At 39.8% G+C, this 144,179-nt stretch overlaps 1 protein-coding gene across 10 annotated transcripts; it reads left to right on the forward strand.

Moving 5' to 3' along the window:
• The first annotated feature begins 1,118 nt into the window (after positions 1-1,118).
• Positions 1,119-114,847, forward strand: adgrl2a (adhesion G protein-coupled receptor L2a). Of its 10 annotated transcripts, XM_041791188.1 has the most exons (24): positions 1,120-1,737; positions 22,668-22,853; positions 51,197-51,410; positions 67,946-68,055; positions 74,292-75,092; positions 86,617-86,913; positions 87,628-87,731; positions 89,742-89,927; positions 90,485-90,523; positions 92,405-92,588; positions 93,296-93,418; positions 93,812-94,017; positions 94,673-94,846; positions 98,692-98,901; positions 99,644-99,864; positions 100,447-100,513; positions 104,329-104,420; positions 107,315-107,483; positions 107,681-107,809; positions 108,441-108,537; positions 110,208-110,336; positions 110,951-110,968; positions 112,140-112,178; positions 112,794-112,910. In XM_041791188.1, exons 2-23 carry the CDS (start codon positions 22,778-22,780, stop codon positions 112,175-112,177), a joined length of 3,684 nt encoding a protein of 1,227 aa, XP_041647122.1. In that variant the 5' UTR covers positions 1,120-1,737; positions 22,668-22,777; the 3' UTR covers position 112,178; positions 112,794-112,910. The 10 variants fall into 10 exon arrangements, with proteins under 10 accessions (XP_041647116.1, XP_041647117.1, XP_041647122.1 ...); XM_041791182.1 differs by lacking the exon at positions 112,140-112,178 and having other exon boundaries at positions 1,119-1,737; positions 112,794-114,847; XM_041791189.1 differs by lacking the exon at positions 110,951-110,968 and having other exon boundaries at positions 112,140-112,192; positions 112,794-112,913.
• The last annotated feature ends 29,332 nt before the right edge of the window (positions 114,848-144,179 follow it).

Below are 144,179 nucleotides of genomic sequence, written 5' to 3' on the forward strand. Positions count from 1 at the left end.
TCACATTTCCCCTCGGTGGGTGAAAGACAGTTTTTATTGAAGCCAGGTGTGTACCCACGTCCTGCCTGATAATGTTTCTGGACCCAATTCCTTGACCGGATCATAACATGCTCCGAGTCTTCACCGATGGCAGGAATAAACATGAAACAGTTGAGACCGGCATGTTTTATCTATCATCAGATATTCTGATTTAAAGATAGAGGAAGTGATGAAGATATGAAAAACAGCAGCTGCACTGAAAATTAGATTTTCAACGCTGTTTAAAAAAAAAAAGAAAAAAACTTGTGCGGGGGTCTCTATAATAACAGCTGAAATGATGCCTTAGAATTCAGCTATCTTTAAAAGGCAAATCCCTTGGAAATCTTTCCCTGAATTTACAGTAACCACCTGCATTATACAGTGAATACAAAAAGGATCACCAACATAGCATGCAGCTCACATTAGAAGGGCAGAGGTCAAAGCCATGGTTGCCTGAAAAAATTTCCGTTGTCTGCCGAATGATGCCATGAAACATGTAAAAGGAAAATGTGAGAGGGAAAAAAAGGAAGGAAAAAACTTAGGAGAATTTCTTTTTTTTTTTTTTAGCTCCACACATAGCCTACTCTTTTGGCTCAGCTGCAGCAGCTTGACCACTCCTGCCCGTGCCATTGTGTTATCCTGTGAAGCCAGCTGGACTAAAAGGAGCAGAAGAAGAAGAGCCTGTGCTTCCATGTTCACTTTGATGTTTGCTAGTATTACAGTAAAATAAGTCCTCTTTCATTGGTTGAATAGACTGGACTGCCTACTGTGACAGAGCATGGGCCTCTCATGCCCAAATGGAAGGCACTGTGAGCTAAAAATGAAAGTAGAAGGGGAAACAAAAACGAGGGAGGATAAATGATAATCTCCTTTCTGTCTGCGTGATGTAGTTTTTTTTACCTCATACGTAACAGTGCGAGCAGCCACTTCCGGGAATGTTATAAAGTTTGATTAGTGTAAAGACTCCGAGTCAGAGCGGATCCGGAATCCATACCGGGTTTTATCGGAGCCCACCCCTCTCACTGCTCAGACAGCTCGTGCAGACGGCAGCCTGCTCTCCTTTCCTCTGCACTGGCGCTGTTTGCTGGAAGCCCCGCTCGCGCCGCTTCCTCCAACTGTCTCAACAACACTGTGAGCGGGATCTTCTCCACGCGCGAGCCGCTGAAACTTAGCCCCCCCCCCTCCACACTAAAGTCTTCACTGTCTCATTCACGAGGAGCCAGGAGAGAAGCCGTCAACGAAGAGAGCTCTGAATTCTCCCACACTTTTTAGCAGACACTGAAAGCCCCCTACTCTTGTGTTTCAGTCTGTCCCTCTGTGACTGTGTCACTCAGCGGTTTCTGGGTCCCCGAGCTCCGCTTCTCTCCTCTTCGCGTTTGTAGTTGCCGCCGCCGCCGCCGCTCCTTTCTTCGTCTCCTGCTGCTGCTCCAGGAGTGAAAGAACACATGAGTGAGGACTGAGCAGAGCAACATATTGCCGGCCATGGAAGTGTGCAGTGTCCGGGGCAGGAGCGGGATGTACGGGCTGAGAGGGGGACCTGCCGCCTGGTAGCCAGCATCAGCGTGTCTGTCCCAGAGAAGGGGAGCATGTCTCAGACCTGCAGGCTCTTCGCTGCAGAGGACTGTCTTTCCAAAATCTGACATTTTTTATTTCCTTTTTTCCCAATTCACATCCCTGTAGACTTCACTTGAGCCTGTTTGGCTTCACTGCTTAAGAAAGGTAAGATTTATTGTTTTTATTTACACTGTTTTTGCACTTAATAAATCAGACGCTAACTAGTATTTGACAAGTTGGCGTCGAGGGGAGAAACTTTGTCTTTGCTAGCTGACTTGGAATCATTTTAGCAGCGAGGCTCATTTAAGTAGCACAAGGGAATTACTCGACTTACTTTGTACATTAGCTACTTTAAGAGAAAAAAAAGTCACAATTGAGTTGAATAAACAGCTATAACTCGTTTTAAAAGGTAACACCAGACTTTTGTTGAAGCAAAATTGTCCGAGTGTTGCTAATTGAGAAATGGTCAATCAAAACATAACCAGATGTGATTGATTTGTTCAGGCTGCAGAGTTTGCCTGAATGGAAACTATTAAAAAGTGGAGGGGGAGGCAGCGTTTTTACGTGAACCAGAACATGTAAAGCACCATTTAATAGGAATGTGTGTCCTTTGGTGTTGCAATTTAGTTGGTAGTGCTGGTCACCAGTTTTTTTTTTTTCTTTAAATCCACTGACGGTCTTGTTGAATAGGGATTTATGCTTGGAGCTGTGACCTAAGAAGCGATGTCGGTGTGATTCTTGAGAGCATTCACACGCTAATCCATTATAATTGGGTGGCTAGGCTGTTTGTAAAGAGAAAGAAAAGAAAGAGGCTAGTCTCGCCTACCCATGCAATTACTTTGGGCCAAAGAGAGAGTTTATGGTGATGCAATGAGCTACAAACGCAGGAAAGTCATGGAAATCAATCAAAGCGAGGGGGATAAATATGAAAACACGTATAAAAGAGGACGGATTTGGCTGCTTAGTATTAACTCAGAGCCAGTCGGCGCAGAGTGGCAGTAAAATTAGATCCTCTTACTGCACATTTATTATTTAGGCCTACCGATTCAAAAAGCGTCTTGTCAACCATGTGTTAAAGTAGGCAGCAGAGGCGCACACGCGGTGCGGTGTGTGCTTATCTCCCGACCGGAGAAACACACACAGCGGCCAGCCAGCCGGTGATGCACGGCAGCCTGGAGCACAGCAGTTATCTCCAGTGATCGATCAGTGGATTGGGATAAATTTAGCTTCAGCCTCCACATGCCCTCAGCTTTTTTTGTGTGTGTTTTTTAGCCCATGCGTCTGATTTTTTTTTTTTTTTTTGAAAGAGGCATCCACAAATTCCTGCCTGGATTAGAGTCCATGAATGTGTCTCATTTCTGTGTTTGGTCCTGAACGCATTCATCATTCCTTTCAGAGTAATGTACACTTCCAGTGTCACACGTGTTGAGATTTTAGAAATCCAACATGTTTCCAAATAATATAATTCAACAACCCTGATGGAAAAGGCACCATCTTCTTCCTCCAAGGACATATATTTGTGAGATAACACAAAACAAAAGAATAAGCCAAGTGTTTGCAGGATGAAGTGGATTTATCTTCCTCGCCTACTATAAGAAAGTGACATTCAGCTAAATACAAAGGCGGTCTATTTGTGAACAAGTTTTTAGGAATGTGTAAGAAATAAGCTGGCTGTGTGCTTTATCTTCCTCCAGAAGCTACACGTCTCAATCCAGCCCCTCTCTATTGGAGGACTCCATCTTTTTTCACGTGTTTGTGCAAAAAAAAAAAATGTTTGAATTAATGCAAGTGCAAATTCCAGCTGTTTGGGAGGAACATATTTGCATATCAAAGTGTCCAGAGCCCTTCCACAATGGAAGGAGTCGTATTTTCTGCCACTGGCTTTGACTGAGCCTTTAAGGCTGAAGAGTGAGTGTGTGAGCTGCTAAAACTGAAAGGCTGGAGTATCTCTTCTCTTCTTGTAAGTAGGTCCGTGTGACATCTTGTGTATAGCATAATCTCACTTGTATTTGTTTGTACGCTTGGGCATGAGATTATGTCAAAGCTTTCATACAATAAAGCTTTTAAAGTAGTATAATGGTAAGAAATTGCAGATTTTAGCTGCAAACTATCATAACATTGAAAACTCTTGGATGTGCATTGCACATCGCTACTTTTAAAAATTTTATACTAATGTAGTGCAAATTTCCAAAAGTATTTACTAGTGTAGCGACACCTGGTGTGTTAATTATCATTAGGAATCGTAAAAGGTACTTATGAATACAGATTTAAAAAAAAAAAACAATGCTTGATAGCTCTAAAACATGCATTTAAGAGCATTTTACTGCAAAACTCCGCTTGGTTGAGTAGTTTTTCAAGTCTCCATTCTTGTTTCAGTGGAAGTGCGTCCCGTCTCAAAGAACTGCAGCTGCTCTTGATCTACCAGAGCATTAGATTGCCCCTCTTTGCTCGTGTGCTCAGATCGATACAGCCCAGCACACTTCTGAATGTGTTTTGGGGCGGACAGTATGCTACATATCACTCTATTGTCAACTCTTTTATATCGCACTCTCGAAGCACACAGCACTCTCACGTCTCATTGAGTGTGATCAGTGTGAGTGGGTGTGAACGTTTCAAAATTTGTAACATTACGGACTGTTGGATCATTTTCTGCTGCTGTGTGCCCCCCCCCCCTCCTCTAGAAACAGCAGCTGAGGTTTTGTCTGTCTGGTGCATTAAACAGATCATAATGCAGCTTTCATGGCCTCTTCTGATTTTTAAATTCTCAGAACAAACCAGGAACTTCCACTCCGGCTTTATCAAGGTAATTTGTTATTGATTTAATTCAATGCAAGCGCTTGCACACTGACCAGTGGGAACATTTCCTCACTTTGTCTCTGTGTCGCACTCCTTCTCTCTTAAGCAGCGAGATCAGCCTGTTGTCTTTGTCCAAGCAGCGATTGGCGCGTCCATATGATTGATTTAAAAGTTGCATTGTGGCTGAATGGATAGTGTGTGTGCAAATGTTACAGTATAGGATGGACTTCTTTTTTATTCTTGGTGAACATTCAAGCTCATCCTTTTTTTCTCTCTCCAGAGCATCACAGTCTTTGTTAGCAAACAGTGTGCGATGAACAACCACCAATTTCAAGTAGTATTTCTTTGAAAAAAGATGTGCTAGCTGTTCCACGGGAAAATGGAGCAAATGATGGAGGTTGTGATTGCGTCAGAAGAGAGTTGAAGCGTTTAGATTTACATGTCCGTAGTTATTTGGCGTGTAAATTGTGGGTTTGTGTTTGCAGATGCAATCTTTTCTGTTGCTAAACCACCTACATGGAGCCATACTGTGCGGATAACTGCCGCCCATTAAAGGGAAGAAAAAAGGCTGTAAAAGAAAGCTAGGGCAAATTTGATGTAATGTACGGGCCTTTAGAGGGCCAAAAAACTCCCTTTCATGACTGATTTTATTTTACGATTGGCAATCAGTAAAATGCTGTGCGCCAGCGTGCTCCCCTCCCTGCCATTTTGTGAAACATTTGTTTCCACTTGCCAAAGGCCTCTGGTGCAGCAGGGGATTCAGTGCCCCTGAAATGGCAGGTGAAACTTTCTGCTTGCCTAAATAATTTCCTAGCAGAGCATTACCCAGCAAGGACATAGGCTGTGGGAAGTGAGGGTCAATTCAGACTTTGGTGACGAGCAACAACACGGATATTAGCCGTTGGCTCTTCCACAGCTCTTTGGTTTAAATGGCAGCCTCCCTGAGCTTATCTGGCATGTCTTTGTCGTTTTGTGCTTCTCTGAAAGGTGTTTTGAAGAAAAAGGAAGTGCAAAGTGCAAAAGTGGGTCATAAAAACAGTCTTCTGGCCATAAAACGATGGTTGTAGCATTTTGGCCTGGTTTCTGATCGTAGCTTCTACATGATGTTGCAAACACTGGGTGTGTTTCAGATAAGATGTGCAGTGTGCTATTATCGGTGTGTGTTTAAGGCACTCCCAAAGCAAATACAAGAGACATGAAAATAAAGCAGCGTGTAAAAATATTCTTTTAACAAACGTAATGTTGTTTGATAGTTAAAACTGGAGCCATCATATTGCTTATACAGTAATTACTTTTTAAAACTTTGATCATCATCAAGAAAAATATGAAATTACAAACAGATTGGTAATGATTAAATTATTGTTGTAGTTATTTTCACAAGGGAAAACTATTCATAAATGTTACTTGCCTTTTTGTTCATTTTAGATTTTTTTTTGTAATTAAAGGATTGAAAATATAGACACACACTCTCTCTCTCGCTCTCAGTCTCTCTCTCTCACACACACACATCACACACATCACACACATTGACCCTGTCCTGTTCTTTGTGCTCTGTGAACAGAACCTCGTCCTTATCTGTGCACAGCTGCAACACTATTTGGGAAAATATTCAATTTGTGTGACAGAGGAGAACCTGGGAGGCGAGGCTCTGAGCAAACAGCAGTTATTGCGGCTCTGCCATAGCAGCCGAGAGCAGGGCCTGGCTGGGAGAGAGGGGGGATCTGCGGACGTCTGCCAGGGGAAGGAGTAATGTCTCGGCTGGATTATAGGAGAGCGGAGCACATCCATGCTTAAAAGCCCCTTTTCCAACGAGACAGGGCTGTTATTTAGGAATGGTGAGGGTAAACACACCAGAGCAATATATTCTCTCCATATAGGCTGCTGCTGTCCTTGACTGTTCTGACTCACAGCAAGTTTAACCCCATATGAATATACTTAGTACTTTTCTGAAAGTATACCTTTATGTTTGGCTGTGATTCCTCTAGTTATTTAGACTAAATTTATTCTAGAAAAGTGTGATTCTGATGAGGAGTGTTGAATGTTATTTTACTTTTGAGGATATTGAGTGTTTTTTTCATTTATATTTATTTTTGTTGCTGGTTCCGATTATCCAATGATTGCTGTATATATTGTGTTAGGTTGCATACTATATAGTTTACAGTGTAATAGCCTTCCATGCTGCTGAATGCAAAATTCCAAAAAGGAGGAGATTGCATCAGAAGGACACTGCAAAATCATATTAAAGCTATGAAAAGCCATCAGTATGCCTTTAAATGGGAAGGAATGGGACTAAGAGTTTTTTTAATAATTCACCAAAGTGTCTTTAAGTATTTTTTTCTTTTATCTTTATGCACATGAAACTGTGAGTGCTTTAATTTTGAAAACTGAGTTGGCTACTCACCTGGATTGATGTCTGCTTGTTTGGATGCGGTTTTCAAAGAAACACTGATTTTTGCATGATCAAATATGCCAAAAACTCTCACGTCAGACTGTGAAAAAAATACAAGCCACACAAGTAAATGCACTACAAAACACTGGGTGCTGACTAATTTGCAGCTGAAACCCTGCCAGCTCCATATTCCATCTCATGTTTCTGTTCTTTTTTTAGTGTATGCATCGCCTACATTTCCCTCCATATCGGGTTGGTTTGGAGTGGCTGAGCCTCTGATAAAAGACATTTTATTTTACAGTATTTAGTTGGGAAGTGTGGAGGCTTTGTTCTTGTAATTTAGTTGCCAAGTCAGATGGAGTTGAGCGTCTGGTCTGGGAGTTTCAGAGGAATATCACAGGCATGGGAAGTTGCTAAAAACTAAGCTAATCAACAAAATAATTGTCTGCTCAATTGCTACCATGCCAGAGACATCAAACACAGGCGGAGTTGAAAAAACAATCAAATTATCTCTTAATGATTGCTCACGCTGACAGATGAGCGCCTGTGACTTGCTTTTGTTTGGAGGAGACGTAGGTGCGGGGAAGAATGGAGTTTGGGGTGGCTCGCTCACAAATTTTGTACATTTTCATAATCTGCACAGATATCCATCATCACCTGTAATGAAAACAATTTTATCTTATTGTGTGTTTTTTGGCTTGGAAACAGAGAGGAGCGTATTAGTCTATTAATTTCCTGCAGTGAATCATGAATCCTGCTGCTTTTATCCTCGCACCACCCTCCATGTGTGGTCCAACAAAAAAAAAAAAATGTTTGTTTCCTCTTCAGACTAAAAGTTTGGCCCCTATGTCTGCTCTCATCCCTCCCTCTCCCCACCTCTCTGTCTTTCTCTCTCTACGTAGATAATGTCTCTGCAAATGATTTAACCGCCCTCGTTGAGGCTCCTTCCAGTAATTGAACAAGCAGAGACTGGGTGCTTTACAGGAAAACAATAGTCATATTATCTCAGATCTCTACTACTCTGAGGTTCAACAAAACACTACCTTGGACTTTGCCGACTACTTCGAGGCTCTGAATTGAAGAAAAAAATAAGGTTTGCTGTCTTCTAAAAAACAATAGAAAAAGAAAAAAAAGTTGCTGCAAGATGGATGCCATTAATTTAATGTAGGCGCAGTCTGTTGAGAGTTTTGCATGATTGTAATGCATTTCTTGCCAGATGCACCTAGGGTTGAAGTGCAGCCTTGGGCACTTCATGAGAAGCATGCGCATGACAGAGGCTGGGTAATGATTATCAGAAAAGTGTTTTGACAAACAGTGGTAGTGTTTGGAGTAAGGACAGTATGCTTTTACATTAAGATGTTTTAAATATCTACAATCATGCATTATTTACACATTTGATTTTTTTTTTTTTTTACCTTTTTGCCTTCAGACAGACAAACCACTTGACATGAAAATATGGCTCAAACTACTACATTTCAGTGTGATTGCTGCAGGTTGGAATGTGTTTTGTTTTTTGGCAGTGCACGGGGAGCTTTGATTGTGTTGCTGTGGAGCAGAGTTGACCTTGTGTGTCAGAACGAGGTTTTTTCTCTGCCTTGTTTCATACAGAGCACTCTTAGACTGAAATGGCCTTAGGAGGAGTTGTTCTTGACAGAGATGCATTGTTTCAGGCAGCCAATAAACCAGCGCACTGAGTGGCTACATCTGTGAACCTCATCTCGGCTACAGTGCGAGGCTAGCAACAACACGGCAACTGTCACAGCTGCACCTGCTGCTGTCTCAGTACAGAGCCTCCCTCTCTGTTGCCCACAGAACCGCATCACTCTTCTCTCCATGACAAGCCAGAGGCGACGGGCTCTGCCTGGGTCAACCGGAGAGAAGCTTCTCGGGAAAACATTTGAAAACAGAGGACAAAATGTCAGTCCCGAAAAGAGATGTTAAAATAAAAATTCTGCCCTCAGGGCCGGGATTTGTTTGCTTAGGAGCTTGGGTATAAAACTCTTGCCTGTAAATTGTGGGGTTTTAGTAAAACCTGAGCAGAGTGCATTTGTACGGCCACAGTAACAGTAGGGGCTTGCTATGACAGCATGTAGTCTCTCCCTAATACTGTACATGGAGATGAATGGAGCTGACTCTTGTGTACACACACGGCCCTGCTTGTGTATTGAGGCCATTTAGAAGATGATCTGATCAGCTAAGAAGAGATTCAGTAGCATTAAAGGCTTTTAAATCTCATATGTACTCATATCTGCTACGCTGCTGCTAAAAGTCACACAGCTTGGATTAGGCATTTAATACTGGCCTCTGCTTTTGCACACATCTTATTTGGTTAAGTGAGCACCTGAAAGAGAAGACAAAAGCAAGAAATGTCTTGCAGGAAACGACTTGGATTGGATCATCATACTGTCTCAGAGAAAAAGATTATTCGAGGAGGGAACAATGCCGAGAGGATTTTTCAGCCAGGAGAAGTGATGCAACATGTCCACTTTCCTGCCAAATTGAACTTAGGAGTGTGAAAGCAATCGACGGACATGAGGAGCAGGGCTGACGTGAATGCAGATAGTGTGGGATTAACACAGGGGAAGATTGAGCGACAGAGGCCGGTGACGTCTCTTTACAGCTTTGCTTGTACAGCTGTGCCAGGCCTGGCATCCTCCGCTGCCTGCTCCATCCAACTGCACCTCCTCCACTGCCGGGGGGTTAGGTAATGAGCATCTTAAATACTGCTCATAACTTCAGCTCCTCCATGTGTGTATGTGTGGATGGAAATGTGAAATTATTAATGTATTTATAATGAAAGCTGGAATGCTTGGTATTGACATCTCTGATGTGATCTTTTTGGCATTAGCGCTGGAAAAACACATATACAGGCCGCCCTTATAATTAATCATGCGGCTTTTAAATGAGGTGTGAGGCGGCTCTGCTGGTGTGAATCCTGCTATAAATCACACATACCCTGACTGCTTTATCCATTAGACCGCCCTGTTTGTCGAATTCAGCTTTCCAGGCCCCTTGTGAACTGACTTTAGTAATTAAGAGGAGTGTGAAACCTGCACCTTCTACTTCACACCTGGAATGTTATCGATGGAGGTGAGATGCATAGATATGACGATGGAGATGACATTAGTAGAGATGTATTCAAATCAGGAGCGCTCACATGAGGACAAAAATGCAGCAGGCAAGACTTGCATAGTCAATACTCCTCTTTCTCCCTCTCTAGTTGAATTATTCGATAGGTGAGATAACAATAACCTCAAAGATAGCCTTATTTTGTACATACTCTATGCCAGTGGTTTCCATAGTGGGGGTCGGGATCCCCTGGGGTGGCTTCCATAAAACAAATGGTATATTTTAGCCATGTCTCTAGAAATTACGCATTAAATTGATTCAATAAAAACTGTCATTTGGTGATATTTATGCGAAAATCAAAGTTGTGTTGAAAAAAGCCTTAAATTGCAAGTCAGCACATGTCTATTCTTGAATTTGCATGGCTGTGTTGCCACAACTTTGCTTAGGGACAGTTTGGGTCCTAGGTCTTTGTTGCTGTTATTTGGGGGGGTTGCGTCCTGAAAAGTCTGCGAACCTCTGCCGTATGTGACAGTTCACGTCTTAAAAAAAGATCAGATGTGTTCGATGCATAACAGCCTTATTTTTCACTTTCAGTGCTAAATTCTCTTGCTTAATCGCTCAGTTTCAAGGAGAATGTATGCTTATTTTTTTAAGTAGTTAAAAATTAATTTTAAAAATATATCTATTCTTTTTACATCAAACATCTGACTTTTTATCTTCTCCATGGGTTTAAAATTATTTCTGTCATTGGGTGAATAACTGCACCCTCCACTGTTAACCATATAGCGCGCGGTCAACAGGGTTTTCATACTGACTGTGAAAGTGCTGCAAGAAGAAAAGGCAGGTTTGCAGTTTTACACACTGTTTTACACAGTTGGCTGCAACTATATAAAACCAGTCTATAAAACTTGACTTTACCTTTTGAATCACTGCTGTAGTTTGACTAATTAAATGCAAGCAGAAAGCCCAAATCTGCAAGCAAACTCTAGAAAATCCTACCCGGCACTCGACCTTTGATCGTGCTTAAATTATATCATATCTGTGCATTGATCCAAACTTACGTTTGTTCTTACTAATCATCTTATGATAAAATCCAAGCAAGATGACAAATCAAAAGGCTCTGAGCTGCACAAATTCTCAAGTACAGCATCTGTACCCAGCAACACATTTCATTTTAGGCTTCAGCATCTACAGCTGAACCAAAGTGATGAGTGCCATTCTTTAGTAGTTGATGAAAAAGGGGGAAAAGGAAGTATAGAGAGGACAGTGAAGCAGGGGAGCAGAAACGGGTGCATTTTTGTCATTGCAATGGAGCCAGTGGCACTTCCGTCATTCATCAGCCCGAGCTGATTACTAGTGACTGTGGAGTGAGCTGACAGGATGTGGCTCCTGGAGCCATTACCATCAGAAATAGGTCCAGCAGGCCTGTGGGTAGGCGAGGAGCCGGAGTCAAAGAGGCCGAGACCTGCCTAAAGGATGCAGAAGTTTGTCATGTTTTGCACAGGAACATGCATGCAGCACAGAGGTGAGGTAGTTTACTATACTGATGATGAACCCCGAGAGCACTTGCTTCATAAACACGGGTGCTGAAATGAAGAAACCATAGCCAAGAGAGAGGGTGAATGTTGCAGACACCGAAACGCCTACTCACTTTACTGCAAGAGCCAAAAAAGGGATCTTTTATTCTCTCACCTGAAAAGGCTCATGAGCTCGGATGCATAATGAAAGCAGTGTAGCATAGGAAGGGCTGTGGAGATATTACCAGGAGACGGTGCAAAAATATTCCAGATCTACTGCCACACAACTCTCTCAGCTAGTATTTAAACTTTAACAGAAGTTAACAATTTGCACCAAGGCAGAAAAAGTGTGATGAAGCTTTGCTAACAGGATTCATACAACTGGAACATGCAGTGATCGCCCCTAAACTAAAGAGCTAATTGACGGCGGTGATATTTTGTGTGTTAAACATAGAAAGATGACAGAGATGAAAATATTCATGGGACAGGGCTGCATTTTTACAGAGTTTATAACAGAGTTTCTCCTTTGAAGTCACAGTGTTGCTGTTATAGACTTGTGGTTTATATGCAGGCACTTTCTTTTACACTAAGTCACTTTTTATCATCCTGGTGGAGTGCAATTAAGTCTTCACTCCTTTTTTATCGTCCTGAATAAAGTTAGCAGACATTTATCAAGTTACTTAGAGGTAGAGTCATGTTGATCAGCTTTTTAAGAGGCATTAGGTCACACGTGCTCTGGTTGAAAAAAGTCTGAAAACGTATTTGTATTTTAACACATTTCCAGTCTGATCCCTCTTAATGGTAGCTTTTTTCTGTTTGCATGAATTGATTTTCATAAATGCTAATACAGCAACAGTGGGTGGCCGTAACAGAAAGTTACATTCCAACTGTACTTCTTTATTCAAGAACTTTATAAAGTATCTTTTACCTTAGGCAGCAGATTCCTCTGCAGTAAAACAATGCTACTTTAATATTAAAAAACTGAAATAATAGTGAATTGAGTGCTAATTTTTCTCTAACATTGTTTCATACTGATCCAATCCCCCCAGTGTAAACACAAACCCAGCAATTCCAATTCATGCTAAACAAAAGCAGGATTAAACAGACAGAATTTACTACAAGTTTTAATCCACCAGCTATTTTAGACAGGTAACACAATTATGTGTATTATGTAAACGCTGCCCTCTTTTAGGAAACCTCCTCACAGAGACGCTTGGTGTTCTTCGTAGGACAGTTTTCTTCCCCAGCACGAGCCCTCGTCCAAGTCTAACCTCCCATTCTGACATGGAACTCAGTTATCACACTCACTTCATATTCATAGTGAGTTTTACACTCCTGTCATTATTTTGTATAACTTAGAGCAGAAGCAATTACACTTCAGTGGATTACCTATGCAGAGATACAGAGATTAAGATCTCCTCTTCATACTACCTCCTGCGCTGTGGTTCAAAGGTGCAACCTGCGCTGCAATCCACTATCATTTGGTGGAGCACGAAAATTGGTCAACCTTTTCTGAGTTTGTTTGGGAATTTGAATCCCTTTGGTATTCAAAACAGGAGGGCCTTATGACGGAGATAATTTCCCGGTGAATGTTTTATCGCAGTATGTTTGACAGTCTCCTCTCTCTCTCTCTCTCTCTCCTTGTGTCTTCAGATTCCCTGACAAAAAAAGAAGAAGAAACCCTGTTTGTTTCCTCCCTCCTTTTTTGTTATCACAAAAGAGCAAACACATATTAAACATACACAAGGTGCAGAAGCAGTGATTGCTGTATCTGCTGTCCTGCTGTGGGTGGCAGGGGATGATAACATAAGCCACAGGCCCATTTACATAATTTTTAAAAAATAATTTCAAGGCTGAATCATGGTCAGTTGGAAGCAGGCATTTGTCCTGAAAAAGGGATTTTTTTCACCATAAAAACATAATATTTCCTATTACTTGTCTCCTGTGTTGTGCCACATGTTTAGATTTGGATTTACTTGAAGTCATCTCCCATCTAAATTATCGCTGAAACTTCTCTCCTGTTGAGAAATCTGCTCTCTTTTTACACCCAAAGAATCTGATCCATTGTTCAATGAACAGGCAGGAGTATGATCCTGTAGCACCTTACTTATTTAAAGAGGGGGTTTGAAATGAGCCAATCTGAGCTTGTTTGCATCACAATCCCCCACACAGTGCTGATGTTATGCTAATGAAGGCTTGGCCCCAAAACTGTCCTTTCTCTTACAGCGCTGAAAGTGGGCAGAGGGCAGGGAGGAGTGACACTGAAACTGCACGAGGGAAATCTAATGATGCAGCCTGAAAAAATTCAAAGCAACTTCAATTACTCCAGCTTGTCATGTTGCCGTGTATAAAGGCGGTGTTAGATGCTCGCCTTTTTATTTATTTTTCGGGCAATTTTTTGTTTGTGCAGCAGAGCATGTAAAAGAATCCTTTCTGAGCAGCAGCTTAACACCTTTTAGACATTTTCAGTGTCTTTGCATGAAAAAAAAGAACTCAAATATACCTTCATCAGGTTTAACAAGCACTATTACCTGTCAGGGCAGTACTGAGTGAAGATTTAGGGCTGACAAGTGATTGCTTTCAGGAAAGACTACATCCACCCACATCTTTTGTCTGAGGTTCCTGACGAGACGCAGAGCTATACCTTGTTTAAGGTTGACACACGCTGTTTCCTCTGTCTGACAAAGGCATTCATGCCCTCTTAGAGATTGAAAGCAGAAATGGCAGCACAGGGATAGAAGTATATGTAAGGTTAAAGCAGGCTACAGCAGACAGTCTTCACAGCTGAAGTCATTTGTTTAGTATTTCTCCTTCTGTAAGGGCAACGTCTTTGTGCTGTTTACTATTTTAGCACTGTCTGAGCTCTTTCCGAGTCCCGCATTTTGGCGTGTTTGTCCTTCCTCTGAGCCACAGAAAGGTTAAAAGCTTCAATTAGACAATGAGCTGTGGCTAGCCATGTAATGCACAATACCTCTAATCTGGGAGAATTAGCACCCTTCAAAAATCAAAATATCCACCTCTGTCTCAAAACACAATCACAGCCTTCCAGGCTTGAGCATTTTAAGGATTGTGTGTAATTTTAGAATAACTCCGGCATCTTTCTTTATGCTTTCTTGACAAATGTGTACCAAGGGAAAACTAGAATAATGGGGTTGAAGCCAGGTAAAAGCTTTCTATAAGCCATTGTTAAATATATCGGTCACCAAAGAGAAGATGCAGCTCCCAAAAGCAAACAAAGAAGAAAAGGATTCAACAGCTTTTAGGCAATCAAGATGTGGATTGAGCAAAGCTGGCTATGAAGCAATATTAGGACTGTGCATTCAGTGTAATTTACTTAATGTCACATTCAAGGTGGTAAGAAACCTGTTTTAGTCCAAAAGTTAATTTACTACTTGCTCTTATATTTTCATTTCTGAAATGACAGCATAAATAGATGACTTATCATTTAACGTTTAAACCTGCATCTGACAAGTCATCTTCTCCATTACCTTCTCAATGTTTTGCGTTGCTGCCCATAGCCTAAAAAATTAATCACCCTGTTTAATAACGCCTCACAATCACAGTGCATTATTGATGGCGAGGTCCTTAATAGAGGGATGAAGCTGGGTTTTTAACCATTCGACAGCTCATTTTGAAAGGGGGGAAGGGAGAAGGGTCACCAAAGCTGCTTACTGGTGCATATCTGAGTAAATACAGCACGTTATTATCATAGACTATAAACCAGACCCATCCAAAAATGCTCTGGTCCTTTTTTCTGTAAACAAACATGTTGTGTTGGATGAACAGCAACATGGAAAATAAATAAGTTACACAAGCTGCTGAACTCAATAACTATTCTTCAGTGAATGTGACCCTGATGAGCAAATCTCTGACCTCCACTCTTTGTTTGTTCAACATAATTCAGCTTCCAGCATGCGATCAGAATGAATGACTTGGGCACAGTAGTTGTATTTAGGAGTTGCTGCATGTTGCTTGACCTTGTTTGGCCACATCGCACTGTTTTATTTTGCATGGAAATTGAGAAGATGAGTTTGAGAGATTTTCCTGGCCAACTGCTGAGCTCCATTTCTATAATCCCTTATTTGTTATGACTAATTTATCCATGACAAACTGCATCATACAACAAATGTTTCTTTTACGGTGTCCTAATGGGCTCTTCAAGCACCAACCCTGCACAGTATTTATGTGCACACACTAATTGGATTGCATTTCTTGACAGGAGGATATATATAAACACTACATACTGCATTTGCTCTGTGTATCCCAAGGTGAATCACACCGTGTCAAGGACTTATTGGACTTGATTGGCAGGTACTATCACCATGATATGCCTATGTAATGGCAGGTCTCCCATTCCTGACCTTCTTATTTATCTTGCTGTATTAATGTCAGCCTATTAATTCCTAAGCGGAGGAACATTTGGCAAAGACACCGTTTAACAGCCCAGGCTGAATCATTCTTATCTCGACGGACCTGAAAGGAATAGTTTTGTGCTATCAGCAAGTGGAAATGACATTTTGAAATTTCATTTGAGATAATCCACTTCACTTCCCAGTTAAACATCAAAATTACAACTCCAAATGTATGGAACCTGTATTAAAACTTTGTTACTGTAGCAAATCATCTGGCTATAATCCGTGTGGACAGACAGGTGTAGGCATCTTTTAGCGCTAATAGGATTTTGGTTGCATTGCTAAAGTGATTATGAGGCTATGGATTTCTTATATATTCAGGCAGAGGGCAAAGCAGCTCTCAGCACCAGGAGAAACAGGTGAAAAAACACTCATATATATGTACTTGTTACATATTGATAATTAAATAAGTGTATTTACACTGATAAAGATTGTTTTTTTCTCACATCTTAAACCCCCACTGAGATACATTTTTCCCATGTTTTGACAGTGCTTACATTCTTGCCTCCATGAATGTATTTATGAGGCAGAGTGTGCCTGGGTTTGGCTCATGATTGCTTTATTTAGTAGCCATATGTCCTGACCAGTGGGGAGTACTCTAATCGATTAATTGAGTGGCTCATAAAAATGATCAATGGTGCAAACACTAAGAGCAATGAGCATGTCAAGCACTACACTCCTGTCACACGCTTGGGCTCGCTCTCTTGCATGCTACTGTATTTTTATTCTGGAACTGTGGCTCACACAAGAGCCGGGTTATGATTTGTTTAATCCAAACGTTTTGATCCACAGATTCAAAAACAATTTGTTTATGTACTCTCAGATGATGAAATGGGTTGGATAATACCAGGAAATGATAAGTGACTGTGCAATACAGTATAGGGATGTGAAAATGTATGTCAGAGTCAGACTCTTCTGGCAAAAATAGGCTGGAACTATTAGAGATTTTATATTTTGCTGACAATCTTCTGATAATGTTATATAACAGCTTATACAGAGGACTCTCTCAGCCAGAAAAACCCTCATGCTTTGCTTTGTTTCCCTCTTCTCCCCCTTTTTTCTCCCACATCCCTCCCCTCCCTCCATTTCTTTCTAAAGTAACTGAGCCGTCCTGTTCCAGCATGAATGTTTGACCCGGTATTTCCCTGGCTGAGCTCCTGTCATGGTCAGGGTTTGGGTTTGGGCCGAGAGCAGTCACACAGTGTTTGGTTGGTTGTCATTCAGCCCCTCTGGTCTGTGTGCTGCTCTCAATCATTCTCGCGGCAGCAGCCAGGTCGTCCTCTGATTCCTCCCTGCCCCATATCCAACTCAGTGGGGGCTCCAGACTCATCCGATCGCCAGCCCAATCCCCTCCCACCCCTCCGGAGTGCAAAATTTTCTGATTCATGCTTGCAAATTGTACATCTTCAGCAGTGTCAGAGCAGGAACACAATCTCTTTGGGGAATAGATTTCCTCCACAGCTGATGCTGAGTGTTCTGTGACTGAGCCATGTGTCCCCAGGTATTTCACTTTTTCCCTCAAAGTAGAGGAGAGACACAGAGATAAGAGGAGTCTTATAGTATGTATGAATTCATGTATGAGGATGCTGTTGGGAAAACCCGATAGAAACCAAATGTGTTCCTCCACCATTCAACATGTGGTGGTCTTTTGGCTCTGATTTCCATTTCAGTGGATCTCTGGCCCCATATTTCCCTTCCTTTGCATCCCTGTGATGTTCCATGACAATTAACATCCCCACTCTTTCTTGGGGTTTGTTGAAAGCAAAGGGTCTAATTCAAGGGTCAAGCAAGACTTGCAAGCTGTCAATCTTTTATTGTAACTCGAGCCCCCCTCCCCCACCACTCCCTTTATTCTTACCCCCCTCCCTCTATTTTCCCAGAATGCCCCAACTCTTCTTCTATTCTCCTGTGGCCTTCTAACTGGCAGAGAGGGACAACCAGGAGCTTTGTCTTTTTCTTTCACATCTGCCTCTTGTTTTCAGACCCCCGCTGCATTCAAATTTCAAACTGTCCTTTTCAATCATCCTTTCCCCCCTCCTTTTTAATAACCCCCTTCCTCCAAGTTACTAAGCCCTTTATTTTTCTCCCTTAAGGACAACTGAGCTCCTGCAATTCACAATTTTGTCACCCAGTTGTCGATTATAAAGCGTGTTGTATTGCGGATAAATCAAGCACACATATGTTTAAAGCCTCTGGGCCCACGCCCCTGTGGCTTCTCCATTTCTCAGAGTACTTAAACATCTGTCTGCAGTGACTTCATATTTAGCCAAAACAGTGTGACGCCTGTTGATATGTTGGCAATCTGTGCTTAACAATCACAGAAAATTGCCTCAATCGTGTGTCTGGTGCATTTAGAGGCAGCCATGTTGATCATGAAACTCTTCATCATCTGTCAGTCTCACATATAAACTCCAAACACCGGCACAACAAAGCATTGTTGCAAGAGGCTAACACCCACTCTGTGATCACACCCAAGTTGAGGGCTATTAAAGAAAAAGTCAAGGTATGATCACCGAGGGTTTGAAGGCGGGAGAGAAAAGAAACCCCCAGCTGAGAGGGGAGACCTCAGCACGTTTAATGAGGAGAGCATCAGTCCTCCTCCAATCTGCACCTTTGGTGCCTCAGCATATTAAACACTCACAGCATGATACAAAATGTATTAAAGTATATCACTGTTATCATCGATTTACACAACACCCATCCCTGTGTACCAGGGGTCTACGTCGTTTTTTGTTTTCTATTTCATAGTAGGGGGTCTCAGCTGCCTCGAAGGCAGAAGTGTTTAAAGGCATTTTGTCTTTGTCTCCACATTCTGACTCAGGAGGTCTGCCGAGCATGGAGCCTCTTTTTTACACTAAGCAATGATGACAGGAGAAAGAATAATCATATTGATTCAACAGTGTTATCTTAGGCTCAGACTCATAATAGTGTGTTTAGTGTACATATGTAAACATAAACATTCACAGCTGCCTCAGAGACACATTATACTGAAACGCACAGTTTAACCTGCTCCAGAGGACATTAATGTTGCACGGGTTTATTTAGTATGTGTATAAAAGTCTTTGTTGAGTTCATGTTTTGAGGAAAAGTAGGCAGTTTAACATGACAAAAGACTAGTCTGTGTTTTAAAGATAGATTTAAACAGTGCTGCACTTTATCCACTGCATTATGCTCAGCTCTGATAAGAAAATCTGTGTTAACATGCGCTCTACTAATACGATTACAGCCAAAGTAAGGCAATACACCGATTATTGAAGCTATCTTGTAAAGACCTTAACCAGGTTATCTTTCTTGTGTCAAGGTCGTAAGCCCAGCTGACATAGCATCAGTCTTTGAAATTGCACTTGGTATGTTTGCCTCCCCACAGTGTCTTGGTGTTTTCTGTGCACGGCCCATAGAAGTCACAGAGAGAGCCAGATGCAAAGCGGGACTGTATTTGATAAAAGAGTGACAAAGGTGGGAATGGTGGGGAAATAACACCCATTTTATTGAATGACAGTGAAATGAATTTAACACTACAGCACACACCTGGAGCAGAGGAGCCTGTTTGAACCTGTAGAATCTGATGCTCAAACTATTATTCAAGATCTCGCTCTAGTTTCAGATTATATTACAATTTCCTTTGGTGTTGCTGTTGACCTGTAGATTCATTTACTGCCAAACTCTGTATTAATACCTCTTAATTGTGAACCATGTTTGCATCTCTAAAATGAGGTTTTCTTAGTACATTTTTTGCAAGACAATGAAATGATTGAAAGGGATTTCCATCATTCACTTGTAGATGTGTGTTTGATCCAAATATTGTCCCTCTCACTAAGTGGACAAAACAGAGCTAAGTCTTTGGGCGCACAGATGAAGATCCTTAAGCCTATATGCTGACTATAAAGCTTTGTTGTGGAGACAATCTTCTTAAGGCTTCTTTATTCTGTGTAGACCTGTAGTGTAGGCTGATTATTTGTGGCCACTTGCCTGATAAATTTAATTGGTGCCACATGCACTGATCTGCTAAAATACAAGGGGTTAAGGTTTTGTTGGAATCCAATTTGTTTGGTCTCAGTGATCAACTTTCATTTGTCGAGTCTCATGACTGCATATTATTCCATTGAAACTAAATACACTGTGGCTGCGCGCACTCTGCTCCTGTTAACCTCTTTTAAATGGCTCTGAAATTAGAGGTCTCAGGTGAGGCGTAATGTCATCGTAGATGAGCTGATTATGGCAGGCTTAATTATAACTTTGTTGGCTAATGTGTGCGCTCTGCATGTTTTCTTGCCGATGAATTATTACACTGTCTGAGGACTCAGACAAAATAGATCAAAGACTTCTCAGGCCACAGATATTCTCTAGTGTGGGGGAGCCAGTGGAGCACTGACAGTACATGACAAACAGAATATCTCACTGTCATTTCAGTTGAGTTGGTTTAATAGCAGCAAGCATGTTTAATGACATTCAGTACCTTCAGTTTCCACGAACAGTTACAGTTTGCAGTCAGGAATAACTGGAATGTTGTTTTTGAATGTGCTAAAAAGAAAAAAAAAAACAGTTTCTAATGGGGTCCTATGTGCCTTGTTGCCAGAGTGATGCCATGTCCCATGGTGAATGTGCTAATGGTTCATGGGAGCGAGAGGACTGAGCTTACCCCAGCAGTGTAAACACACAGACAAAAGGGAGCCGTTAGAAGTGTGAAACGCATGCCTGGGCGCGCAGGTATAGAGGCTTTAGGTTTCACCCTACACAGCTCCAGCACTGTATCCATGATGGGGAGGAGGCCATTTTCTTTTGTAGCGAAAGAGAGCATAAACAAACATTCAAGCAGCCTTGTACTAGAAGGACAGGTATGGATGAGGTGGAGAGAGAGGAATCTGGATTGGAGAGGGAGGGGTTGGAGAGAGAGATAAGATGGTTTGTGGTCAGTCACAACAGAGAGAAGTGACCATTTGCTCAGTGGTACTTCTTTATTTGTTTGTTTGGTCAGGGCGTGGGGGTGGGAAGAGATACCAAATATCTTTCAACAGTAGACTTGTTGCTTTTAAACCTCTGCTTAGAAGTGGAAGTGAGAATGCAGTGGCAAATAACAGGTCTGAAAACAATTTGATGCAGAATTTAAAGATTCATTGGATTAAAATTTGACAGACCTACATTTACAGACACAACCATTTTCAATATTTGCATGATGACTCATTCTTTGTATCTGATTGGTGGGGATGTAATGATACACTCAACTCAGGATAGAAAATGTGTCATGATTTGGTTTAGTCAGTTTCTTGTATTTACAAAGAAACCAGACTGATGACTTCTGAAGAATACACATGATTTTATGGCATTGTTAAATCCCTAATTAACCATGATTCTTTTCCATAATACAGCTGATTTTAATATCAGTTCATTAGCCCTCTCAGCTTCCTTGAGCAAAAATTGTATGTACAAATCATTTATTCAGACAAAGTATGTCAAAATGTTGACAAATTTCCAATATTTTTTTTGACACCAGGTGTTTTTAAATGATACAGTCTCTGTTATATGATCTATTGATTGTATTGAAAGCTATAGAAACCTTAAAAACAACTTTGTTCCCATTGCAAAGAAGTGATATAAATCAAAAACTGCAAGACAAGTCTTGTGCTAGATTGCACAGCAATGGCAACTAGGGATGCATTATAATATTGGTATTAGCAGCTTTAAAATATCTGCAGAAATTTACAACCAATGTTGGACTATAAAATCTGCCTGTCAGCTGTAAGTATTGACAGTACAAACACACAAGAAAGAGGAGTTTCACAGATCTAGGTCAGCTGAAGTATTTGTCTTCATTCATCATCACTCCTTACACTTAAAAGTGTGTTTTAATGATTGAATTTGTTAGTTTGTTCATCCTTCAAACTTCAAATTGTGGTTTTTAAGGACAGAAAACTACTTTTAAATATTGGTTTCAGTAAAATTAATCTGCAAATATCTAATATTGGCAATAGTCCAATATCCTGCATCCCTAATGGCAACATTCAAGTACCTTAAACCCAACATTGCAACAGTTTTTCTGCCATTTCTGATAATCAAACATAAGAAATTACCCAAAAGTAGGTACTAGGGACCTGTATTTGTTCTTGCACAGGTATTGATTTAGTTTGATTTTTTTACTAGTATCATACTGAATTTCAAATTCTGGTATTATGATGACCCTATTGTATACTGTCATTAAAAGAATAATTCCAATAGATAATGTAAACACCCATAAAGTCAATTACAATCAATACACAGCTGTAGCAGTATAACAAGTGTTTGAATACAGTTCATCAAGATGGACATTTTACCAAATAATCTTACTTTGGATTTGAACTTTGAAGTCAAGCCCGTTTCAAGACTAATGCTTCCTGATGCAACTCTTTTCTAAAGAAATTAGGATGTTAACAATAAAAATGTATTTAAAGTCACTACTGATGAGTCAGTTGTGTTAGGAGAGAAAAACTGTTACAGAATTTATTTTCAAAAGCTCTTAAAGGTATTATGTAAGTGTTTTCCTTGTATAGGTAGAGAAAATCAAATTTGTCCCAGCCACAATCAGGTTAGCATCACTTGCTATATAGGTCACGAGGAGATGGACAGGGTGGGCCTTATCAGCTAGATGACAGTGCTGATCCCACCCCACTACCCCCTCTCTGCCAGTTAGCATTTCAGCTACCATTAAGGGATTTTCTTCCTCAGGATTGTTGACCTTCTAGGCTCATTTCAGTGGCTTGCTTGGGTTTTTAGCATTTCTCTGCTTAGGTTTGTCACATTTCTGCAGGGGAATGTAAATGCTGCATCAAGTGGTGTGTGATAAGAGCATGACAGGCTAAATCACACATTCAGGGTCAGCGCTGACACATGGAATCACTTTCATCCCTGAGCCTGAACATCTCTCGCTCTGCTCCACAGGTGAGAGGATCAACGATGAGCATCTCTGAGAGCAGCTGGCTTGGACTTTCTTAACAAGAAACTTTAAGTCACCGCACAAACCTGCCACAAAAGCATTAACACCAGGCGCCATGGCATGCTCCCTGTGGAAACTACAAACCCTCTGCTGGTTTCTCATCACGCTAGCCCAAGTGCACTCCACAGAGGGTAAGTACTTATAACCCCGTTGTCTTTGTTTCTCTCAAAACCTACAGATTTGTTCTCATGCCAGCAATTTTTATGGCATATTTTGAATGAGTATTGTTTCAGGCTCAATGACGAGCAGTGCCAGACAATATTTTTCTTGCTATTGTCTTATTTAGGAACATAGCTTGAGCAGTGAAATTGTGACTAAATCCAAATCTGCTCCCCTGGGTGCAGGCAGTGCTTGTGTAAGTAGTGCTCGTGCAGCTCTGAGGACAGTGGGCACAGGCGGATAGGGGATAATCTTGAGTGGTTTCATTAGTTGGTAAATTGTGATTTGTCTGAGATTTTCTGCTTGAAAGCGCCTGTTGTTCCCAGTGGCATCAGAGCTGGATCCATTTGTAAATTCCTTGCTAAAATGTTCTGTCTCATGGCAGACACACACGGATTTCACACCTCAGAAAAATATAAAGACTGAATGTGTTTTAATCATAGTGCATTTAGCTTTGATTGAATCACTCGCTGCTGTGTCGTAATAACAAGATTTAAGCATTAAAGAACCATATCTCATAAACTGTGTCCTTATCTACGTGTCTGTGTTTAATCACAAGGATAGAGGCGCATTACTTTGGATATTTGATGATTAGTTCTATCACAAGCTGAAGTTGTCATCTTTTCATGCAATATATCAGAAAAAACATTAAAAAAAACTGCTTTTGCCAAAAGTTGAATCTCTTGCCAACTGTTTTACCTGATTTTTAAAAATATATAATGTAGAAATATCGAGTCCACTTTGGAAGGCAGTGATTTCTAAAGATGCTTAATTTACACTATTGAAAGCCACACTGGCATGATATATAACTTACCATATGCGTCTCCCATGATTCATCTGGCTTGGATTTGATCTTTCATTTAAGTGTGAAATCTGAGTAGTGTGCGGTCTCTGTAGGTTTCAAAGGAATAGGGAAACACAGCGAATCACAGAAATCACATAAAGGTAGCTCTACTTTATCAAATATATTCCTTATATGCTGGCTCTCTGACATGGGAGAAACCTCACACAAAGATAAGAGTTGGTAATTTCAAGGCCAAGATATGTGAAAGTAAACCTATTTAGTGGGCTGGAAAGATAGTCAACATCCTATAGAGTTTCTGTCCCTGGTTGTTTGTCCCTGGTTTTGCAGGAGATCCCAAGATCACAATTAAGTGCTTCAGGGTGGGAAGCCAGTTTGGGATCTAGATGATACTCTGCCAACACCTAATAGTATGTCAGGGTCCATATGCCACAGGGAATTCAGCAGGCTGAATCAAAGCATGTAGAGTTAGCGAGAAGCAAATTTGCCAATTTTGCTTTGATACTTTTTCAATATCACATGCTTCAATTGATATAATAACATTATAGTATAATATTTTTATGTTTAATAGTTTTGAAAAGTTATATTTTAGACCAAAAGTGTCACTAGCAGAGAGAGAGTCAGCATTCAGTGGTTAGTGATCAGTACAACCTCAACATTTTTTTCGCAACGGGGATGTAAACATCTCTTCTCAAGTGGACGCTAAAAAATTGCAATCTGATTCTGATGTGCATGCTCATGCATCATGCATTTAATCTGAATAAAACTGCTCTGATATGCATCATCTGAACATTGATCAGCATAAATCAGCCCTCTCGATCGGAATGAAATTCTATCCAGTTTATATGAAGCATTTTTATTCAGATCAGGCATTAATTCCAATTACAAGTTGCCCATGTAAACATAGCTATTGAGATCAAGTCCACCGAGGGAGCTGCACTAGAGACAAAGAAAAAAGATTTAGCTTAATTGCTAATTTCTGCCCTTTGTATGTCTCTCTGTTCCACAGTCCACAGAAACAACACCACTTAATATCTTATTCACTAGCTGGCATGTACATTTTAAGTCCCTTTATGGGACTTTTCCATTACATGGCACGGCTCGGCTTGACTCAGCACGGCAGCCCAGCGCAGCAGGGGGTTTGCTTTTCCACCACCGCCGAGCTACCTGTTTGAGGGCGCGTCTAGAGCTGACGACACATCTCTCTCCACTGTCTAATCTGAATGCCTTTACATCGTTTTAAAGCAAAAATCAAACTGTAGACCGACAGTGCTGCACGTTGTTCACAAACAGTACACAGACAATAATTCACGCTTACCATCAAAAGGAGAGGGTTTTCATGCATATAAGTTGAAGAAGAGTGTCGTTATTATCGATTTGTGGGTCTCTAAAAAGCGGAAAATGATCACATATCATGTATTTGGATTTGGCAGTGAGAACTGCATGATTTACTTGCGCCAGTTAATAAATTAAAGACAGACTCCATCATGGGCTAAATGTTTCGAACATCTCCACAATTTTATTTTTTAAAAGACTACAATTCATCTGTCTATAAGAAGGGGAAAGGGTCAAACTTTTGTTATTAGTAGGTGCAGAAAAATGTGTAATCCTAGATCTGCGCCTGGTCCTCCCTGATTTCACTCGTCAGGGTGAGAAGTTGTGCGCAACTATCGGAGCGTAGTATGCACAAACATCTCAAGTTTTGTTCTTGTGTCATAAATATTTATTTCATACAGTGAATGCTGACACCACTGTAACAGAGTTATGGACAGCTGGAGCAGAGGCAGGGATAAAACGTATCTCCTCGTCTCCCCGTGGGGTGAAAATTGATCAAGGTGGGGTTATCAGTAGCAGAGGGGGTAAATCCCCCCCTAGCAAATCGGACCCAGCGAAGCCCTTTTACGTCAGCACGGCGCGCTTGAAGGTGGGGCTGGCTTGCTAGGGCCATTTGAGCACGGCGCAGCGCAGCCACAATGGCGATGGAAATGCAAATCAGCACAGCTTGGTTTGCCCCATTAGTGTCTCATAAAGATGCACATGTTAACTTTACTGTCCGTTGTCGACAGAGAGAAAAGGCACGGGCATTAGTGCCCCTCGGTCCCTAAAAAATTTCTTTACATCCCCACCTGCAGACTTTAGCTAGTTTCACATCCCTGCACAAGCACTGATGTCCTTTAAGTGTGCTAAATAAGAAAAATAAGAAATTAGAGAGAAAGAGAAGAATCACTACATATTTGTCTTCTGGATTAATAATACATTAGAGGATATATTTTATTTTTGGTCAACACTATTTTTAGTAAAATGTGTTTTTCACTACAATTAACCACATGCTTAATGCTCAAAACATTACGTATGGATAGAGAGTGCAAGACTATAGAGTTTGTCAGTGACCCTTTAAAATGTGTAGTTTGGAAATCAAAAATAACTAAATCAAACACTTTTGGGTATCCAGGAGGTTATTTTTTGTTGCAGTAGTATTGTAATAGGTATTGACATTGTTTAATTTTCACCAATATTGTATCAAAATTTTGAATTCTGCTATTGTGACAACTCTAGTGAGAAGAATTACATTGTAAAGGAAGTAAGCATCGACTGGTCATAAAGCATTGCTCCTGCAGAGATCAGCAAACAGGGAATAGTGGCATCAAAAGGGAAAACTCTGTAGTGATGACATTTGTCAAGCACCTATTCCTCTAGCTGGCTTTGCTCCACCCTCAACTCCTCCACATTTCCCATCTCAGCTGCAGAGATCAGCCCAGAAACAGTCCATTACAAACAATATCCCCAAGTAAACATGCTTCATTAAACTGCGTCTACCCCTAATATCTTTTTAATGCATTTTTATAATTGAATTAAATGGGTTAGTAAAATGCTGTAAATAGTTTAAAGTGTGTCCTCTCTCTCCCTCTTTGTTTTATGTGTTGTGACTGAGACTATATCTGTGAAGTGCTGTTCGTGTCTGACCTCCCTCTATGGCTTTCTCATCCTCCACATTTGACTCCTTCGGTCAGACTCATGTCCTCATATCTGTGATCTGTGTGTGCTCAGCTGACTCACTGACATCAAAGCCTTTCATCTCCTGTTTTCTTTATTTATTTTCTTACATCTTTTTCCATCAAAATGCTTGCACACATACACAACCCCACCAGACAGTTCAGCAGCATCAGTTTCTAAAACTGATTTAGATTGTTACTTTAATTATGCTATATATACTGTACATATATGGCACAGTGTAATGCACATCAAAGGAACCACTGGGCCTAGAGCTTTTGAACCTAATGATATGGATATAGAATTAACTGTGTTTTACTCTCTTGTGTTTTATTACAGCCAATACAAGAATATCACTTTAGGTCCCTTTGGTGAATGCTTTTAGTGCAGTATTATTTACAGTCATGCTACATCTATACTACAACTATTCTGTTGGTTATAAAACGGTTCTTTCATACACTTTACGAATAATACTGGAGAAAAATGTGAGCAGTTTCCTTGCAGTGCTGCTGTAAGCAGTATTATGTCAGTTTTCCAGTATATAAAGCTACGAAAACCCTGGAGGGCCATGTGGTGAGGCTGATACTTTAATCAATATGTGGACCCGGTGACAGGAGACAGATATCATTTCCGATATTGGTCAAAACAAGCAGGGCCGCCCATAAGGAGGGGGGGTTAGGGTAAAGGGGACAGTTTTCTGGGGCCCAGCCAAATGGGGGGCCCACGGAGGTCAGCAAAATCATGGTCCATTTTTCTTTGATAATGTTAACATTGTGGATAGATACCAAGTGTGTACCAAGTATTTAAAAAGTGGCAAAAATGTAGGCTAATAACAATGGCAAATGGGCTAAGAAAGGCAATAAGAAGCAAACATGGTCAGGAAAAAATGATGAAAAGTTATTTAAAAGTGCCATAAATGGTTCACAAATGGCAACAATGGGTTACAATGGCAAAAATGTGCAAAAGGCTGCAAAATGGGTTGAAAGTGTAAAAAAATAATAAAACCTAATGAAAAAATAGTGAGGAAAAGGGCTCTAAAAGTGGCATGAGTTCAAAAGTTGAATATCAGAATCCAATAATAGCTTGACACACTTTCTGCTCCATAATGAAGTAAATGTTAGCCAGGACGCTAGCACCAATGCTACAGATCCAACACACATGCATTGATATCATAAATCACAACTCAGGGGCCCAGCTAACTGTGACGGTAGGTCTGATAAAAAGTCATTGAAACATTTCCATGTTCTTAAATTTGGTTTCAGTTATAGAAGCACACATTTTACAAACGAACGTCAGTGAAATCATGACATAGTGGACTACTCGTTATACAACAGTAAATGTATTGAGTGAGTTCCTGGAAGCCTGACACTATAAATTCTTATGATAAAGTCTCAGATTTGGTTTCAGAAGTTTCCACTTCTTGGGACTTCTTCTGGTCTTTCTTTCATTTTCTTTTTTAGAGTGTAGATAGTGAGAAGTACTTTAACCTGGGGGCATGAAGTTGTAAAGACAGGGGTATTTACCAGGCAGCTGGAGCTCCAACAAACATGTTATTAAGAGGCAATAGTGAAGGGGCAGGAAGTGAATAGCAAATTGAAGTGAAGTGAATGACATTACTGCAGGTGTGTCCCTGTAAGTATAACTTTTGACCTAACCTACAGTTTTAAATGAAGTGTTAAATACCTAAGCAATGTATTTTTGATAATCAATTCATTGTGAACGGTTTATTTTATGTAGAAGAAGTGTACTTATTTACTGTGAGGCAGGTGATAAGCACCATAAATCTGTGTCTATCACTTTAATCAGCAGGCTTTACTCTGACCTGCTTTGATATTGTTTTGCATCAATACAAGTTTGCCCTCTGGCATTCACAGTGATCTTCTCTGAAGCAGCAGCTTTATTTCCTTTTGTCCTACTGGTGTCCTCTGTGGATGTCACCATAGCAACCCACCAGCGCTGAGGCAAAGGTGTAATTCATAAGTAATAATGTATTAAAAAATGGAATGTTCTTGAAACTTGTGGTTAAATTGGCTCACATGACTTCCAAAATAATGTAATCAAATCTGTTGGGGTGAAAAAACTTGAATAATAGTTCACATGTAACTCAGCTTGATATTAGACTGAGACCACATGGGTGCCAGGGCAAGGATTCTGTGATAAAAGGAAGGAAGGGCAACACGCCTCACCAAGTGAACATCAGGATAAAAAGCACATGTTAAATTTGAATAGTGATATGGTGTTACACAGGTATATTCTGGAATCCTAAAGAAATTGTGTTTATTTCTCACCTAATGGATTGGACATGTTATATATGATAGACAATCCTAGATAATAGAGCAATAAGAGCAAATTAATGTTAAGTAGGCCAAGGGTATTTTATGTAAGAATGATTCAACAGCATTTGTTCCCCTTGCTTCTGTGTTGTGATTCCATTACTAGAGGGCATGTGCTGGTTGTGTCTGTGAGGTTAAGGGTACACAGAGCGCCTGTCATGATATAAAAGCAGCTTTTCAGTAGCAAGAACTTGTATGAACAAGTCTGACACTGGCAATTTCTGTTCCCTGCATGCCTACACCCTGAAAACACACTATTGTTTCTGCTCAAATCTTGAAATGTTTGAAGTACTTGAGATTTCTCAAGGGCAGCGGCAAAGGGCACCTTTAAAAGTCCTCTTTTTGTACCTTGTGAAAGGAAAAAAAGAAGAGCCTCAGAGCCTTCATCTCAAAGTGAATAGAGTGAAATAGACAATCAAAGTGTTCTGAAATGTAATTACTGGAAGTAAAAGCCCAGGGCTTAATGTGAACCTGCAAGAACAGGGTCCAGCACCTCTCAGCACTGTGCCGCCACCTTTTTGCACTGGTTAGCCTTTTACTGTAACCATAAAAATAAAGTTACAGTACCTTATTTTATGAGGAAGACCAATTCTTTTTACCAGCACTGACCATATTCTACACTATTAGGTGTTCAAGAAAAGGAATAAAAACCTAACAGGTAAATCTCATAAAGCAAAGTGTACATTTAGATATTCTACACAGGCTAAGATGCTGTCTGTGCTTCTTGATAATCATCTTTCCACCTTGCCCACTAGAGGCTTCTCTTTTAGCTGCCTTGCTTGTGTATTTTAACTTAAAGGGAAAATAAAAATACTGGCTGTCATGTAAGCATTTGGTGAACTACAGGCATAAGGCCAATTCTTTTTAAAGTACTAATTTGTGCTAGAGTTGTGTCCGTGGAAATGAAAAGTACCCCACTGTGTCACCACACTCAACACGCTGCTCCCTGACCACTTAATTTGTTGTTTAAGGTACTTTGAAAGCCTGGCCCATGGCTAATTTGTTAATAGAAACAAATAATTTCTTGGTAATTATTTTAGTAAACCCTATTAAAGTCATTACAGCTTCCAATTTATTTATTGGAAGCGGTACCAAAACATTTAAGGCCAAAGGGGTGACTTTTTCCTTTGTCTTCTGAGTCTTTAGTAAACAACTTCTGTTGGTTTTTGTCTTTCCACCTCCCGCTTGATGTCATCCTGGTTGTTTGCAGCAGACTGTGGAATCTGGCTTCCCATGGAGCCAGGCAGGCGTGGGGCCTGTGCACGAAGGCCCACCATGCTGTCATGTCTCTTTCATCACCAGCCAGGCTTGGCCAATAAGGCGATAAGGAGACAATGACTGGGAGAGCAAGCAGTGGCAAGGTGTAACCACAGCCCCTGGGTCTCCTCCCTGCCGAGCTCTTCAAATCCTCATTAGGATTTTCAGCAAAGGAAGGGGGGATTTTGTGGATTAGGGCTTTGTCACTGCCGGCTCCAGGTTGCTGTTTATCATGCAAGAGCATGGTGGAGCTCTTGACATCTTGTCACCCTCCTCCCTGATACCCAAACACAGACCCTCTGTCCACCTGGATACTGTCGTAAACTTAAAATTAAGAAACTTATAATTATCTCTATCTGGGGATACGCTGGTAAAATGTTTTCATCAGATACTTATTCTTAGAACTAGACCTGAGCATTGACAGAATCTGAGTACCACTGAAATACCAGGATAATTAAAAGTAATATACGTATTTTATTGTTGGAGGAAGGCTGATTGTTGGTAGTTAGAATTTTAGTTTTGACTGGTATACTCCCTGATACCTAAAAGTGAACCTTTGATTTTTCTTGCAAGTCACAAAGTTGAGCGCAAATAATTGAGATCAACTGATCTCTCGCAAGCCCTCATCAGCTGATGGCCAGCTGATTTGCTCTGAGCACAGTATTTGCGAATTGCATTCTTGCTACCATATTTAAACTGCTGGCTATGCTTTGCTGCTCCCTCTGCAAGCTGCTTTTTGTAACCCTCCTCTACTCCAGCTCCTCTTTTATGCTATATCTGACTTAATCAATGTCATTCTGTTGCTGCTTCTCTCGCTACCTCATGCTTTCCTTGTAGTGTTTTTAGAAAAAGGAGCTTATATCTGGGGAATATGTTACTGGGGATCACTGAAGCACAGCATAACTTGTGCCTCACTTCACAACCACTCACCCCGCCCCCTCCTAAATAGTACAAATTGTGCCAGAGCAGCTGCACGAAACACTGGCAAACATCACGTAGCTCAACACTGGGCAGTACCGTGCGACATAATGTTGCACCCTCAAGAAAACTCATCCGTGCTACAAGTTATTTTAACTCACCACACCAGAGTCACGGAGAGAGAGGTGTGTCTGTGCATGAGGCACACAGCTGAAGTCACAACTTGAAGACCTGCTCACCTCTCAAAGACTTCAAACTTGAGTCGGATGGACTCTTGATTTTATGAAGTCCCGTTGTCAATGACGTTACATTCGAGTATCAATTAGCTTAATAATTCCTCCTGTAGATTCTGCAGTCCCTTTGATTGCTTAATGAGACAACACCTGTCTGCATTAACGTAGCGGTCTGATAAGAGGCAGATGAACAGACAGCGAGGATGGAGGTAGATGAGTAGAGAACTGTTACAGTCAGGAGTAAAAACACAATGCAGCATCAAACTGCGTAGACTGTTACAGACTGAGAGTAAAAAAAATAGGTAACAGGTTTACTTTTAACCATTTAACTTTAGTATTACTTTCTCATCAAGTTACTATCACTCTGTGTTTGAGAGAACAGAAGGAATTCTTCATTTGCATTATAAACATCAGTTAGGACCCAGTGCGATTACATAAGTGGATGTGTCTTAAAATGTTGAAAACATCTGACTGTTAAACTGGTTATAATTCATTTATGTCAGGGTTATCCAAACAACAGCTCCTGGGCCAACTGTGGCCCTTCTCAATAAATTTAAGGTTATTTATATTTGATTATTGAATATTTTATTCATTTGCATAAACAGGACACTTTTTTATGGTAAAATTAGTGGAAAGGTTAAAAAACGGAATTCCAAAAAATTAAACAGGAAAAACGGAATTTGGAAAAAACTACAATGGATTTCATACAGCCCTACATTAACAGATGCTGTTCCTTCCTGATGCTTTCCACATAAGCTCATGGAAGCATCAAGGAGGATCCCAGAACAGCCATTTGACATGGTCAAATATAATTAACTGCAATAAGAGCAAATCAATAACTGCTATAAAGAAAAAAAAAAATAAAACCGCTAATAATGTTTGTTTTTTGACAAACTAGTCCTGACTGAACTGCATTTTAGGCACTATTGTAGCACAGTACTGAATCTGCTCTCAGTATCAGAACAACTCTGAATAATTGCCCTCAGACTTTTGCCAGGGGGTTTTAATGCCACTCTGGTGGTGTTGGGTGCCTGTGAGTTTGCATTGCTGCCTCAGCATTCTTCTTAATGGATATTTATGCACAGATAACCTTGGGAAGCCTCATTAGTTTGTTGTTAGCTGTCGCTGTCCATAACTCACGCTGAGATCTCGGTCATGACACCAAAACGGCAGTTCAGGCAGGAGACATGATGCCTTGTTTCAACTCCAATTACTCTCCTCTGTGTGTTTTCTTTCGGAGGGGGCACTGCGAATGTACTTTCATGCGGCTATTTGTCCCTCGACTTAGTTATTTCAAGGTCCTAAGCTGCATGTTTCTTTCTGTTATAAACCAAAGCAAAGAGTATTCCTCTTGCAAGGATGTGGCTGTTTGTATAATCAAGTCATGGGACTGGCGGACCTTTCACACAAAACAACAGGACTGTGTTTCTCTGCATGGTGCTCAACCTCTAACATGCTCCTTAATTGGGTTTCAGACTTGTCTGGGAGAGTGGTTCAGCGTGACAGAGCCTCAGACTTAGTGTGAAGAAACCCTACCTTCTCCTATCATTCTCGGTGCTGATCTTTAAGGATAACGGGCATTCACATGGGTCCCACGTGGCCCCTTGCTGGGTGGGATCTTGGGCACCATAGATTAGTCATCTACCCACATGTCTCTGTCTGCATTTGGATTTTACCGTTATGCTGTGTCCCACTTTGTTCTTGCCCTGGTACAAACGTGTGGGTCCCTAACAAATGCATGCCTTACAATCTACAAAACATCTTTTGATAACCCCTCCAGGCTCTTTTCTGAATCCTGAGTAGAGAAACAAAAAAACAAACATGACTTATCAATCTCCAGAGCAGTGGTCTATAACCAAAGACCTATTATTCATGGAGCATTTATTGTTTTGTGCTTTTGTTGGCTCTTTTTGATCTGGCCATGAAAGATGTGACGAGCTGTATGTGGGTATCTTTGTATAAGCAGGCTTCAATTTGTCAGAGACATGCCTCTGTTTTTAAAGTTCTCTCTTTTTTGCTCTTTTGTTCTATATTTGTAACTCATTCTGGTAGAATAAAAAGGTGGCTTTAACTCAAGTTGGCTGCAAGAATTGATTTCAAAGGTTAGAGTATATAGCTTAAAAGACATTTGTGTTAAGAAAATACCTAAAGCTGGCTGTATGATAACAGAAATAGCTCAGGCTCTTAAATTCTTCTGTGTTTTCTGTTACGAGTGGACATCAAGGACTGCAGAAAGACCAAATGCGAGGACTGCTGATGAAGTGTGTCTAGAAGGGGCAGATGAGGAGAATGTTTTTCATTATGCAGCCTAGATGGTATTTCAAACAGGAACCAGCATGTGCGCCAGACAAATGAACCAGCTCAGCCGGTCAGAGGGCAAATGTAGCTCACTTTCCTGTTTGCTACTGTAATACCGGGGAGTTTTTAAGGTGATTAGACTGCGGCGTTCAGGTCACACGGAGTGCAGCATTGCAATATTCACTCTGCATATGCCTGAGCTTTCTCTGTGAATCTGGGAGACTGTGAGGAAAGAAATGTTACTATGCATACTGTGCAGTTTTCTCCTCTGTACACTGCATTACATGTACTGTATCAATGTGAGCAAATTACTCCACCTTCTGATTTGAGCAATAAGAGCAACAGAGAGCTGAATGCTTTGAAGTGGTCGTATGAGAACAGGTATTTATGAAAGCATCGAGTCATGCCTGTGAGTTTTCAATGCTATGTACGCTGAAAATACCAAATGTAAACAATAACAATCTGCAGGTGTTCGAGAGGTATGTAATCACGTTTTCATTGTGAGCATGCTGTTTGAAAGGCTTGTTCACTCAAGCACAGGAAAGTGTGGTTACGGGTTTGATGTCATGCAATGAAATCTGATTGCAGAACATGTAATGACAGATGGTGTAAAGATAACATAATAGAACCAAAGGCTTATGATTTCACACAGTTTTCAGTTCACTCTCAAGAGTCAGATGCAAGATATTCCTGCTTGCCCTTAGTGGAATCCTCTTTGTCCTCTTGCTTTCAGGCCTGATTTAGAGCAACCATAAATCCTGAAGAGGCTCCTGTAAACGAGGGGTGGTGAAACTACGCCCATAAATATAAAGGATTTAGAAGCAGAGCCTTTTCAAAGAAGTCTGAGAGCCTATTTATGAAGCCTGTTAACTTAGAGTTTCACCACTAAAGCCAGTATTTTTCACTTTTGTTCAAACTTCTTAAACCCTTTCCTTCATAATGAAGCCAGCTCAAAGCCTGCTTGACCAAAAACAGACTGTTAAAATGCAGGAGGAGATGCAAATATGATCGGTTGACCATCAGTATGTAGCTAATGCATGTTTGTCATGTTGCATCAATTTTATGCTTACAAATCAGTACATCTTCCTGCTGATTCAGAGAAGAGGTTTTTCATCGGGAAGAAGAAATCACCTTTCAGACAAACTCTGATTTTTTTCATGGTCAAACATGAAAGAAAATGTCAGCAGTGTGGTTGGCAGTGTGGGAGTCTTGCAGCGTCTCTGGGAAATATCAGCAAAGTGCAGTCTATAAGACATGTTCAAGTGATATTTCAAGAGGAGAGATTGCTAACTAGGGATGCAGTATATTTGATTTTTGCCTATGTCTGATATCCCCATATTTACAAAATAATTTAAGCCTATAGGTTGTTTGCAATCATGTAATCCAGAATGTCCGTTGGGGGCCAGAAAGTTGGGGACAGCTGTAAGGAATGAATGGGAACAGAGGAAAGTTAGTACTTTACAGCTCTAAATGGACCTGTATGCTGCAATTATCATCAGAAAATTTCTATATACAATGAATATGATTCCTACACTTTACAAAATAGTGATTTTTAACACATTTTAAATGACCTACCTGGCGTGGAGGTGATCAATACCACAAATTACTCAGTGCTGCAGACTTTCAAGTGTCTAGCAACATCTAGCCAAGTGAAGGGAAACAGGAGTCTTGAAGAGTCTTGTACTGAGCTAAGAGGCAAGTTGAGCCCTTTAATGTATAATGTTAAAGGGGCTCAGCCTTAATTATCCTTGTTTGGGATGAGATTGAGTGATGTGCCATTCACGAATGAGCCTGTGCTATGAAATGGCTCCTTCATGTTAGCCATGGTAGCTAGCTCCTGTTTGCGTGACAGTTTCTTTTCCTTTAAAAGCAAAACTGTCCAAATGAAGAGTCACTTGGGAGCCAAACAACCAGCTTTACTGAGCTGAGCCTAACAATGTAGATCTCTTAAAAGAGACTAATTTCCTGTCACAATGAGCAACATTGGCAGAGGAAGCACAGGTAAGATCAGTGTTTTAATATGCTAAATCACAACAAAACTGTTTTGAACCAAACTGGACTGCTTTGTGGAAACGGACCATACACGAGCAGCTTGTCCAGGCTTTAGATGGAGGCTTTTTTTGAGTCCTACCTGCTGCCCTTTTGTCTGTGACTTTTTGAAATATTTTTCTTAATTTTTGCCTAAATATGTCAGGACTTCTAAATCAGCATATATCAGGACACAGAAGAAGCATAATGTTTATATTTTTGCACTCTGAACACCTGGCATAGACATAAACAGCTCAAAACACTGCCTTTTTGGTAATGTTTCTCTATGTATTAATAACTTCTTGTTCTCTGCTGCTGCATGACACCATCTGTCAAGAACTTATACTGATGATACAGATACACGATCTTCAGACCTAAAAATTGAGTTTTTAAACTGTCCTCAAAACTAAAGAATTAACAAGCAAACAAACGTTATTCGTCAAAGCACACTTTAAAGTTTAAAGATGAACAAAGACAAAAACAGCTGATGTTAGTCCTGCCTAAAAATCTACAAATTCATTTATACACATTGCCAGCATTTACAGCTGATATATTGGCAGTAAATACTGGCAGAAATTTTAATATTTGCTGATACTGTTAGTATACCAAAAATCTTGTGCATCCCTACTATTAACACTTAAATACACCTGATCACGTGGATCTTCTGAAATAGAGACATAAAGAACTGCAAAAAAAGAAAAGAAAACCAAACATCAGGAGAGTTAGCTTAACTGCAATTTTAAACATCGACACTATATTGCCAAAAGTATTCACTCACCTGCCTTGACTCTGCTCTAATTTATCCCAAAGGTGTTCTGTCAGGTTGAGGTCAGGACTCTGTGCATGCCAGTCAAGTTCATCCACACCAAACTCTCTCATCCATGTCTTTATGGACCTTTCTTTGTGCACTGGTGCACAGTCATGTTGGAACAGGAAGGGGCCATCCCCAAACTGTTCCCACAAAGTTTGAAGCATGGAATTGTTCAAAATCTCTTGGTATGCTGAAGCATTCAGAGTTCCTTTCACTAGAACTGAGGGGCCAAGCCCAGCTCCTGAAAAACAACCCCACGCCACAATCTCCCCTCCACCAAACTTAACTATTGGCACAGTGCAGTCAGACAAGTACCGTTCTCCTGGCAACCGCCAAACCCAGACTTGCCCATCAGATTGCCAGATGGAGAAGCGCGATTCATCACTCCAGAGAATGCGTCCCTACTGCTTTAGAGTCCAGTGGCAGCGTGCTTTACAACATTGCATCCGACGCTTTGCATTGCACTTGGTGATGTATGGCTTGGATGCAGCTGCTCGGCCATGGAAACCCATTCCATGAAGCTCTCTATGCACTGTTCTTGAGCTAATCTGAAGGCCACATGAAATTTGGAGGTCTGTAGTGATTGACTCTGCAGAAAGTTGGCGACCTCTGCGCACTATGCGTCTCAGCATCCGCTGACCCCACTCCGTCATTTTATGTGGCCTACCATTTTGTGGCTGAGTTGCTGTCATTCCCAATGGCTTCCGCTTTGTTATAATACCATGGACAGTTGACTGTGGAATATTTAGGAGCGAGGAAATTTCACAACTGGACTTGTTGCAGAGGAGGCATCCTATCACAGTACCATGCTAGAATTCACTGAGCTCCAGAGAGCGACCCATTCTTTCACAAATGTTTGTAGAAACAGTCTGCATGCCTAGGTGCTTGATTTTCTACACCTGTGGCCATGGAAGTGATTGGTACACCTGATTTCTATTATTTGGATGGATGAGTGAATACTTTTGGCAATATAGTGTATATTAGTAACTGTGTGGCAGTGTTCATTTCATTGACTAAAGCTATGACTAAAGATTTTCACTATTGGACACTATTTTGACTATCGTTTTTCCAAGAAATAGACTTGACTCATAATAGTGTAAGATAGATCTTTGGTGCTAAAAATCTGATGAAGTTTTAGTTGAGGAGACTAAAATGAGCTGGACTGTTGGTCTTAATCCATGATATTTCTCCACCGTGCAGGTTACTTATGTCAGTTTTCTCAACAGTAAATCTTAAATCAATTAAAATATTGTTAGTGCATTCAAATGAAATTTATACAGTTAGACTCATTTTACAATTTGTCTGATTAAATTGGTTTAAGACAAGAAGTAAAGACTAAGATGTAGGGACTTATATGGACTAAAATGTTTTTGAGTCTTTATTGACTAGAATAAAACTACAAAGGTTAAACATGACTAAAACTTAAAGGCTTTTCAAACAAAGACTAAGACTCAGTTTAAAATAGCTGCCAAAATGAACACTGCTGTGTAGTTAACCATATCGAGTCTAACTCCACCACCATTGCATCTCTGGCTGTGAGTCAACACTAAAGCTCCCCCAAAGCTCACTGCCCCAAGTTTGTTGTTCCAGAGTAAACTAGCAATGACGTGTTGGTTGTCCCACTATCAAACTTAGCACATGTCAAGCCTGGCCATTTGTGCTATGACAGATCTTGAACGGGTGAGACTCAGCCTTTGACCCTCTTAGTCATAATGACCCCTGAGTGCCTCCATGTGTCAGGGGTTTGGGCCATTGCTCTTAAAACCTCCCTCTGAAGTGAATGATTGGCTCAAATACGGCTCTTTGCTGTGGTTCTACAAGAGCTACAAATAAACTAGTGTAAAAAGTAATTCTGAATAAACCCCCTTGTAGTATTTAAGGGTTTCTAATTTGATACTGACTCAGCTGAGTTGGATCATTGCCTTTTTTAATAAACAGGGATTCTTGTTCCTTAATTTTCACCACACACACTCACAACCCCCCCACAATCTCCTGAATTATATTAAAATAACCAACAAGCAATAGTTAAGGCTGATGAGCATGAGACACATCTGATAAATCCTTAAATGAGGCCTTCAAAGTGTCCCTGCTGTGAGGTGTGAGTGCTAAGAAACAGAGGAGTATAGGGATAGCAGACATTGGCTCAAATAGGTGAAATATGTGATTAAAAGTTTCTAATGAAAATGCTGGGGTGAGCCTTGTTTTAGCATCAGAACAATCAACGATGAAGGAAAAAATACATATGACTTGGAAGGTCATCGTGGTAATATTCAGTGTCTGGATCGAATTGAATGGCAGCCAAAAAATCCTTGATGAACATAGTCCAAAAAGTCAATCGTAGCTTGGCTAGCTCGTCTCTTACATTGTTATGAGACCACATCCTTGAACTTCCGTAAATCTAAACATAATAGTGCCTTGATTAAATAGAAAAATAGAGATCCTTTATAAAAAAAGGCTATTTTTCTTTGTGTTTAATTGTAAGAGTTCTCTGTATGCAGAATAACATTGAGTGAGGCCAGTCAAGAGACAAAAGCCTGAGAGACCTATGTAGTAAAACAGCATTGTGTCACATAACAATCTGCCTCACCCAGAAGGTGGCAGGTCTGCGGTCGAGTCTGAATAAGAGCTGCATAAAGAATTCAGTCGGAGCAGCAGTCGTGTCATCAGGGCATGACTACCCGGTTGGTCAGGGAATTTAAATGCCAGGTGGGGGTCAGTTGAAGCACTTGCTGAATAATGTGGCACAAATGCATACACATGAGAGCCGAGTCTCTGGGAGAGGAACCTCTGCTTAAAGAAGTGCACTCTGGGAATGCAAAACCAAGCAGATGGACCTTTCTCATTTGTGTGTACTGCCACTGGTGACCCATTGGGAAATGCTTCCTTATTGAATCGAGGAGCATCAAACGCTTCACTGGAGCAGAGAAGGAAGTCTGGACTACCCAATGTATCTGAGTCCATTTTTTCTTTTTCATCACTTGTAATGGAAACTGTGGGAACGATGTCAACCTGAGGAAGAGCTGACAAACACATCAGGGCTCTACGGTGTTACACCAAAATATGGCTCACATCTTTATCACTTTCAACTATAGTTTTTTTTATAATCTCCAAAATATTGTCATTAACAGACTGTATTAAGAGGTCTGGAATTTTTGCTGTCACCAAAAACAATATGATGCTTTAAGATGCTTAGATTTTTGAAGCACTTTACGGATGGTTTCTGTAAATGTCTCATGATCATTCTTATTCATATTTTTATGCTAAAATAACATTAACTTAATGTCTATTTATTGCCATTCTATTTAAATTTGATGTATAAAGATAGGTATTCATGATATCAGGTATGAGCTTAAAAAGTAAGGTATCGGTATCAACAGACATGAACAGTTCTAACGATATTTACAGCCAATATGTCAGCGATACATATCTGCAGTATATATCACATTTTGGCCCTGGATATTGGGAAAATGTAACACTGGACCATCAGGTTTTAAGAAGTTGCCTAGGGTGCCAAACAGTGCCCACAGTGAGCTCTGAACATTTTGATTGAAGCCCAGAATGTGAAACAACTACCAGACTGTCTTTGTACCCCACTCCCCTCTCAGCTCTGCTTTACTCAGCCTCTCTTTGCACAGGAGACTCTCTGTGTTCTTAGCTATACAGAAGTGTATATCTATTGGTATCAGTATCTCTATCAGTATCAGCTAAAATGAGACAGGAAATATCTACATTTTGGATATTTGTAAAATTCCAATATTTTGATCCCCTTTTAAGATGGCAATAAACAAAACCAAACTAGTCATTTAAAGCCCCTGAGAGGAAATTTAGGTTTTGCACCAACCCCTGTGTACAAAGCAGTACCTATTATCTCTACTAATTTTGTTCTGTAGATGTAAAAGTAGTGTTTTCGTCAAAATAGTTAATACTGTTTTCTTAAATATCAGTCTTAAATATCACTCAGTCAGTATGTTTGCTTGTACAGTTAAGTCCAACCATAATTATCGCTCTGTAAGGACATTTAACTGGATTTCTGTCCTTGGGAAGTGTTTTCTTGAAAGGAGTCCATCTGACTCCACTACGCTAGGTTCTGACATGCCCCCTTTAAACTGGTTATGAATGAAGCTATTTGGTTGACCTTGCTAACAAGTTAGCAAACGGGCAACTTGTGAGTCAAACATTGAAAAAATGGACCCATTTAACTGTTCTCTACATATTGCTAATACTCCATACTTTTGGTAGATCCAATTAACATAATTCCTTCTGCATAGGTTGATTTCTTATAGCAGACAACAACGGGATTCTGAAAGATAGGGCTGGGTGATTATGGCAAAAATGAAAATTGTGGTTAATTGAAATCTTTCCTTCAATTGTGATTTAAGAACAATTATTCATCCCCCAACTCGGGTTGTGCTGTAAATATTTGTATGATTTAAAAACAAACTGGAATTGTTTATTTTTTCAAAGTTTAATGCTTCAATCAATGCCTGTGTACTTCAAGAAAAAAATTATGTGTTTTAATCTATAAATATATTAATCTCTTTAAACATTTTGGTGGCCTTGTAGTAATTAAACCAAAGGGATCCTGAATTTTCCTGGTCTGACCTCCTGATAAAGATTTCAAATTTAAAGATTTATTTCCTAAAAAACTGTCATTTCAACCCTTTCTTTGGGCTAAAGGATGTTTAACTAGCCCCCCCCAACCCCCCTCCCACCACCACCACCACACACACACACACACACACACATACACACACTGCAGGAAGACCTCTAAACCGACTCCCTTGTAGTGGTAACAGGTCAAGGGATATATTTACAAAAAAATTCTGCCGCCAAACTATCAAGTTAGCAATGTGAGACTGAGTTAAAGTCAGACTTGTATCCAAACATTAACACTGTGCTGAAGGTTCATTTGATGATTCCTGTATCCACTGCAAGTGCTGAGCGCTCCCTCAGCTGCTTACGTCGGCTTAAACCATCTAAGGAGTACGACGACAGACAAATGTCTGAGTGGACTGGTACTGATGGACATTCAGAAGGATATTGGCATAGATGGAGAGTTTGACGCAACAGAGAGATGATGGATTAACTTCTTTTTTTAGGTAGGAAATCTGTTTTTCCCCATCTTCTGGCTATTCATTACTTATATCGACGGATAAGTTTCTTATAACTGATGCAATTTCTCTTTTAACTCTAGTTGCTCTTCTCTTTGCTGCTCTTAAAGCTGTCTGTTGTTTAAAGGGGCAGTTTTCTGGCTGCGTGTGGTTGAGTTTTTGTGCAGTACTTGCAGCGGTAGTCTCTCTGTGCGCGGGTTTGTAGGTGCGCTCTTTTAAGTGCACATGGGAACCTAAAGGTGTCATTCACGCACTGGAATGGTTATTTTGCGTATGTTGAATTGTCATCCTGGTGGCACTACTGATCTCGAGGTTTCATTGAAAAATGTTTGACGCACAGATAAAGTTTATGTTTGGTCAACGCTGTACATGTATTATCTTGGTCATATTTGTCATACAGGCACCGGCCTGATGTACAGAGAGAGCAGGAGGAACGCTCAAAATGAGCCAGCCTCTCCCCAGCCCCACTCTTTCTTTGCACTGGAGACACTTTGTGCTTTTTACAATAATAAAGGGTGTGTATTGGTATCGGCTGAAATGTATTTGGAAATATCAGCATATCAGATATTGGTGGAAATCTAATATTGTGAATCCCTAGTATCAGGCATTAAATATTACTAAGAAGAAGTGATGGCTCATGTCAGTGTAGTCTCATTCACTGTTGTTATGGGGGGCCTAAAAACTATAGTTGATTGTATTGTATTATTGGTATACTTAGCGGTTACATGGTACGGTATTGCAGAAGGTATTGAAGGTCAATAGAGACACTCATTTTTGTATCAAAAACCACTTGTGATTCCTTGCAGTCACTGCTTTGTAGCAGTTCTCTTTCAGAACAACCGTCTCAGTTGACTTCTTTTTCAAAAAGACACATTTAAGGTGCAGAAATCTCACTTTGAAATTGAAAAACCTGAAAAGTGAGGCTAGATCACAGCTGACAAAATACTTTAAAACCACTGAGTCAGTGTCTCTTAATTTAGTCTACGTTTGAAGGTTGTTAACTTCAGGATTTAAAAAAAAAAGTGCACAATTTTTGCCTCCTTACTATATTAATAAGATGAGCAAAGAGCCTCGACCTACCCTTGATCATGGGAAAATGTGCTGTAATTTAAGGCTCAAATCTACCAGTGACCATTTGTTAAGGACCATGAGAGAAAAAATTTACTGTTTGATGGTCATAGCAGCCATTTCATTACGAGAAGATGTCCTTGCCTTTTTTGTGTGACCTAAAAAGCACTCACCCCTTCTCTCTCGCTCTCTCTCTCACACACACACACCGCCTGGCCCCAGGGCTATCCGATATTAGACAGTGAGATGACATTGTGTGCTTGTGCGAGTGCAGTCAGCCGACATGTGCAGATGATGTGAAGTCAATAATGCATTATGAAAAAAGGGGGATTTATGACCTTGATGAGCCCCATAGAGCTTAATTAGGCCTTAAGGTTGATTTACATACAAGTGTACATGGAATTTGATGAGGCTGTGTTTTCCTGCTGGTGCCGCACATTTTCATTGTAGTCTGGCTGCAACACATGATGCCTTCTTTTTTCATCTTATTTTCATCTTTTTTCTGCATCAGAAAAAAATGTTTTTTTCTAAAACATAAGACTTTTCTTTGGTCCTTTTTTGTCTGAGAGCAGTAAAATCATTAGGTAAAAAGCTGCAGGGTCATATTCCTTTCCTGTGTAATGATGGCATTTCCTGTTCAGGCTTATGTGGCTGCAAGTTGTAGTCAGGGGAAAAGGAAGAAAGTAAATGTATGACAGGGTAAATTTGTGCTAAAGAAGCCCACCTTAACACCAAAAGAGGGAAGAAAATCACAGCCTTTTTTCCTGTGGCTTCTATTCAGATAGAAATGACAAGATCTTTTTCAGAGTCATGTACCTATATCAAAGATGCTCCTGATAGCCCCCCTGCTGTTGCTATGGAAGTAGTGGAGATGTAAATGAACTGGAGTGAATTGGATGGTGGAGAATACAAATGAGGTTGGAATGTTCGTTCCCCTGCTGCTCTTAGCCTCTTCTTCTTCTTCTTTTTACCCAATATCTCTGTCTCTCTATCCTGTCTCCTTTTCTCCGTACACGTCGGTTTCAAAGCCCTCACATAAACTGGTCTAACACATATTTTGACACTACACAATGTGTTATGGGATCTTTTTCTTTCTTCTTTGACATTTTTCTTCTGATAAAAGCAATGGATATGTTTTACTTCAAGAAAAATGTGGCTCAGTGCTAACTATTTTTTTAAACCTTGCAGCGTGCATCGAGCTGATGGATGGGTGAAATAAGAACAGAAAAATCAATGTCTTTCCCCTGCAGAATAACTTTGCGTTGTCACTGATCATCTCTGATGGAAATATGAGCTAAGAAGTCTCTTCAGTGCGTCTCTGTGCCACATAAGTCATCGTTTCAACATCAGTTGTCAGAGAGCTTAATAACCTACAGATGTTATGGGCTGAATTACAGAGCAGGATTAACCTCGACATAAGTGACTGTCATTTGCTGTTAGCCAAGCCCAAAATATGACATCAGCTTTCATCGCACAAAGAGAAAGAAAAAGGAACACAGTCTCAAGAAAAAGTTAAGAAATTCAAAAGAATGTTAATATCTGTCAAAGCAGTAGTGAATCTCTTTTTCACAATGGCCACACAAAGTCAGCGGTCTAGCTCGTACCCCGCTGTTTGCAGGATATTTGCAATATTTTCTTTCTTCTCCTCCCCTGCGTGGACCTGACTTCTTAAGAATACATGCTGTTGTAAAGGATATCTCTGGATTATAGAATCAGCACTGTGGGAAGAGCCTTGACTTAAAGGTTTCTTTTCCCTCACAGACTTCTTTTGCTTGTATCACAGAGAGGAGGGAGCAGGGGTGGGGCAGCACAACCTCCAGGACTCAAGCTGTGTTTCCTGTGGCTCCCGAGCTAACGCTATAGGCCATACTTTTCTTTCACCCCAAATCCCCCCAGCAAGCGACCTTGTCGGCTCAGGAGCGCAGAATAATGGAAGGGCCACACGGTGATGCTAGCTCATTTACAAGCAGCTGTTTAGCTCTCATCAGAGGGGCGAGAAAAATTGAAGGGATGTGTAAACGTCGCACGACAAGCATCAGGAGCGTCCCCGTCACACTTCTCATTGGCTCTTGACAGAAAAATTATCTGGTTTCACATCAAAATAATCTGGAGACCTCTTTTGTGCTTTTCTGGCCACAATGAAGGCAGCTTGAGTGGCTGAATAGGTCTTTTGATCAGCCTCCACCGTGCCCCTGGACTAACTCTGGATGCATGTGCAACTCAAGTTACAAGGGGTCATTTTAATATGAAAACCTTTTTCTAGAAGCAGGACAGCCCTGTTAAAAAGCAGAATAGTACCACTGTCATTTATGCTGCATAATAGGCTGGAGGCGACTGTGGAATCATTCTAGTTAATTAAAGGTGACTCAAGTTTGTTTATGTCATAAAAGTTCAGAAGCTACAATTGCATTGTGTGTACTTGTCATGTATATAACCCAACTTCCCAAAAAAGTTGGGGCACTTTAAAAATATGTGAATTTAAAAAATGCAGTAATTTTCAAATCTCATAAATCCATATTGAATTCACAATTGAACATTGAAAACATATCAGATGTTGAAACTGAGACATTACTATTTCATTCAAAATATTTTGGATTTGATGGCAGCAACACATCTCAGAAAGGAGGGATAAGGCAGCAAAAGGCTGGAAAAGTAAATTGTACTTATGGAAAACAGCTGGAAGAGCAATAAATTGCATTAATTGGCAACAGGTAAGTAGTATGACTGGGTATAAAAGGTGCATTTTAGAGAAGTAAGATGGGCAGAGGTCCACTTATATATGAAAACTGCATCTAAAAATGGTGAAACAATATCAGAAAAATGTTTCTCAAGGTAAAATTGTAAAGACTTTGAATGTCCCACAATCTACAGTACAAAATTTCACCAAAAACTTCTGAAATCTCTATGGGCAAGGGACAAGGCTGAGGGTCAATATTGGATGCTCATGATGTTCAGGCCCTCAGGTGGCACTGTATTGAAAACAGGCATAATTCTGCTAATTAAACCACTGCATGGGCTCTGGAATACTACCAGAAATTATTGTATGTTTTTACAGCTCACCTTTGCCATCACAATAATGCAAGTTAAAACTGCATCCTGCCAAAAAGATACCAAAAAGCTCATATAAAATGGACTGAGACATAATGGAAAACTGTTCTGTGGTCAGATCTGGAAAATCTGGAAAAGAAAACACTGGATTCTTGAGTAGCTAGAATCCTACAATAGAAAAGAATGGGACAACATTCCTCTCCCAATACTCCAGTAACTGGCCTCCTCACTTTCCAGATATATAGACTGCTGTTAAAAAGGAGGGGATTCTACACATTGATAAACATGGCCCTGTTCACACTTTTTTGAGATGTGTTGCTGCCATCATGAAATGTCCAACTGTCTTCGTTTAAACATCTGACGTGTTTTGTTCAGTTGTGAATAAAATATGGGTTTATGAGATTTGCAAATCATTGCATTATGGATTATTTGCATTTAAAACAGCACACAAACTTTTTTGGTAAGTGGGGTTGTAGTATGTGACATGTACAGTAAGCCCCTTTAGGTTTGATCACCATAATGTCTGGTTTCAGGGGACTACATAGTAAAAGGTCCCCACATGGCTGATAAAGATCCTAATGACTCCTCGTTTGTGTGAAATAGGAAGACATTTTGTTCATTACCACTGCCTCACTGACACTCATATCCTACCAGATGGTCACTTTCCAATTGATTTGGCTCATCTGTGGGAAAAAATGAATTAAAACATTACAGCACCAAAGAGACGGTGCATAATGGGCCCTCCTTTACATATGGGAGTTTCTCACAGCTCTTCAGCTGCAGATTGCATTTGGGCCTAATGTAATGGCAAAGGTTACACATGGTAGTAAACACCAGCATGGGAAGCTTTAAGTAGAGCTTCCTCATTGGTGCAATGAAGTGCTATAACCCATGGAAATACAGGGCCTATGCACCAATCAAAATGTATTACAAGCATGTGATAACAACATGTATTAAAAGTACACGCCAAAAGGTTGAGTTTGTGCACATGAAAAATGAAGACAAACAGATGTTCAATTTGAACTATTGGTTGTATAAATGTAGCAGCTATCATTCAGTATCATTTATCAGTATGAGGTAACTGTATAGTAACATGGCACTAATCACTGCTCAGTTTAATGCATGCTACATGTCTGATGAGGAGGATTTGAAATGTCTCCCCAGTGGTGATGGCAGTGTGGTGGGTGACCAGAATGACTGATTAGGGAAGAGTGTTTGCAAGGCCATGGTACGGATCTGACCAGCAATGTCTCTGCAGCAACACGTTGCCATGGTCACAGGATGGAGCTTTTCTTGTCACGTTTTATTGGTTATTCCTTGATCCTTCGCTGCCTTGAGTTCAATTATAATTGAGCATGTAAAACTCCTCATGGTAGATATTTGATTGATTGGCATCTGTCTCTCCAACCCTCTCATATAGGTGTGGATGCACCGTGACAGAGTGTTAGCAACATCAAAGCTAGAAAAATAACATCTCATATTCTGAGGAGGTGTCTGAAGTATGTGCTACCTGCCAGGAAGAGGGTGCTGAGTTTCTCTTTGAGTGTGAGCAGTGTGTATCTGTGTGACAACCTAAAAAGAAACAACTTAAAAATTCATCTCAGCTGCAGTCATGCAGCTCTGTTTTTCTTTTTGCACCAATGCAGCATTGATAAGCGCTGTGTGTGGCACCATTTTCGTTGGCTCAGCAAACTTTTTTCTTATTCATTGAAAGCTCATAAGTTTAAAAAAGAACACAATATAGCAAGAAGTGTGCTCAGCTGCTCCAATAAACTGAGGTCTTTGCTGATGTGATTTTAAAGACTTATACTAACATTGATTATTGGCACTGATTACTGTCACCATATGGTATGATAATAATTTTCATAGCATGCATCCCCTGAAATGTTATGCTAATGCCCTCATGAGCTAAGTTATGATTACTTTTACGGCTCATTTGAATATAGAAGTGATTGAGACAGTGAGCATTAGATCGTGTTTATGTCAGATTTGTTGTGATCTTATTATTCTGTTGTAATTACAAAGCATCGCCATGCCCAAGCTGGATGGATGTTGTTTTGTTGTCTTCTTATCATCTGTATGAAAAAGGGGGAAAAGGATTTTTTGAAGTAATCACATAAGCCCTCTATTATTCAGTATGAAAGAACAGGGAGCAGATTTTGATGTGTCAGTATAACAGAGTAAATAAGTTTTTTCCCTAGCTTGTTTTGAGTGATGAATATTTCTGTGTATGAATGTGCTAGTGCAAAATTGCATCACATCACAGCAGTTTGAAATTTGTATATCAATAGGCGAGAGGTTTTTTTTTTTGTAAGGAGTCTCATTCCAAACAGAATAAAAAGGGGCAGTGAACCAAACCTAAATGAAATGTAATCAGTATCAGATAATGCATTAGAATTACTTGCGAGAAGGGCTTTATCTATTGGATTTAAGTCTGATTGCAGGACTATTGGGTGTCCCCTGCATTGATTGGTCCATGTCACTCATCTCTCCGTGCACCAAAAATACCATCCGACACCAGGGCGAGTAAGTAGTTCAGCCTCAGGCCTAATCAATGGAGAGAGGCTTTTGGAGGTTGTTTGCTGCGATGCTTTTGGCCCATGATGCACAAACCCAGCTGGCGCTTAAAGGACAGCAATTTTGTTTGATTTCCCCTGGATTTGAACACAAAAATGTACCGCTATTACAGGAGCCTGTCATCATCAGCATGGTTGAAAGGTTGCTTGTGTATTTGAGTAGAAGTCTTAAGAGTGTTCTCGAGCACACATTTATCTCCTCATTTGCTCCAGCCTCTGTTTTCCTACTTAAGCAGAGAGTCTGCATCGGTACTAAATCATAAAACCAGAAGGAGAGATTTTAAAAGCTGTGCAGAGTGATTTAAGTGGTCCTTGGACAAGGAGCATCAGCGGGTTTGGCTGTGGGATCTTTGGATCAATCTTCGAGGTCTTGCACATGGCTTAAAAAAACAGTTCACTTCTAGCCTAAAGTAAGTGATTGCAGGGTAAATATATCTCACTTAGCCATATGTAATCATGCTCTATTGATCCGTTTTGAATGTATGTGACCTCTAGTAAGAATGGATTCAGTCTGTTCAATAGAGAAACTTATATTGTTCGTTTCAGGGATTTTTATTCAAAGCCTTATAGAAATATTGGAGTGAAAGTATGATTCTTGAGATGTTATTTTGTAGATTTAATAGCCCTTTAAATTCCTTCTTATTTAAGTATAAAAGCTGACATTTTCTTTGATGAGACTAACTGTTGGGAGAAAACCTAAGATGTGTCTCCACTGAAGATCTGGCATTTTCAAATCTTTGGTTTGAGTGTAAAGAATGTAATGTGGCATTGATTGATGTTTTACATAGGTTCTTATAGTAACCACACATTGTTTTGCTGACTTTTGATTGAGCTATGCTGGAGTGCACTGACACAAACTCAAGATTGGCTGTCAAGTTGTCTTCCAGACAGGCCGTGTTTTCATTTTTTTCTCCACTTGGGCTTTTTCTCTCAAGCCAGCATCTCTGATAAATTGTTTATCACCCTAAGCGTTTTTTTTTTTTTCACTCCAGAGAGAAAAAGGGTGCACAAAACAGAGAGAAATATAGCCAAAACCAATCTTATTTGAGAGTTTTTCTCTTGTCATGCCTATTGGTCACATGAGAAAGTTTGCCGTCACAAAGATAAAGTAGGGAGAAAAAAAGATCCTTCCCTGATGATCGTATGTTTCCAAACAAATAAAGTTTTATAGAGGTTAGATAGTCCAGCTGCCCTCCTGCATACAGATATAGCCTATGTTTACCCTCAGCTCTTCACTGAGCACCTTTAGAAGCTGTGCTTTTGCCTTATTGGTGCACAAACAAAGGATCAGGCAATACAAACTGACATTTATCGTCCTTTGTAAAATACCACAGTAGTATTACTTGTCGAGAGGCACTGTACAGAATGCTTATCAGCTGCCAGTGCTGCGTAGCACTTAATCAGAGGATAATTGTATTGGGAGTTAATTGATGAAACTTCCAACAGGGTAAAATGGACTATAAGGTCAGTCTAACAAGGATGGAGTTGGTGGTTTTGAAGAAACTTTTGCCACAGGTCGAACATCTCACAGCATGACTCGTGGACAGAAAAAGAGCTTTGTAATTATAAACAACTGCACATAAAGATCGATCCAACTATTCCAGGTGCCAAACAAATTAGTGCATAAGAGGTAATAATGAAGATCTTTTTTCTCTCTTGCTCCTGTGCCTTGAACCAAACCTCATTAGGGAAATAGAGGCGTTGGAAACACTAACAACACAGCTATCAACCAAACAAGTTCCAGGTAACAACACAGTTATTCTGAGAGGTGACAAAGTCAGAACTGCTCGAAAGAAAGCTGCGGTTATTATTCAGTGCTGCCTTTGGTGGAGTTCACAAAGGGGCAGCTGGCAATCTCTTTAAGCTCTGTGCAACTCTCCTCTGGTACTTGACGTGTCACTGCTGTTAAAAGCTGCTCTGACCAAAAATATCTCGCATTCGGATCACTATAGTTTACGTATGTAGTTCGCTTTGGTTTAAGTGTAGCTGTTGGCATCGCTTGTATTTGCAGAGCACAAAGCCATGATATTGATTTCTTTTCTGTTTCTCCAACCCCCTCACCCTCCCTGACAGACACACATACACATACACTAACTATTTTTCCTGGCTTTACAATGGCCCTCTCTTCGATTGTCAGAACAGCAAAGTGGATTAAATTACACTCATGCTGTACAGATGCTTGTTGTACTTTTTCATTTTAGATAGAAAAATGAGCTTTGCAAGTAAACCACAAGTCTCTGGTGATAGGCTCTGCGACGATGACAGCCTGTTTCCATATTGAAATGAAAAACATAGCAGTATGACAAAGAAGAAATTGTGGTGACGGATAAATAATGTTTTACAAAACAAATTCTTAATGGAATTATAATTTCTACCATCCCCTAGCTGTCAGATTTGGTTATCAGTGCTGTATCAGTGCTTACTTTTAAAGGGGTCACACTTTAGCCAACAAGCTACATGTTAATGACAATTATTGATCTTTTTTTTCTTTTTTTAGCAGCAGTTAGGCATGTGGGTGACATACTGGCACCAATAGTTTACTGGTGCAATTCAATTCTGAAGTGTTCACTCAATATACCAATGTGTGTCAGAAAAGTGCTGCAATCCATGTTTAACTGTCAACAATTCTGCCTGATTCCTCGACCTTCACAGTTTTAGTCCTTTACTTTAGAAAATTGTGTGAACGTGCCAAGAAATGCCACTTTTATGTACGTTCAGCACACTGCTCTGATATCATGTGTCTCCTGCTTTTTATACCCTCTTCCTCAGTGTCAGTCCAACAACACATCTCCCTTCGATTTGTACTGAAAGAGCTCTTTCTCTCTCTGTCTTCTCCCTCAGGGTTTAGTCGAGCCGCCCTGCCATTTGGCTTAGTACGGAGAGAGCTGTCTTGTGAGGGCTATCCCATCGATCTGCGGTGTCCAGGAAGTGATGTCATAATGATTGAAAGTGCCAACTATGGCCGAACAGATGACAAGATCTGCGACGCCGACCCTTTCCAGATGGAGAACATCAACTGCTATCTTCCAGATGCCTACAAGATCATGTCGCAAAGGTAAAGCTGCAGACGTCTCTGTGCTGTACAAAGAAAAAAAAAGATTGATTTTCAAAATGAGGGATCTGCCAAAGTTATAGTTACACATGCTGTCTTGCTCAGAGCAACCAGATACTGTCAGTGTCAACTGTTTTATTCGTCTGGTTGCCCCTGCTGGCATCCATATCTCCTGCGTTTAAACCCCCCCCCCTATCTTTTGGAGTGAAATCATTCACATGGAGAATAAGTGGGCTGCTTTTGAACCAAGTTACTCTGTTAAAAATAGGAATACTTGATTCAAGTTTGGAGTTAAGAAAAATGTAGAAAAAAATTCAACTGCAGCCTGGCAGCATCAATAACGTTCAAGAAGTAAGTGTTAGTTCAGTGCTAAGACAGCTGAACTGCATGGAAAGAGAGTTACAAACTTCAATCACAAAGTTGGGAGGTGTAGTAAGGCTGATAAACAGAAAAAAAAAGTTTTTTAGTAAGAAATGAGTCATAAGTTCAGGAAAACCTCACAATTGAGTTAGATTTCAGAATATGAATATAATAATACTTTCAAAATAAATTCCTCAAAAAAATAACTTTTTTGACAGGAAAGAATCTGCAGATCAGATCCAGCCTCTTGGAGCGTATTATTCTGTCTATTCTGATTTACTCTGTTTAACTCATTACCATGAAAATGTGCACCCTAGTTTAAGTAAAAGAGCAGAAGTCTATCACAGCTTTATTTTGAGGTATTAATGAAGCTGAGCCTCGTTATGAAGAAGAATTCCTGTTGTGTGTGGATATGGGATGACATAGTTTGGTGTGTATGAGAGAGAGAGAGAGAGACCGAAAAGACAAAGGAAGAGAAAATAAAGTGTGTTGCATTACATGTATAAAATAAAAGTATAACAATTTATTTGGTAAAGGATTGAACCATTATCATTCTATTCAAAAGTAAAACCAGAATAATTCCTTTATTCCTGTGTCTATAAAGCTTTTTAATAGCAGCACATAAGGCAGGAATGGCAATAGATCTGACTGTGATTACTACTGCACTTTTTCACTGGTACTCTGAGAATCTAAAGGTATGTATAGTCTAGAATTTTTTAGGGAATTATTTGTTGATTCTCAATGTTGTATGTCAAAGTGTTATTCATGTGTAATCTGTATGTTGTTGAGTGTTGCTATGCTATGGCTGCAGCATGGATGAAGAGCCCAAGACACATTTCTCACTCTGTGGGACAATAAAGTTCATCTTGTCTTATCTTAAAACAATACAGAAATGTACCAATTAAGATAAATCTAATTAAAGATAAAAAAAAAAAAATGTTTAAAACAACCGCAAATGACCCGAGAGCTTTAAAGGCTTTACAAACATAAAAGAACAAATATGAGTAAAAAGACAAATTAACACAATAGAATCATCACAATAAAAAGGATGCTGTAAATTAGAGAGCAATATAGTTACATGATAAAACAAGAATGTATTTTTATTGATCCATATTATATTTGAAATTCTCCCTTCCACTCTAAGAGGGACAGTTTCTGATTGAACTTTTTCTTGTAACTTTTTTTTCTTCTTTGCTTTTATAACTTTTTCTTAAATAAATCCTAAACTTCTAATCCTTGAAACCCAGAGTTGCAGTACATAATGTTATTATTGGGTTTTATTTGGTATAATATGGAGTCCCTTACCTTTTCTCTGAGGATAAGTAAGTCCTCATCTATTTTTACTAGCCTTGCGTATATTTTCCCAGCTTTAAATGCATTATCCACCCTCTTATTCAGTGGTCCAAAATTTAAATTGTCATTTTTGTTTATGTATAGTAAGGTTTTTATTGATATTGGTATGGATTCTTGTTCAATTGTTAACAATTTATCTTCTCTTTCATTTGAACATGTTATTGTGTTTATTTGTGTTACATTACAATTGCCTAGGAGATAAGGGCTAAACCTCCATATTCTTTAAATCAGATCAGTTTGTTGAATAATATTATTTTCCTTCTATTGTTCCAGATTAGATTTGATTATAATCATTTGTATACTTAATAGATGCTGAGAGAATTGGAAAAGGTAGGGTCTGAAACAGGAAAAAGAACTGTGTAAGAACCATCGTTTTGGTTGTGTAGTTGTTTAGGTTTTTCTTCCAAAGATTGGTTATTGATTTCATACATTTTGTTTTAATCTTTATTCCCAAGTATTTTATTTTGGTCTCATCCTATTTTAAGTTGAAATTATTTTTAGTTGTCTGTGTTAAGTTATTGCCTCTGGTAATTGCTTAGCATTTTCTTCATTTATACTTTATCATGAAAGTCTACTATATTCCTTAATTGTTTCCTTTAAAGCTGGAAATGAGGTTGCCTAAATGTTAATGAGCTCCCCCATATCCCCTCTGCTAAATTCGTTCATTCAAATTTAGTGCTGCCAACTAGTTGGACAAACTTAGAGATTGATCACTGACCCCACATAGATGCCGCACAGTTTAAAGGCACTGACTGTGCTGCAATCACTCACGTCAGAGAGTGATGATTTAGTGTGGAAAACAAACCCACAGAGATGCACGGGCCTGTGCACACGTGCGACTCAGTGGGGTTCCTCTCTTAGCACCGTATGCAGACCATATCCAGGAGACCAGTTGTCACATAGGGATGCCATATGAGCCAAAGTGCACAGGATGGAATGACATATGAGTGCCACTGAGAGAGATATTGGATGGTATGAGAGCGTCAGCAACTCTGGCAAGCTGCCTTGGGAAATAAAAAAAATAATGAAATAAAACAGTAGAGCTCTTGTATTCAGGGGGTTTATTGTCAAGCCCTATTTGATGAAGTCAGATAGCTGACTCACATTGTCTGTGTTGAAAGGCTGCAGGATGCATGCTCCCTGCTTGTGGCCCTGTGTATTATGCTGCCCTCAGCCACGCTCGTACAAAAACGGCCCACTGAAGCACAAATACTGACCCAGCAGGAGCAACCCGACAACAAAACCCCGAAACAGTCTAGTCCAAAACGCTAGTTCATTTGTCATATGCATACCCTGAGAATGCCAGAGGCTGCAGTTCAGATGATTTTCCCAAAGTGTTTTTTAGCATTTCAGTGTCACCACTCTGCCATTGTACTCGGAGCACAGAGAGAGAGATATGTGCTTTCTAAAATATTTCTCTGGTACAAAAGGTTTCTCTCAGGTGGGTGTGTCTAAGGCACACAAAAGGAAACTTAGGAGGGTTCATCTCTGATAAGGCAAGAAGAAAAATCAACTGGGACTGGCATATATTTACAGAGCCATTTACAGAGTCATGCATTGATCTTTTTTTTGCGAGCTCTTATGAAATATATCATCATAGGAAGTGTGAGAGCAGATTACCATTTATGTGAAAATGGGCCATAGATTTATCCTTATGCAAGTCAGAAAGGCAGTCTTTGTAAAAATCAGTGCAGAAACTTGAAACAGTCAAAAATAGATTCAAGGACAGCTTGACAAACGCCCAAGAGTGCATGTGGGACTAATTAGTGATTTGTTTCCTTTTGTCCGTTTATTTACAGGGGAGGACTAAAATAAGAAGCAAGCATAATGAAATAAAGCCTCTGCTGCCAAAAAGAATTATCCTCCATTGAGAAATGTGGTGATTTTGTTTTGCCTGTTTGGAATGTAGTTATTTGCTTCATGGCTGTGAGGTCCGAATCCTTCACTTCTCCACAAGTTGAGACTCCGCTCTGTGCTCTGGCTCCAGCTGAAGTGTTCCATATGTGGGGCTAAACCCACTGCACACACTGTGTATGAAAGCAAATTGTTTTTTCTACTGTACAGTCTCCATCAGTAAGGATTCAAGAGCCAAAAATATTTGTTGCCATAATTACTCTGGCCTACTAATTTAAGTATTTAGTTGGGGAATTACATTGAAGGAAATTTGCGTTCCAGTTTAAACACGTGAAATTGATGCGGCCCTAAAGTGTGGAGAATTGGATTGAGGCTTCGCTGAGTTTGATAGATCCTGTTGGCACTGTGAGTTGTTTTTATATCTGGTTGGCATATTAAATTCATGAGCACAATGATTTTATGAAAATAGCCTCAGGACTATGTGGCTCAATTAGAACATTCAGCTGCAAGCAATTAGTCGACTCAAGTGGGTGATAATCTGTACAGGAATTTTTCACGTGGACACCTCCCCGGCAGATGTGAAACTGCTCGGCAGTACAGTTTGAAATAATTAATTCATTGATAATAGCATTCAGCGCTGTGATTTTTCATGTCCTTTTTTCCAAGACTTGAGTATTTAATAATTACTTTCCTTGTCTGTGTTGATGAAAATGATAACTGACTCCAACTACTTGTATAATATCTGCTGGATTTAGTTGTACACATACCAACCATCTGGTGCTTATTGATTTAAATCTGACCAACAGTCCTTTTCAAAGTAGCTTTTGAGGAGCAGTAGAGATGACAATGACACATCTTAACTAATCATTGTCATAAGAAACCATATTCAGAAATACAGTCTGAATAAGTGTCTTACATCTATTGATTTATCTCTGACTAATGAGCTTCATTGTAAGTATTCGATAACAAGGTCATTGATCGCTGTAACATGACATGGTTGGGTCCTGCTGCACCGGAGGATCATGGAGTTTCCATGAAGTGTGTCATTGACCACAATGATCAAAGCAGATCGCTCTCCAATAGAGGATGTGAGATTCATTAATGAGATTACAGGAGAGTTTAACTCAGTTAATTATAAAAAATCACAACCATTCTCCATTTTGTATGAGAAATTTGTATTTTTGTAAGCTTGTATTAAATTACTAGAGCATGGCTGACTGTTAAAACGATGATTTAAGCATTAAATCAGCTGTAGTTTTAAGTCATTGTCCATAAATGTGAGGCACATCTGGAAACTAAACGATGCTGCTTACACTATTTATATCAGTGACAGGACTGCTTGTGAGGCTCTCCGAGGGGCTCCATTGTTGCCGCCTGACAGCACACAGCCTTGTTCTTTCTCTCTCTACATACAGGGCCAGTGTTTATTTAAAGAACAGCAGATTAAGATTTCATAAAGATCCAGATTCAGCTCGGGCGTTTCAGAGGGGTGTACACAAGTTCATGAGCCATGAAACTGCTCTCTACTCAATACTACACTGGTGGTGATGATGATGTGCTAAATTAAAAGAGAAGAAAAAGTCCTCAGTTGTCCTCATTAGCCAAACAACAAAGACCAACAACCAACAAAATGATTGGTATTCATTATGAAGATAATTATGATAGATGTTTTTTGGTTAATTATTTAAAAAAATGCATTTTTTTAATGAACAAGCTTATTGTAAAGTTGATTACTATGACAACCGGTTTGATGGTATATGATATAAACTCTTTAATGCATAAGCCTGAAACATGGCACCAGGAGAGACAAAACTCATATCTAGACCAATATGGGTTAAGGGTGGACAATGTGGAATTTTTTTCCTCATAAATAATGATTTTATCCTGATTCTTCAAATTCTGATTTTTAAGGGTAGTTCGTTTTAAGTATTTTTTTTAAATGCACAAAAACTGAATCTAAAAGTTAACATGTTATTTTCTATCTTCTTTTTCTGCAACAACCTGTTGGTCAATGCATGAAATGTTTATATATTTGTCATTTCATAGTTGGCACCAACATGTAAGAGAGTTTAAGGGGTCTTCTCCCAAATATTTTAAGCCCTAAACATTTTAAATCTCTCCACATTCACTACAGTAAAATTCTGATTTTATTGTGGGTCCCCTTTTTAATTTTTCATGTTGATCAGGCTGAGTTTTACACTGTAATATGTATAATATGTTCATATGCAATATTATGGGAAAGAGTTACATTTGCTTTGTTAATAGTCTGGTCAAAATAACAGGTGTGCTGAGTTAAACATGATCAAAATATCTGCTACATGGTCATCTACCTGCTGCTGCAAACTGAATGACAGAGCTGCAGACTGACATTGCTTAGACCAACATACATTTAAATAAATGTATGTTGCAAGAAATGAATGATTATGCAGTCTAAAACATGTTTAAATAAAGACTGAGGACAAGACCTTGCAGATATCACTGCCTTACACCATAAAGAAAACAGCCTAGTATTAAAACGTTTCACTGATGATTCTGTTGTCTTGACCGGATAAACCGGTCAGGACAAGAGAAGAGGTGGAGATGCTTGTTCATAAGTTGATAAAACTGTGTAAGAGCAGAAAAATATCTTCTAAAACAATTGTAACAACAGGACTAGATCTGCCACGCTCTCTGTGACACATCGTCATGCAATCAAGACTGCAGTGCTTATTATGGTCTCTCACCTGTTTGACTTTCTTGATGCAGTCTTGAGGTTGTTAAAAAGTTAACACACTTTGTGCAGATTGTGCGAACAACTGTTTCTTACGCCCTGATGGTTTGGAAAACCCCAAGGCAGTTACATATGAGCCAGTTAGTTCATTTTTGGGGACAAAATCTTAAGTTTCAGTTTCATTTTCAGCTGTAAATCCCCACGCTGTTGAAGCAGAGAGGGAGTAAAAAAAAGACACATTCAACTAGAATGTGATTCTCCAGATTGTTTTAGCAGATCATAGATACATTCTATTTGTTGACAATCTAAGCTCATCCCATTACACACCTCTAATGTGGGTAATGATTGAAGTCAAGTTAGAAGACAGCCTTATGTTCATATTGTAAATTGAATGACTTTTGCATTTATGTGATCATGTAGTCAGCCAGTTTCTTCTTTAACTGTTAATATCATTAATGTCATTGACATTTTTATGTTTAAAAGCAGAAAAAAATATTTAAGGCATATTGTAAGTATCCAGAAGAGGGCATTTATAGTTTGTTTTTTTTTTGTTTTGTTTTTTTTTTTTCTTTAAAGGTTTCTATATAAAAAGTACTTCTGGTTTGTGGTGTAACTACTCTTAGGCCACTTAAGTAAAAAGAAACATGGCTGTACATTCAGATTCCTTATGGTATCAGTTTTTTTATAGTTAGTCTTAAAATGTTCCAAGAAATACTAATTTGCAAAAAACAATTAGAGACAGTACTGACATTTTCTTTCCTTTGTTATCACATTTTTGTCATACTATCTGCACAAAACCCTTACACAACAGTTGTTAATGTAACAGCTTCGAAAATAAAAATGCAATAGAGTCTTAAAATTTGTGAAGTTTAAAGTCAGATTTCCTCGAAATATACCCTGAATTCAATGGGGAAAAAATATATTAAATATAATGTAGATATATATAATATATATATAGAATGTATTTAGGTTGTTTTTTTTCCTCATGATCTTAAGAATTAACATATTTAAAATGGCCTTTGTTAAATATTGCTGTCATAATAAACAAAATTTATACATTTTCGTATAAATAAGACATTGGAAATTGCTCTAGATTATGCTGTGTTTAAAAAGCCATATGTGTGCCATGAAAATATAAAAGTTGAATTGATGTAGAGCTACAAACAGAAAAAGACGGTATGATAATAGACAGTCTTTTTCAACAGTCTGCATGCCATTCAGAGGTTTTCTTTCTTTTGTCATCTAGTTTTAAGATGTAAAATCTAAGTTGCAGTCAGGGTCAAAGAGATTTAACCAATCATCGACCTGCAGCTCACTATGTCTCACGGATGCAGTGGACCCCACCCCGGTAAAGCCGGGCCAGGTATCACAGGTGTAGGGGACAAGATTTCCAACTGGTGTGCAGAACAGCAGGCTTTCCGGAGGAGAGCTATGGTCAGTTTATCAGAGATTTTCACCTGTCAGCAGCCAAAAACTAGCTGTGCCTTTCACATGGATGTAGTGCACACCACTACAACTAAACCCCCATGAGGAGATGCAGCTGCAGTAGAGAAAGTGCTGCAGGAGCGGAGGAGAACCGGGGCAGTACTGTCAGGAGAACTGCTTTACCGCAACAGAAAGAGTCTGGTGAGTACTGTTAAGTTAACGTTAGTGACCACGCTGTGTTGTAAGATAGCTATTAGCTAACCGATTCAATTTGACGATAAAATAAAGCTTAAAACGGGGCCTAAATCCATACAAGTGTTCTATCTGTCGTTATACATTTTAGTGGGACTCGACCAGCACTTTCCTCTGTTAACCAGAGAGGATTAGAGTTGCTATAGTTATAGATTTAACTCTAATTTAACGCTGAAATATTTATTTGTTTTAAAATTTGGAGAAATAATTTGCTTCTTGTTCTAGAACCATGTCTAAGGTTTGTGTTTTATGTTTAAGGTTCTTTACTGGTCCATCAGAAAGACCTGAGTCTGGTGTTCTCCTCTTCACCTGTCTCACCTGCCTGCTGAGCTTTTACATCACACAAAGGTGAGCAGATCCTCCTCTCTTATAATTTTACTTATCATTTATTGTACTCTTTTCCCTATCATTGATTTATGTTATTTACTCTCGTCTTTTACCTTTTTCTCTCTTTTTGATAAAATCTTCACATTTCCTCTCATAGCACCCATTATTTTCTCTCTCTCCTGTCATCTTAACCTTATGCTTTGTCCCTCTTACTTTTATTTATAAGTCATCATCTTGTCTAATTCCTGTAATCCCTTGAAATTAAAAATGTGGAAAGTTTCTGGAGTTTATTTGATAAACAAAGTATCCTTATCAAACTATGTGTATTTTTATCTTTGTCTACTATCTCCAAGAGCCGAGCCCAAAGCCATCAGGGTCTTTTCTTTGAGGACTGTCACCTGTCTGGGGCAGAGGACTTTGCCTTTTAAAGACATACTCAGTAAGTAACTTAATTTGGTGGAAATTATGCTGGATGCAAGTATATATATACTTCAATGTCATTTTTATTTCTTAAAGATCCTGTAAAGTGAAATCCAGAGTTTTTGTTTTAACATGTATGTTGGAATATAGTTGCTGTAAACGTGTGAAAACACTGAGATCTACATGTGACTGAATTTTGAATTGAGACCGCTGGAAAGTTAATCACCTCTTTCCTGGCTTGGTTTAATGTGGGTGGGGCCAATATGTGGGCTCATGATGTCACCAGCCCACAGTGGGGAATGACTCCGCCCCTCTAACACTACAATATATAATCACAGAGCAGTTTATCTCAGTACAGTCGGTTGTTAGCTGATGTCACCGCCTTTATTGAAAGTTAACAGTCAATTAAATGCTGTCTTTTGTTCATTGTGAAGTAAATTTGCCAAATCTATCAGCCACAGTGGTCTATGGATCATTTAAAGCGTCATAAAAGAGATTTCAGCCAGAAAACAGACTTTGTCTCTTCTTCTGAGGTCAACAAAAGGTCAAGAGGCAGGCTAATGGCATGGGAGCTTTCCTCAATTCAGATCTTAGCAATTTTTTTATTTTAGAGGATCATATTTCTCCTGAGTGGGCGTGGCTTCAGCTCATTCAACAGAGACACCCACACCATCCTAAAGCAGATTTTACTGCCTCATGTTTCATGATTTTGAAGCTTAATTTTATAAACTTAGAGATGTTTTATTTGACTGAAATTTGACCTGGGGGTTCATAACACAGTGACCTGTCATACAACAAACCTAAATACAGATTCATTTTCCCGTTACAGAGTCTTTAATAACTGTGTACATTCACATTTACGTATGATGTGATAGTTGTCTTTCTAAACAGTTTAAAATTATCTTATTTGAAAATCAAATGTCTAACTGAATGTGTCTCTGTCCTCTTCTCTCTCTCTGTTTCTCAGGATCACACTGATAAGGAAAAGGAAGCAGTAACCTTGGATGGGAGTGTATGGAGGCTCACCTGGACAACCTGCCGTATACAGTACCTGCTGGGTGTTTGAATGGACTGATATGTTGCCTGAGCTGTCCTCTGTTCATGGAAAGACTTTATTCTTCATTCGACGGTAAAACCCACTTAAACTGTTGTGATCTTGGGACTTGCTGTCAGGAATTATTTTGATACAATTTGCCTACTACTTACCCATTTCAAAAGTGTACTGTCACTGTAATGTTAAGATATTAATAATCTGGAATTCATGTTATTAAAACAGCAGAGGCTTTTAAATTGCATAAACTTTAACATTGATGGCATGACATTCTTTTGAGTTTGTAATGTATTATTATGTTAAAAAACAAAACTGGATTAAATTGAATTACAAGAACAATGCAATTTCTTGTTTTTTCTCTCTCTCTCTCTCTTTTTTTTTTACATTTTTAAACAAGTAATAATAAGTAATAGCTCTGTGAGGGTTTGAAGTTATTTTTTTCTGGTAAGTCAAATCCCTTTCTGAAATGCAGCTGTACTTAAGGTTCTCACTCTGCAGGTTTTGTCAGCTCTGAACTAAACTTAAGTAGAGTTTACCGGTTGTCTTATAAAAGTTAGTTAAATAAACTAAATACAACAGTTGATAGTACTTAAATTAATAAGTCCAATCAACTCATCACTTATTTACTCAACTTAAATTTACAAGTTGATTCAACTCAAGTTTTCATTTTCCAATACCAACTTTTATAAGGCAAAGGGTTTACTAGAATTTTTTTAAGTAATCTCTACTTGTCTGGGCTTGCAGTGTAATCTGCTAAAGCTTTGTGAGGCTGCATAGGGACCAGGAATCAACAGTGTTTTTAAAGTAGAGCCAAAGACTTTTAATCTGGACTCCTGGACATTAGCGTAGTTATTCTAAAGCCATTACAGTAAAGCTGCTGTTTATACTCTGGTGTACTGGAGTTGGAACGTGTTGTCCTGTAAAGGTCACATTCAGACCTGCAGAATCTGACAATAATATTTCCATTGGCCGGAGTGTACCTTTACTGGTTTAAAAATCAATATCTGAGATTGAAGGATGTGAGTCAGACATCCCTCCTCCTGGTCTCCCCCCATCTGAGCCCCATTGGCTCCAGTAAATATAGCATAAACACAAACATGTGACAGTAATTACAAGTTTTAGCCGGATATTTGGTAAAGCCTCACTTTGAAAGCAGGATGCTAATGGTTAATTTCTAACAACCTATTTCCTGAAACATTATTGGGCCACCCCCTTTGAAAATGTTCTAAATATACCGATATTGGATCTGATTATATGCTTGGCATGCATGTGTTTGTGTGTGCTTTGTGGCCTGCTCGCAACAGATTGTTTCTTTTGCTGCCATTTCATGGCCCTGGAAATGATTTAATTTTTCAATGGCCTGTCTGCTATCAACAGGCTTGCCTCTTGAGAGAGATGTCTGCCTTGATAATTGTGCCATGAACCTCATCAGCATTTCAGATGAAATGGAGCTAGACGGGTCACTTTGAGTTTAAGAGACGCTAATTTGATTGAAATTCAAACTGGGAGCACCAGGAAGTAGATTGTGCCTCTTTTCAGTAATGTGCTCCCCTCACTCATGTCGCCTTTTTCTTCTCCTCAAGTAACATGGCGATTGTTTTGGCTGCTGAGGTTATTTTCTGTATTGTGTGAATTCCAAGTGGCTGCTTTGACTTCCCAAATGCTGGTGTGGAGTGTTGACAGGTGGAAAAAAAAAAAACAAAATGAGGGACAAAGAAGGGAATTCTGCAACTAGGAAGTATTTTGCCTTTGGTCATTACTGATCTTACCAGATGGATTTACCAGATGGAAAATGGATTTGATTAACCTCTGATCTTCAGAAACTCTAAGTGAGCATGCATACATACATTTTTACTTATTTTGCCCATGATGACAAGTTGTGTGGTTGATTCATGTTATCTTTAAAGAATAAAGCTGTTTTGAAATGCCAAAATGTTGCGAAAACATCTAGAACTAACTCGCTCACGCCTGCCTACATCTAAGATTTTTGAGATCAGTGCCACCAGTTTATTAATGCTGCTTTGCTTTTATTATCCAGATTTTAAAATTATGTGGGTATTCCACTTATATTTGGATGTTTTTTTCCAGAAATTCAACAACTTCATAAAACTCAAAACTGTATTTTCAAGCATGGTTTGAAACGATACACACAGGTATTTGTGAGTGGGTCCAGTACCCTTACCCTTTAGTGTTCATCTATGAGCAGAAAATGGTTTAAACAACTCCCGTTTTGATTATTATTGAAGTTTCTCCTCAACAGGGGTTCGCCAACTCTTCAGCCCGCGACCCCCAAAATAAAGGTGCCAGGGACCAGGGAGCCCCACTGTATCTCATGTTTCTTATGGTGTTAGAGTCGGGGCTAAATTGTTTATCTGCTTTTTTTTATCATGCAATTTTACTCTTGCCACATTAAGTACCTTTTGTACATCATAATAAATTTGTTCCAAATATCAGTTATCGGTCTCATAAACTACTAGTAATAAAATCATTATCAGTCAACATCTATTATTAATAATAATAATAAAAAAGTTTGAAGTTGGGTCGTGAAACTTGTGATGTTTCCTGGGGTCACAATGACAAAGGCAGGAGATGGCCTGAATTTCTGGAGAAACCTCAAAAAAACAGGAGTGTGGGCTGGTATGCTTGTTATCACATGAAACCAGTATTGTTATCTGGAATATAATCAAGTGGGGATATTGAGAGGGTAACCAAAATTCAGTTGTCATAGCAGAAAAGCAGAAGAAACTAAAATATGCATGTCCTCTCAAAGCTTTAGTGCTCAGTGTCTGGCCAAGTTTTCTGCTCTTCTAAATACAGTTCCTATTTTTAATTTCTAAAAATGGGGATTTATATTAGATTAGTTAAACTAAAGGCTCTTAAAATGGTAAAAGTGAAGAGAAAAATGTAGGATTGGGAAGGCCTCAGAAACAACATTGGCTTCATGTGTTTTATACTAAAGCTGTTTCATTATTAAAGACATTATCTCCACGTCCCATTATTCCTCTGACATGCTTTATGATGGCAGTGGAAAAGGTTAAATTGCATGGGGATACATGGTATCAGGAGTGCTATCAGTTACACCTTGTTGGCATCTTATCGCAGGGCCTCGCCGCTGTCAGCAGGGAGTGCTCATTTTTAAGAGAGATTTGCATCAAATCCAAGCAGCATTTTCTGTGACACTCTAATTGTACTGATGTGTGCCTCTCCCAAAAGGTCAGAGATGTGATGGGATTACATTTTGAATACTGCAGCGTGATTAACAGCATGGTCGGGGGAAAGGGAGGCAATCAGTGCTGAAAGTTTCTTCATCTGACCCTTTTTTAGTTTTACTTGAGTACACTTAAGGAACATCCTGACCTTTGTTTGATTTTTAAAATAAATGAGAGATAGATTTAGGATTTCAGCCAATGGGGAGACAGTAGACATATTTAGGATGTGCTGCTCTTAAATCTTAAGTTTTTTTTTACTGTGCAAGCTTAAAATGAAATCTTAAGTAAAAGAAATCAATTTGTTTAATTTTCTTGGTTTAATCCATTACATTGATATATTTCCAAACAAACATACTTCCAAAAACAGAGCAATCTGACCACTGATGCTTTCATGCCAAGCTCATTTTCCAGCTGGCTAATTATTCTTTCTTTTGCATTATGGGATAAAATGAATTAATACTCTTTTTTCATTAAAATCCTGTTGAGCAGTCAAGGTATTTATAGAATTAGAATCATTCACTCTGGAGAAAAGTGGAGAAAATCTTCTTTAGACTTAGTATTCATTATGTGCATGATTAATTACTATATAGCCTCAGACTATCAAAAGATAGTCAGAGATATCATATTTTACATGTATTTAATTAGTGTGCACTTTGAGACCTGTGCCCTTGCAGGCCTGAGTACTGAACTTTTTTTATGTTAGGAATTTCAATTACATGCTAACCCTCAAATTGACGGCTAGGACGGAGCATTGAAGAAATCATTAGGGCTTTTTGAATCGCTCTCAGGAGATGCAGAAGGTTTCACAGATGAGAAGGAATCAGAGTCACACACTCCTGTAGATCAGGGGCCACATAGCAGCTCCACAGCTCTGAAATTAGGGCAATATATCAAAGAGAGCTATCAACACTTACGTCAACATTGTTTCAAGAGAAATATGAGTTTTTCCCCCCCTTTTCCGGTGCTTACGTCCTGTTTTTTAATGCATTCGCCTGAGAAACGATGGCAGGTCTGAGTCTCATTAGTGTCATAAATTTTATTTTTGATATCATTCTGTTTCATATACCTAATATAAACCAGACATTCATTTCCCCCGGTCTCAATGGAATCTGTTAGATAAAGCACTATAATTTATATTGCTCCTGCATGATATGCTTATGCATGAGCGGAGGGCGCAGAATCATCAAAGTGACCATATAATATATGGAAAGCACTGCAGAGTCATGAAATATTACCCACCAAAACAGGCGCCGTATTATAGGCCCAGCATGAGGTGTGTGTTTTAATTCCACAACAGTAATTCATTTCCATAAAAAACAAATACAATATGTGGTATTTTCATGTGTTATTGCATGTGAAGGTCAATAATGAAGCAAAATTCCCCCTGAGACCTTCACTGAACACAGATGCACACAGAGATGGAGACACAAACATGTGTCATTAGAGCTCTGTGATATGACACGCCGATTTAACATTGCCAAAAGCATAAAAAGCCCTTTATTTCTTTTGGTGAAAATTATAAAAGTGCTCCCTATTTGAAAAAAAGAACCTTTTTAATTGCATGCATGCTGGTTGGAAGAAATAGAGCAGGGACAAGAGGGAGATGAATTGCCTTTGTGTGGAAAAAACAAAAGAGAAAAAGTCATGGCTAATTCTTTTCTCCTGCCATTTTCCTGATTTAGTGTATTTTCCATTTAAATACATGAGCTGTTTAAGTTGCTGAATAATTCTGATTTTGTTAACTGTAACACACTTCCTGCATCCTGGGTATGCTGCTAAAAGGTGGTAGTTTTCAATCTGAAATCTAAACAATGCCAATTTCTCTCCATCTGTGTTTGTTCAATGCTACACACCTCAACCATAAACCACCCTCCACTGTTCCACTGTGCTACCTAATATTATATTAATAACATTTGGACTCAGAGCAGTGATTACCTCAGCAGCACAAGACAAAGGCAAAACCCAAAGCACAATACAATGCAACCAGTAATACATTTTCCAATGATCTGCTGTAAATGGGCGCACTGGTCTGGGATAAGAAGAAACAAATATTATCTCTGGTCCCTGCTTAATCAGCAGAACAGAGTTATTGATCTGGCTCCTCACATTGCCAATAGAAATTTCAGTTCCCTCGGTAGCAGAGACGGCTTGCTCGGGGTATTGATGTCATTATCATGATTTCAGTACAGTGAAAGGGCGGTCACCTGCAATTCCCTGGGCTTCAGAGCCTGCCACAGGCTCAATTAGAAAGTCTGCTCTCCAGATGTTAAAGGCAGGGGCTAAAATTGGCTTTAAACACTGCTTAGAATTGCTGCTGAAATGAAAAATACAATGTGTAACCTTTTTATAAGAGCTAAAACATGATTTATTTTCATGAAGAATACCGTTTTATGCCCTGTTTGGTTAACCATTGCCCCACCATATCATTTCACAACCTGAAATTACACACATTTTTTAAGCACAGAACTCATTTGACTCTTTTTTTTAAGGTAAGATGTCTTGATTAGTATTTTGGTATTTTGCACTCTTCCAGGTCGAGATTTATAGAGGCTGCAAGTAGAAATCATTAATGAGACCTTTGATGGCATTTTGGGTGCAAATTCGAGAGCCTCATCTAGCTACTCAGCATGTGAACCCATTCAGGGAAGGAGCCGACTCAAATCAATAAGTCGGGACATTTGAGTGAACACAGACTTTATATTTATCTCCAGCAAATGCGCCCCAGCAGACACAGATGTGGGGGGTAAATTCCACTGTCACATGAAGTCCCCATGCAATTGTAGTCCTGAGTGAATAAGGCTTTATCTGTCCACATCAGTAGATGTTGCATTGATTTGTGCTGTGTATGGGCATTTAAATGAATTACAAACAACACTCCACACAAAATTAGGACTGTGATTGTAACTGTGAGAGAGAGCATAATGCTGGATGTACTACAGCATCAAACAAACTCACACTGTGGTGTGAGTGGGTCTCATTCTTTTAGTCCTTAAATCCTTAAAACATATCAGATTTCTAAACTTAGATATGAAACAAGTTTAAATCGAATGATATAAACACTTTTTTCTATTCAAAACTTAAATCTAAAGCAGTCAAGAGTGGTCAATTTCTCGTTTTTAATCACCAAAAATTGCAGGCAAACTCATGCACTGTGCAATTGTACAAATTGTCATTTTCTTCCAAAAAATCTGCATAATTTGGATACTTCCTCAAAGTAAAAAGTGTAATCTCTAACATCTCACTTGTTGAATTTTCTAGCTACACATGCGTACTGGCACACCTGTAGTTTTACCTTCTGCAAGTAAGGAACTGCCTATGCAGAAGTCAGAGATAAACAGCTGTGTAGGTGCTTCATTTATTTTTATTCTTGTGGTGACATAAGATGAAAGGAAATACAATATTTTACATAAAGGACAACAGAAAAGTAATCTGAGGACTGTTTAACCTCCTACTCTGGTCGTGGTTAAGCTTCACTTACAGAGTTTAACATCAACAATGGCTCCTTTGGTTCTTAGCCTTGCTTGAATGTATGTTTAAATGAGCATTTATTTGGTTTTTATCATATTTTCTTCCCCAGATGCAACAATCGGACACAGTGCATTGTGATCACAGGTTCAGATGTCTTCCCTGACCCCTGCCCGGGGACCTACAAGTACCTGGAGGTCCAGTATGAATGTGTGCCCTATAGTAAGTATGACCCTTGTTTCATGAATTGAAACCTCTTCCTCCCTGCTTTTTCCCTTCACATGCTCCCATCCTCAGTTTCTTTCTTCCCCTCTGCTCTCTCTCTCTTTCTTTCTTTGGTGTCACACCACATTCAGTCTCATTTCTTCGTGCTTTTGCCTTGTCCAGACAGTCTGCTCTCTCCTTGTGCAACACCTTCTAGCACCTTTTTCCACTGTCTCTTCCTCCATCTGTGTCTCACCATGAACTTTTCATGAAATATGACCTGTAAAACCCTGTGGTTCTCTTCTGTACTACCTTTATTATTGATGCGCTCGCCGTGTTTTCAGCAGATCGACGAGCCTGGTTATGATGTAGCTGAATAGAAGGAAGGGGGCAAAGGAAGTCATGCTGACTCTCCGTGTTGGCAAGCGAGCGTTTCATTACTCAAGTCATGTGCGGAGAAGTCTATCAGGCGCAAAGCACAGCTCACCTTGATGGCTTAATATACATTCATAGAACAGGTGTTGAAATCTGTAAACAGATGTTTCATTATGTAATGGAGCAGAATGGCTCCAATCATAAGTCAACAAGGTAATATTTCATCTAAAGAGATAGTGTTAACATTTTGTCTGCTCCTTGGATGCTAAAATATTCATCTCCATTCAGCTCCCAAACAATCCTTAGATTGCCCTCTGTCCTTTAAGCTGCCATCTTCATTTGCAATTTGTGAGGGAAATTCCCCATGTAACCTTTAAAAACTGATTAATGACAAAGATGTAGATGACTTGCTGGAATCACTAATCAGATGGAAGTGAAATAATGAGAGAAGGAGTGAAGAAAATATTTTAATAAGTATTTCTTCTGCTGATGTCTTTAGGTAACTTTCAGTTTCAGATCAACTGAAGCTCAAAATATTTAGGATGTACATTTTTAGAGTTCATTTTCACACTTTTTACATTTCTCCTGCATTGCTCATTAACAGTATACCTTCCTGAGATTTCCCCCTTAGTGTCAAATCAGAATGCATTAGTGAGCATCACCAGGTTGTGAAACTCATTACAACTTAAAGGTTAACCTTTCCAGGGCTTTTGAGGACCTGTAATTAAAGATGGAATGAGCCATAATGAGTATTTGAGTCCCCTGTATTGAGTAGAGCCAAATCCTGCTGCTTTTGCCTTAAACACCTAACTGCTTGTTTCTTTGCCTCTGTTTTTTTTCTTACTTGCTTCGTTGTTAAGTGAAGTATCGATCCCATGTCTTGCTGTGTTACCTCAAACCTTAATAGTAGGATTAGCCTCAAGGTGCACTCATGTCCACCCCCTGTAATGATTGTCTTTTGCCTCTGTCTCACACCATGGAAACAGTTCAGGCCTGCCGTAGTGTGGCGAAAAAATAAACTTCTCAAGGACTCTCAGTCCTGGAAAAATTGCTTAGCAAAAAAATTGAAACAGGTCACTTAAAGCAGTTTCAAACGTGCATGTCTGTAGCCCCGTCTTTTTGCTTCTTAAGGTCCATGCCCAACCAGAATAGGAGCGAGAACACAGATTGTTTCCTATCGCAACTGCCCTGGTAAGTGCTTAGTGTCCTCCCAGTCTGATCCAGTCCGCACAAGCCCAGTCCAGCCTTTCCCACTCAAGCCCTGTTGTAAACTGTGGTAGATTGTGATTTACAGGTCAGTTCTGTGTTGTTTCTTCCCCTGCACCAGTCCTCTGTCTCCTCTTACCCAAAAATAAAATCCATACACCACAGATCATTTAGTAGAGTTAGATCAGGGTGAAGAAAGGCAATCATAAGGGAAGATTTACTGAGCTTTTCAACACCAGAGCAAACCTTTACTACACTTCTGAGCCTGGATAGTAAAGACTTTACTCCAGTTCCCTAGTTTTCAGATGGAATAGATCATATGCCAAAGTCTGAGATTTGTGATTAAAAACACTGCAGTAGTTCAGGAGCTTAGGATCCCCAGGATTTGCTGGGATACAAGACTTGAGAAGTTGTTTTGCAAGAAAACGTATTAAATCCCCATTAAGCTGATCAACGACAGGACTGTAGACAGTGTCCTCATTTTGACTGGAAACTGCTGGCCCTCTAAAATCCATCTGTGCCATGAAATATAACAGAAAACTCAATAACATTATATGATAAACAGTTGTTTTTCTATCTCCTTTGCTGACTGAATGTAATTTGCTCTGAAATTAATTCAATCTTTTGTCTAAGCCTTTGCATAATGACACAAGCACTTTTGGATTTTTCACTTCTGTGCAAGTGGCTCTTGCAACAAGTTGCCTACATTTCGACCATTTTCATCCTCTCTGGCTTCATAATTTGGTTCTTGTCATGAACTGCCCTCATTAGCTGCATTATCTTCATGTTCCAGCCAAGGATGTAAATTCTGCCTCCACCTGGCACAGAGTTGCCCTCTGAATTGGCTCAAGTAATTGCTTGAATCAGGCAGAATAAAAGCCAAGACTGCTTTTTAAAAATACTTTTCTGTGCAAGCTCTTCTGGTAATGGGTGAATTAAAAAAATGCAATTCTCCTTCTGTCCTCACAAAACTGTTAATTTGTGCCAGTAGGCATAAACAGTCCACGATGCTATTTTTCACCATACTGTAATGCCAGTAAACCCTTCGCTCCATGTGACAGTGATAGCCAGATTATGAAAATTTGAAGTTAAGCTTTGACAGCATGATTTTTGGGTCCCCTTTGGTGTTTTTGTTTTGTGCTCAGTTTGCCCCTCTTTATTACATGTAATTCACACCATGCTTTTATGTAGAGTAAACACTGAGTCCTTTTTCTGTGTTTCAGTTGTCAGCAGACATCCATCCATGTCAAGATTAAATTATTATAAGTGATTATTACTCTTAATAAAAATTTATTAGCAGTATTTAATAGAAAAGGGAGGTTTCTATTAATTCTATAATGTCTCGTGGATTAAGTGGAGGCTCTGTGGGTTTAATGTGTGTTGCGATGTGTCTCATGTTTGTTTAAATGTTGAAATATTAAAAGTTACTGACTCTCTTCCCTTCCCCTTGTGCAATCTGCAGGAAATCTCCTTTGCTATCTGACTCACTGTCTTCATCCAATGACCAATTTCTGATCACACTGATTGCTATTTCTATTTTTACATTTCTACTAACGTCATCAGGTCTTCAGTCATGTGTTCTCCTTTTCTTTCCAGGCTTCCTTCACCCCATTTCTTTCTGTCCTCTCTGTCCTCGCCTCCTTTTGTTTCATGCTGCTGAGGCAGCCTCTGAGAACTCAACTGTTTATAATTTGTTTGCTTCCTATCCCGTGTGTGATCTCTTAGTTAGCTGCAGCACTCTCGAATTTCTCCTGCAGACCGGCATCATTTACGGACCCTCTGATTGTTCAGTTGTGACTGATTTTTTAAATCACTAAAGCTTAGGTCAGACTCGGCATCATAACAGATTAAAATTCTAATGTGGTCCTGCACTAATTGGAGCTGGAGGGTTGCTTGATTCAAGGGGGACCTAATTTATTGTTGTGTACAATATCCCATGTTGCTACCGGGCCCAGAATGCGGACATCCAGTGTTTAATGTTGATCTTTGCACGCGCTCTGTGGTTGTTGTGTTACTCCGTTTAAGACCGGAATCTGAGAAAAACACAACCACGAAACCAATTATGGTGTCAGCAGTAGTATATCCCCGCTTGTAAACACTTTTACGACTGTTTAACAAAACATTTCATATTATTATTAGGTAATCCATATTAAGAGAAATGAAAGAAAAATCTAGCAGGTTTCACCAAATTAAACCAAATGGCATCAATTTCCTTGCTAAATATAAAGAAAGAAGCTTAACTTTTTTTTTTTTTTACTATTTATCTCCTGAACTTTTGACATAAATTTCAGTCTCGTTTACTATGACCCCCCCCCCCAAGAAGTTGTTTTACTGAACAAATCTGGGAAGCAGATGACTTGAACAGTCTTCTTGTCTGACCTAGGCTTTAGACTGCTATGAAATATGTGTTTTGTGTGGAAAATTGTTTGACTATTCGTTAATTATTTCTACTCTTGTTGAAAATAAGCTGGTGCTTTTTTACTTTTGCTGAATTTTATTTACCAGTCATTGGCATGTCAGGTTAAAAAAATGAATTTTGGCTTGAAAGGACAGTTTCTTCCAAGTGCCTTGTTTAAGTTTGCCCTTGTTGGCTTGTTTATAGAGGGTCTGTATTGGAAAGCAAAGAATAACTCATTAAGTATTTTACTGTGGAGTTCAATGTTTGATTTAAGAGTGATTGAACAGCTCTAGTTTCACAAACTGATTCTGTTTTACTAATGTACCGGCAGCTGTAGTTGATAATAATAATTGTTCAGAATTGTAGTTGGGTAGTCTCCTGTTGTAAACGAAGTTTAGTAGATTTGTAGTCCAGTTAAACATTATCAAGAACAGTTAGGAGGCTTGTTTATTTTCAACTTTAGTTTATTAATATGTTTAAGCTGCTCTGTATTCAGGTTTTTTTTTTGTAAAATATGATTTCTTTTTTATGGATTTTGGTGTTGTTTATAGTGGTGGGTGGATTGAAACAGACCTCAGAAACTTGGTTGGCCTTTCAAAGCACAGACTAAAGTGTAGACCTGTCAAAGCTAAATGAACATTAATTACAAAAATTATGTGATCTGTGTAGCCATTCAATTTAAGCATCAGAAAAAAAACAAGTAATTAACATTCTTCTTGAGTATGTTTTACTTCAAATTCCAGAGTTGCTTTTTTATTTATCAAAGTAATAAGAACGATCTCTTTTTGTTACCGCTGAATATGAACCAAATTGAAAGTTAATCAATGATGGCATACACTGACGGGCCTTACATAGTTCATCAAACATTACATCTATCCACCACTATTCTGTACAACACTTGCTTTGATTGGTCTTGATCACGATGTGATCCGACTATTCTGTCATGTTCTAATCTAACATATTTTTGAAGACAGGACCTTGACAGCTGTGTGTCTCCTTTCTCACAACTTTCCTGCTTTTTCTGAATAGGTCTGCCCGTCTTTGTCCATGTCTCGTAACGTGTTTCTGCATATGTAATCGTAGCAAATGACATTTTATTCATATTAATCTCTTTTTTCCCCTTGCACCCCTTTCATTCTCTCTTCCAACGCTTAAAATAGAAGTGGAGCAAAAAGGTAAATAACAGACACGATCCAAACCCTAGCTCCTTGTTTTTGTGGCATCTGGTTGTAAACTACCTTTTTTCCCATGGTGGCCCCGACAAACCCATCACAAACGTTATCTTTAAAATCCCCCAAATGTAATGTTAACATCCAGTGTAGAGCATCAAGGGAAGTGAGGCTGGCCTTAAAAATAACAAAACATACTGTAAGCAGCCAAAAGATGTAAATGGGGGCGTATTGGCTGCAGTCCACTTGGGCTTCCTCTCCTTATTTTCCCTGGGTGCTTTTGCTACTCAGTAGATTCTCATATTGCCTGGCTTTCAATCCCTTTTCCATAGCATGCCATGGTAACAGTGTTTCTCGGCCCTTTTTTTAAGCTATTGCTCTTTTCTCTCCGAGTGCCCCTCTCTCTCACTCTTCTCCCCATTATTCTCACCTGACCACTTGCTGCTCTTTCCTCTTCTGATTCTTATGCCTTTAATGCCCCAGAGCAACAACCAAAACACCTCAAGAGACCCTTACTGAATATTTTAAATCTTAATGGCTGTGACATTTGCACCACTTCGTAATGACAAGCCTCTCAGGTATATAGTGTAGAAACGGTGGTGTAACTGTCAAACATCTAAGTACACACAGACGTTTTGCAGACTCTGCTCATTCCTGCTCTCTCATAACCTCTCCCGTCTGTTGCCAAGTGACTTTAGTTGGCTGCATTTTTTTGTTTACAGGACCAATTGTTTTGTTAAGTTTTTTCTGTTCTCCTTCCCCTCATTTGTGTTCTACTCCCAACAGTAAATGTCTGAGGCCAGGCTTCTTTTTGTTTCAGACTATTAATATATACTTAAATATTATGCTTAATAACTTTCCTATTCCTTTTTTCTTTCTATGCACAAAACCAAAATCCTTAAACTGCTTGTGAATATTGGCTATAGATGTTAGTTGTGTTTTGGCCACTCGTTAATGTGTGTTTGTTCCCACTCCTCGTGGACAACCAGTTAAACAAAATGGAGACTTTAAAGATAATATATGGAAGTTACATATATTTTTGTGTGGTTTTATTTTTCAGATGTTAACCAGTGCCTGTTTCTCATTCTACTTTCTCCCAATACTAGTTTTTCTTTGTCCTGGGACTCTGAAAGCTGTCGGTGATCCTTCCTTTCTATTTGAAGCGGAGCAACAAGCTGGCGCCTGGTGCAAAGACCCACTACAAGCTGGCGACAAAATCTACTTTATGCCTTGGACTCCATATAGGACAGACACTCTCATTGAGTACTCCTCCCTGGACGACTTCCAGAACGCCAGGCAGACCATCACCTACAAGCTGCCCCACCGGGTGGACGGGACTGGATTTGTGGTCTACGATGGCGCCGTGTTTTTCAACAAGGAGAGGACCCGCAACATTGTGAAGTTTGACCTGCGGACTCGAATCAAAAGCGGTGAGGCCATCATCAATAACGCCAACTACCATGACACGTCACCCTACAAGTGGGGCGGGAAAACAGACATTGACCTGGCAGTAGATGAGAATGGGCTGTGGGTGATCTACGCCACGGAGCAGAACAACGGCATGATGGTAATCAGCCAGCTAAACCCCTACACACTACGCTTTGAGGCTACCTGGGACACGGCCTATGATAAGCGCTCAGCCTCCAATGCCTTCATGGTTTGTGGAGTACTCTATGTGGTCCGCTCAACCTATGAAGACAATGAGAGTGAGGTCAGCAAGAGTCTGATCGATTACATTTACAACACCAAACAGAACCGTGGGGAATACGTTGATATCCACTTTCCCAACCAGTACCAGTACATTGCAGCAGTGGATTACAATCCGCGAGATAACCAGCTCTATGTGTGGAATAATTTTTACATCCTGAGATACAATCTGGAGTTTGGCCCACCTGATCCAGCACATGGTAAGAAACAAAGTCCTGCAATCCTTCATTTTGCAGACAATAATGTTAAATTGCTTTGCTGAAATAGTTGCTGTCAAGAATGCCTTGATATATCTTTGGTATTCCCCATCTATGTATCAAGTGTCACAGCTGACTGACTTTTAATTTAGAATCTAATATGTTCTAGATATGTTACGGAAGCTTTGGAGTGTAGGAAAGCATCTTGGGGGTGAAGTGAGTGGGGCTCTGTGGTAAACAACACCTTGAAGCCAGTTACCATATCATAAGGGATCAGTATCTAGGGGATTTGGGGAGGTTTACCATCCGGGCGTTCCCTGAGTCCTTGGTGCTGAAGCCCAAGGGACCTCTGCAAGCGTAACCCTTTTTTTAGAGGGAGTAAAACAGGAAGAAGGAGATATATTTTCAATCCTGGAAACAAACATGCCCAGACAGGTAAAAAGTCTGGCCTGGGGCAAGGTTAATTCTTTCCTCAAGTGATGCTAGAACTCAAAATCTCCATCTGCCATTGAAAAATCCAGAAGTTTCACAATGTATACTGTGAAGATTCTGCCTTTAAGAGAAGGAGATGGTAGACACAAAGAAGGAGGATCAATCTCATCATGAGCGTACGTTTTTAATTTAGCTGTCAAGGGCTGAGAGGAGGCTAGCCTAGGCGTGTGATAGTCCTTACACTGAGAATATAATAACAGTAATTATCCTAATCCCTTCCACACCCAGGATCCTAAATCCACATTATACTCAGTGCTGTCAGTGATGAGCCACAGAGGTCAAGCAACTTTTCACAGACACCAGAGCAGTATTTATTAATGTGTTTGCTTGTCCACTTTTGTAAAGGTAGGATGTGTTCTAGGACTGCTTAATTGGGTTCAACTAGTGGAACAGCATCAATCTAGCTTGTCCAGGTTGGAAAGCAGTGACTATTACATAAAATAGAAGAAACTGTGCTTCATTTGACTATATTACAGAAATACCTAAAATGTCTTGCATTTGCAGACAAATTCTACCTTTTTTGCTGTTTGGCATGAAAAAATTTGGGATATCTCAACCTGTCATATTTTTCTATACAATAGAAATGTTGAAGAAGTCAAAGGACAGGTCTTGACTTAAAGTTTGGCTGTGGTTTATTGTATATTCTTGAAATAAGCCATATATGGATGGGCTGCACAGTCCATTCATTTGTTCAGTTTCTGAAAGTATGCTAATTAATGATAGAGGTTTCTGAATCCTGGCTGTATTCACCCTCAAATAAGACTGCCTTATGAATATTTGCGTATTGTGTGCGTGAATGTATGTTGGAAATAGAGTGTTTATTTACACAGCCTTCAAAAGCAGCACCCAAAGGAACCTATTCCCCTTCTTGTAGATTAGGTTCAGAAACATACACTACCTGGCATACTGCATTTGCTCCTCAGGGCTTTTTTATTCACACATCTTTATTTTTATGTCAACGAGGACGCTGTTCTTTCCCCCTGACAAATGAGACATGAGCCTGGCCCTGCTGCTGACTAATGTATGTTGAGCTGCAGTCGATGAGTGCAGGGGAGAATGGTCCTGGATGATCATCAAGATGTCAATAAAGTTGTCCTCCCACATGGCTGATGTTGACACATAAATGATGACACTTTTTTCTGGCTGTCACTGGATGGCCTCTCTTTGATATCTTGATGCTTGTTTCTGTGCCTGCTTCACTAAGCTCTGAAACGAGCTATCAGGATGCTTTTGTGGTGCTAAAAGTCAAAGGAACACGTTTTGAACATATCAAAACATTTCCTTTTCTTTGTTCCAAACATCACAACCACATGTTTAAAGCACATCCAAAAAGCATTGTTTGTGCAGAAAAGCATGGATTATTGTAAAAGTAGACACTAGAAGAGTGTTAATTGTTTGATTTTTTTCCACCCCAAAAAAGTAAAAAAGAAAATCTGCAGGGTTTTCATTTAACCACAGATTTTCCTTCAGAAGGGAATTTCAAAGCCTTTGCAGAGGATGAGTCAACTATGTAATTGCGTGGGGTGAGATTGAAACTGTAAGCATTTTCATGCATATCCTGCTTCCTTTTCTCCCCATATTTCAAGTGTGCAAACAGCTCTGTCACGTGATTCGCTCCATCATGGAATGCAATCATTTCAAAGTGATGCTGAAACCCTCTGCGGCAGACAGTTGGGTTCTTGTCAAGTCTAATAATGCTGCTAGTGGAGGTAAGATCATCTCTTGTAGGATTACGGGCAAGTGGATGGGGTCACATCCAACAAGCAGCTCCACTGGAAGTGGACATTAAATGGGTCAGTAAGTCCCACTCTTGGCTTTGACCAACAGCCCCATAATCCACTCATTTAACCATGGCTGGATGCCTGTTTTTCCTTCTTGCATATAGGAGCTCATAAAAAGACATATTCCTTTGTCGCATCTTGTAAGAGAGATGATTAAATTGATTTAAATGAGGTATTCCCAGAGAAAACTCATTATGCACCCCTTTCTATGGACCGTTTATTCATGCCAAGCTCCAGTATGTGGCCTCAAACCACTGAGTAAGCATACCAAAAGCTATTTTTTACCACAAGTATGCACAAACAGACTCTATTCACTGCCTCAATGGGACACAGGTGAGCCTCGAAAACCTTTTATTCATCCCTTGTTGCAGAATTATATTCTGAATAACTTCCGCATTAAGACCCCCAGAGCTGCAGTTAACACCCACACAAATCAAGACCTCCTCTTTAATTGTTCAAATGTCAATACATTTGCATACAGTCTCAATCTTTGCGCCACTCCAAATTATACATCTGCAAGTGGGGATCGTAAAGAAAGAGAACAACCCAATTTGTCGGAAATTATAAGGTAGGGCTCACTCACACGACTTGCCAATTAGCCACCAAAACCCTGCATGTGGTCAAAACAGTGCTCTGTTGTTATTCTGTTGTGCGTGGATGTGCTTTGTACAATGCAAAAAAGAAAAAAGTGCTCAGCTGTTACAGATGCTCGTGACTCATATGCATTAGCAGTCACCCCAGAGAGTCTACTTCTTATAGTCTGATGAATATACAGCTCTCTAATAAGCACTGCTATGATTCATTCCTGTCTTCTGCAGTGCTTACAGAGTCTTCTTGTGCATGGTAACATTGAAAGAAAATAGGGAAAATGGATAGGGGGAAAAAGAAGAGATACAGATACTTTAAATGTCAAATTCAAGCTTTCAAAGTTGTTAGAGGCGCTCAGGTAAAGTGGCAGAGACTTCTGTCTGCTACATGCTCACCAGTTGTAAAGGAAAAGAGATCAGGATGTGTTAAAAATGACCAATTTGTTTGTTTGCCTTCACAACCACTCCCCCCCCCAACCCCCTGTCAGCTGCCCAAGTGGACACAGCATTGTGAAAGGAGAGGATACTGATGTGGAAAATCACCCTTTTTGTTTTTGTTTTTCTGTCGTCCTGTCATATTCTTGTCCTCTGTGTTTCATCCTCTGTCTTCGTCCATCTTATTGTCTCACCCTTTCATTTCTCTTCATGTATATCCAGCCATTTCTGTCTCCTTCTCTTATTGTTTGCCCTCCTTTTTACCTCTCTTTTACCCCTTGTTTCTATGAATCCTCCTCCGTGAACTGTGCCCTTCATGTGGATGTTTGGTTTCCTGTCCTGTGCGTGTCTACACATATATGCATCTGTTTGGCTTCCCTCCTGAAATCAGGCTAAAGCTGTGGTCAGACTGTTCGAATCATGCCCAGTGAAAGCAGTGCACACTAAATGACAGGATTTAAGTAAATCCTTCGCTGTGCCCTCTGGGAAACTGTACACACACAACAGCAGGACAAAAGGAGCATTCGGATCAGGGATCACACGCTACCAAAGTTTGCCATTCAGAAATATTTATCCACTGGGGGAACAATTTCAAGCACTGGATGGGTTGAAGTGACACTATTCCTTTGAAAGATCTCGTGTGTGGCTCTTTTTTTTGCCTAAGCTGTGATTGCACATGTTTTTGATTGATTGCACAAAAAAGAAGATGAAAACCAACACTGATGTTTTTATTTCATTGAAAGTTAAAAGCAACATCTCTTTTGTTCTTTCTCACATTTTTCTCTCATAAACTGCTATTGGATGTTGTCGGCATAACGCTGGTGTTGACTCACTACACAATCCCAGCCAGGAAGGAGCAGCCTAAAGTAAACACGGCACTGCACACAAAAATCTATGGAAAATCATCCAGAATCCGTACAAAAACCCCCTCAAGTGACCGAAAGCTTTTGAACAATATTTTAAACTATTGCAGGTGAAGTCAACATGTCTTTTTTTTCTATAATAGAAGTCCTTCATGAGTTTTGCCCAGACGATGCTTTAAGCTTTGTTCTGTGTGAGCTCAGAAGAATTTCTCAGATGTTACAGCCCTACGAGGGAGCATATTTTAATCTTTAGGGCTCCTTTACCACTGGACAATGGGATCTCCCTGTATGCCAGCTCTTCCTCTTTATTCCCCTGCACCCTTTTTAACCACACTTTTATGACATATTGTGACGCAATTCTTTCTACATTATGACCCACTGGTCTCATTCTAGGTAACGATATAGGAGTGAGTTTAACTGAGGCGATAAAAGGGGGAAAATCCCACGATAGGGATATATAGTCTTGTTCACAATGTCTGTGATATTACATCCTGGGATAATACCGGGCACAGTGTCTGGTGTTAGTAAAAGCTATTGAGCTCACAAGGCCAGGAGGTCACCTGTTTTCCTCTGAAACCTGATCATGATCTCTGCCAGTCCTCTGCACCAACCGTTGTAAGACATGAGGGCCAGTTGTTGCCAGACAAGCTGGAACATTTCACCTCAAATCACATTGTTTTCTTATATTCCCAGGCTGCTAGTTACTACTTCTCCCAGAGAGTCCAACTCACTGATGCTAAACTATTGCGCATAGCATGGCCGAGTGATCCCCACTGACAACCAACAAGTATGTGGGCAAAAGCAAACCCAGGGTTATGATTTAAAATGTCACAAAGAGTTGTTTTACATAAGAAAGAGAGGAGTGGGGGCGAGTGATTATGGTTACACTGAGCCCTATAGCCGAGGGGATCCACAGTTTCTTGTTTGATTACAGTCTGACTGTGAAACAAGGCGTATTAAAAGAATTATTACTCAGGCATCACAATGGTCCCCCATCACTCGCTGACACACGCTTTTGAGGAGATTTATTTCACACAGGCCTGATTATTGTGTCTATGTGTGCCTGTCTTTTTCCAATCGGGTTTGTGTTGCTCACAGCGTATGCATGCTTGTGATGTTGCATCTCTTTGGAAGTGTATCTGTGTTTGCATGAAGACATCCTCCTGTGCACAGCGCATTAAATATCAGTCTGCTTGGCACGCTTAGAGTTAACACTTGAAATTTGAGGCACGTACAGTACAGAGAAAGCTGCAAGGAAGAGAAAAAAGCAGCAGGCTGTAGTCTGGCAGCTGCTATGTCTGTTCTCTATACTTTGGTGTCATTCTGTGTGTGAGGGGTGTATATAAGTGTGTACATGTGTTTTTAAGCCTGTCTGTGTGGGAGTGCACTCTGCCTGTGTCTGTAAGAATCAATGCGTTTTTATTGTTGGTAAAGAGAAATAACAGAGGCTGCAGTAAATAATATAATCCAGCTATTAGATTTTTGTTCCCTAAGACATGGACATAGGTACACTGTACACATCCTCACAAGGACATGACTCATGGGAAATTATACAAATTTTCTCTCAGGTCTCTCCATATTTACAGCTGATACACAAGCAATCATATGCTATGTTTTTCTCTCCACAGCTACAGATGCAGAGCAGAGTGAAAGACATGTAATCCAATTTCCTTTGTGCATTATTGTTATTATTGGTAGATATCAAAATGCGTCACAAATGCATTATAAATCATCACACCATTTCTTACTCAAGAACAGCTGCATTTCCATGTGAACCTAGAAGAGATGCATGTTTGAAACAGGAATATTTCAGCAGCAATATTACCCAAGAAAATAACGTACACTTTGTTTTTTCACAGATCAACACCTTGTTTTAATTAACCTATGCTTCGCAGCATATGACTCTAAAGCTGATACTCAATTATTTTCCATCCATTAGATTGTCTAGGTCCCCTCACACAGACTGAGTGTGGCCTTCTTATGGCACCAAAAACAGACTTTGGATGTTTGTGTTTCCACTCATCTGCTAACTTCTCTGTCCCTCTTTTATTCAGGAGGAGTATACCACCCAGGAGCAACATTAACTGTGTACATAAGACATGATTCTTTTACCTTAGTGAGAAGTAAGTCTCCCACATAATGGGAACAAAGAGGTAAATCTCCTAAGCAGCCTCGCTTCACATCATCACCAGATTATTCCTCAGCAGAGAAGTGGATGGAGGAGGGGACGAGTGAGGACTATTAACTCCTTTAACTTTCTCTTTTTTGTGGCAAATTAGCTGAAACAAATGCTAAATGTGTGCTCCTTCACTATTCTTGTAAGATAAACAGCACCTGGTGATGTGTATGAAACATTACCCTGATGATCAAGCATGCGGTGCCTACTGAAAGTGAGGCCATTAAGCATAATATAAAAGACACACACGCTGTCGGTTTTCATTTGTCACCACGGCATGACTACTGAGTCCTGCTAAAGTCTCATCTTGGCTCTCTGTGTGTATGTGAGAGTGGATTTAGTGAGTGCTCTTCCCTCTCCTCTTCTGGATTCTCGTCTCATTGTCTGTCATCAATCCCAGACCTGTAACCCCGTTGGTAATAACAGAACCACTGAGATACATTCAAGTGCAACAAAGTGTGGGCACTGAATCACACAATGAGGTTATGAATAAGTCTCGTTTGACTATCGGTAGTGCTTTGCAGAATATCTCTCCATGCGCTCAAGCTCTACGACAGCTAATTGAAGGTTCCCCTTGGGCTGAGTGCAGCAGAGACATGATAATCAAGGATCCTGTCCTGGTTTTCGCCTATATAGCCCGAATGTGGGATTTAGCTTCTTTTGTCGTAATTGTTGGAACCCTGCACAGGGAAGGTATTAATTTGTGTTTCCATAGAGAAAGGCTCAAAAGCTGTCATAATGTTGCACTGTTTTGTGTCTGTAAGTTTTATTAGCCCTAGGTATCTGATATACCTTTTATAAATGTTTTTCTGTAGATAGAGGCATCTGAAAGATGATGTGAGGGGGAAAATCTGGATAGAAATAGGTCTTTATTTCAAGTCATCACATAATTGACAACTTGCCATCAAACAGCTAGCTAATAATAGCCTTTAGCCCATGACCAGCTTATGTTACAATAAGATAAAGTGGCATAGGCTTTGTTATATAATAATATTGGCGGGTTATGCTTTGCAATACATTAAGCATTATATTGTAAGGGTAATAGTAAAAATGTTAAAATAATGTATTTGTCCATAATTTAAGTAAAGACTGTAAATTGCTAATGTTAGCAAAGACTTTGTTACCGTAAATGCTAGTCTAATTTGGACTAGGAATTTGTTTGTTTAACACTAATATAAACTTGTTAAATGCTAATGTTAACTTTGATCTTTAAATGCTATTGTAGGCCAGGAACTTGTTTATTGCCATTGTAAATTATAAACCTGTCAAACGCCAGTGTTAGCTAGGAACTTGTTAAATGTCAATACAGGCAAGGAACGTGTTAAATGGTGATGTAGGTGAGTAACCTTTTGAATGCTAATGTAGGCTAGGAATTTGGTCAAAGCAAATGTAAGTTAGGAACTTGTTTAATGCTAATGTGGGCAAGGAACTTGTCAAGCGTTAAATTAGGCTACGAACTTGCTGAATGCTATCGAGGCTAGGACCTTGATAAATGCTAATGTAGACTAGAAACTTGGTAAATGCTTATGTGTGCTAGGAACTTGTTAAATTATTACACAAACAAGGAATTTTATGCCAGTGTATGCTAGGAACTTGTTAAATGCTAATGTAGGCTAGGACCTTTTAATGTTATTGTAAATGAGGACTTTCTAAAATGCTTAAGTTACTTATAAATTTCTTATGTTTATGTGTTCTAAAAAATTTGTTGATCACTAATGTAAGTTGTGGATTTGTTAAATGCCAGTGTAAGTTAGGAGATAGTTAAATGATAATGCATAGCTATTTAAATGCTAATGTATGTTAGGATTTGTTCATGCTAATGCAAGTAAGTAGTTAGTGAAAGCAATGTGATCAGTTTGTTCAGGGCAAGAAATGGGCTTTGTGTATGCTTTTCTACTTTGAAATAAGGCCCATATCACTCATGAATTTCCTGTTCTCACTGATAAGAGAGTGGTAAAATGACTGATTGCCTGTTGCAACCTGGAGCAAAGCAGTACAACATTAAAACAGCATTAGAGCTTTCCCTGAGTATGATCTCAGTGGAAAATATCTGCCATTTGAATATGGTCAGTGTTCTGAATCAAAAGAAAAGTGTGGAAATAGGCTGCTGCAGCACTATGGACAGATCAATACTCATCGCTCTCAGTGACTGCTTATAAACTTATCCACTTAGACATCTCTGTGAAGAAGAGACTGCCCGAGCCAGAGAGGAGTGTCTGTTTTAATACCTACAGGTTAATTCCTCTCAGCTCTCATTGGATCAAATTAAACTAAGCTATGGCAGAAAGGTAATACGATTATTGTGTTGCCGGCAGGATTACGGGCTGACACGCTATGTACACAGGAACAGCAGTGGTCAGAGAGGTTGCACTGTTTATGCAAGAATCTCTGTGGGAAGTATAGCCCACGTTCACATTAGCATCTCTCCGACACAGGAAAGAGGATTAGTTTGCATCATATACATGCAACCCCTACAGGATTATTTTAGCTCTTTAATTTATGTCCTTTCATCACATTTACTGTTAATAAGGCTCTTTAATGTATAGCTGGAGTCAATGTGAACAACCATTTTAGCAATGCCATCACAGCTTGTCTGTGTCATGCTGCATAGACATTGGCTCAGCAAATTTCTCAAAGCTTCAGCCAGACAGTTTGCTATGGGGAAATCCCTCTCCTATGGCTTGCTTTTTTACTGTTAGAAAGCCAAAGCCATTAGTTTAAACCTTGTATTAACTAGATCCAACATTAATTACCCCCGTATTTTCACCTCTGACAGCAGGCAGCAGTGAGAAATTAGAACAAAAAGCTTTAAAGACATTTATTTTCATGTGTTGTAACTAGAGCATGGAGCTCAATATCAAAACAAGCCATGACAGGCAGCCCTCTCAAGCAAGGGGTGTAAACAAGATACAGTTGTTAGTTGACATGCTAAAGGAATGTGCTTGGATTACAGCGCATGTCTCTTTGATTTATTGGCTGAAGGTTGCAGGGCCCTTTATCCTAAATCATGCCTGCCAAACAGCGATTCATTTTCATTTTATTTCTGTCTGGATTCTTAACTCCCCACCCATGGAGAGTAGGGTCTTATCGTTATCATCTTTCATACTTTGGAAATGAGAAACCGATAAAGGGCCTCACAGTTTCTTGGGAATCTTCTGGAGGTTTGCCAAGCAACCCTAAGCCAGATGTTCAAAAAGAAACAAAGATAATCATTTGCAAAGTATGTCCAAACACATTCACTTCTTTAAGATAGTGAGTTTAAACCTTAGCAGAAATGTCCTTTTTTTCTGCCATAGCTTTCACCTCAGAATCATTTCTGTGTGTCATGAAGAAACAAGGGTTATAGCAATAAAAGGGTATTGGTGCAGAATAGAGGCAGCCATTTCTCTCAGCCAGCTAAATGCTGGTGCTGAAAGGACACTAAGCACAGGTTGTCCCTCAACCGCTGTGACAGGCCGTGCAGCAAGAATTTCACTGTGTTGAGTAAAAGGATACGGGTAGGCGAGGAGGGGAGAGTGAGGAGGAGATGCTGTAGCCAGCCAGCCAGCCAGCCAGCCAGCCGCATCTGCCTTCAGCTCAGTGTCAAAACAGCCAGTCAACTGTGTACACCTTCACGTCGCCTGCTTGTGTGTTTGGAGGGGAGCACACACAGTCATCTCCTCTGGTCAATAGAGCCTAATTCACCACAGGTAGCAGTCAGCCTCAAAGGAGATTTCCCTTCAGCTCAACCTGCTGAAGCCTCTCATCCACACCTGGAGGCCGATGGTGATAGTGGTGTAGTGTGTATGTGTTTGTTGGGGGGGGGGGGGGGGGGGTTGCTGCTATCAGCCAGGCCCATTATCCAGTAGAGGCCATAGATATGAAGGTGTTACCACCTGGGGTCTGGCTGCTTCTCCTCCAATCCTCCAGAAGACAGAAGCTGTCTTCTCCTTCTCCAACTTGGCCCCATTGTTTCCAAATTTTCTTCTCATCATTTCCTGTGTGCCTCTACTTCCTGCCATCCCTCTCTCCTCTAGTTCTCCTGTCCTGCCTGTGACTCCTTCCTCTCTTTGAAACTCCTTTTTCTTTTCCATCTGTTTTCTGTGCCGGTTGTTCTACTGAGAATGACTGTGCTCTGCTCACGGAGTATAGCAGCATCTCCTCACATTCTCTGCATGCTCTGCAGGCAGCCTAATGGAGGAAATCAAAGTACTCAAATGCGATTAGATTCAGCATGTGCACTGCATCCCAATTGGACCTTCTCTGATTGATACACCTTATCCTTTTAAATTCAAATAGTAGATATTTTTTGAAGCAGGGGTCGAGCTTTTCGTTGTACTGGGAGATGCAGAAAATATTTATGTCACACAGTTAGTGTATATCAACATTTCATCTATAAACTCCCTAATGTTTTTCTCTTAAGAAATGTAATTACAGTGCGTTCATATTTCTCCAGTGTATCACATGAAAAACGTCTTCATAGTGTTTCCTTAGTGGCTCATGTTAAATGTAAGGAGTGCACTACTTTCTCCCTTTCTGCGACTGAAACATATTGTTTTTGCCTGAGGCATTGCATGAGTTACTGCACACCTGCTTTATCAGAGTATGAGTTGTAGCAAGAAACAACTGCAAATGAATGTGCAAGCACCATGGCTACATGTAAAGGTTCACTGTTGCTCTAGTGAAATTTAATCAGCCATGCCACAAAAATCTCCCAGGCAAGAATGATTGCCAGGCAGGAGGATGTTACTGTAATTATTGTCTTGTTCGCTGCAGACGAAGTGCCTTGGATAAGCCATAGTCGACGGGAAGGCAAATACGCTTGTTGCACAAAGCACTTAGCAGCAATTTACACAACAGGATACTTGGATGTATAAGCATTACAGCTTTTAACATGTTGAGAAAAAAATTAGGTATGTTGCTTACAGGGGGCGTCATTAGGGTTTAGTGGCACATGAGGGAAGAAGGTTAAGTTTTTAATAATTGCCATAATATTATTTGACTTTATTTTGAACCCTAGGGTGGCACATAAATGAGCAGACCTCCTTCTGCTGGTCAAACTGTCATTTGTTTTTTATCTTTTTTAAAGTCTGATTAAAATGTGTCCAGGGGAAAATGAAGCAGAAATAAGGGAAGCTATATTTTTTTTCTTTAACATCAAATCACAGCGCACCATCTTAACATGATGTCTCTGTACTCCCCGTCTCCTTTCAGCACCGCCTCTGTCAGGAGTCACCATGTCCCCTCAGCCCCAGAGAACTACAACCACCACCACGACAACCACCGCACACTGGGGTGTGGCCAACACCACCACCACAACAGGGCTCAGAGAGGGCAGCAGGGGAGCGCCCAAACCGCCTCCTGTGATCCCTCAGACTACTTCCCCTCCGCCCCTCGAGTCCTTCCCTCTCCCCCAGCGCTTCTGCGAGGCCACCGAGAACAGAGACATAATGTGGCCTCAGACTCAGAGGGGCATGCTGGTGGAGCGACCTTGCCCCAAGGGAACTCGAGGTAAACAGAGCTTCCAGTCACCTCAGGGCTGTGTGCATGCTGTTTTCAATATGACCTGAGATGTCCCATGAGAACATACCAAGTTTGTTTGATTTAGCTGATGTACTTGCACACAACAACATCTTTATCTATGAAAAACACTAATAACACGCTTAAGTCAGTGTTAAGAGATATGAATGTGTAAGGCCTTAGCCTTGGAACATGATTCAGCAATCTGTAATGACTGCTGCAGAGCAGCAGGCTCAGCTATTTCTCGTGCAGCGTGCATGACAACGTGCATCCCTCATATGATTGTGTGTGAAGTCGCGTTAGAGTTCATCACACACACACCTCATTAAGACAATACAAATTACAGGGTCAAGGCTTTTAGAAATATAATCATTTTTTCTATGTTATGAAAGAAGTTTTCTATATCCAACTATTCCCGTTTCAGTAATATTTTGATAGTCTACCAGCAGTCGTACAGACCAGCATAATGAAAAACAGACTACACTCTAGGGTGGGATTTCTAAGCTCACAAATGCAGCCAGTATCTAGCTCCATATTTGTATATCACATGTGAATTTGCATGTTTGTAAATGGCTAACTTGTTTGTGTTTTGGTTCCTTATTCGTGCCCTTAAACTCACTTTTCCAGTAAAACACTTATAAGGAAAATATATTGGATTTGACTTAATTGAACTTGACTTTTCTGGTCTTGTTTTTTCCCTCTTAGGCACTGCTTCTTATTTATGTGTCCTTTCCACTGGGGTTTGGCACCCAAAGGGCCCTGATCTCAGCAACTGCACCTCCCACTGGGTCAACCAAGTTGCCCAAAAGGTTTGTATGAGCTGTGCATCTCTGTGTTTTTCTGTATTCTTAGTAGAATGAAAAACATATGGAGGTTTACAAAATTATTGGAGCACACTTACAAGAACAAATGAAAAACATAGTGTTGTAAAAGGTGCCATGTAAAGTGGGTATAATTAGCTTGAATATTGCATTTGTAAGCTTTGAAGATGTTCTGGATTTAAGGACTGCAATTTGTGTGCAAAAATCTGTAAATCCTTTTCAGTGAAGAGAACAATTAGAAAATATCCTAAATTTTAAACATGTAGTCTTTCTAAGTGCATGCTTTTAATGTTACCCAAAAGTTGAAAGATGAATACTTAAAGTTAGCAATGCTATCTCTTAATCCTGCATAGTGAATGTCAAAAGTTCAACAGCTGGCAAAGAAAGCAGCTCTCTGTTTTTCTTCCTTTCTTCTTAAATGATTTTTTAATTGAATTTTGTGTGAACAATTTCGGTGAACAAATGAAATGGCTCATAGGTTCATATTTAGAAAAATTCTCATACAAACGAATATACAGTCATTTGTACACACATACCCACATGCACGCAAAAAAAAACACACTAAACAAAGGTGCCAACCAGAAGTGACATGCACAAAAATTAATTCTAATTCAGTTTAAGCATGAACAACAGTGTGTTCATATTGCTATTAGGGATTTGAAGGCCCTGGGCAAAGACCAAAATTATACCCTTCTCCATTTAGGCAAAAGCATTCATAGCAAGTGAAAAAATATTTTAAGCCTCTTTTCTCAGAAAACAAATCCAGATCTAGAGAACTACAGGACATACCTAAATGTGACATTGCAGTGCTTTCTCATTACATCTTAAATGAGGAATGATGTGAGTCAGAAATCTCCACATCTCAGTATTTTAACATGTCTCAAGACAAGGTGTGACTTACATAAACCTACAAAAATACGTATATATGCTCAATACAGAATTATGCTTCTCTTTATTAATTGCATGGCATTTTACCACAAATTAATCCACTAATCCATTGTTCCAGTATGTTTATAGGAATCTTCTTGTCTATAGGGATCTTCCTAACTATAATTTTGTTGATATGAAGACATTTCAGGGCTTTTGAGGACCTTGGTCCTCCCCTGGGACATTATTTGGATAATCAGTCTATTTTGATGATATTTTATTCAATATTGGACCCTTTTTACTTTCAAAATACACATTGTAATCAGTGAAAGTAATTTTAGACGTATACTTCATATTTGATGGACACCTATAATGACTTTATCTTGACCCTTAGAGCACAAGGCCCCAGGCAATTGCCTACATTTGCCTAATGGTAAAACCGCCTATGCCAATATTTTACATCAAGATCTCCCCACAGCACTGATGTATTTCAAGTGGTCTCTTCATTTTTCTCAGTCTTGATATTACGACTGAAAGAGATTTATTCATATCATGCCACCTTTGCCAATTCTGTGAAGTATTCATGAAAAGAGGGCTCACCTGCGTTCCTCCACTTTTTCATTATGATTTGTTTTCCAACCATTATACTTGTTTGAATCAAATCAAATCCCTCTCTCCACATTGATATGTCAATCGTGGATCACTGAGAACATACAGCCTCAGGCAACACTAAAAATTTATTTAAGTAATGCTCTTTATACATTTATGAACTTTCCAGGACACTCCCAGAGAAGGTGAAGAAAGCTTCCCTCAGATCTGCAGCATTTCCAGCAGTTGGCATTGTCCTTACTTTATCCTGAACAATCTGGAGGGAGACCAATAATAAGAATTTTGGATCTTAAATTGGATTATTTTTTCTTTCTCTTCTGTTTTTGAAACTCACTGTAAAGTAAAAGAACAGCCACCATGGTACATATTCCTGCATAAAGAAAAGATTAAACCTCCTTTTTCAATTCTGGCATTTCAAGGACTTACTCAAGTGTGGTTTGGAGTCAGAAACAGTGCTGTAAAGAACCTTCCAAGTCTGTCTTCTTGCATTCTTGTGATCATTATTCACTTTCTCCCCTGCAGATCCGCAGCGGTGAAAATGCAGCTAACTTGGCCAACGAGTTGGCTAAGCACACCAAAGGACCCATCTTTGCTGGGGACGTCAGCTCCTCTGTGCGCCTGATGGAGCAGCTGGTGGACATCCTGGATGCTCAGCTGCAGGAGCTCAGACCCAGCGAGAAGGATTCTGCAGGCCGGAGCTTCAACAAGGTAACCACATCCATCTGAGAAAAAAAGGCAAAAAAATAAATAATTCAGATGCAAAAAACTGCTGCATTTGAACTACAGTGGTGTAGAATTTTTGATTTTCTCTGAAAAGTTAACACTTTCAGAAGACAAAACAGCACTCCCCCCAAATAATGCATTTGTTTTTTGCAGTATTTGTTTTTGTCACTTTCTCTTTCTTTTCAAGTTCAGGAATACTGCGAGACAGAAAACAAAGGCAGTGATTTCTCGCTCAAGCATGTAGCAGAGATCTATATTTGTACTTTTGTTGAGTTTGCCATTATTTGTTTCTGCCAAGTGTGATACTCCTACATCATGTTTGGAGGCTTTGAGAGGAAAAATACAGCACATTGTATCATTTTATACAGCACCTGACTCCCTAACCTCCAGGTTGAATCAGTCATTCAGCAGTTAGTTTGCAAATCAACCCCGTATTCAGCGTCTTATTTAAAAGAAAAAAACCTTTTCTCAAGCTCATGAACTTTTGCAAATCACGTGTGTCTATTTTTTATGTCTTCTTTTTCTTTTCTAATTAAAAAAAGCTTCAAAAGAGAGAAAGGACATGCAGGGCATACATGAAGGTACTGGAGCAATGCGTCTGCCCACTCTGCTTGCTGCCATCCCTTCCTCTATCGTTGTGCTACTGTAATGTTCCAGCTCAAGTTCAGCAGCATGTACCCTCTGCACTGTCATCTACTCCCTCTCTCCTCCCTGCCTCCTGCCTTTTTTCTTTCAGTAAATTGCATTAAACACAACTCAGCTGTACACCAAGAACCTTCCAAAACCCCCTATAATTAATGAGTTTGTTTCTGTTCATGGGTTTATGTATCTGTTTTTTATGTCCTATTGAAGTGTTGGCATTGATGGTTTTTTTGTTTTTTTCTGTTTTTTCTATTGTATGTTTTCTAAGTGTTTGCTCGAGATTGCACGTCTGGCTGTGTAACAGCAGTACTCAAACATCCTGTTTAAATCCCTCTCATTATTCATTTGCTGAAGCTATTCCTGTTTTGTTGTTTTTTTCTACTTTTATGAGAGATCCATTCAGCTTAAAACACTCCTAGTTGTTGCACCAAACAGTTCAGTTGGGATTTAATCAAATCCTTGTCCCCCATTGTATTTTTCACTGTAAAAATTCTTGCTCATGTTTTGCAGCAGTGAGGCTTTAGGTCACAGAAGTCCTTTATTTCAAAAATCAAAGGTGCAGTTCATCCATCCTTTCTAGTTAATAGGGTTAGCCAATTAAAAATACATCTGTCCCCTTTTACATTGCTCAGTCCAAGTCCCCTTTTTCTTCAATGCAATGTTCATTATTTTGACTGTTTATATCCATCAACTATTAATGGGTATCATTGTCCTCTACCTGCCTCCAAAGTCATCCCCTTCATCGAGATCTCTCCCTCGGGATGGCATTATATTGGATCAAACTATAATTAGCCAGTTAATGGCCTTGAGTTTTAAAAAGAGTATCAAGGAAAACAGTCAAGAATACAAATTGGTGTTCGAGCTAACAAAAATATTCATATTTGGATGTAGGAGTTACAACAGTTTTGGGAAGGTACCATCAGGGTAAAAACATCATTTATTTGGCTAATGACAGTGTTAGAGGATCCTGGACAGATATCATTGAGTCAGCAATAGCTGGCATCTGCCATAGTTGACACAATATCACTAAAGCTACCCCCCACCCTCTCCTCCTGCTGTCGCCGCAGCCATTGATTACCTGATTAGGCACATTGAATTGATTATTTTCTGAGGAAAAGGCAGATTTGCCTGGATCCTACGCCCAATTAATCCACAGTCTGCCCTGAGCTGTTCAGAGAGTATGACAGTGGAAAAATGTTTGTGTGAAGGATACTGTGCAGTTAAACTATAGTTTAGTCCTGCACAAATTCCCTGGTCTTTCTCAGGGGTTTTTTGGGTTACATTATAATGTCTTAGTTTAAACCAAAGTGGTTGCTCTGAAGTAGAAGAAAAAGAAAGATTATTCTGAATACTAAAGTTTGCAAGTACACAATTTGAATAGAGGACAACTTTTAGTACTATTTGCAGACCATGTTTTAATATCCTCCTATCAGACAGACCTGATAGGCTCAATAGACTTTGACCCTTAGCGTCCATCCTGATGCAGTGTCCTTGAAACGGAAACTGAATCTGCATCATCCCCGGTGGTTCTTTCTTCCCTCTGCAGTTTCATGATCAATACAGATGCAAAAGTAATATATTCTTAAGTCGGTCAATGTGTGTACTTATTGATCCATTCAATGAAAAGAAAATGTCCTTTTGCCTTCATTTTTTTTCATCATGCTTATTATAACATTTTCAGGTTTGATGCGTAAGCTTATCATTTCATTTGTGTAATTCAAGTGTTTGCATGTCACTGTTGATCTTTACAAGCGCACTCTTTTCCTCAGTTAATGAAGTTACTTTGTTTCTCTTTGTTTTTGTGCATCTGCTTCTTTAAGGCCATTGTGGACACAGTAGATAACCTTCTACGTCCAGAGGCCTTGAAGTCCTGGCAGGACATGAACAGCACTGAGCAAACACACGCAGCCACCATGTTACTGGATACTCTGGAGGAAGGGGCCTTTGTCCTTGCCGACAACCTCATGGAACCAGCCATTGTCAAAGTTCCTGCAGACAATATAAGTAAGTAAAAGTAGAGTTTAGTTTGTGGTAAGCTTCTGCCAAGTGTTCTCGATTGATGCTGCCTCTCTTAATTTGATTGCTTTCAATTCATTGAGAGAGGAACTTGTGCGATAGTAAAACAAGGCCAGCACATAAAAAGTGCTTTGTTTTCATAATAAGCATTTAAACCTCGGGGGGAACGGAAAAACAACGCATATTAGGTTTAACGAGTCGCTTACTGACAAAGTGATGAATATCAGACAATTAAATAGACTGGATTCTCTGATTGCGCTCGCTTAGTTTATAAATGTATGCGTCTAGACCTTGTAACTCTATACGTTAATGTGAACATTAGCCTGCTGTGCAGTCAGAAAAAGTACATTGCTTATTCCAGCCTCCTCCTCCTAATAAGCAAGTTTTTTCCTTAGGGTTTACTGTATTGCTTTATTCATATTAGTAAGTCTCACTAGGATAAAATGATTACTTTGTGATTGATGCTTTATTGTGCAGCTCACTGTCACAGAGATGGTGTTTTTTTGTCACTGGTACTTCCTCTGGTCTGTGCCAACATCCCAGTTTCTGTCAAAATGTCAGGGACAAAGCTGCAGCATCAATATTTTCTCTCTTTCATTTTTCTGCCATTGCTTCGAAGTCCAGCAATCTGAAATGACCCTTATCTCATCCACTTGTCCCTCCATCCCTTTTTTTAACCTCTCTTTATCTGGCAGTCCTGGATGTGTACGTTCTCAGCACCGACGGTCAGGTCCAGGATTTTAAATTTCCACAATCCAGCAAGGATGGTATCTCAATCCAGCTGTCGGCAAACACTGTTAAGCTCAACAGTCGGAACGGTAAGCTCCATTAAACATCCCAAACAACAGAAAAAAATGAAACTATGTCAAGACTGAACACTGAAGTACTTATTTCATGCATGAAAAAGTAGGAAATGTAGCCGTGTGCTTTTGACATTTGTTCCAACTTTTACAACTGTGACAAATGAAATGAATAAGAAAACAAGAAAGGAGTTTAATTTAAAAAACAGAAATATTGGTATATTTAGAGTCAACTTTCAGTTGTTTTCTGTATCGAACTCTTAAATAATCTTTTACTTATTTGGGCCCTTCCTTATTTTAATTTCTAAAAATGTTAACATTGAAAAGACTGAGCTATATATATTTCATATACTTCATGCATGTCTCCTATAAGATTGATTTTTTCTCTCATCCTCTGCTTTCTCTTCTCAGGGGTTGCCAAGCTGGTTTTTGTGCTCTACAAAAACCTGGGCCAGTTCCTCGGCACGGAAAACGCCACCATCAAGATGGCCAACGAGGCTTACGGACGCAACGTGTCAGTGTCCGTCAATTCTGACATCATCGCTGCCTCCATCAACAAAGAGTCCAGCCGTGTGTTCATTAACGACCCGGTGATTTTTACCCTGAAGCACATTGATGTGAGTATCCCCTGCTGGAGCAAATGGAGATGTCATATTAAAGAACACCAGGAGGGAACCTCAGGAGCAGACACAGATCTGCTGTGTGAATTGTAAATGCCTGGCTCGGTCAGTCTGCAGTTTATTTAAGTCATTGAACATCGAATTAAAGGAGTCTTTAGAACCTAAGTGAATTCTTAATGAAAACTAATTCTTTAATCAACATTTGGATATAAATGATACCCATTTTCTTTTATAGAGGGGGAAATTAACTCCTAGATTAGCCGTACAATCTAGGATGAAATTACTGGAGCGCCAATTATCTTTCGTCTTTTAAAGTTGTCACTAGAGTTCCCAAAGGGCCGCGCGTGACTCCATTCTTTATCAGAGAAATTGTGCAATTCTAAAGACATGCCGTCAAACAATTATGCCTCTCTCTGTTATTAAGGCCTCGTACACGCAGACTATGCTTCGGTTGATTTGGCAAGCATGTGCCAAATGAGATACAACATATGAATTGCTTCATAAGAGCTGTGAAGTGAAAAATCCTCATCCATATCAGCACCGAGAAATACTTTGTATGAGTAGGGGGTAAATGGCCTCTGTGTTCTACATGTACTTCAATTTCAGGCAGTCAATTATTTGTACACTTAACCATATCTCTTGTTATCTGCAGATGGAGCGCTACTTCAACCCCAATTGCTCCTTCTGGAATTACTCGGAAAGGAGTATGATGGGCTACTGGTCCACCCAAGGTTGCAAACTCCTGGACTCCAACAAAACACACACCACCTGCTCCTGCAGCCACCTCACTAACTTCGCCATCCTGATGGCACACAGAGAAATCACAGTATGCCATTTTATCTATTATTTCCAGCTTTTAGTGCATTCTTTTATTCTCAACTGTAGTATTTTAATGCTATTGTGCTGTTTAATGAGCAAACCACAAACACTATTGTTTCTTAAGGAGCATTCTCAGCAGATTACAGTAATCACAGTAAGCTTCAGAGGCGAAATTGTAAAGTCATTCTACTGTTTTCTTCATGAGCTGTTTAATTCAGCTAAATTCTATTTGACATGCATCATACTCTCAAGTAACTCAAGCCATTTTCTACAATACACAAAGCCCTTACAATGAAGTCCAAAGGAGACCCAGATTTTTTTTTCTAATTAATTAAAGTAATTTTCTACAGCTCAGTTGGTGTAACAACTTTGCCTCCTTCTTTAAGAAACAGTTAAATGAGACCCTTCATCACAAGTACTGACGTCAACATTAATATAACTGACAATTTTTGAAGAGAAATAGGAGAAAGTATACGGTATTTCTCTTGAGGAAAATAGGAGTAAAGTCAGAATAAAACAGACATAATTTTGTTTAAGGAGAGTTATTTCATCCCCCTGTTTAACCTTTATTTAACCAGGAATATTTCCATAGAGATACAAAAATCTCTTTTGCATGGAAGTCCTGGCCAAGACGGCAGCATACTAAGTTCCATATATATGACAAAAATTGAAAATAACAAGTTTACATCAACTAGCCGGCATTTTTCAGTAGCAAAGCATGTGCACACAATGGTCAAATGTTCCGTAATTCTAATTTAAATTTCTTAAACCAGTACAATGCTCAAGATGACCATGTAACTCAGACCAAGATGACGTAGCAAAAACCTTAAAGCTATTTTACCAAAGACAGAGCCAGTTTGAGGAATCTCATACATTATGAATCCATGAGTTTAAAGAATTATTTACCATTTCTCTATCCTTCTATTGTACGAGGAAGACTAACTTTCTCATGAAAACACGATGATGGGTGTGAAAACCCGGATGAGTGACAAATCACAAGACGGCGATTAGATTATGCCATATCTAGGGTCTAAGGGATCCTCTCCCAGGAAATTTTTGGGTGCCAACACTTTATTTCTTCTATTGTAGTTTATTTTTATTTTCCAATTTGTCATTAAAGTAAAGGGACACAATCATTTTAACATCCTTTACTTTATGCATGCGTGTAATATTTCACATTCTAGCAAGAATAGAGTTTCATCATTCACACGGTGGTCTGATGATGTCTGAAAGGGGAACCTTAAGATTACAGGAATATGGTCTATTTTTTAAAAGCATGTTCACTTTTAATTTTTGCACATTTTTGTTTGTGAATTCATCCACCATAAAAATCTGACCTTTAGGACATCCACTGACATGGAGAACACATTTTAAGGGATAAAGCTGCTTCTGTGACCTGTTGAAACCATAGACTATAAAAAGAATTGGACAAACCCCGTGTGATGTCAGTCGCCTTCTTACAATAGGTGGACTCAAGCGGCTCTTGAATCCAACCTAACAGCCTGCCCACTAAGTGCGACTTCCTGTCAGCCTGCTAGATAGCATTCTAGTTGACAGAAACGGAGTCTCTGCCTGCCGAGCTATCTGTCAATCAAATGAGACGCGCCAATCAGCTTTCATCCTAAATATAAGCCAAACGAACGTGGTACAAAAAAATTCACCCCCTGTACAATGGGAGCACAAAAAGGCACTAGCTAATGAGACATGTTTGGTGTTTTGAACCAGGCTGTAAACTAGTTTATTCCTAGTATCAAAACCGGCTGTTTAACATGTGTCCAGACGGGACTTCTGGTGTTCCTGCAGCCAGCCTCAAGTGGACACTCGGGGTATAGCAATTTTTTGCACTTTCTCATTGATTTCATTTTTCAGGACCGGCGGTTGCCGCTTGGTTGAAACCTGACTATATGATGATGAACTTTGACCTATTTAGTCTCAGCCAATGTCTGTAGCAAAAGGCTGATTCTATTTAATTGGTGTCAATTTATTATCAATATAAGTCTTATGAAATTATTTGGGATGCTGAAGCTTTTTGAAAAATGCGCTGTAATCAAGACGTCAGTGCGCTGAGTTTTAAATAATTTATAATTAAATGTATGACGTGTGCTCGCGGAAGGAAGAGAGAGAGGGAGAGAGAGAGGGAAAGCCCCAAACAGGACTTGAATCGTGACACCTGACGGTGTTCTGTGAAACTGTCTGGCCAATAAACCAGAAGTTTATGAAATTCCTTAAAGTCTGAAGACACAAACTGAGCACTGTCTCACTACAGCGAGTCATGCAGGCAAGATCAACTCGGAGATCTGCGTAGGTTCACCGGTGCAGGCATAGTGCAATATCTGCCAGCTGCAGGCAGTGACTGTGTAAAAACGCAGGATGCGTGCCTGTAAGCATCACTGCATCAACTTCTCTTCCTTTGTGATTTTCACGCCTCGTATCATGCATGTTACGTTATAGTAACAGCAAAAACAAGTACATTGTACAACACAAATAGCCGTCCGTGTGAAACACAGCTCGCCGGGCAACATATGGCGCGATGTCCAGGCTACAGTACGGGCGTATATGGATACAGCACTGATTCAAGCGAAGCCTCGAGGCAGATAATTTGCCTCGAGGAATTTTTTGATTCGAATCCCCCAAATAATTTGAGGAATCGATTCAGCCCTGAAACAGTATTTGCTTTGGTAGAAGCAGTTTCTTTGTAGGACAATCAATATGTTGACTAATAGATTTTCTTCTAGCAAAAGTCAAGCTGTTTATATGTTTGAACACAATCACCTCATGGTTTAACATAAAAAAATCTGAACATCATCTTGAACTTGTGACTGTAGATCTTCGGCTCATCATTTTGGTTTTGTTGGCAGTAATTGAGAGTCTTTAGTCACAGAGGTTTCTCTGGACAACATTAAAGGTTACCTTTAGTTTATTTGCTGCATTTTCTAAGGAAGACGACAATGTATAAATGACTGTATCAGCGGCATAAAAATGAAACTTTTTGTCAGTAATGTTCATACTAGGACTGTCAAGATTAATTGCATTAATGGCTGCTATCCACAGTTAGTGCACTAAATATTTTTAAAGTGATTAATCCCATGTTTTATTGTCCGTTTTAGCACACTTTGTTTGAGCCACTGCAGCATCTCCCTACAGTCAATGTGATGTAAAATAAGTCCACCACTGCTCCTTAAAGTCACTTCACTTTAAAAACTCACAGGCAGCTCAGTGGATAAGTCAGAAGTCATTGATACCTTGTGATTTCAAATTTCTACCTTTTTTACTGCCTGCTTATTTTCTTTTCTATCCATAACAAGTTCTTTCTTATGTGGTTAAGTTTGTGTCATAATGTTCAATCTATCTATAAAAGAAAGGTTGTGATAGCAGAAAAATCCAGAATGAAACAAAACAATTTTCAAATGCAATTAACTACAGAAATCCTAAGATTAATTGCAATAAAAATTTTTACTATATTGACAGCCTTAGTTCATACATCACTTTTTTGTATAGATAATTAATAAAATCGGACCCAGTATGGACCCTTGTGGGACATCATTCTGAACATTAAAAAACTATATAACAAACCCTCAACTTTAACATATTGCCTTGTACCACTTAAATAATTTGCAAACCATTTTAGTGCTGTTGAGGAAAATCCAATATTAGCCCAAATCTAAAAAAATAGATCATCTTGTTGTGCGTAATCGCTTAAGCAACTACAACTGAGTTACGAGATATCAGAGAGTTCACACAAGTTAGGGCATAAATATTTAAGATGCTCATTAGAGTAAAAATAAAAAGCATGTTTGCTCCTTTTCTCAGATATTGTTTTGTAAACTGGCATTTATACTTCATGTCGTTCAGGTAAAGGACAGAGTGCACGTTCTGCTTCTGACTGTCATCACCCGTGTCGGGATTGTCGTGTCCCTCGTCTGCCTCACCATCAGCATCTTCACCTTCTGCTTCTTCCGAGGCCTGCAGAGCGATCGCAACACCATCCACAAGAACCTGTGCATCAATCTCTTTATCGCAGAGTTAATATTCCTAATTGGTATCGATATGACCAAACCCTGGGTAAGTCTGAACAATTTCACTTTATTGATTCAGTTTTGATTTATTCCCTCTCGCTTTATCTCCGCTAACCCCCAAAAACAAAACAAAAGACCCTTTCAGAGTAAAATGGATGAGACTTTAAGCTTTGTTTGTTTCTAACCTTCTCTGCTTGTCCCTGACATGACATGAGTGGGACAGCACCATTAATATAGATTACTAAGGGGCTGTGTCTTCCGCTTGACAGCTCTTTTTCCCCTTTTTCACTTAAAGCCACTGTTGCCATGGTGAAGTCAGCATCTGTACCTTTTTTTCTTCCATTTTTTCACCTACATTCTCCCTCCAATCTCCTGAAGCACAAAAACAATTTTCTGCATACAGCTGGGAATCAAAGCTGAGCTGTATGATTAAATCTGCTCTAACCTTACAATATGAATGTCATTTAAATTTCTACTGTGCTGATGGAAACTTAAACCTTGCGTAGTCAGAACCCGTGTGATGAATGAATATTCATTACCATTTTTTCAGCACTTCCACCTATGTGTGATCAGCAGAATGACTAACGCAGTAGCAGTGAAATGTGTCTTTTCATTGCATTTTAATCAAAGATTATTATGTGTGATATGTCATTTTCAATTTAGAAAGAGCTGGAGAGATGCCTCTTGTCATGTTGAAATCAATGTTGGACCCAAAGTTAATAAAAAGAGGAAAGAAACTATCCCTTTTGCAGATACTGTAGTTGTTTTTTGTGTTTTTTCTCTCTCAGATTGGGTGTGCCATCATCGCAGGGATCCTTCACTTCTTCTTCCTGGCGTCCTTCTCCTGGATGTGTCTCGAAGGCGTCCAGCTGTACCTCATGCTTGTAGAGGTTTTTGAGAGTGAATACTCAAGGAAAAAGTACTACTACGTGTCTGGTTACCTCTTCCCTGCCATCGTGGTCGCCGTCTCCGCAGCCATCGACTACAGCAGCTACGGGACGGAGAAAGCGTGAGTGCTGCTTTCTGAACAAGTCCTTGGAAATGCAGAACGGACACACTGGATTGTACAGTGTGTTTGCTTACCTGCTGTGTCTGTATGTGGCAGCTTTTGAAAAGAAATCTACTTATCATTTCTGCCAGCGCCTTTTGTGTCTCTCCGGAGACCAGCACCAAAACATTTGAGCTCCTTTTGCCTGAGTTGGACAGCTGTTCAATTTTTTATGTCATTTGAAAGTGGCTGTCAGACTCAACACTGTGGTTTCAGGGGGCACAGCTACATTAATGCCTTTCTGCTTAAAGACCCTCCTGTGACCTCTTGTTTGTAAATGCTCTCTTAAAGAGGAGAGCACTGTGCAGAAAAAGCCTTTTACATAGATTAATGGCCAGATCTCAGCTAAGAGCAAGCCATCAAGAGGGGCTACGTGGGGTCTTCTCACTGTGTTGTTGAGCTGAATTAATGTTCAACCTGTGAAATGATTGTTAGAGTGAAATATTAACAAGAATTTGTACTGACAAATGGACAGATGTGTGATTATTCCCTCTTAGTATTAGTAGTGCTGCTCCCTAAGCTGAAGTGTGTCTTTTGTCACAGGTGCTGGCTCAGTGTGGACAATCACTTCATATGGAGTTTTATAGGACCTGTCACCTTTATCATCATGGTAAGCCGTTTTATTTTTCTTTGAATACTGAGAGCAGTGGAGTGAGGCAGGGACTGAGAGGCAGAGATGAAAGAGATGAAGGAGGGAGATAAAGGAAGCGTGATGGTTGAACTGAAGGAAGAGTCAGAAGGATTTTTTTGCACCTCGGTGATGACAGGTTAATTTTGCACCAAAGACAGATTTTGAAGAATTCAACACTTCTCTCTGCCTCTCACCTGCTGACAAGGATCAGGATGTGATAGTGTACCTTAACCCCGTGTTCACACAACTCCCTTAAAATGCCACTTTGCGGACATCACTGAATGCCCTTCAAGTTTTAATGATAAAGAACCTGACAAAAGCTTAAAAAGCTCTAAGGTGTGCTAACGAAACACAGTAAGAAAGCACTGTAACATTTCACATATCCCTTTTCCCACCTCTGCATCTACTTCCTTGTGTGTTTGTCTGCCTTTATTAAACAGCAGATGACACCAGTGGGGAGCAGAAGAAAAGCAAAGGCACCTCTCTGTTTGGTCAAGGACCGTCAGGGTGAAGGACATATAGGATATCATAATGACATATGTCCCATTGAGGCATGCAATTATTTACTGGTCATGACATTATTATCTCCCGCTCCATCAGAGAGGCTCAGAAGAATGAGACCTTTGGGAGTCTTGCCCCTCATGCGCAAAAAAACGAAGAAAAAAAGAGAAAGAAATAGCAGGTGGTATTTCTCAGATATATCCTCTCAGCCTAGCACACCAGGTATTGCTTTGCCCTCATGCACACCGAGAGATGAGGGAGCTCTGCAAACTTGTCTAGCTGCTGTGCAGGAGGAGGACGGGTGGTGTTTGTTCAGCCCTGTGTTCATTATCAGGCATAATGGTTGGTACTGTATCTACAGATGCAGTGACCTCTGCTGAACATCAAAGTGACACTGAAAATATACAGGAGAGAGAAGGGGCACCCATGTCAAATTCCAGCAAGCCATTTGCAGAGCACCAGGAGCTTTCAAAGTAAAGATATAGCTGAGCTCTTTGTCTGTGTGGTAACAGAATAAATAAAAGACGAATCCGCTCGCTGGGCTGCATTTCACAGTTATCACAAAGAGAGACATAGCCACTCCATGTCACGTTTAAAAAATGGAGGAAGGCGCACACAGAAACCTGTGTAGGATTGAAACACCTTTGAGTAAATGTTGCATCGCTTGTTTCTTTCTCGTTTTCACTCTTTTGTTTGTTTGTTTTTTTGCTCACCATTCGCCTTGGATGTGTGAGCTTATAATTGAGGACAAAGCTAACATTGTATTAAAACAAACACACATTTCTCCCTGTCTCAGCAAATGCTCTGTCAGCCACACAGGAATATGTTTCCTCTCCCTAAATTGGGCCCTCATTGTTTTCCAATCACAGCGTTGCTTCTGTTATGATTTACATGAAAAATGTGTCTACAGTGGAAATGATGATCGGGATCCCGGCGGTGATGACCGCAGAAATAGAATCATGACCCTGTGAGGAGCTAATGTATTGTAGCAGAGCTAATGTGTGACAGGAATGAGGTTCTGCAGCACTGGTTCAGGCAGTGCACACAGCTCCTCTGATTCCGTGCAACAATTGACTCAAAAAGACAAAGTACTGTGGAAAGGGGCATCTCAGGGGAGCATGCAGGAGCAAGGTTTGTCTACACCATCCGTGACCCTGGTTTCTCTACAAATTGGCTGTGTCCTTGTCAATGAGGGAGAGAGAGGGAGAAAAGGCACATGTGCAAGAGAAAAGGAGAGAAAACATAGCTGCCTTGGCTCATGTCTGCATCCCCACCCGCCACCCAAACTATGTTTGTGCCAGCTAACATTGGTTTAACCAAGGGTGGTCATGCTTTCTTCCCATCATTTTGTATTTTTCTTTTTCTTTTCTTGCTCTCCTTGTTTTCTCTTCTTCTCCTGGCAGATTCAGGCTCTAAACAAAGAGAAAAATAAAAAGCTGGTGGAAACATTTAGATCCATGTTCTTGAGCTGAGGTTGCCCTGTCTCTGGGCACAGGGGGTATTAGCTCCATGAAAGGGGGGACATGGAAGTAATGAGTGGTGGGGGGAAGCCATTAGTATGCTTGAGATAGCTTCAACACAAGGCCTCTTGGATCATGACACGTCGCAAGCAGTTCTTATCATCTGGACAGCTCCATCTGCACCTTTAATATTTTATCCCCCGCAGTTCATTTGGAGTTCAGTGTGTACACACACAGTCCACTTCAGAAAAAGCTTTCTCCTCAGTCCCAGCATGCCGAGGTGCTTCTGCATGGCTTGCACTGATGATTCAGAGACAGAGTGAAGGATAGAAGGCAAGACAGCACTGCTCTGGCAAAGGGGGGATCCCCCCAGGAAGGCCTGCGAAAGCATGTAGGTGGGGGTGGGAACATGTGCCGTGCTGCTAGGTTGCTTTAAAGTACTGAGTCCCTCTCCTCTGTCTCATTGGATCCATGTCACCACTCCAGGCTGTGTGAAAGGCGTTTTGAAAAGTCCTCGCCTCCCCCTCCCCCACTGTCTGACTCATGCAGGCGACTGATAGAAATAATGGCTGATAACGGCGAAACAAAACATAGTTTTGGTGCGGTCTGTGATATAAAAGAAGATTTTTTTTTTTCATTCTCTTTTACTGTCGGGGTTATTGTGCACGGCTCCACGAGTTGATTGCATGTGGAGGGGTGATGTATTGATCACAGGCAGCCTTTTGATAGTAGCATGCACCAGAACACAGAGAATTTCTGTTTAAGAGTGAATGTCTGTGGTCTGAGTCCGGCTCTAAAAGGTCATTCATTTATTTCATGCTCTCATGCTGGCTATGTGTCGCCTTTTTCTGCTTGACGGTATTTTGTCGCTCTAAAGACAGCATAACACTAAGAATTCACTGAAACACTCACCTGAAAAAGAAAAACCTTTGTTATTACAAAAGTGCTTATTTTTATGTTTTTTTGTAAATATATTGGTCTGCTGTATTTCTATCTCTGTGATCCTTTGACTCACACCACTGGTGGTGCACATTTAAATGTTTATATCTTAGAGCCTCCTCGACATCATTCACACATGCCTGGCTCACAGTCTGCTTCCTCTGCTGTGAGTGCATGTACATGCTGCGTCAGGGACTAGTTTGCCCCAGAATAAATGTTTTTTTGAAGTAAATTATTTGAAGCGGGCTCCCTGCTTGCCCATCCAGTCTTTGTGTCTCTAAATCACGCTATTGATTTTCAAGGTACCGAATACACATGCTGAGAAACACAGCACATAGTATCCTTGTCTCAACCTGATATGTGTTGGTGGCTCCCTCAAGATTTAATACATTAAAACAGGCAACCAAACACAACCTCGCCCTCTCTGCTTCCCTGTTTCTCTTTTCATCTGTCCACACAGAGAAATCGAACAAAATATACCATGTTTCCTCCAGTCTTTTGTAGCTGCTTCTACCTTATAATGTTTCACTATGTGCATAAAATGATATGCAGTTGTTTCCCACAACAAGACGCTCTCTATTTCTCCTTCAGACTGTCGCTGTGTGCCTGTTTCTTCCCTTTTCCTTTTTTTTTTCTTTCTCTGATGGATTTTAATGCATTTCCATGCTCTTATTGATATAGAATGACACTAAATTTGGCGCCAGTCGGACCGTCTGAGTCGGGCTGGAGTGATAGATGTTTATTGGATTAGTCTATGGACATGCAGAGATTTGAAGGCTCTCCTCTTTTAATACTTACAGGCAAATTAACAGTTTTTTTCTCTCTCTCCATGTCTGCTGTAGCATGAGTCGTACATCTTCATGTATTAACACAGCCATTATTCTGTTTTGACAGCTCAATCTCATCTTCCTGGTCATCACAATGTACAAAATGGTGAAGCACTCCACCACCCTGAAACCAGACTCCAGCCGCCTAGAGAATATAAAGTAAGTACAGGGTTGTATGCTGAACCCCAGATTCTCCTGCTAATCAGTATGATAACACTGGGGCTGTAGGAAAACTAAGACTCTTTTTTTATACTTAACCATTTTTCATGGAAAAAACATCACACTTCTACCTTCAAACAAAATTTCATTGGTGGACTAACAAGAGACAAAATAATAGGACAAATCAGAGTATGTTCCCGTTTTTGTCTTTGCCTATGACATTATTCAGATCATATTACTCTTTTTATGATTTTGACACCAGAGTTTTCATATGTGGCTTTGCTTTTCAACAACTTTTGGCATGACTTTGCAGTCACGATGACTTTGCAGACTTCATGAGTCGTCTTGTGCGTCCTTTGTTGTTTCGCCACCAGCCACAGAATTGCTCTGGCATGACACACATCACTCTCAGGCAGGGACCTCGTATGCGCTGTTTGCTCTGCAAGGGTGGGGTAACAGAGTAACAGCTACCATGTGTGTTTGCTGCTGGAACATGTCAAACCTCTTTTTAAAGATCCCAGTGTCAAATCCCAGAAAAGGAAAGAAAATTCCTTTTCTGACCACCACCCTCACCACCAACCCTCCTGATTAAGGCTTTCTGTGTTGCCTCAACATTTATAACATGTTTTGCTGTGAAGGAAAGCAATGTTTGCTGAAACACTGACACTTTTCTTTTTTGCACTACTGTAAAGTAATATTTATTGTCGTTCACTGCTGACTGTATTTCAAGGCCCTCTCTCATTTAAGATTATTTGGTTTTGTTGCTTACAGCCCTGTGTGTTTGCACCAACATGTGACACATTGTCATCTTCCACCACTCTGTGTCAGAGCAGTGGTGTTGCTATTTTCATCTGGTGTTTATTTTTCATTTTTCCTTAATGATTGTGTGCAACATTAGGGCAGTGTGGTGAAACTGCAATCAGGAAGAACAGCCAGAAAAAGTATTTTTAGACTCCTTGGTTTATTTGAGATAGACTACTCCCTTATCAAGGAAACCACAACACAACACAGAGACCCACCATGGTGACACTTTGATCAGTGTGTATTTTTCTGCAGAAATACATTGTGTATTAAAAGCTGTTTTCTTGTGGTGCCCAAGTCTGGTCTGAATTTCAGTGTCACTGCATGTTGCATGTGAAACCAAAGTTAACGCACAGCCTCTCCTTTCCTCTGTCCTCTGCTGTCCCTGTTCTCCTCTCTCTTTTTTTGCGATCCGCACCAGTAATTATCGCGTGTGTGATGGCTACTATAATACAGATTTGCCGGGGTAAGCTTTTTTACCGCACAACTCATACAGTTTTTCCCACACAACACCACCACCCACGCATACAGTAGCATAAATGCTAATTCAACAACAGCCAATGTGCTTGCACCAAATGCTTTTCACAGGATTTTGTGATTGGATCATCAACAGCACAAAACACACTCAATTCTCACTTCTTGTTGGAGCCTTAATTTTATTGCCTCTTATTATTTTCCGTTGGATCAAAGTTGAAGATATCTCTCTCAAATGCAGACTAACCCACGCTGTGATGCGCTCTGATCTAATTGTGTCTCTCTTTTCCTGCTTATCATGCTCTCTAGCTATGAAGATAATAAACGGTTTATCAAGTAAGGACATGTTGCCCCCCAGAAGCCTCCTCTTGAGCTCCTAGTTTATTCTTCTCTCCACTTTTATTCTTTCTTTCTTTTTCTGTCTTTTTCTGGTTTCATCATTTCCCACAAAACAACAGATTCAGAGCTACTAATCCATCATCTTTGTGCTTGTTCACTTTCCCCACGTCATCTGATCATCCAGTGTTGGTGTTGTTGCCATTGCCATTGTTGTTGTGGTGTGTTTGAGCATTGAACTGTGACAGCTGCTGGTGTCTGAAGGCTCCACAGGACCTTCACACATAAGGTGGCAAACCTTGTTTTGTTTCCTTGAAGTCTTTCCACATTTGACTAAAATATCTAGTTCTGATAATACACTGGCAAGATAAATATTTAGAATACGATTGAGCTTTTAAGCTTGTTTAACATGCTGTTCTTTCTGATTATTCATGTTTGTAAAGACTTAATTTTTCCCATTTTATGGCAGGGGCTATGCTCAAGTTTTAAATGGTAGGGCTTTAACCCCTATGACTTTTGGCCTCGCCTTCAAACCAAGCCATGCTGATTTACTTTTCCATCACTGGTTTGGCCTCACTGGGCTACACCAAGCCATGCCCAGAATGGTCCTTCTCTGAAGCAGGGACCAAGCATGCCCACCCTGCCTCCAAGCACACCGTCACATTCAGGGAGGCCACACAGACGTGTTTAAAAGGACATTTCAGTATTTTGGAAGTTGAGTCTTTTGAGGTACCTAGCAGTTGTAATGCATTAGTCTCGAGGGATTTCAGTGAACATTGCTCCTTTAAGTTGGACTCACTTAAAGAAGTGAGTCCTACTTAAAGGACTCAAAGAAGCAACTGCTGCACAAAAAACTTTGAAACACCTGCCGTATTACCTATAAAAGAAAAAGTTGGAAGTAGAAACAATGGCCAGCTCTTTAACAAAGCAATGTTTGCTGAAGAGCAACTTTTTAACGTTATTGACACAAAACGCTGCATCATCAGCTCTAGATGCGTCCTCAAATGGGTAGCTTGGTTGTGCTTGAAAAGCAAATCCCCTACCGTGCTAGCTGCCATGCCGAGTCAAGCCAAGTGGAGCCAAGCGGCTCAATGTAATGGAAAAGCCCCATGGGACTCTGTTTGGGTTGTAGACAAGGGATAGTGGGGAAAGGGGTCATAAGGAAAGCATAGTTGTTTTTTATTTTTCTGCAGTTTTTTCCATTGTGATGATGTGGCCTAATACTCCTAGATAACTATGCTAATTTGTTCTGTTCTGTATGTTTGTCTGTCTCTGTCCTTTAGGTCCTGGGTCATGGGCGCTTTTGCTTTACTGTTTTTGCTGGGTCTAACGTGGTCCTTCGGTCTCTTCTTCATCAATGAAGCCTCGATTGTCATGGCATACCTCTTCACTATATTCAACACCTTCCAAGGAATGTTTATCTTCATCTTCCACTGCCTTCTTCAGAAAAAAGTTAGTTTCTTGTGACTTTTTTCCCTTTCAAGGTGAAATGCTCCTGAATGTGAATAGACCTTGGCATGGGCATGAGGAATTCACAGTGTGCTACACCCTGATATAAAGAGCAAACACTGCTTGCTTCGAGGTTTTTTTCTCTAACTCATATGTAAAGTCAACAATGTATGTAAACACTCGACTGTTTGCTTTTACAGGTCCGCAAAGAGTACAGCAAGTGCTTCCGCCACACGTACTGCTGCGGTGGGCTGCCAACTGAGAGCTCACACGGCTCTGCAAAGACTTCGACCACACGCACCAGCGCACGCTACTCTTCGGGTACACAGGTAGACCAGCAGACCCATGGAGTGTCAAAACATGTACACTCAGCTACGTTTTACAGCTCATTCATAATGTTTTTCACCCTAGATATACTAAAAAAGCTCAAAGACATTAACATTTTAGCTTTACAGGTAGTTCAAGAGACACAAACATTCTGCCACATTTTACAAGCAGCATCTTCTGTACTGCATGAGCACCTCTCTGCTGTTATGCCCCCTTTAGCACTGCTTTTATCTTTTTCCCACTAACGTCATGTGCATGGGAAATAGTCCTTTGCTTTTTAAAAAGCATTGCTAGCACATTTTACTATGGGAGAAAGCCAAAATTGAAAGAAAGTCACATTAGCAATTAAAGGCTAATAATCCAGAGAACCCCTCTGGATGTGATTTTAAAGAAACAGTCCTATCATACGCTAACCTTCAGATGTTACGGAGGTACTTGTGAGATGAAGTCATTCAAAAGTTACCTCACACAGAGACAGGGAGCATTAGCTTTGTTCCAGCCTCACTGCTTTCTAGTAGGAATGTGAGGAGTGATAAATTCAGCTGTAAGCACACAGAAAATAAATGAGAGTGGATGTGAAAGGTGAGCGGGCTTGTTTAAAGTCCTAATGACTGTCCCTTGTTGACCTGACAGAGTCGTATCAGGAGAATGTGGAATGACACCGTAAGAAAGCAATCTGAGTCCTCCTTTATCTCAGGTGACATCAACAGCACCTCTACCCTTAACCAAGGTCAGTTCACACCTCGTTTCTCTCACACCTATGCACACATTTCATCATCCAGCTAAAAATATACCTTTGATGAGCTCACATGGCCAAAGAAGATCTCACTCTGGTGATCAGAACAGATGCCTTCAGCTCTAAAAGACATAGTAGGACAGCTAAGAAAAGTGATGGGGGATTTAGGCCTTTAGTCTGGTTTCTCTATTCTGCCAGTTGAGGATTACAAAAATCCATCCTCAAATACTGTGTGCTGTCATCCTGGTCGGTAACGTCACTCTCAAATTGGGGCAAGGCTAGAAGAACGTTTCTCTTTTTTTCCCTTCTTTAAGTGCTGCCTGTCCTAAGTTCATACCCAAGCTCAGGGGAAACATAGACAAAACTAAAAACGGGAAAAAAGTTTATTTTTGGAAAATCTTAACACGCAGAGAGGCCATTTGTTGCCTGGCATATAAGGTGACCTTTGTTACTTTACAGCAGGATTTGTGAGGGAGGGAGCAGAAAAAAACGCTGTCATTTATTATTTAGCTTGAGCACAAATATGATGATGAGAAGATGATGTTCAACTCTAGCTGACCCGGAGTGCTTAGTGTGTTGTTAGGCTTTCTGCTGCAGCTGAAATGGCTCTCCAAGCATGCAAGGGAAAAGAGGGTTTACAGCGAGGTAGTTTAACTTCACTCATGCCTGTCCTTACCGCTCTATGCCTCCTCTTTTCTTATTTTTTATTTTTTTGCTTTCACTACCTACAAAATTAAACATCACACCTTAGGCTTTAAGGGACATTTTGACTCACTGAAGCATTTGTAACAATACAGATGAGTTGCTTTTTTTTTAAACTGTTTCCTGAAGATGTTAATGCAGAGGTTAGATATTGATCACTCCGGGGTGTAGCGGCCTAGTTACCCTGTGGAGTCAGTGCACTAAAGGAGGGCTCTATCTCCTGGAAGCACTTCCCTGTCATTAAAAACATCCCTGGAGACCTCCCAACATGACAGATGGCATTTAACACAGGTGATAAATGGCAGTGGAAATGCCTCAGATCCTTAAAACACACCCCAAGCTGGGGAGGAGGTCTGGAAAGAAACAGACAAATTTGAATCTAAATAAAGATTTTGATAGCAGGACTTGGAGGGATTCAGCTCTCTGTATTAGGGGTGGTTTTATACTTGGACCTTTTTCAAAAACTCAAGCCCTTTCCCATTCAGAAATACTCAGAATGCTATAATTGACAAATAATGTTGCCCAAAATGAAAGGGACTAATGAGTCATGCATTCACTGGTGACAGGTTTTCATTATGAGCTAAGATGCTTAAAAAAGATGTTTAAAAATAAACAGGTTCTAAATAATCTGCATACCCCAAAATAAAAGAATTTGAAGACTGGAAAGCTGTAACCTTAAGCTTTTAATGAGAGGAAGGCCAGGAGTTGGGTAGAAAAAAAACATTTTTGGCATATCAGCAGTGGCTTTTTCTGCCTTACTCTGGGTTACATCTCAGACTTTGTTCTTCTTTTTTTTAACCCTGAAAACAAACACCCAAGTTTCAGATTTTGACTGGCATCCTAAATGTCATGACATGTCTCAAAAATAACCAAACTTGCTGAAAATGTCCATTTCTTCTCTTCATCTAACTTTCATCAACTGTTTACAAACTTATCTCCTTCTTTCTGTCTTGCTACTCCAGGAATGACTGGGAACTATCTGCTAACAAATCCTCTTCTTCGACCACAAGGCACTAACAACCCTTATAACACCTTACTGGCTGAGACAGTCGTATGTAATACCCCCACGGCTCCAGTGTTTAACTCGCCAGGTGTGCTTACTTAATTCTTTCGCTTGAATTTCCTATTTTCTTTCTTTGTGTCTTTACTTGAGCTTAAAACGGTCCATAAAAGCGAGATGTTCTGCGGTATCACCTTTCCCTCTGAATCATTGTGCCCTGTAGGCTTGATACAGTACAGACTGTGCATGTGTGTGATAAATGCAGACATTCTCTTGTAGGACTGAGATGTTTGTGGCTGGTCTCGATCCACCCACAGTGCTCTCATGTTTCTCTTATCCAAACTGTGCACAGGATATAATGATTAAGATGGGAAAGAGATACTACATCTCCTGCTTAGAGATAATGTAAACATCAGTGTAGAGTTGAATCTTTAGTATAAACAGAAAGATTATTAAGATTTATGATCTGAATCTGAATTTATGAGCTTTTTTGTGTGTTTTCTGTTGAACCACAAACAGAATCTATGTTACTTAAATCAGATCAGCCATTTGCAACCTTAACAATAATTTTTATTTTAATAAATATCAGATACATAGAAACATTTTTTCTGTCTTGATTGCACATGGCATTTAAGCATATTATGTGGGCTGAAGCTAAAAGGCATCTTTGTGATGATTTGTGCTTTTCCCCTGTGCTTCCTCTAGTGACCTACAGAGAGACAAGTATGGGAGTAAAACTTAACTTTGCCTATCAAATGTAAATTTTTTTCAGCATGCTTATTAAAAAAAACAACCGAAACCCCCTCCGGCACAATCACTGGTTTACTTTAGGCCATTAACACACACTCAGTGAGCAAGTGGTTCACAAAATTATCAGCCTAAATTCTCCTCATATCTGATGAGAAATGAGACGTCCTGAATCATTTAAAATAATCTTCAGGATTTGACAGCTTTAACACAACTCTGCTTCTCTCTCTTTGGCTTAATTTGTGATTTAAACGACCCCCAAAATGTGTTGCTTCTTTTCTGGCAGAAAGGAACACTTATCAGAGTTTTTTTCTTTTCTTTTCTTTTCTTTTTATCCTAAAAATGTCGTCCTGCTGTGGCTTTCAGCACACTCAGTTCCTAGTAATATTCCCCTCACACCTCTCTGGACACAATTTGCCTCTAAGCAGGCGTAAACACATGGATGTCATGGCAGCAGCTATAACCTCTATTTAATTTTTTGTCAAAGTTCTTGTCATTTCCCCCCCATTCCCAAAAGTCTTGTACAAATAGACTTTATAACCTGCCTGCAAAGATCACATTGACTCCCTTTTGTGTCTGACAAAGACAGCGTTTCTGTAGAATCTCCCATAAGTCTTAATCCTCATTTTTTACCTTTGTTGTTCTACCAGGAGGCATGTTAGCTTTAACAGATCACATTTTTCCTTTATCTGCTCTCTCAATCATTGTATAACTAACATTTATCCCTGTTTGCTGCTGGTTTTCCATGACCTCCATGCTTAGAGAAATTCCTAACATGACTGCGTCTGACCTGTGCAGCGGCTGTGTTATTCTTCAGCTGTACTGCTAGCGATCGGGGTCTCGCTGGGAACTGTCATTGTGACGGATGCCAAGTCCTGGGCTGCAGGCTAGCTCTGACCTTTGCCAGCTTTGGGTACACAAGCTGCCCGCTAATGGACAGAAAGTGTACCAACAAAAACAAACAAAAAACTGACAAAAAAGGAGCCTTTGGAATTTATTTGTAAAAGTAAAAGCTATTAATGCTTGTTTGTTTCATTTGCTGAACCCTTGCTCTTGCTAAGTTGCAGACTTTTACTTTGTGTTTTGTTCTTTTGAGTGATTTTTCTTCATGTTACAATAAATCATTTTACTTTCTTTTGTACATCAGCTGCTCTTAGACCAGATAGCCTGAGCAGACAGACATGATGTGAGTTGTCTAAAGTGAGTCTTTTCACCTGCTGTGTGTGGTGATGGTGGAGTGCTGCTTGTGGGCTCCCCTTGTAGTGAGAACAAAGATGGCTGTCCCATGTTGATACATGACTACTTTCCCTTTCTGTCCGTGTCATCTTTTACCATCTCTGTCCTTTTTTCTTTCCCTCGGCACATACAACCCTATTAGTTGCTAGACAAACCTGTAAGTGTTGTAGCTTGCCCGTTTGTGGCCTCATATCTGTGAACATCTACTCTTGCCTGGTGTGTTGTGATGGTGTTTACCGTTTCAGTGCATTTTTAATGTTGTTTGGGATTCTTTTCATTGCTTTGTCACTTTTGTGGCATACTAAAAAGCACAATGCTTTGCTTCTTTATAAGAAAGGGAAAGTCCAAATGTATACATGAGAAAGTAAAATGATTTCTGATTGCAATGATGCATGCAGAAAAAATGTATGTTGAGGATTGTGCCTAACTAACAGACCGACGGCATGGCCTAATCTGACTTCTATGTGAAAGTGCATCCTGAACAGCATTAAAGCTCTGTTTCTTTATTAAATAGCCATCAGTTTTGACTAATGTAAACTCCCCTCACGTGTTCCTCTCTTTGCAGGGCACTCACTGAACAATGCGGTGAGGGATACAAGTGCAATGGATACACTACCGCTAAATGGTAACTTTAACAATAGCTACTCTCTTCGCAACGGGGACTTTGGCGACAGTGTGCAGGTCGTAGACTGTGGCCTCAGTCTGGACGATGCTGCCTTTGAGAAAATGATCATCTCTGAGTTAGTACACAACAACCTGCGTGCCTGTAACAAAAGTCACCAACAGCAACAGCAGCAGCACCCCAGTTTACATCATCCACCCCACCACCAGCAGCACCCGCAGTACCACCATCATCACCACGCGGAGCGGGCTCCGCCCAAGGTGACAGTGGTGGGAGGCAGCAGCAGCGAAGACGATGCTATCGTCACAGACGCTTCATCTTTGGTGCACGTTGGTGACACAGTGGGCCTTGAGCTGCACCACCAGCAGGAGCTGGAGGCGCCGCTCATCCCCCAGCGGACTCACTCGCTTCTGTATGCACCCCAGAAGAAGGTGAGGACCGATGGGGGAGTAGAAACCTTTGTCAGCCAGCTGACACCCACCAACCCCGACGACAGTCTGCAGTCCCCAAACAGAGACTCTTTGTACACTAGTATGCCTAATCTGAGGGACTCTCCGTTGCCCGAGAGCAGCCCTGACGTGGTGGAGGACCTTTCCCCCTCCAAGAGGAGCGAGAATGAGGACGTTTACTACAAAAGCATGCCTAATTTAGGATCAGGCCATCAACTGCAGGCCTATTACCAGATAGGCAGAGGGAGCAGTGATGGTTACATTATTCCTATCACCACAGAGGGCTGTGTCCCTGAGGGTGATGTACGGGAAGGACAGATGCAGCTAGTGACAAGCCTTTAAATGTATTTAAACAATCCCCAAACATCTTCCTGCCCTTTTTGCAGCCCTGACCTCTTTGAGGACACACGAGTGCAGGGAGGTAAAGTGTTTTGTTTTATTTTTGAAGAGATCCTAGAGCCTCATCTTACACACTCGTCATCTACAAACCCTCCTCCAGCTGCATCGCCATCTCCTTTTCCCCAAACAAGCCACTCTTTTTCCTTCCCTCCAGACTTGGTGCACAGCAATGGCAGTGCAAAGATTCAATGAGACTGTACATAAAATGCAGAGTTGAATTTTAAGAGACAAGCCAACTATGTATTAAATGTGCTGCTGCTGTTGAATTATTGAGAAAAATTTAAGGTACAAAATTTTTTAAAAGATTAAAAAAAATATTACTGGCTACATCAGATCAGCAATTTTCCCAGTGAAAAGGTTGTACATACACTCCCCAACATCCTCGTTGAAGCCTGTTTTTTTTTTCTTTTTTTAATTTGTTCTTTTTAATTGTAAACAAATCAAACGCCTCCTGGGCCAGGACGTGGACTTTGTTTGTAAAATGTTCCTTATCAGACTGTTAGAGAAGGAATATGAGGTCCTGTTTGTCCAGAGTCGCCCTCCATCACCATGAAGTTTGGATTGTATAACCACTAGCAATCAAGCCCCTGGCCTTATATTTTCTCAACTGTACATTGAACTGTTGTCAAGGAAAATGGCTCAAATATATATTTTGTTGTATTGCTAGTGTAAAATTAAAAAAATCATGGGAAACCGTAAATATGAAGAAACCTTTTAATTGAAAGTTTAAAGTTTGAGAGACTATTGTGTAGAAGTTGCACATATGTTATACAGTGTGTTTATGGTTCCAACTCTTCATCATGGTAGTATGTTTGAGCTTACGAAAAAGAAAGGAGGATTCAGCCGATAACAAAGATGCATTATCACTTTTTCCACTTGTGAACAGTGTTTTTTTGCTTAATGAGTTCCATTATACAGCCCATTAAAATATGTCTATTTGATTTTGCCAAAGTATCATTACTTTAGTAGAATGGGAATGAAAACCCCCAGCTGAAATTATTTATGCATTGCACAGTTTTTATGTGTAATTCTGAATGGCATAGACGGTCATAGCAGAGCGATGGGGGAGCGTACAGTTTCTATCATAAATGTAGTTCTTCCACCTGAGTTTGGACATTTTTATTTATTAAAATCTTTCCAAAAAATGAATGGGAAATGTGTGAATATTTTCCAGCACTGGTATACATGCTGTACTGTAGCTCATGTTTTCTATGTAAACATGTTACCAAGGGGCTCATCACTTAAGACTGATGTAAAGTTCAACACTTGTTTAACAAATAAAATAAATGTGAGATTTTTTGTCAAATGCCAGTTGCTTTTCAATGCTTTGTGTTTTTGGTACTACAAATTATTTTGCTATGGACATAAGACACTTTTGACTCAGGTTATAAGTAAGTCCCGAGCACCTTGAGAGGTTGATTGGTGAATTTGTTATTTCACGGGATTTATTTGCTTTTTGTTCTTTTTTTTTTTTTTTTATTCTTCAATCGCTGCAGAGTAGAAAGAGCTCATCTCACCGTGTGTGTTAGAGAAGCCAAATCTTTCCATGTGATTCAAAGATGAGAAACTCAGGTAGGAAAAATTGCATTGTAAATGTTCCTCTGTGTGGTTGTAACACTAATAAAGGTTCAAAACTGACACTGGTTCACAGCATTGTCCACTTAGTATATTATTGAGTGAGCTGGAACTCCAGGGATCTTGTAAAATGTTGGATTTAATGCCGTGTGGGAGTGGAAATGTGTCCAAGCACCTAACAAGAGGTCAATGTTACACTTGGCTGCAGTTGTAGAAATATATTACACATAATATGTCCAGTATGACACACATTTGCTCTAATTAATGTCTTCTGCCGCTGAAGCCCACAGTCTCTCCTTGTATGGTTTATGCCTCAGGTAACGCTAATTGACGAAGCATTTTAATATAACAACAGTTGAGGCAGAGTGACAGCTCTCAGCAGGACGGCTGGAAATTGCACTGTTTACCGTTTGGCATTGAAGGAAATGACTCAGAACTTAGCAAAAAATTACACTTGATGTCAGAGCTGGTGCACATAATGCTGTGTGGGCTGAGTGTTGTTTTGACTTTTTCTACAATTATGTGACATTTCGTGCAATTATCTGAGGCTACAAATTGTCATAGAAGAATTATGTTCTTTTTTTTTGTGATCTCTTGCATGCTCGCTCCTGAATGACGGCAAGGAATCGGATGTTGGGGTTATTGGTGATTGTTGTAATGGCAGACATAATAATGCACGCATAATAATGAGGGAAAGAAAAATCTGAATGATTTTGGTCCTGCTTCATAAAGCCTGCTGAAAACAAGCATTTCTGGATATAGTGTCTTTAAAGAAATCATTATTTCCTTCATTATTTCCTTGCCTTGGTTCCCAACCTGGAGTCTGGGACACCCTAGGGGGGCACCCCAAGATCTCAGGGGTGGCACAAGTTTGTCTGCTCTGAGGTTATCCAAATTAGATTTTAAAATATTAACTAGTCATGTTAATCACCCTCTAATGCCTCCTTCAGGCTGTGCATTTTTAGCATTCTTATAAGTTTCTGGTATGCTACACCATGGGACATGAATCTCATACGACACTAAATTTGATGTGTATAGACTGACAACTCCCACTAAAAGGCTCTGAATCACAGTCTACAACATCTGCTGATATGCACAATATAAAACAGCTGTGGTAAATAAAGAAGCAGAGCAAAAAAAACAATTGCAGTGAAAATAATTTGGGATCAAGATTTTCCTCCTTGTTTGATTCCAACAATCCTCTGCATTTGGCATTGTTTCCATTCTATTGGTAACTCTGTCAGTGCCAGTGTCATGTTTATCATTACCCAGTTTCTCCCTGGATTCCTATTAGTCTATAGGTCATTGCAGCAGTCACATCAGAAAATGGTCATCCTAAATTCTTGACACTGTCAGAAATTTTATCCTAGCTATCTCCGGTCGCAAGACCTTGAAAACGTCTGTCAATCAAGGGCCACTGTTTTAGAGCTCCTACCAAAGATATCACCAATATTGGTCACCTTCTGGGACAGGACAAAATCACACAGTATATACCAAGCTTAATAAATGATTTTGTCCTACACAACAAGAAGAGATACAGGTTATTAAAAGTAATAACTTTTGAACCATAAGTCATAGCCAATTACTGTTGTCCATCTAGAACCCCTTTGTTGTGGCATTTTATTGACGTTTTACATGACTCCGCCCTTACAATAGCTTTTCTAGCAAACCTGGAACTTTGGTGACTTTCCTGGGTCTTTAAAGATTAAATCCACATCCATAACTCCGACAAAGATTGTCTTTTATCCATATTTTTAAAATCCATTTCTGATTGTTTCTTCCACTAGTTAGGCATTAGCCACCATGTCACGTTCCCAAAATAGATGTCATATGACATCTGTGACAACCAATGGCAGGCTGTTCTGTCGTTACATCATGGTTTGTTGAACAGCACATGTGTAAACTTAGAGACTGGAGGAGACGGCCTGAATAACTCATAATGGAGAGAAAAACAGAAAGACAGCCTGACATGTGCCCCTCTGTGTCGCTGCATACAGTTACTGCTTTGAAAATGGCTCTTAATCAGCAAATATAAAAGCGTGCATTTATAAATATGTGAATATTTGAAGACTTTTAGTCACAGAAATATTTTTTCTCCACTCTTTGGTCCCCAAGAGATGGGAGAACAAGATTGTGCAAAAAAGCCTTAGTCTGCGTTTACTGTGTGTATTAGATAAAATATCTTTGAGTTTTAGTTTCTGTTTACTTTTTTCTTTTGTCTTTCTACTCACATAACTTTTTAAAAATTGAAATGGCATTACTGCAGCACATGTATTCTTAAAGCCTAGGTTGTCCTGAAGAAAGGATGTTTAAAGCTTGACTGCACCAGAGGGTTGACGTTTTACAAGCTTTTTTTATATGATAAATCCAGATGAGACAAAATGGTTAAAGAATAGCTTAGGGCTCAGAGGGTTAAGTTGGTTATTCAAAGGCCTTTTGCTAAGGATAATAGTAGATTTATTTCTTTTGGTTTTGTTCAGAAAACAGTTAAAATCTTGTCGATTTTTGACAGCATGGCATTTTAGTATGAGTAATGGGGGAGGGGGTCAGCATTAATTGAAAACAGATAGAGGGCCGCCAAAGAAAAAGATTGGGAACCACTTGCAGTAGAAAAGTTCAATCAAGATTTTGACTGCAGTTAACACCAGAAGTGACACCTCAAAAGCTTTTCTCATGTGAGAGTTTGAGCTCTATTTTAGGCATAGGCAACCTAAATTTTTGAATAGAAGACATCTTTAACCCCAAAGCTCACTTTAAAGTAAGCAGTAGACAGACTTCTAATATTCAGACAAACTGATAATTGCCGACCCTTTCCTCACCTGTCCTCTCGCTAACTGCAGTTTGTTTATCCTAACAGAGACCTTCGACGTGGACAAACTCGGCAGCTTAGCAGGTTTATTTTCATTATTAAGGGCAGTGAAATAGGATCCTGAACTGGCTATTTGTCTGACAGGGAATGTGGACTGGGCACCCTCTAGCTTTGCGTGTGGCCTCTTCGCCATGCGAAAGCCTCTGTAATTCCTCGTCTTTTGCTCAGGGAGAGTCTCGCCCTTTGTCAAACATTGATTCAGAAGTAGGCCAGGAGCCGAGGGGCTGAGGGCTTTCGGCTGCTCCCACAGAGGAGCGAGTCGGCCCTTGGAAACTGAGCTGGAGCATACTGTCAGCAGAAATGGGCTGAAGCTGCTAAAGATGGATGCGTTATTGACCAAACAGAGGCATGAGAGTAATGTGCGAGCAAACACCGATAGTTGTGGATGTCGAGTCAGAGGTACGTCTCAGGATCGGAGGACTTTTTTCTGTAGGATGTGATGCAATAGCATGAAAGAGAAATTCCTGTTGATGAAAGACTTTCTATATGTGTGTGAGAGTGTGCGAATGCACACAGTCTCCCACATGTGGCTGTCCTTTCTGGGAGACAGAAGATCAGGAGAACATTTATAAAAAACACTTATTTTTGTTATGCAGTTAGAAGAAAAAGAAAGAATATTCATAATTGAGATCAACTTTCATAAACCATTATTTGTGGTATTATATGTACAGTATTACTAGTGTCATTAGTATTATTCAGACCAGTAGGAGTTAACAGTCCTAAACATGCATGGTACGTTCAGTTAAAGCTATGAGGTCATCGTCTAGCCTTCGCACTAGCCTCTGCTGCAGTAACTCCTGTGAACAGAAAATGCTGTGCCAATTATAGATGCCATCTCCATGGATAAAAGTGGCTGTGTACAACGTAAAGGAAAACCTCTTGAGCCACAAACAGTAACTGGCAGGGCAAGAGTAACTTCCCAAACTCTTTAAGTCAAAGGGGATCCTTTAACTGCTCACTCTTTTCTTCCCCAGCCTCTTTTGTCCTGTCCCCAACTTCAAATGTGCACATTCGTGGCCCATGGGCGACTTAGATCTGGTCCCGTCGAGGTGAAAAATCCAATTAACCTGCAGCTCCAGCTGCCTTCGTTATAATTCCCTCCCATAATTATGAAATTACCAGATGCAGGATTTCAAATGAAAAAGGATGAGAGCGAGTGGCTCAGAAAAAAAAGATGAAATAAACCATTGGCTGCCGGTATACAGAGTTCCAATTACCTCAAGGGGGAACGGCTAATTCTTGTGGCTGGGTTTGAAGGTGAGACCTGCCAAAGCCCCTGTAATCAGAATAAGAAATATTATAACAAAAACAGAGTGTGCTTGCATCCTGAAAGTGATTAATGAATAGACTCCTGCGTATGATACATGTGGGCTTCTTAAATGGTGGTACAAATACATCATGTAAGACTCTACACTGTGTGCACCTAGATCTCTGGTGATAGTCAGTTTCCTCTGAAAAGCAGAGTATAAAACTTTTTTATTGAGAGGTTGAGATGAAATTTTAAGAATAGCCACCTTAAACATTTAAACCACCATCCCTAAGCCTATGAAAAAGGCAGCAGGAAGCTCAAAGTGAATTTCTTCTTAAACAAAACATGATGAGCAGTAAGCCAGTGAGACATTTTCAGTGGTAAAATTCAAAGATTTGTCACATCATTCCCTAATCTATCTAAAAACAACAATTTCACACGGAGGTATAATTTTGTGTAATGTGTTGTTATTAGTGCAGTTCTTTTCATTTAAGAGAGATGAAACTTTGAGTCGTAGAAGAACACAAAGAGAAAATTGATTTGTCCAGCTTTATGGAGATTGTGGATCCAGGTTTGTTGGAGTGGAATTGTATGAGTAACTGTCAATTCAAAGTGTCTTATATATGCAGGAGGTCAGCCCAGTCACTAAGAGACCAAGCAATCACAGTAAGCACCCAAGCAATGCAAGACGGCATACGCTGAGACCAGAAAGGCCAAAGATGTAAACGATAGAAATAAGAAATAAAAACAATAAAAAGAGGAAAAAACTAGTACACTGTATATATCAGTAGGTGCCTGGCATTGGCTGATTTGTGACCTGCCAGTTCTCTAAAACATAATTGATTTTGAGCCAATCTCAGATGCAGACACAAGGGCCATTTCATGTGATGTGCACAGCAAAACAAAGACTTTCACCACTTACATGAGAATCAGCTTTATTGGCCAAGTATGCTTACACAACAAGTAATTTGTCTCTCGTTAGCTCTGCTCACAGTGTACAGGAGTTAAACATTAAATAAAAAATAAATAAAAATGCAAACAGTTTTTAAAAAAGTAAAATTTAAATAAGTACAAGCTCTTAGGGCGCTAAGGCCAGTCCTACACATGGCTCTGTATGTGTCTGACTGTCTGACTGACTGACTTGAGTGAACTTTCAGAGCCATACATACAGAGTTGCACTATGGGCAGGGTTTTGTTGTATAGAAAGCCGTCAGTAATGGCTGCCTCCACTGTGGTGATTATCTCGGATATCCCTTAGCACTGCGTCCATTTTACTAGAACAGGACCAGGTTTCTGTATGAAATAAAGAATTAAAACAACCCTAAAAGCTTTTCATGTTGTGGAAGGTATTTTCGCTCTTTTGCCAACCTGCTTCAGCATGAGTATGTGATAGTTACAGGGAAAGGTAACTTCTTGTGTGAACGCTTGTATACAATGACAGCTAGTGGAGTGATTAGCTCTGAATTAGCCACAGCGACACTTTGTTTAGAACTGGACAACATTTATTTTTAAAACAAATGCTGAGGGCAGCACCGAAAGCTTTCTGTGACAGAAATCACCTTCTGAAGATTTTTTTGGAAAATCTTGCCCTTCCCAAACTCTTTCTATTGGAGCATTCCCGGTTGACTGTGAAATATATTCAGTTGCTCTGGCGTGTCAGGTTAGCTGGTTCCTGCCAAAAGGCTTAATGTTTTAAACTTTAAGGGTCCTTTAATTCTCAACCCACAGACATTAAAAACAGCACACTTACGCACCCCAAAAACTATTCACTCTGCCAGAACACACAATTCAGTCAGGCATTTCAACAGGCATTCCAGATAATTGCGGTCAGCCATTGACTAGGTTTTAACCTAGTCTTGTTTCTTCAAAACCTCAATTATGTATTTGATGTTTAAAAAGAAAATGAAAAACAGAAAGGGGACAAAGATCAATCCCTGAAGGACACCACATGAAAAGCAGTGGCCAATAACAGAATTTTCAACACTGAGCTATTTTTTTTGTCTGAGATATCTTGCATCACCATTTCCCACTGCCCAATGGCCAAATGCCATGAACATGAATTTAGCTTTTGGCAAACAAAAAAATGTGTTACATGTTTGTAGCAACAAAGTGTTATCCCTGTGCTGCAGCCTTTGCCAACACAACAGCAGTTAAGCAAGCCAAGGAAAGACAACTTTATTTCTAGAGCACTACTCGTACATTAAGCAATTCAAAGTGCTTTACAGAGCCAAAAACAAGGCATTCAAAACATCAAGAGCATCAAAAACATGAATTAGGGCCAAGACCAAACACGAAATTACAAAACACATGTTATATAAGACATCATTAATATAACTCTAACCTGACTGAATTGTGTGTTCTGGCAGAGTGAATAGTTTTTGGGGTGTGTTTGTGCTTTCCCTAATGTCTGTGGGTTGAGAACTGAAGGACCCTTAAAGTTTAAAATATAACGCCCTGCCAGCAGGAAACAGCTGACCTGAAGATCAAGATCGACTGAATATATTTCACAGCTATCTGGAAATGCTCCCATAGAAAATGTTTGGGAAGGGCAGGACTTCTCATAAAATCTTCAGAAGAATACGAGGAATGTTCTGTCCGTCATGATGGGCTATTAGACGGGCAAAGCTTTGTGTAAAATTGATGCCAAGGCCGCTTGGGAGATGTGCAAAAAACAGCTTCTGTGCAAAGAGCAAATACATCTTTTCTGTCACAGAAAGCTTTCAGTGTTGTTTCCCACCCTTGATTTTATATAGACATCCAGTTCTGACAAAACTGCCGCTGTGGCTATGTCTGACCAAATTACTCCACTAGCAGGCCTTGTACCACTGGAAAAAACTGTCCCTTTCCCTGTAACTATCACATACAGCACAAGAGCGAAAAAACCTTCCACAACATGAAAAGTTTTTGGGGTTGTTATTTCATACAGAAATCTGGTCCAGTTCTAGTAAAACAGAGACAGTGCTGAGCCATATCCGAGGTAATCACCACAATGGAGTCGGCCATTACTGATGGCTTTCTATACAACAAAACCTTGCCCATAGTGCAACTCTGTATGTATGGCTCTGAAAGTGTAGTCACTCAGTCCGTCAGACAGAGACATACAGAACCATGTGTTGGGCTGACTTCAGAGGTCAGTCAAAAATTTGGCAGATTATGAAACTCAAAAATATCTGAGTGATAAAGTTACCAGACTATATGGGTTTCAAGCTTTGGGAAGCTGTTGATAACACTTCTATTTAGACAATGATGCTGGTTCAGTGTCACATTTTATTTGTCCATTTTCCTTTTATATGCTTTTTCAATATCTTATGTGTTGCTTTAATTTTACTGTGAAGAAGTGACTCCGCCAGTATAACAGTTAAATAATACATGTGTTTATGTAATGGTATGAGTTATCACATTGTTTCTCAGTAAACAGGAGGAATGCTTTATTCCTTCTATCACTTCCTCCGCAGCAGAGAGACTCTGTCTCATCAGTAAATCTAACATTCCTCTGATAAACTCATTGGCACCTGCTGGAGGGGCGCCTCAAGCAATAGCTGCATGATCACCTGCTGTGTACAAGCATCTGTGGGCCATCATAGACAACTTCCACTCACAAAACACGCCCTGTATGCTGAGACTCATGTAAACTCATCCATTATGCTGCTGTATCACAGCATCAACACCTCTTTTCATCATTCAGGAGGAGGTAAAGAAATATGTAACAGCTTAATGGCTGCTTACCTCCAAGATTTACCTCTTAAAGGGAGCTACTTCCAGCTTTACACTCAAAGCGCTGTGGGTATTGTAATGAGCAGGTTTGCAGGTATGAGAAAACACATTTAACATTTAGATTGGAGTGGGGGCACAATATGTGATGTCTAAATTCAAGGGAGAAAGTTTGTAACTTTTTCCTGTTACCAGAGAAGCTTTTTATTCAGAAAAGAACTGTAGGGGCAACCTTTCAGCACATGTACAGTGCCTATAAAAAGTATTCTCCCCGCTCAGATGTTTTACCCTTTTATTATAAATCATTGTAAGTCCATGTAATTTGCTGTGTTTTGACAAAAAAAAAAAACCTCTTTAATGTGAAAACATATGCACATACTGCAAGTCACAATTCGTGAAACGGTATCACCTGAGTGCAGTGAATGTGTATTCCTGGCTACCATTACACCATGAAGACAAACGAACATTTCAAGCAAACCAGACTCAAGTCAGGAGATAGATACAGAAATTTGGCACATGTAAATCTGCCTAGATCTGGCTGTCCTCAGAAACTAAGGGACCGTGCAAGAAGGAGACTAGTGAGAGATCAAGATACCTATGAATACTCTGAATTACTGTTTTTAGCTGCTCAGATTGTAGAGACTCTGCATACAACAACTTTGGCCTGGGTTCTTCACCAGTCAAAGCTTTCAGGGGGAATGGCAAAGAGAAAGCCACTGTTAAAGAAAACTCAGATTATATCTCAACTAGAGTTTGCCAAAAGGCATGTGGGAAGAAAAGTCACTGGTCTGGCGAGACCAAAATGGTGCTTTTTGGCCATCAAATAAGAGGCTATGTCTAGTTGACACCAAACACTGCATGTCCCCACAAACACGCCATCTGTGAAACATAATAGTGGCAGCATCATGCTGTGGGGATGCTTCTTGGCAGCAGGCCCTTTAGGGCTTGTAAAGGTAGAGGGTCAAATGAATATAGGACATATAGGAAAATATAGGAAAGTCCTGGAGGGCAATCTCATTCAGTCTGAAGACGACGACAGCTTGAAGAATATTTCTTTTCAAGCAAGACGATGACCCAAGCATACAGCAACACAGAAATGGTATAAAGACAACAAGGTGAATGTTCTGGAGTTGCTGAGTCAAAGCCCAGACCTCAGTCCAAAAGACAATTTGTGGCTGGACTTGAAAATGTGTGTTTCCATCTGATCTTGACCTGACAGAGCTTGAGCAGATGAGCATCTTTTAAATATTGACTTGAAGGGGGTGAATATTTATGCACTCACTTGTTTTTCATTACATACTTTTACTTAGTTAACATTACTTTGTAGAAGTGTTTCATTCTGATATTAAAGAGGGTTTTATTGTAAAAAAAAAAAAAAAATTTAAGTCATATTTGCCATGTTTGATTTATAAAATCAATAAAAGGGAAAAGCATCCGAGGGAATGAATACTTTTTATAGTCACTGTAAATTCCAATAATCCGTGAACAGGTTTTCCTCCTATATATCAAACTCTAGGGCAGCTAATGCTAAAAATATGTTTAAAACCCCCAATCGTACAGAAATCAAAGGAACAAAGCAGCATTACCGTTGATTTTTTGACTGCCAGCCTTTTCCCACCTGGTTTTTCTACAGGAATAAGAGAAAGAGTCCTCGCTTGAAGGTCACTTGCTAAATTTAAAACATCAGGGAACCACTTTAGATTCCTTCTGCTCTCTACAGAACATCTTGTCCATGCTTTAACCAAATAAAAGAGAATTGATAATATGTAAAAATCCTGTTCATATGCTCCAGGAACAAATCATGAATTATTTGAAGCTCAAAGGTATTTTTATTTCTAAGAAACACAAACCAGTTACTGCATGATGATGTAAAACAAGACTCCAGGGAAAGCATCAAACCATACAGTATATGTTCATTTATGAATTATACATGTGTGAGGAATCTATATGCAAAAATATGAACCAGTTAGATGATTAAGACATCAAGATCTATTGATTTGACTCTCTCATCAAAACACCTTGCCTGGGAACTGCTATGATTCACAGAGGGACATGCGCAGGATCTATTAGCAGGCGAAGGGCCCACAACTGTGTTTATAATTGATAAGTAGAGGGAAAACAGTCGTAACCTTGACTATAGGTGTGCATTGCAACTGAATATTGATTCTGAGTTTCCTTGCTGGTGGCGAAGGTGCACGGAGACTATGAAGACAAGATATAAAATATATTATGAATGTCTCTGTTGGACTGTAGTTCCTCATTAAGATGCAGAAGGGCCTTTGCAGAGGAACCTTGTCATGCTAATCCTGGCCAAGTGGTCCCACAGGCGCCCAGCGAGTGTGAGCGAGTATACATCTCCAAGAACAGTTTTTCTCTCTGATCTTTGCCATATAACTTTCATTGCCTTTGTGTTGTCATTGTCCTATTTGTGTAGTAGTTTGTCTAAGTCAAATAATTGGTTTAGACAGCAACGCACAGCATGCTCCACTTCTCTCAGTTAAAAGAGCACAGAAACAGAGAAGACTGAGTTTCCTTTCTCAAATTAGCACTGATTCAGCAGGGGTTAAAATGAAAAGTTGCTCATGTAATGATTGGAGTTCAGATCGGCCTCTTTTATTAATGAATAATCAGCTGGTTCACATGCTCAAATGTAATTAAACCTTTGAAGAAAGGTGCAGAAAAATCCACTGGAGAGAGTCAAAGTAGAATATACAGCGTGCTGTATAATTTAATGTCTACTGAACTGCGGGTCAGTTTCAATATAGCATGAGTGAAGTGTTGTGAGATCTAATCTTGTTTCATTTTATTAAAATGAGAATGCATTTCAAGGAATCAATTGCACATTTTTGATTCTTATCAGCAGTTTATTTTATCCATGGCCAGCAGCACACACACACAAATCCAGTCCCAGGCTGTGTCTGTAAATATAGCCTAAATTGAAAGACTGCATGATTTGATTTGTAGAACCAATTTCAAAAATAAAGAACTGCAAATCTAGGTAAGACACTGATAGCAAAGTATAAGACTTTAAATGCAAGGTGTTTCTACTGCTGTCTATCAAAGTATGATGGTGTTTTAATTATAGTTTATTTTTCCTTCAAAAATCATCCTAAATCTGTGACTGTAAATCTTTTTTTGCAGCAGAAAGATGGAGTTAGAAAAACATCCGACAGAGCAGTGCTGGGATTCTATCTTAAAGGAAAGCTCTGAAATCAACAAGAGGATCTGGCTGCAGACCTCTTTGGTGGTAACCTTGCAAAGCAGGTGGATACGCCTGTTTCTGTGTTTCTCATTGGCCAATCCATCTTGCAAAGCTACCGTCTGAACAGTTTGGGCCCAGTTAGAAAGTGGCGTAGTCACGCCGGAGTCGTAACGTAAGCATGCCGCAACAAGAGGCCCATTCTTGGGCTCAAATGAAAGAAGAAACTCTCGATTTCATCATAGAAAAAAAAACGTTTGTTTGCAGCTTGTTCCATTTTTGATTTATCTGAAGTTGAATAGAGGCTAGTTTCACCAAACAGACCACTTTTTTTCTAGAAAGCTGAGAAAAATGCATTTTTGTGAAAGAGAGTCTGTCAAGCAAAACAGTGATTTGAATGTTATAATTTTGCCTTCAATGACATAAAAGACATCTGAAAATTGTATAACAAATGTTATTTTATTGTAAAGTAAATAAAAATGCTTCCAGTCACTGTCATTCACACTCTGAAACTGGACGGCCTCCACAGGACCCCCCTATACGCCCACGTCCTCTCATGCTTGCGTGTCCCCTGGCACTGCCTGTAAATTATAGAAGTAATATAATATAAGATATGTTTTATATATATATAATGTATAATCTATAATATAGTTTTTTTTTTGTTCTTACCTCTTTTTCTGCCAGCAGACGGTGTTGTAGAACTGCATGGGGTTTGCTCTTCTCTCGAGTCAGCTTCTGAAATCACAGAGCAGGAACGCATGAATTATGGTTTCATTCGATAAACTTGTCTGAATAATAAGTGAGTTTCTAATGTTAACTTGCCTCCATCGCTCTGGGACAGAGAACAACATCCGATTCGCTCACTCGGCTGCCATTCCTCAGAGTCTGGGTCAGAAAAGTCCGTCTCTGAAGTGTCGTTGCTGTATGCATCCAGCTGGCGAGAGGCTGCCTTATTTCTCCGATGTACGGGGGAGAGTGAATGATTTATAGCGGAAGAGATTAGTGTGGATGCTGCTGAAGCGTCAGTTTTCTTAGAACTTGATGAAATTTCTTCATTAAAAGAAGATCAAGAAACAGCAGTGAGTTGTTTTCTTTTCAAAAACAACAAAAGTCGTGTACTGACATGTCCATAGTCACCATGGTTAGCATTATGCAGCTCTCTATGGAGTTTACTCCTTGGTAGGGCCCTACTGTATCTTGGTGGCTATGTCATGGCTTTTGTTGCTCTGATGAGCCCGTTATGATGTGACAGACAGAACGTTCATCCAATCACCCTCTGAGTTTTTTTCAAAGGCTCTGCCCTTTCCCGAATGCTGTCTGTATGAGGTTTACCAGATGGATGTGTGAAACAAATCCATCTGGCTTGTCAGGTTACTATGGTGGCAGACCTCTACAGTGGGGGGACCTCGACCGTGGGGTGGAAGTGAACTACCTTACCCAAGCTGGAACCAGAATGATGCACTAAATGATGTAAATTTTCCACAACAGCAGAATTTTATGAATAAAAATGGAATATTTACTAAGGGGGATGCATTTAAATTTAACACACCACAAACTAAAAAAACAAAAAACAAAAGAGGGTTAGGGTTAGGCACCAGAACCCTAAAGGTTAGTGTAAGGGTTAGGGAGAGGGGAAGGGGGATAAAAATAAAAACAACACACTGCAAACTGGGGAAAATCCAACAAGAGTCAGTACGTCACTTCCTGACCCCAGGTCAAGGTCGCTTCATTGTAGAAGTCTGAAACAGATGAGCCCAAAACCCATGGAAGTCTGAGGCCAGAGGCCTCTCGAAATCAATCCAATTTATTTTTCTTAGCTGATGAAATTACTGGCCTGACCTTTAAAGCTCCCTCTTTAAACTTTTAATGTCTGCTGCCATTCCAACAACAATAAGACGTCTTGCCAATCATGTAAATTACATCAGATTCTTTGGATCACGTTACAGATAGGAAGGGGAAAAGGCATTATGTTGTCTGAAAAAGGTAGGACAAGCAATTAATGCTATCTGAGCCGGTGGTTTCATATCTCCAACAATCAAAAATAGATTTAGATGATCAGATGGTCTAATGTCAGATGTGCTTCCGTCCCTCCAGCCAAGTCTTTGTATAAATAGGAGGCTAAATTGCTTTGAGCTTATTTGTGATAATCATGGTATTGACACTCAGCGCTATGAATGGTGCCTATTACATGTTCCAGCAAAAGGCCTGGAAATAGACTTTTAATTTGAATGTATTTCAATAAGGTTCAGTGTAATGGATTATGCTAGTGCCGCCGTCTGATTGATTAGTTTCACCCTTTATGTACAGCACAAGTCTAGCCGCCACTGCAGATGTCCTTCCTTGGATAGCATTTTAATGACAGACTGTGGCCTGGCTCTGTAATTCAATGCATGAGCCCACAGAGTAGTGCAATCATTATGGTGAATGCTCATCGTGCTGTCTGCCTAGTGAGGACCTGCAGTATTTCCTCACACACTGTTTAAATGCATTAAAGCAGAGCCGGGGGGATCCTCACAGATGTTGAATGGCTGTTTTGTCTTGAGCGCATCAGGGGCATTTCTGCTTCAAGGTGATATCAAGTAAGAGGCACGTTACGACTCACTTTGATGTTACGGCTTACAGATGTGGCTGGCACATCAGGGGAAGAAGAGCTTCAGTAAATATTTGGAAGGACCATAGGGTGGTCATATTTTTTTACAGCAGCCTTTCCCAAACTTCTGGAGCAGCACAGTGTGACACCTTAAATAGTCAGGGCAGACATCTTACAACGTGAATCAAAACATGAGCCAAAGATGGTATAGTTTCTCATGTTTTGTAACAGTAAACTCATCGATTCATTTTCATTTGTATAGGATAACAAATCTCAAAACCATACTCTTTGATAAACAGTGTTTCACATGTTCCTTGCAATCTGCCTTTCTTTTCGTTAAACTGTGGACACAGAACTCAGTTTTCACAGTTTGATCTGTGTTCACAATCAGTTTTCACATTGTACACACATCAGGGAAAATTAAAACAATACTGAGCTGCCATTACACTCCAAAAGCAAACATAGCAGCCAGAGACCACTCCTTAAGAAAGTATATTTTGAGACAAAAGTGCAAATACAATTGCAGTTTTTTCTAAATTGCTAAAATCTAAATCCCATTCTCTGAACCTCCTGTTGAACTGGTCCCCTTGTGGTGAAACCTTTAACATCTAGTTTGGTACAATTTTCAGATCTTCACTGCTTTTTTGCAAAGATTTGAACACATTGTCACTCTCTGAAACACGTTTTCCCCTCTGATGCACTTGTGATGCATAAAGGTCACCACAGATAGCAATTACAGCACATTGTGTCACAGTTAAAACACAGCCAAACCAACATAACCAGCAAAACTGGAAATACTTGTTGTTAATGATGTGATGAAATCAATAAAAGCCAGATAAGAGAACAAAAGTGCATTGAAAAGTGATATTAAGAAAAATTAAGACAATCTGAAGAGGAAGAGTATGAGTGAGAGGAGGCAGACTTTGCTGGAGAGGAAGACTTACAACAGAAGTTTCAGATGAGATACGAGTAACTGATGGACCATGATCTTCCTCTTGGAGTGAAAATGAAGGCAGCTGACTGTTACATTACAAATATGAATTGAAATATGTCTCGCCTATGCCCATGTCCAGGTGTGCAAAATGTTTTGTTCTTTGAATATTCAATTTAATTTAATTCAGTTGGCTTTATTGGCATTGAAAACATCATCAGTATCAGTTTCATTGCCAAAGCAATGTACAAAATGATAATAAAGGAATATAACAAAGGAAAAAAAAGTATTGTAATTGATGATTTTTTTCTAAATATGCAGAAAGTCCATTTAATAGAGATGGTGAGGAGTGATTGAGGTTCTTCTTTGGTCACAGCAGCTCATGTAATGTGCTGCAACATTTGCACACTGTTGCACATCATCCAGCAGATATGGACGTTTCTGGTCATTGTTCATGCTGTCGAATTGTTTTTGATTGCTGGTGAAAAGTGGTCCACTTCCAGTTGGCTGTCGTGGTGCACAGTCTTTCCTCAGAAGGATCAAGCTCTGTCCATGGTGTCCTCTCTCACTCTGATCATTTTTATTTGAGTATTTCCTTTAAAAAACTGCATGTTCAGTGATTGTGTCCAGACCTTCACCTACTTTTTAACTTACTACAGTCTCAAAAACATGTTTAATGGAGCAACTCCTGACCACTGTTTTTATTTTTTTTGGGGGGTGATGTAGAGCAAGGGTTTCCAAACTTTTTAGCATGTGACCCCCAAAATAACAGCATTCCTGAAGGTGGTCAAAAGCATATGATGATGCATAAAGCATAACATACTAATGGAGACCTTCTGTACACATTACTTACATTTAAGTGCAAATCTCACTTAAAAAAATACAGTTTTATTTTGAATTGAACCCATCTACATGTCCTTTTTACAACAATTGATAAAATATAGAACTTCAAATAATTTTAAATTTCTTTGATTCCAATGACCCTCCTTCAGTGTTTTGTGACCCCTCTGGGGTCTTGACCCCCACTTTGGAAACTGAGGTAGAGTGCAATGGCTGCTCAGTAGTGTGTTAACTTTTGCTTTGATTTGTTTTAAATGAGAAGAGTGTTTGATTCTGGGTACAGATCAAACTGTTTTGATGTGACTGTTTGGTTTTGACAGAAGAATCGCTAAGTTTTCTTTAGAAAATGTAGCAAAAGCTAACTTTTAAAACCCAACATTTGAAATCCTCCACAAGTAATTTTCATCATAGTTCCCTAGATAAAAATACTGGCAGATGCACTGCTCCTGCATGATACTACATGTTCACTATGCTTGTTTACACCTGGGCATTGGAGCCAGGTTTACACCCCGTCTATGGATATACAACCACAGCTACTGAAGTCACAGGTAGCTGAGTTACTACTAGTGCTGAAAGCCAACATAATTAATAATAATGAATGAAACCAACTTGTAATTTTGGTGCTTACATGCATGTCTAGATGACAAAATGTGCACATCCCTGCTTCATAGTGGTCAAAAATCAAGTTTGGACATTGAAATCAGAGCAGATATCTTTAATTAAAAAAGAGTTGATAATGGTAAGCTGGTAGCAAAGATTTTAAAACAAACAAGCAGCTCTCTGATTCAGTAGGGATGTAAAAAAAGAGTCTAAATGCCAAAAAGGACAAATTGCAGGATCTTTCAGTCTTTTGTTGTTTTAAAGTTTGGACTGATGGGCCTGGAGAGCTGACAAAAAACTGCTTCAAACTGAGCCATTTTATGACATGGTTTATGTCACAAAGTTTGCAGAGTTTGTGATCCCTTGTTGAGATTTGTTCTGAAGACAGAAAAGCTAAGTCACTAACATTTGTATTCACAGAGCAGCTCCAGTATCTGCAGGCTCTGTCTTTATGTGGCCAGCGTGCCAGCAGCTTTAGAGGACAACCAGACGCAGAGAATCCCAAGTTGAGCCGAGGCCCCGGCCACGGTATCAACATGTGTCATCTGGATGGAAGTGTCAATTTAAGTGTGCCGCTTGCAATTTGTTGTGCCTTGAGCTGCGCTACTTGCATTAATTTCCTGTTGTCTGGGTTCAAAGTGTTTGTCACCCTGTGCCACTCACATCTCCGCTCTCTCTCTCTCTGCTCAGGGGACCTTAGAGCGGGTGCAGGAAATGTTGTTTTCCCTCCATCAGTACACTGGGTCACTTGGTCAATAGTTGCAGAGGTCCACCGGGGTCGGGGTAACTGACAGGGGTGCTCGCTGTCGTCACTGCATGATAAAATGCTCGGAGGATTTACAGCTAGAGTCTGAACGCTGCTGGAGAAAGTGAGGATGACGGGTGAGTGGGGAAAAGCAGTCAAGGAGAACACAGTTTCTTCTCAGCAGAATTTCTCCCTCTGATGTGATCAGTACCTAAAGACCATGAGGAAGTGCGAGGCTGCAGGACAAATCTGACGGCTGCACAAGACAAAGGTCCACTTGATTAAAGCAGCGGCGCACATTAACCAAACCCTCTGTACAAATTTGCTCCAAGGCGTTTATCAACAGTGGATACACTCCTATGAATAATAAGCAAGGTGATTATGAAGCATTCAAATGGCACTCTTGTTCGTGATTCTTGGTATGAGCTGGATTACAAGCCACTTGTTGGTTGAAAGTGATATAACAACATCAACTGGGGAACACAATAGGAAATCAGCGAGCAATCAGTGTGTTTTATTTACTTTAAATTTTGTACCTTTCAGGAAAACATGATTTGATTAATGGCTTATTTAGCATCTACAAAGAATCAAAGATTGCCGTAAAATGAAGCTTAAGAGTGACAAAGGGGTGTTTGATTTGGTGTGTGCTCAAGTCATCAACAATTATGTCCTAATTGCTGCACCCTTACTGTTTTTATTATAAATCAATTTAAATGGGACAGCAATGATATCCTTAAATCAAAACATAACATTGGTAACAGACTGTTCAAGCAGATTTAGATTAATTTTAAGAATATTTTATGTAAATTAGTCCATCCTCAGGACCCACTGTATCTCCTTAAAGAATAAATGGTCAGATCACTTTTTTCCCATTAAAAGAGATGTACAGTGCATTAAGAAAGTACCCAGAACCCCCTAACTTGTTCAGTTTTGTTGTGCTGCAGCCTGATACTACAGTTAAAAAAAATTATTTTAATTCTTATTCATCTTCACTAGGTACCCCATCATGACAAAGTGAAAACAGAATTTTCGATTTTTTTGCAAATGTAATAAAATAAATAAATAAATATCACATTGACATAAGTATTCAGACCCTTTGCAAAAACATGTGAAATTTAACTGCAAAAACACTTGAAATGTAACTGTCTGGCCTTAATTCTAAACACTGTGTCTGGAGAAAATCCGGAATGGCTACCAACAATGAAGCATGGTGGTGGCAGCATCATGCTGTGGGGGGGTTTTCAGCAGCAGGTACTGGGATGAAAACCCGTGCTGCAGCACCCAGGGCTTCAGATAGGGCTGAAGGTTTACCTTCCAGCATGATAGTGACCCTAAGCAAGTAGCCAAGACAACACAAGAAGCTTAAGCCAGGATCAGTTAATCAGAGACATCGCTAGGATAATCTAGGATTGTGGGTAATCTAGTGCTATTGACCAAGATTGCAAATAAACCATGTTTTTCTTAAAAGGGCATCAACACCATGCAAAATTGGGTGTTATGTGACCATACAACAATGTTTCACACTTTGGTAGCTTACATTAGTGTACCTTAAATATTTATGACATTATGGCTAATTATCATAATTAAGAGCATCATGGACTAAATGATGTTGTGGCTGATTAGGGACAGCAGGAAGGAGGGAGTGGGTTCTTATCCCCCCTCCCAGGACTTTCTATGATGTTTTAGTGGCTTTTGGGGAAATTCCAGGGAAGATACATCGCAGCTGAATCTGCGGGGTTTAGTTACCTTTTCAAAGAGTAATTAAGACCTGATTTTTTATAAAATATGTTATTGTAAGTAATTTTCAGTGATAATGTGTAAATTTTGGTAATCTTTTCCAAAGATCTTGAGTTATTACTTCATGATCATGAGAAAAAAATCTGTTTTTATTCCAGAAAAGGTGATAAATTAGTCAAAAAATTTGAGTAAATACCCACAGCTTTCTCTTTGTCACAGGAAAAATACAGTAAAATAAAATTATTAATCTATGTCTGCCAAGAGCATCCATACAATATAGACTTTCTGTTACTTTTTCAAATTCAAGTACACATTCATGACCCACAGAAAATTGCTTCGCGACCCACTTTAGGGTCTTGACCCGCCAGTTGGGAACCATTTTACACCATAAATTACTTTACAGACCCAGTGAAGCTCTTCCCTGCATTGTCAGACTTTTTAAAGATTTTTTCTCCTGGGGTACACTGAAAATGTTCCACAGTGTGATAAATATTACTCTTTTATCCAACAGCTGTCCCCACACCTTATTTCTTCTTTTAACACCCAATGCAGTGAATAAAAACACTCCCAGACTGCAAACAATTTATGCTCTGTGTGACAGAAAAAACCTGCAAACCTAAGAAAAGGCATTGACTTGTAATATCTATATAATTGGCACTGATTTTTCAATCTGACACCTCTCAGTGCTACTTGCTATTTGACAATGGGCGAAGTAATGAAAAGGTATCATTTTAGCACATTCTGTAATTAACCTCATGAATATATATTGGTTTGTTATAGTTTTCCAGTATCTTAGATTTTCACCTTTTGCATCTAATCAACACCCTCAGCAGCAACTCAGTGTTATTAAGCCAGCACACAGTGGGAGGAAAGTGCTGACTTATCTTTTCATAGTAACACATCATTCCTCTGCATACAAAAATGACTTTTTATAACGAGTAAGCCAAAACTGTCCCGATAAAGTTGACGAACTCAGACAGTGTCGTTCTCAAAGCTCTTTTGACGCCTCACACTGACTGACAATGATCGTTTTAAATCCACCTCATGGGACTGCAGCGCTCCCAGTAATGGAGATAAGTGCTAATTGGGGTCATATACTCCAGGCTAATTCCCCAGACTTTACAATATCAACTACACGGTATTGTGAGTCTGCTCAGAGTCAATCTGGAGAATCCATTACATCATTTAGAAAAAGTTGACACCAGTCAATTAATATTAGAAAATCATGCCGTGTGCTAGCCACTTGTCTGTCTTTAAAAATGTTTGCTGGGGAAAGTATTAGCAGGGATTAGGGAATTAATCTTGTAACAGTGAAGGAAGGTGGCAGGGAGCTTGCACAATTCACTCCTAGAATATTTAAATGGGTAGAAGCAGATTAAAAGAGTTTCCCAGTACAGAGGTAATGCAGTGTTTGTACTTGGCATTTAACCTTTTCAACAATTCTGCCTCTTTTTTTCATGTGGTCTACTTTACTCTGATTTCAAAATGTGTGAGAACATATCCATTCAACAAAGGACAAAGGAGTATGAATTTTGAATTCAGCTAATCTGCTTTTAGCTGCAGTTGAAGAAGTTACGTCCTTTTCAGACAGGGTGTGTGTTTGATGAGCGCAGCTGCCGCTTGTGTTCATCCATCTCACACCATTACAGCTTTCTTTCCAAGCACATGTGAGCTGCATGTTGGCTGTGTCTCTGCCGTCACAGCTCTGTCTTTCCTGTCTGAATTTTACCTCAAGAAATTTCCCTCCATGTGACTTGATCAGAGCTGATAAAAATTCGGACTAAAAGCAGTCTCTACAAATAAGGTGAGTTTCTCGGCAAATCAAATCTTTTACTTTGAAAAACACAAGCAGTAGTGTAGTTGTCCTGTGTTTATCTTGCCTGTAACATATTCTACTGATGTGGAAACAGGAACTCACAACAATAGTTGTAGCACTGCTTTCCAATCTGGGGTCTGGGACCCCCTGGGGTCGCTTGAGATATCAAGGGGGTGAGAGGCTTTGTCTGCTCTGAGGTTGTCAAAATTAGATTTTTAAATGAAGCTAAGCGTTAGGTCATGTAGGACACAGAAGTAATACACCCAGCCATGATCAGCTGATGGCCAGCTGATCCCAATTATCGCTGCTCAGCTCCCACAGCCAATCACAGCCTTCTTCATCAAGTAAAACTGTAAATCCATTTTACAATAAAATGGTTAAAGGTATGAGAGTGTTCCTGAGACACCTGTTAAATAGTTTATGCAAAGATATTTTAGTTAGAAAAACACGTAAAGACCTATTTTGCTGGGGTTTTGTACATGAAAAAAATCAAATTGATGTTGATTTTTGACAGAAATGTGTCACAATTTTTTTTTTTCATGTTGCTCCCATGGGGGCTCAACTTTTCTTAGATACAGTTATAAGACAGATGTACTTTGACCAGTGGCCTCAATAAGGGTCATCACTGAATGCACTGCAAACATATTCAACTGCTGTGGACATATCTATTAAAAAAAGATAAACATGGCTCTCTGTTTATCACTTTTCTGCTAATTTTGGGCAAAAGATGCACACAGCTCACAGAAAAAATAGGCATAGTTGCCATGCACCCAGTCTGAAATGGGCTTTGGTCCAACTAAATCTGGATTATAATAGAAAGACAGCATCAACATAAGCTATCAGTGAGAGAGTGCAACAATGCTATTGGAGAGATGTGAGCAGGCTGACTGTTTAATATGAGACTGGTTCAGCTCAAGGTTTCCTCCTATCAAGGGGAGTTTTTCCTTGTCATTGTAACTTTGCTTGAGTTGTTTAGTGCTGAGCTCATTTTGGATTAATGTTGGATCTTAATGAATAAAGTGTCACAGAGTAATGGGAGATCAGTAGTTCCTAACCTTTTTTCATTAGTGCCCCCTTACTTATATCTAAGAAAAGCTATGCCCCTCAGGGCTCACTTGGACTAAGTGCACATCAATATTATTTTTTCCATAGACAAAATCTCAACATAATAGGCCTACATACACTTGTTCTTGACAAAAGATCTGTGTATAAACTATCCATTATTATAACAGCCCATTAGGGCCACTCTAGACACAAGAATCATTAAAGAGGATCTGTTAATTTTCAAGGAGAGCATCAAAATCCTAAAGTCAAAAAGTTTTAAAGGTCACATATTTTACCCCTTTAAGACAAGTTTATATTGGTCTCAGAGGTCCCCAAAACATGCCTGTGAAGTCTGTTGCTGAAAAAACACTCCAGTATTGATTTTTGCATGTCTTAAAACCCTTCTGTTTAAGTGCTGCTCAGAACAAGCCGTTTCTGTGTCTGTGGCTTTAAATGTTAATGAGCTGTTTGACTCCCCTCCTCTCGGAAAATGGATGTGGCAGCTGACAGGAGGATCAGGAGAGGAGGGCGGAACTTTCTTCCAAGTGGGAGGGCCAACCGAACCTGGGGGTGGTGCTACCTCCCCACATGACATCATGAGGGGAAAATCTGAGAACAGCTTGTTTCATCACACATTTCCTGAAAGGTGGGGAAAGAGAGAGGGGGAAGGGAATGGATTTTTCTCATTCTTGGGGGGATAGTGGACAGACCTGAGGCACATGTTTTTGCTGGAAAAGCCTGAAAAAGTGTATTTTGTATTATATGTGACCTTTAGTTGAAAAGGAAAAAGAACAGAAATTTTGGACTTTTAAAGTTGTATTGTAAATGGACCAAAATTTATGTATATTTTTAAGATTATACAGTTGAGAACTCAAAAAATAGCACCATTGTTTTTAGTTTGGTTTCCTGTTAATTTTTGACTTTACACGGTTGTAAATTTACAATTTTAAAAACTTTAAATTTTTGAGAATTTTTCAACATCTGAAATTCTAAAGCTGTTTTCTTGTAAATAACTTTATAGTCTCAAAAAATTGGGGGATTTTTTTCCTGGAAAAAAAAAACTTTTTTGCCAAACAATTATTGGGTTCTCTTTATTATTGTTATTTTTTATCTTTTATGATGGCCTGACAATGTCAAAGTAGCCAGAGTTCTATGACTCCCCTGAGATCTTTGGCGCCCTTGGTTGCACCAAGACCCCAGGTTGGGAGTCCCCAGCCCTGAACTGCTTTTGTTGTAACGTGTTTTGAGACACTTGGCTATCAATTGTTAAAAGACTGACTGACTGGACCAGGGGAAAACAAAATATAGGTGTATTTTTTAAAAATCCTGTTTGCAGAGGTATCATTGCATTCCTTTATCAAAGTTATGTTTTGATTCTTTTGTGGGCAGACAAATATCAATAACTGGCTCTGGATATTATCCTGAGCAACAGCCTCTAAACTGAATCAGATTATTACTCAGACCAAAATGATGCTTTTTCCTAAGCTAGAGTTAACATTAACTGAAAAAGTTGGCTGAGTTTGTGTTTTACTGTATTCTCCCTGTGTAAACCAACAGAGCCAGAACATTATGGGTTCATTCAGCATTGAAAGGTAAAGACCTAGAACGTGACCTCACTTTGCAACTTTATCTCCAAATTTTTTTCTGCTAAAACTTTATTTACCTAAAGTCTTTACAAATCATTTTCTACTTTGCAAGTTTAACTTTATACCTTTGTTGCTTCCTCAAATGAATGGAAGAAGACTGAGTGTCTGTGACTGACCTCTCTATTGACTTTTATTATTTAATTTATTCTTTATTGATGGTTATTATTTTCTGAGATGACTTTCATTAAAGCACAGGTGGCTTGGACTGTCAATAGTCAAACCTTGAATCATCTGATTTAAACAAAAAAGAACTTGAGATATTAATGTGAAGGTCTCCATCTTTCAAAAGTGTCAATATGTGAGCCAGCACTTTATGTGAGGAAGATTTTTAATTTTCAATTGGAGTATCAGCTTTATCATCCACACTTACAGCACTGCTACACCAACGAAAACCCAACCAAAGTATTCTATTAGCATTTCAGTCAACATCTGCTGACTTTCTCCACACACGTCAGTCTCCTTCAGATCTGTTTCTCCCATCAGCCTGGGCGGCAGCTCCTCGGGTCTCTCAGCATCTATCTCTGCCCTCTAAGTGCCTGAAACCTCAAGCTTCGCTTTTGTGTCTTTCAATCACTGTCTTATCATGTTATCATAGACCTATGGCTGTGTGGACACTACAGCTCCAAGCAAACTGTTGCCCTGAACACATCAGCAAAACTCACACCTCAGAGGGAACCAACCAAGAGTCATGGCTGCATTGATACTGTAGGCAGCAGTCTGGGATCAGAGGTTTGTTTTACTGATAGGAAAGGCCAAAGACATGGCACATTTCTCTTTGATAAAAATGTATTTATTTGCTGCTCATTTCCAAGGAAGGCATAGTTAATCAGCTAAACAACCGACAATAGAATAAAGTGCTTCTACATTATAGTAGCCTCAGGGGGGCAGGAGGATTCTTCCGGGTCTCATATGTGTTGCTAAGCCCCAAATTTAGTCCTACCCCAAAAACCCAGCCCCTAAAATGGTGATGATTCAAAAATTCAAAGATTTCTTCTTCATATAGTTTTACTGCTTTAAATCGCAGTGTTTCATGTGTATATAAAGAAACCTTGTTGTTCTGTTCAACAGAGAATCAAGGATGAGACTTGGTGTGTATTACAGCTATGACTGGCTGCAGTTTTTGACAAATTTAAAGCTACTATAGTAATAAAAGCATGATTATGCCATCTGAACACAGATGAGGAGGGCGGATGAGGTCACTGTAAACCCACAGAGGACAGTAGGAGGGATATAGAGGAGGTTAATGTGGAAATGAAGTGTCATCCTGTTTCACCTTCATTAAACAGTCCCCAACCATTCTCTCCCAGCCTCAGTAGTTAACCATCTCAGCGGCTGCCCTGCATAATGACACAGAGCACTAAATGTAGAGAGAACCAGGATGATGCTGGCCCATGACGGAGATTCTCCTGGAGAACTTTGTTTGTTTTAACTCAGATATCAGCCATTTTACCAGCGCTGCCACAGAGGTTTTATATCCTACCAGTCTCAGGGATTAAGGTCACACTTACAAAGTGCAATTCAAGTTTGTTCACACTATAAATCTGCACTTTGTTTTTTTTTTGCAGAGCTTGTGTAACTTAATGAGGGCTTTATCTTTGCTTTTGTTCATTTCTTTTCTTTAATTTACAGAAAAAGTCATGGTCAAGCTTCTTTTCACAACCATCAGTGCTTACAGAATTTTTCGATCTTTGTGTCTCCTATTTGAAATTTTTATAGGTTAATGTCTGCCTTCAGACAACAGTCCTTGACAGAGAGGCTGTGATAAGCAACAAGCTGCTCAAAAATTGTTCATTCATCCTGAGCTGGTGAAAAACAAAATCAATGGTTTCATTTCTGATATAACAAACAGGGAATAATCCACTTCATAAATCATAATTGCACATTCATAATTCTACTTCAGGATGGTAGAGAGTGAAGAATCCAGTGTCTCTGAGCTGCAGATACAAAAAAAAACTTGTTTTTCCAATGGCTTGCATTAAAGAGGCAAGGTTATGTTTTGGTACATGAAATTTCACAGCAGCAACCTCCCACGTTAAAGACGAAGCCAGTTAGGAGTGGAACTGATCTGACTGACATCTGGGTACTATGTCGCTGTTTGACAGAGAGCCAGAGACCTATCCCATCTCTACTTTTTTGTCTATTTCTGAATTCTCTCAAAAAAAAAAAAGAAAAAAAAAGGGTAGACCAAAATCACCATGATTTACGATTTACATTTACATTTAGTCATGTGAATGATTTACATTTACATGGCCAACATTAGAAACCATGTTAAGAAGTGGAGCCATGTTTTAAGAGAATATAGGAATCTCCCTTTTTGCCCTGTGACCACAGATCTACACATTGTACATATGAGTGTTGGGTCAGTAGCAATGCAGGAACAAAAAGAATCAGAAGAATCTTTGTTAATAATTATTAAAAAGCCACACTGGTTCTTGCACCTACCTCATTTTACAGCTAAGAAAGTGTGTTATTATTGGGCTTTGATGTAGAAATTGTTCTGTCCTGCCACTTTATAAACCCTTTCACCAGTTTCTGCCCATTTTGCCCCTTTCACCCGTATTTCCCACTCTATAACCTTTCACCACTATTTCCACCATTTAAAACCATTTTTGCTACTTAGTAATGTATTTTCAACCACCATTTCTGCCTAGTGTTGCCCCTTTCACCAATGTTTGCCACTTTTATCTTATTTTGCCTTCTTTTAACACATTTTTGCCAATTTTCTCCCCAAATTTTTGTAGCTTTGAACTCAAATTTGCCACGTTTAAGCCTCTTGTCAACACTTCTGACCAATTCTTGCCCCTTTCACCCATTTTTGCCACTCCAAATCCATTTGTGGTGCTCTTTGACCTCTCTTTCGTCACTTTTGAACCCCTGTTTCTGCCCACTTTTGCCCCTTTCACCAATATTTGTCACTGTTATCTCATTTTGCTTCTTTTTACAAATTTTTGCCACTCTAACCCTTTTCACCACTGTTTGTGCCCATTTTGCTCCTTCATCATTTTTTTAACCATGCAAAGCAGAAGGATTCATCCATTTCCGTGTTTCTCACTGGCGAATCCATCTTGCAAAGCTCCCGTCTGACCTGTTTGGGCCCGGTTAGAAAGTGACAGAACCAATCAGCGACGAGGGACAGTACTTTCACACGTCGCGGAGTCATGACGTAAGCAAGCAGTGACAAGAGGTCAGTGCAACTATGGTGGAAAAGATTAGCACCAGTTTTATCAGACCTTGACATACTTTGTTTAAAGAAGAACAAAGAACAGCATTGAGTTGTTTTCAAAAGTGACAAAAGTCGTGTACTGACGTGTCTACAGTCGACATGGTTGGCATTATGCAGCTCTCTATGGAGTTTACTCCTTCTGTAGGGGTGCAGCTAGGTAGCGGCTATGTCACGTGTTTTGTTGCTCTGATTGCCCCGTAAAGATGTGACAGACAGAATGTTCATCAAATCACCATCTGAGGTTTTTTTCAAAGGATCTGCCCTTTCTCAAATGCTATGAGTGGTTTTCTAGATGGATGTGTGAAACACATCCATCTGTTGTGCCAGGTTACAATTTTTAGCCACTTCCATCTAATTTTTGCTTCTATAAACAATTTCTGACACTCTTTAACCCTTTTTGCCACATGTAACCCCTTGTCATGATTTTTTAAAATCCTTTTTTACCTCTGTTTCTGCCCATTTTGCCATGTTTCCCCCATTTTTGCCACTTCTAACCAGTTCCTGCCACTCTTCAACCCCTAACGATATATTTTTTTGTCATTCTTTTGCCACTTTCAAACCAATTTAGCCATTTTTTTTTTCAAATGCTTATTTTTCCAATAAAGTTGACTCAGTTTCTTCTTCTTTATTTTCTGGCAGCCTGGGGTTTGTGCACTTTATGATCTAGCTGTGATTTTGCTGACCTCATCACTGATGATTCCCAGGAAGGTCTGCACCTCTGAGGTCGTCCATCAGGCGATGTCACGAGCTGACGTATTGGTTGATCTGTAGAAATTCTTCCTGATATAGCAGCTGAAGATCACAGGATATTCAAACATGGCCAGTTCAGTGTTGTGTTTATAAGCAACGCTGTCATGCAGGAAGTGACGATTTTTTTTTGGGCCAGTCAGCAGACTGCAACATATCAGTTGTGTGTCTAGCGCCACACTTTTGGTACAGAAAGGCAGGTTTGGGACGCCTACGGAAGAGTGCCAAAAAGTGGGATGGTACCAGTCAGTTTTTGGGACCCTTTTTAACTTTTGCTTTATGGAAGCACAAAAAACAAAATGCGTGCTGTCCTGCACCGAACTGAACCAGACTGCTCGGTGGAAACAACCTACAAGAGTCCCCAATTTGAGTTGGCCCAGAAAGCTCTCCCCTTAATCCCGCCCACATGGGCAGCCTTGCTTATCTACCCTGCCAATGCAAGACCTCTTTAAAAATGTGGTCTTTTTTTTTCAATGAAATGCATAAAAAGATCCCCACTAAGGTAAGACTGGGTCCTCATAACACTGTTACAAATTTCCCCCCAAACAAATTCATATCTTAACAGTAAAATGAAAAAAAAAAAACACTAAAGATTCACAATAAGGAGACGATAAACCACATCTTCAATGGAATATTTTACAACAATTTTGAACCTGCTTGCTGTTAATTTGCGTCACCATCAATCCTACATTTCAGAATCTTGGTTATCTACCAGCAACTCGTAGAAAAAAAACAAGCTAATATGTCTTTCTGAGCGAATATGTGAACATGCTGTTTATAAAAATACTATCATTATTAAAATGTGTCAGTCTCTGACAACTGGATCGCTTGAAAAATATGAAGCTGTCACAAATCTTAATGCATTTTCTTGACTGACCAATATCAATCTGCTGACATCAATCAATCAATCTTTATTTGTATAGATGACATCAACTCAATCCCATCACACCAGCACCAAGGACAGGAACGTTCCTTATGACGAGTTTAAGGATGTTGTTTACAGACAGGAAAACAATAACAATTAAAATCCAATAAGATAAACATAAAGACGACATGAGTGAGATAAATGAATGACAAAACTGACTACACAAGACCAAAACATAGAAAAGCAGCCACATTAAAAGTAGCATCAAGTTATTGAGATGACATTGAACTCCATGCTACATGTTTGATGATGAGCTGTGTTTCTTCTCTCATTTTGTACATTTATTTATCCCTTTTTTTATGGCAGAGCGTTTTATTGCTGCAGCTGTTGTTTTTCGTGTCATTTATATTAAGGAGTGGGGAAACATCCTCCGCCATCGCTGACACCGCTGTGATTTATAATCCCTGTGAATAATTAGCAAAACATTCAATCTCTCTGTCTGTGTGCGAGATAGACGGATATAAACCTCCTCATTTAGGAGGCCCTGCAGGGACGTTTAGGACACAGTCTCTTTGGGATGCTCTGGACTTGTTAGAGGTTAACTTTTTTAGGGAAAAACAAGAGTCTGCGTGGGGGTAAAGTTATATATTCTTTCTGTTTAAAGGGGTGTCAGTGCTGAAACAGGGACTGAAAATGAAACTTTAGCGTGGACAGATATACAGAGCTAAAGCTGCTGGCTGTGTTTTTCTTTATTTGCATTGCTGCATAGATAAATCACTTGACACCTTTATAGTTTGTGCTGTGGACTACAGAGAGTTGCTTTTTCTGGAGGACAGGAGTACCTTTGTGTACATAACCCTGTGTTAGCCAATTTATCATCACACAGTAATTTAAGTAATTGGGGCAGTTAGGAATCTAATTTTTTAAAAAGGCACAATTGTGCTAATAAAGGCAGTTCAAACATTGTTTTGTACAGTATCTACAGGGCATAGCTTTAGCCTTTTAGCTTTTGTAGCAGGTCAAACTGAAAACTCGGTGTGCTTTACAGAATATATAAAAACAAACTCAAAACAAACATAAAGAAAGATACACAA

This window comes from Cheilinus undulatus, linkage group 7, assembly GCF_018320785.1.
Source record: "Cheilinus undulatus linkage group 7, ASM1832078v1, whole genome shotgun sequence".
NCBI lineage: Eukaryota > Metazoa > Chordata > Actinopteri > Labriformes > Labridae > Cheilinus > Cheilinus undulatus.

Bases quoted from the DNA above. Each gene is read 5' to 3' on its own strand.
- adgrl2a (XM_041791182.1), top strand. From the start codon at position 22,778: ATGGCATGCTCCCTGTGGAAACTACAAACCCTCTGCTGGTTTCTCATC. The intron at 94,847-98,691 runs GTATGCCATTTT...CATGTCGTTCAG, and splicing joins TGGCACACAGAGAAATCACA to GTAAAGGACAGAGTGCACGT. The intron at 99,865-100,446 runs GTGAGTGCTGCT...CTTTTGTCACAG, and splicing joins AGCTACGGGACGGAGAAAGC to GTGCTGGCTCAGTGTGGACA.